The 101,486-nt window shown below is 49.5% G+C and overlaps 7 protein-coding genes across 16 annotated transcripts; 4 read left to right on the plus strand and 3 right to left on the minus strand.

The window, feature by feature from the left end:
• Nucleotides 1-17,029: 17,029 nt before the first annotated feature.
• Nucleotides 17,030-21,813, plus strand: LOC122375543 (ephexin-1-like). The gene is made up of 5 exons (XM_043355006.1): nt 17,030-17,150; nt 17,607-18,158; nt 18,230-18,485; nt 18,638-18,709; nt 21,806-21,813. The coding sequence occupies exons 1-5, from the start codon at nt 17,136-17,138 to the stop codon at nt 21,811-21,813; spliced, it is 903 nt and encodes a 300-aa protein (XP_043210941.1). The 5' UTR covers nt 17,030-17,135.
• A 3,903-nt stretch (nt 21,814-25,716) lies between these two features.
• Nucleotides 25,717-33,117, plus strand: LOC122375540. Of its 4 annotated transcripts, none has more exons than XM_043354999.1 (11): nt 25,717-25,909; nt 26,513-26,704; nt 26,932-27,034; nt 27,302-27,537; nt 27,700-27,808; nt 28,034-28,338; nt 28,567-28,793; nt 28,942-29,057; nt 29,459-29,602; nt 29,980-30,086; nt 30,411-33,117. In XM_043354999.1, the coding sequence occupies exons 2-11, from the start codon at nt 26,540-26,542 to the stop codon at nt 32,553-32,555; spliced, it is 3,657 nt and encodes a 1,218-aa protein (XP_043210934.1). In that variant the 5' UTR covers nt 25,717-25,909; nt 26,513-26,539; the 3' UTR covers nt 32,556-33,117. The 4 variants fall into 4 exon arrangements, with proteins under 4 accessions (XP_043210934.1, XP_043210933.1, XP_043210932.1 ...); XM_043354998.1 differs by lacking the exon at nt 25,717-25,909 and adding an exon at nt 25,942-26,018; XM_043354997.1 differs by lacking the exon at nt 25,717-25,909 and adding an exon at nt 26,157-26,295.
• Nucleotides 30,024-43,919, minus strand: LOC122375541 (nascent polypeptide-associated complex subunit alpha, muscle-specific form-like). 4 transcript variants are annotated; one of them, XR_006255419.1, is made up of 9 exons: nt 43,879-43,902; nt 40,126-40,187; nt 36,980-37,118; nt 36,480-36,720; nt 34,795-36,081; nt 34,385-34,505; nt 33,968-34,070; nt 33,358-33,530; nt 30,024-30,093 (listed from the first exon to the last, which is right to left on the minus strand). XR_006255419.1 is itself a non-coding variant. In XM_043355003.1 (9 exons), exons 3-8 carry the CDS (start codon nt 37,116-37,118, stop codon nt 33,442-33,444), a joined length of 1,980 nt encoding a protein of 659 aa, XP_043210938.1. In that variant the 5' UTR covers nt 40,126-40,187; nt 43,879-43,902; the 3' UTR covers nt 30,050-30,093; nt 33,410-33,441. The 4 variants fall into 4 exon arrangements, 3 of the variants coding, with proteins under 3 accessions (XP_043210938.1, XP_043210939.1, XP_043210937.1); XM_043355003.1 differs by having other exon boundaries at nt 30,050-30,093; nt 33,410-33,530; XM_043355004.1 differs by lacking the exon at nt 30,024-30,093 and having other exon boundaries at nt 33,184-33,530; nt 43,879-43,919.
• Nucleotides 37,475-39,600, minus strand: LOC122375542 (histone RNA hairpin-binding protein-like). Its single transcript, XM_043355005.1, has 2 exons — nt 39,552-39,600; nt 37,475-38,980 (listed from the first exon to the last, which is right to left on the minus strand). Exon 2 carries the CDS (start codon nt 38,936-38,938, stop codon nt 38,249-38,251), a length of 690 nt encoding a protein of 229 aa, XP_043210940.1. The 5' UTR covers nt 38,939-38,980; nt 39,552-39,600; the 3' UTR covers nt 37,475-38,248.
• A 1,011-nt stretch (nt 43,920-44,930) lies between the features above and the next one.
• On the plus strand, nt 44,931-79,787 carry LOC122375539 (sodium- and chloride-dependent neutral and basic amino acid transporter B(0+)-like). 4 transcript variants are annotated; one of them, XM_043354996.1, is made up of 13 exons: nt 44,931-45,113; nt 68,994-69,224; nt 73,793-73,970; nt 74,204-74,335; nt 74,825-74,959; nt 75,375-75,531; nt 75,889-76,030; nt 76,334-76,468; nt 76,764-77,105; nt 77,270-77,398; nt 77,783-77,980; nt 78,242-78,403; nt 78,648-79,787. In XM_043354996.1, the coding sequence occupies exons 2-13, from the start codon at nt 69,051-69,053 to the stop codon at nt 78,789-78,791; spliced, it is 2,028 nt and encodes a 675-aa protein (XP_043210931.1). In that variant the 5' UTR covers nt 44,931-45,113; nt 68,994-69,050; the 3' UTR covers nt 78,792-79,787. The 4 variants fall into 4 exon arrangements, with proteins under 4 accessions (XP_043210931.1, XP_043210928.1, XP_043210930.1 ...); XM_043354993.1 differs by lacking the exon at nt 44,931-45,113 and adding an exon at nt 64,736-64,882; XM_043354995.1 differs by lacking the exon at nt 44,931-45,113 and adding an exon at nt 64,995-65,112.
• Nucleotides 79,788-81,680: 1,893 nt separating this feature from the next.
• Nucleotides 81,681-89,868, minus strand: LOC122375537 (soluble guanylate cyclase gcy-35-like). Its single transcript, XM_043354990.1, has 15 exons — nt 89,757-89,868; nt 89,252-89,354; nt 88,809-88,882; nt 88,524-88,624; nt 88,053-88,191; nt 87,673-87,803; nt 86,339-86,453; nt 85,979-86,152; nt 85,505-85,707; nt 85,042-85,213; nt 84,546-84,709; nt 83,975-84,102; nt 83,047-83,193; nt 82,540-82,694; nt 81,681-82,132 (listed from the first exon to the last, which is right to left on the minus strand). The coding sequence occupies exons 2-15, from the start codon at nt 89,252-89,254 to the stop codon at nt 81,904-81,906; spliced, it is 1,935 nt and encodes a 644-aa protein (XP_043210925.1). The 5' UTR covers nt 89,255-89,354; nt 89,757-89,868; the 3' UTR covers nt 81,681-81,903.
• Nucleotides 89,869-91,622: 1,754 nt separating this feature from the next.
• Nucleotides 91,623-98,196, plus strand: LOC122375538 (WD repeat-containing protein tag-125-like). The gene is made up of 12 exons (XM_043354991.1): nt 91,623-91,711; nt 91,839-91,921; nt 92,191-92,263; nt 92,513-92,594; nt 92,854-92,967; nt 93,119-93,206; nt 93,708-93,814; nt 94,189-94,329; nt 94,890-94,970; nt 95,307-95,444; nt 96,905-96,994; nt 97,559-98,196. The coding sequence occupies exons 2-12, from the start codon at nt 91,843-91,845 to the stop codon at nt 97,679-97,681; spliced, it is 1,116 nt and encodes a 371-aa protein (XP_043210926.1). The 5' UTR covers nt 91,623-91,711; nt 91,839-91,842; the 3' UTR covers nt 97,682-98,196.
• The last annotated feature ends 3,290 nt before the right edge of the window (nt 98,197-101,486 follow it).

Here is a 101,486-nt window from a genome sequence, read left to right on the forward strand (position 1 = left end):
AATTGAATATTATGTACTTCTTCGTACCCACTGAACTGTAATTAAAACACACCTCCGTCTATACCATCGCACTAGCGCACTTTCATAGTGCCCAGCCTAGCAAATCTAGACGGAAAGTAGAAATGTTTTAGTGTGTATAATCCCCGGGCTGACATCACTGATGATATATTTTAAAATGAGCCAGCTCCAGTGGCCCACTCGGCTTTCTGTGAGACCGGGAAGTCGAACGAGAGCCGAGCGCTCTTCAGTTCTGATGCAGCCATTTTGCCTGTGACACAGGACAGTTTCACACGGTATTTTCCAGTGGACTGGACAGAGAATAAATCGCCCTCACTCGGTGCCACGGCCCAAATATGTCGCGCTGAACTTCTGAAATGCGCAGCCCAGAGAGGATTTTAAGTCTGCAGCTGTGCGACAGAGAAGAAATGTATGGCTATTCTCATTAGTATTGGTGCCCTATGTTTAGCATGGCATTAGCGCTAAGTGACACGGTATTTGCTTAATTCTTTTAATGTATCGCATACATTGAAGAAAATGGAGCATCTACTTCGTTGAGAAAATGTTGTAAATTATGTTCTCACTGATTCAGCCTAGTGTTCAGATCCGGGAAGCAGAATTTCATTATTGCTTGGCTAGATAAGCGGAGGGACTTTTTCAGCATTCCCTGGAGCGGGTTAGTGAGCATGTTTACCGTAGAGGCACACTCTACCGAGCACATAAAAAGGTACAGAGAATAAGTTGCACCTTTAATTGAGATGGAATGGAAGTAAATTCATTCAATAAGCTAGAAGCGCCTTTACGTGCATCCAATTTCAAAACATAAGGGCAACAATCATCGTTCCATCGGTTACACACCACGATGTGTTCTGATTGCCCGAACCATCGACTTTTTGCCAGCCACTCCAAGTATTACCTGTCGAGTGCCGTAAAATTTCGGTCGTAAAAGCCCCATCACCTCAATACGGCCTTTTACAGCCAACCTGCTGCTCGTGGGCACTGCACTCTGCCTCGATCACTCCGAGCTCTACCTATAGGGACACCTGGGCTCTACTCTGCGCTCTGCCTATACATCACTGCGAGCTCTACCTATAAGGACACTCGGAGCTCCACCTTTAGAGATACCTACTCCAAGCTCAGCCCATATAACTCAGAGACCCACATACGGCGACATTCAGGCTCTATCCCAGAGTTACTACGTTCCCGATAATTTGTTACATTATTATCATTAATGTTGGATATAGGCAAAATGTCTTACTGCACATGGGGGCTAAATCGTCGAATTTAACCCTCGCCGGCCGAGGGGAGGGGGCGGGTGCCGCCGCCCCCCCCCCCCTAGGGTTTTTTCGAGATAGCTCCGAACACGCTGGAGATAGAGAGCTGAAACTTGGCATACCTGACCTTTAATCCAAGCCGGATCTTTTGACACCAACCGCGTTTTTGGGTCAGTATGACGTCATAAGTGAACCTCTGCACGGTCTTCAGAGATGCGCAACTTCGCAACGCCCTCACTGCCAGAGGAGATGTCACAGGGAAATGAAACTTGCAGGATCTAGTATCCATTATGAGTCTCACAACTTGTATATCTCGGATTTTTTCCTAAAGGTCATATGAGGTCAGGTCATTTTCGTGACCTCACCTAAGTCAATGGGGAAAATGGAAACTGCTATTCTGGCGCCGGGAACGATCTCCAACTATCTCAAGCACACAGAATCGTGATTTGATGCACTCCTTGCAAGGTTAGATGCGTCACTTTTGTAATGTTGACCTTGCGTGACGTCATTTATGACGTCATCAAGGTCATATTAGTTTTTCGTCAATAACTCTTGATCAAATTGAGCTAGCGACTCGGGAAAGCCACCAATGGACTCAGGAAGACCTGCCGAATCGTATGATATGCGACATGACCTCTTTCGACCAACTTCGTGACCTGGGGGTGCTGACCTGACCTTGACCTGAGGTCAACACCCCAAGTTGAACTGACCCGGACAAAAAGTATATCATTCGACGCGCCTGAACGAGGCGAACACGATGCTGCCAAAATCGCGGCTCTGCGGCCGTTTTTTGCGAAGTTATTCACCAAAAACTGAACCGCCCCTTGGGGCACTTGACCTGACCTCAGAGGTCACCGGTTGACCTAGGACCTTAAAATCGGGTACCAATCTCTGCGTCTCGTAACGGCGCGCACGCTCGTTTTTTCCGCGACGCGCTAGCTCCACCAGGGGCGAAACGGCGAGGGGGGTCGTACCCGCCCCCCCCCCCCTCGGCCGGCGCGTATGTAGAAAACCAATAGGTCTGGCGAGGGTTAAACGGAAATGTATGTCAGCAAGATTGTTTCACTTTAACCCGACTTTCAGGTTTATTGTCACATCCAACGAATATAAGGAATATAAGGTAGGCAGATATTCGCATGTGTTTACATGTGCCCATTCAAGCTTGAAGTTCCGAGCCAGTTGCGCTTTGAGACCTTTCAACCAGTCAATAGATACAATTTCAGCAATTGCACACTAAGCAGACAAGGTTGAGTCGATTGAAAGCACAACAATTCAGCTTAATTAGTTGCCTACGGGAAATCTTTCCATTTAACTACATAAATCAATAAATCAGACCAAGACGAACTGCACCCAAACACTTTACACTCAGCCTCACTCGATACGGATCTAGCTTCTCAGCAATTCAACTTGCGCAGCACACTCAACCTCATTCACTCTACACTCAACCCCACTCACTACACACCCAGCCCTGCACTTACATCACACTTCACACCCAACCCAGTCTAATCCTCACGCACAATCCCGACCTCTGCGATAGCCTCCCCTCCCCTCCCTCCCTCATCCCCACCGCAAAGTTGGCAGTGTCGTTAGTTGTGCCTGTCCCAAGTTGGGCCATCCGTCGTCACCAGAGAGGTCTGATGTCGACGCGCCAGTCGGGCGAACCGACGCGTCGCCGCCGACGCTGTGAGGTGGGACGGACGTCGGTTGTGTGTTAGGTAGTCAGTGATCGTGGGTACTGCCGGGTGGCGACAGGGAGACAGGATTATCAGGAAGTAGCTGAGGCTGTTAAAGAGTTCTGGGGAAACTGCACCTTAAACCTCATTAACCCATATATGCATGAATTAATTTTTTGTCGAGTATTTGTATGAAACTTTCTAGCATTGTTAAACAACATGTTACTAAGCTGCTGACATCAACTGTTTTGTTTTTACATTTAGTGCTTGCCTGATATGCTCGTTCAAAGTGACGTACAAAAATGTACGTCTATGCCAGGTGTCAACAAGACAATTGTGACGTCTGCCGCCGCCGTCCTAAAATAATACATCCGATATCCCTAATACAATGCTAACGTCTTTCGTACTTCAGAAGCAATGTATGAGGGATGGGTTGGGGTGGGGATGGGGTTGTGGAGGGGGTAGGGTGACGTCATGTCATCGTTAACCTGGGCGAGGGGAATAACTTGTGTTGTATGGTCAAATATGATGTATGATATGTTGTGTTGCATTACAGACCCTTGGAAATGGTTGTTACAATTCATACGTTGAATTAGGAAATAGATGTAGATCATGTATGATGAAAATAAGGAAATTTGCAAAACACAACTCAATTATGTCAAGTTTTACCGTCTATCGAAAACTTGTCTTATGTACATAATAGTCAACATAGTAGACCTATAAAAAGAGCACGTTGTCAATGGCGATCAGGAGGCGTTCTGCTGCTGGCCACCGACGCGGTGACCCTGTGCTCCCCTGTGGCAGTCACAGTCCGGCGCACGGCGCGCTCCATGCTGACTACCTGACTGCAGAGCTTCTTGAGGAGACAGAAGATGTAGCTGTTCCGCTGGGGGCCTTCGCCCAGGACGTCTGCCTCGTCCACGCAGCTGACGCGTCGGTCGTCGTAATGGCACCACCTGTCCCGTCCCACACTGTACACGTCAGACACTGTCCCGAGCGCGTGGCCCCGCTGTAATGACTAAAGACGGCCATCAGCCGGACGTAAAGTCGCCGGCATGGTCAACGGAGCAGAGCGACTGGTCGCCATCGACTTGGAACTCGGAGAGGTGCGTCTGTCCAGGGGCGTCGGCCGGCTCTTCCTTCCCCAGTGACGGCATGATGGCCTCTTGGAACTCGTGATCCTCGACCACGTCCATCCAGCGGATAACAGTGTAGCGGGTTTTCGCGGCGTTGCGGGGCTAACCGGGCAGTGTCTTTCGGGAGTGAGATGAGAGCAAGCTAACCGGACAGTGTCTTTCGTTATTGAGAGCTCCGTCGGCGCGCTCCTAGAAGCCCTCCTCTGTGTCCAGCCCCTCGCGAACCCGTTCCGACTCAGACTCTACCTCGGGGCGATCAATCATCGGAAACACATAGGCCAGGGTTAGGGAATGGGAGATAATGATAAATGTTAATCAATTACCCTCGATCATATTGGTAGAGAAAATCAACTCTATTTAACAAAAAGTCCCACTCTCAAACAACAGCGCCCTTCCTAGCTTGAGGGTCATCTCCCACCAGATATATGTATCAATCATTCGTCCATTTATCCATCCCCTTACAACCATGTCATTCGTCCACTTATACCTCGTAATTTACCAGAGTTGACCATCTCCGGTCCCTCCCCTTTTTCCTAACTTCCCCCGGTGGTGCTAGGGCGCGCGCAAAGTCGTTATCGAGTCATTGGCCTTAAATGTCATTTAACCGTTATCCCTTCATAACCACAATGTTCCGTACATCAGACAAACGCTTCATAATGCTCACGCTACACAATTAGAGATACGACCCACCACATATTTCGGCACTCGACCTTCGCGTTACGTGACTTATTGCGGTCCGTCCCATCACCATGTCGAACTACCTACACAAAAAAAAAAAAATGTCTTCGGCCAGCGGTTCCGAGACTACGGCTCGCAGGGCACTGTGTAGTCCGGTTTCCGCGGGGGACTTATTTGAAATTTGAGACCGGGGCTGGGTAACTAAGGTCCGTCCGGGCTGCCTGCGTCGTCTCCGTATAGCCGCGGTTTTCGGGCCAGCCCCCGACCGAAAGGGGTTAGTCGTTCGTCGGCTTTACACGAATCCATGACTACCAGTTTATGCCAAATTGCCTATAATAAAACGAAAACTAAGCGTACCACGGCCCGCAATGGGCTTATCTAAAATTTGAAACCGGGCTGGGTAACTAGGTCCGTCCGGGCTGCCTGCATCGTCTCCGTATAGCCACGGCTTTTGGAACAGCACCGGCGACCGAACGGGTAAGCCTCCGTTGGCTTCACACAATCCACGACTACCAGCGTTATAGGTGCCCGAAGCCCTATCTATCCGTTGCTGGTAGTTAAGCTGTCGTCACAGACCTAACCGAAATGACCGCTGCACGGCCGGAGTAAATCGACTGACAGCGGGGTGGCCAGTACCGACTTACCGCGATCACCCGACTCGCATGCTTTGGTATTTAACCCTCGTCCTGCAGCATCACACGTTTCTTCGCGGGACATTACTTAACCGGCGGCATACGTCTCCTCGCTGGGACGCCTGGGGTCCTAACCATCTCCGAAACTACCTACGTCACTTATCGAATGTCATCCTGCGCTGATCACTCAATGGACCGATAGCGGACCTAACCTATCTTTTAAAACCGGGCGGGGTCACTAGGTCCCTCCGGGCTGCCTGCATCGTCTCCGTATAGCCACGGCTTTATGGGGCCCGCGCCGGCAACCGAACGGATTAGCCTTCGTCGGCTATGCACTCATCCTCAATAATCGATCCTCAACTCGCTCTCATCCTTTCTCTTCACTTCGCGACTTATTGCACGTATCCAGGGCTTACCCAAGCGAGGCCTACTATTTAAGTGGGGTCTATCCGAGCTGAGCTTCATTTAGGAATTCCGATTCCTCTCCGTGTACAGTCTTCTTCCATTTCACTCGCTTCTCATCTCCCTCCTAACCCATGGCCGCGTCGGTGGACTTTCCACGCACAGGGGCGTGACGTGCATCATCTATCTCCCCGGTTCCGTCCCTTGCAGTGTCCCCAGTGTCCATGTGGGGTAAAGTTACAAATATTTCGTGTGCGGCAAGGTCTATGTGTGCTCCTTATATTCGGACCGCTGGATAGGGTAGAGCGCCAGGAAATCCGCTGGCGAGGGCACTTGGGAGTCAACCGGAGAAGCTCCAGTATCGGTTGGGCTAGGGAGGTCCCGTATGTGTTGTGTATAATCGCTGTCATTTGGACCGTGGGATAATTTGGGGAGGATGGAGTGCCAGGAAATCCACTGGCAAGGGCACTTAGGAGTCAACCGGAGAAGCTCCAGTATCGGTTAGGCTAGGGAGGTCCTGTATGTGTTGTGTGTAATCGCTATTGTTTGGACCGTGGGATAATTTGGGGAGGATGGAGTGCCAGGAAATCCACTGGCAAGGGCACTTAGGAGTCAACCGGAGAAGCTCCAGTATCGGTTAGGCTAGGGAGGTCCTGTGTGTATTGTGTGTAATCGCTATTGTTTGGACCGTGGGATAATTTGGGGAGGATGGAGTGCCAGGAAATCCACTGGCAAGGGCACTTAGGAGTCAACCGGAGAAGCTCCAGTATCGGCTAGGCTAGGGAGGTCCTGTGTGTGTTGTGTATAATCGCTATTGTTGGACCGTGGGATAATTTGGGGAGGATGGAGTGCCAGGAAATCCACTGGCAAGGGCACTTAGGAGTCAACCGGAGAAGCTCCAGTATCGGCTAGGCTAGGGAGGTCCTGTGGGTGTTGTGTGTAATCGCTATTGTTTGGACCGTGGGATAATTTGGGGAGGATGGAGTGCCAGGAAATCCACTGGCAAGGGCACTTAGGAGTCAACCGGAGAAGCTCCAGTATCGGCTAGGCTAGGGAGGTCCTGTGTGTGTGTTGTGTATAATCGCTATTGTTGGACCGTGGGATAATTTGGGGAGGATGGAGTGCCAGGAAATCCACTGGCAAGGGCACTTAGGAGTCAACCGGAGAAGCTCCAGTATCGGTTAGGCTAGGGAGGCCCTGCATGTGTTGTGTATAATCGCTTTGTGCACTGTGTAAACTCAACAGATAAAGAGAACTGATCGTTGTAAATTACTCTGGCCGGACACCTTGGAAACGACCTCTTTCCTGACTGTGGGTTAGCATATGGCCTTTTATGCTCCATCCTCCGATCCCTGCCCCTTCAGCACTACTCACACTCGTATTTCAATATTTACAAGTCCCATTTATTTACATACTCCGACGCAACACCTTAAATTCCCTTACAAGTCAAATTTAAAGGAAACATTCTGGGCCCAGGCCGCCCATCAACTGAGCCCCACAAGCCGCGCGGTGCGGTACACAGTCGCCCGTCCCTTTCCCGACTCCCCACGGTGCATAATCCCCTCCGTCCGCCTTAATCACCACGGGGCGCCGGACGAGGGTCCACGTCGGCACGCGTCTCGCACCACGCGCACATTTACATAATTGACCGAAATCGAATTGTTAATTAAGCTACCTAGACTGAAATGTCCCCAAAAATAAATTGAACTACCTAAACTGAATGGCCTAAAATATTGCGGACGACACCTAAGAAGGGGAATATAATGTGGCTCACACAGCAGTAACGGGGGGGGGGGGTTACTTGAAGGATTTAGGGACTAGGTGCGCACCCGTGTTCACCGCGTGACCTTACTTGAGATGGAGTCGCTGACATGATGGTCGTGTCCGTCCAGCGCCCGGCCCGGCGGCCAGAGCCGCCGCCGGCGCCGTGATGCCAGCCGCTGGTGTCTCGTGGGCTGTCCGCGATGTCAGACGAGAGACGTGGGCCGAGAGTGCCACCGGCGCGGGATGCGTCGTCCGAGAGAGAGCCAGAGAGCGCGGAATGCGTCGTCCGAGAGAGCTTTTCAGTTCCGTTTCATCAACTTATACTTATGATGACGTCATACTTCAGAGGGCCGGGCAGCATCACCTTGTCCAATCTCCGTCCTCCATTCTCAGAAGCTGCACTCGGCTCCGCCCTCGAAAGTTCGTGATTTGCTGACAAAGTTCGGTTCCCCTCCGGCCATGGCAGTCGCACCCTTTCACGCAGCGACCGGGTGGAATTCGCCGCCGGCGCTCACGGCGCCTGAGGCGCCAGGTGGCGGGCCTGGCCCTCTGCTCCCCTTGTTTTGAAGTCAGGTCCGGCCAGATGTCCTATATTTTGTCGTTGGCGACCGAGTTCCATTTCATCCTGTTTTCGTACAACCCGGGTCGGTCTCCGCTCCCCTTTCTTGTTTTGGTTCAAATCAGGGCCGGTCTGCACTCCCCTCTCCTTGTTCTCTGGCGGGGTGCCGAGCGTGGGACAGAGTCTTGTTTTCCAAAGGCTAAACTGATTAATGGCTCGAGGCTGGCAGAATGACGCGTTTCGGTATGCTATTTGTTGGCTTCAGATCCGGGTTCTCATGAAGTGGGGTCAGGTGGTCATCTATAGAGGACTCCTGTTTGTCAGAGCCTACTGCGCCGTCTGTGTGGACGCCAGCTGGGATGGAGAGAGGGTATCACAGCCGATTTAGCCGGCTGACCGTGTCTGTGCGGCGCTCGCAGATGGCCGTGTTTCAGCTTGTGGCACAGCTTGCAGTTCAGCATGAAAGATGAAAAAAATGCAACGCATCTGCGTTACATTTTCAGACCTCTTTTTATAGTCGCGCCCCGCGACTAAACGTTTGAGAGCCCGCTTCTGCCGTGCTATTTGGTGCCGTTTCGTCGTTTTTCTTGGTGACTTCTGTGACGAGAGCGGGTGGCCGTCTTCTAAAGGATTGGTAGCTATTTCAACAGGAGTGTTATAGGTAACTCGAGAATCAATTTTAAGTGACGGGCGAGCGGGCTTAGTATATTTTTTTTTCGGCTACAGGTTTACTAACTAAATTTATGTGGCTCACATCTAGCGAACCCTAACCTTGAGTGCAATCCCGTGATCCAAAGTTAGAGTAATCACACCGAGGATGCCATTTTAACCCAATTTTTAAGAGATTGTACCCATCCTATACCAAAAAGGTGCAGTGACCTATGTGTGACCCGTTGGACTGACCCGCTCTGGAGAGAACTGACAGGAGACCGGCAACCGTCCACGAGCCGTTCTCCGCGACGGAAAACCCCGTTACAAAGCAGGCAGTCATGTGTGTTGCCGAATCCGATGTATATAATGAAGATACGACTGAGCGCCGAAAACCCGCTACAACAGCCGCACTGCAGCCGTTGTTGGCAGTCGTAAATGCTTCGATGGTCTGATTGGACTTCTTCTTGAAGGCGTTGATGTCGGTGAACTTGTTCGCCTTCAGAAGGCGATTCCCTCACATGGTACCCGTGCCATGGAACTGGCGCTTCTGGATCTCTGCTGCAAAACCGATCATCAGGGTCAAGCTTGGTGCTGCTTTGGAAGTGACATACATCCATAACCATCCCGAACCGGTTGAGCCGGTGGGTGCGACCAGTTACGGGCTCAGTTACGTCTTTACGGCTCAGTTACGTCAGTTACGGCTCAGACCAGTTACGTCAGGCGGGCTGGGTCAGCATTCTCTTCGTCGATAGAGTCTCCGTTTGTGTCGACGCGAACTTCCGGCGGCTCTAGGACGACGACCGTGACATCGGCGACTCGACTTCGCTCCTCGATGCCATCCAGACAGGGCTGCGGAGTCGGAGTCGGAGTCGAAGTCGGTCGGAGTCGACAATTCTGACCGGAGTCGGAGTCGGAGTCGATTTTGGAAACCGGAGCCGGAGTCGGAGTCAGAATCACCGACAAACCCATTGACTCCGCTGACCTGGCAGGGCTGCTGAGTCGGGAGTCGGAGTTGGAGTCGGTCGGAGTCGATAGTTCTACCCGGAGTCGGAGTCGGAGTCGGAGTCGGAGACACTGAAAATCCATCGACTCCCGCAGCCCTGATCCAGAACATCGTTGAGGCTCACATTTGCCATCAAACCAAAGCATAAACGTGTTTGATGTTTGGGAAACAAAATGTAACGGATATGCATAGACGTACATTATTGTACGTGCGTTTTTGTGAAACGTACTATTTTTGGATTTGCTTGGTAAGCAAAATTAGCATTATAATGACACCACTCATGAAGTTAGGGTCATGCTTGAGCAGATTGCTGGCAACGAAAGCTAATCCGGGAAAAGCACTTAACTATAATTAAGAACACTTGGCTCACCTTGGGTCGAGCGTCTGAACGGGTGAAAATCTTCCCGTTGCGGCATCAACAAACCGAATGCCTCAAACTCAACACTGAATGCATTGGAACCGTGTTTTTGGTATTCACCTGATGGCTAACAATGTAAATGATTTAGAACGACCGCGTTTGATGGCTCATTAGCTCTATTTCTATAAAGATGGCACACATTGGTCAACTCAAATTGACGTACATTTATGTACGTCTATGCATATGGGTTAAGGGTGGGCAGTATCAAATTCCATGTACTATATAGCTGAACTTAGAACCCGGTGGTAGGGTCACAATTGGGGGGATAGTCTGCTTGACCACGTAAGAATTGGTAACCATCTGTGGCTTACACCACCAAGCGGATTTGAATGAATTGAATGAATTGGTGTCCATTCATTCACGCACTGGTGGCGTAAAGGAACATCGTTAAATCGCTCTGACGACATCGGTCCCTCTGCGGCGCCCTGATCTCATATGTAACCCTTTGTAAGCACCGCCTTGACTTCATTTGTACTCCCTTTCTGCGGTTTACATCTCATCAGTACCCCTTCGCGCCTTCCGGAAGCAGTCTATCGCTATGCGCAGCACCGCAGCAGCATGCATCTTTTATCAAACCCCGCTGCGTCCATCCTCACCGCTTCTGGCGGCGCGACTCCCATCCTTCTGTAGGCAGGGTCGGTAATATACCAGGCGCCGTGCCGGCAGCGACGGTCATCGGGACCGTCCGGCCGCTCCGGCGCGTCAATTGGACCCTCTGAATAGTTCAAAGGCGCCGGGACGCGGCCCGATGACGGATGTCACCCGTAACGACCCGGGAGGCCGACGCGGTGCCGACTTATCGTCCCAGTTTGTTCGTGTACTTCTGGTCCGGGGGAGGTCACGACTCACGACCCACCGAGGTCACGACCTGACGTAGTCAGCTGACAGGTCACGACCCGACACTGCAGTCAGTTGACTAGTTGCAGTAACCGCGATTCATGAAATTACGATAGCGATTTAGTGCATGCTGATTGCTTATCACTGCCTTGAACTGGCGCTATCAAGTTCAGCTGCTCAGTGCTGTCTGATAGGTCAGAGAAGCGGGTACTTCATGTAGATTGCCGTGACCATTCAACAACCTGGCATTAAAAGATTTATTCTGCAGAGTTAGAACATTTCTAAAATGAAATAATACTAAATGATTCTAATTGATTTTCAGAAATTTGAAAAGTTAGATAATGATATCCTGGTCGTGAAACTTCTATCCATATTAGCTTCCTCACCGAACTCAAAGGGGCGCCAAAACAGTATCAGACAAGTGGAGTCCGACAGAATTGTTTCTCAAGTACGGGACAAAAGGAATGACAAACTTATTATTAGAGTGTTGCGCATGATGACAAAACAATTAGGGTATTCATTTTAGGTCATTCCACTGCACCAAATCAATATAACCCGTCCTACCTTTTCATTCAGGTTCTGTTGTCCATCAGAATACCTTGCAGTGGAGAGAAAGGTACCGAGATTGACTGAATGCGGCTTCCAAATAAGCCACAAACGACGAGAATCGTTTCTCTCGTGCGAGTTTAATTCCGTGGCGCTCCGCGAAAAGACTTTGGACACTTTTTCGCTGTCTCATCAACAATTTGGTAACTTCCTTGGACGCTGATACGAATGAGCGCAGCCACGCTTCGGCGAATACTAGCTGAGTTGCGAAAACCCAGATTTCTGAATGATGAAACCGGTCTTCAGTGGCTGCTCGCTTCCTTTTATAGAAAAACAGGCGAGCCTCGTGGCACTGGAAAAAGACGTTTGCTCTATTCGTGTTTGAGTCATTTGTGGACATGAGATAAGAGTATCTAATGGTCTTGCAGCAGTTGTATTGAAAATATATCGATGATCGAAGATACGGGCTTTCTGTGAATCGCAATATTTATAATGGCCTGTTCTTTAGAATTAGATCATGAGAAAGCTTTCGACTTCTAAACCAGGTTAGGTGATAGATCATGTATGTATGTACCTACGGGCGCAATTTATTGGTGTAGAGGACGTATGCATAAAGAAAGTACCTGTATAATGTAGCATTACTTACACATTCGTTATTTTCCGATAGGCTTAGTCTTTACTTTTCCTAGTGAATACCAAGTGAATACGACGTCTCTGCTCAATGTTATGACGCCTATGTGCATGCGCCTTCCCTCCTCTTACTTCTCAGTATCCATCTATAACTTAAACTCAAGTGTAAGGGCGGGGGCGAGGCATTAACTCTTCCATCGACCTGAGGCAGCGTCTGGTTTTAGGGTCAATTCAAGGGATTAGCCGGGCCTGCGGCGGCAGGAGAACATTGCTGTACGGCTGAAGGAGGTCGTACGGTGTCCTTAACTGCATCCCTTCGCTATCACATTTTCATACCGCAACAGATAAGTGCCTATTATGCTACCCTGAGGATAGTGCGTAGAAATATGTGTGTGTTAGACGAGCAACCGCGATTATCAAGAAGAGGATGCAAGTCAGAAATAACCTGAGTATGGCTTCAATGCTGATACACTAGCACACTGCACAAGTGCATACATTAATCAACATTATACATGGAATCATGTTTATATTACCCACGAATGAAGTTTTCCGTTTCTTTGTTAATTGTGAACATATTTGTAACATTTCAAAAATGACTTCATGCAAAACAAACTGACTGGAGCCCCTGTAGCATACAAACAATCAACACACAGGAAACGCCCAACGCGTGAGATTTACACAGTCACATAGACGTGATTGATTAGCTCGTAGCACCAAATACATGAGCTTCATGACATAACTTAATGACGTTACTCAATGTAGCTTCAGGACATAACTTGCAAATCAGCTCGAACCTAATGTGAACGAAGAACCGGCTTATGATCGTTTGTTTTGGGTCACCTAGAACACTATCGGATCTGCAACCGCTTATCTCCGGCCCCACACGTCAGTACGACCATGTCTGTGGTGGTGTGTTCCAGGAAATTGGTCCCTTGGCGGCGGGTCTGGCGACAACACCTGTGCCCGGCTGCCAGCCGCCCCTCGTGCTTTGCGCGATGCACAGGACTGAGCGACAACTTCCGCTGCGCTCAGCCAGCATTCGGCAATGAGCTATGTTTGTTAAATACGATATAGAAATGTGAAAAGAAAAAAGCTAAAAGCAAGCAAAATCCATTTCAGAACTCTAATTTTTGGTATTATTCACGATTGAAATAATAACGGATGCTGCCGAAGAAAATATATCTTGTAGGAGCGGCATTACCATGATCCTGGTTGAATGCTTTATATCAATCACCTTAGATAAATTTCAAGAATAAGAAAAATAATGAAACCAACAAGTCGCTTAACCATGATGCATCCCGCAGTCTAGACGTCTGGATCGAGGGATACATCGACCACCGTGTCTGCTTTGAGTGGTCAACAGTCAGGCATCAGACATGGCCTGATACATTGTCTGGGCTTACAACTACCCTCAGAAAGATAAATGTGGCAAATAGGGGTATGAAGAAAGGACCAGACGCCTTCCTCCGTCTACTTACCCATGCATTCTACAAGAAAGATAAAAAGAACGTGGTCCACACGGAGAAAAACGCTGTTTTTAGTGGCCTAGTGGGTAGAATGTTCGCCTATGTTATTGCAATCATGTTCACGTCTTACATGGCACATACATTGAAACATCAGCACGTTATCAACGCTAGGAAAGCAACTATGTTTTATGATGCCTTTATTCTCTAGAAAATTCACCACCATTGCATCGTTGAGCCTCAACCTTCCGGCAGCCAAGCCAAGCCACTTGAGCAAACTGCCCTCCCAGCAAAGTTAGCGCAATGCCGTTAGCTCGTGTCCGATATGGTATCAGCAGTGGAGTTTGCCTGACGAGTCTGTTGATATTGTCAGTCACTTTGTACCCAGCTGAGGCGGCGATAACTGCGGACCTTGCGACGGGGATGCAGTGTAGTGAGTAGTGACAGTCGTTCGACCACCGCGACGCGGACAAGGTGACCTGTCAGCGTGCAGTGCAGCCTGTCATACCTGTGAGCCGGGGTTGAGGTGACCGTGACTGCGTCGGGTGCTGACTGCCCCCTGTCTGTCAGGTGCCGACCTGCTAACTGACGTCAGACGGCTTCTGATATTTTGCGATGTGACACGTGTCTGTGCGATACTCGTCAGTGAGGGGATCACTCACGGCAGTGCCTCGTCAGGCGTGATAGTGAGCGTGATACGTGCTTTCAGTGAGGGGGTGATCCGTAAACGCATGTGACGAGTGACTCGGCAGATAAAATCCCTCGGGTATGGCGGAGGCCAATGTGAGCAAGAACAACCCACCTATGGAGGACATTTGGAGGGTAGAAATTGGCCAAATCATCATCCGGTTTCGTACCAACAAACCCAAAGGGGCGCTGTGCGTTTGGCAAAACCTAGTGTCTCAGCTATCAACTCTCCTGAACGGATGTTTCGAGACTGAGGCTCTAGTGCTATGGAAGATGCTCCTTAACGCGATCCCAGAGCTTCTAAGGACGAGCCATATCGCAGAAACCCAGACTTTGTGGAGGTCTCTCACAGAAACGGTACTGGAAATAAGAGCAGTGGGATATTCACAGACAGCGAGTGCGATGTGGAAGACGCTGTTAGCCATGGCACCAAAGCTGCTCGCAGAATTTCCAAACGGTGTCACAGAGCTGATGTGGACTGAAGTGTGTCAAACAGCAGCCGAAATGGAGTCTGGTGCTTCCGATCCGGAGAGAACGCCACTTCCTGCATCGCCGTCACCGTCACCGCTGCCTTTACCAACAGCGTCACCAGCGCTAACATCGTCACCAGTGCAACCACCGCCCCCGCTACCGTCACGGTCGCGGTCACCTTTACCGACCTTGTCAATACCAGAACCAGGGCCACCAGCAGGACTGTCACCAGGGTCTTCACCAAAGCGCCTGTCACCAATACCTTCACCAAAACGTCCGTCACCAGCACCTTCACCAACCCGATCTTCACCAGGTGATCCGAGGCAGAGTCGCTTTGATCCGAGGCGGACACCGTTACCGCCACCACCAGTACAGCAGCTACCATCAGCACAAGCACCAGTAACGTCGGCACCATCACCAGCACTGACACAATCAACGTCACCATCGCCGTCACCATCACCAACAACAGCTCAGTACCTTCCACCCAAACCACGTCCAATATCACAGTCTGGTTTGCAAGAAACTCAGCACTCAAAGCCGCCCAAACCGAAAGTGAAACCTAAACCTCTGCTCGCTAATCGAAAAACTTTTACAGCTCCATCACTTGCCCCATCAATACAACCAGCGCCAAGACCCGTTGTGAAGCAGCAACCTCTAGTGGTGACCCAGTCGGGTGACCAGGTGTCGACGACTGACTCCGAGTGGGATCAGGGGATGCAGCAGGTCCTCACGGAGCTCAGTCACAGGGGTATCGGAGATCTCCAGAGAGGACGGCGGACCGGCAGGATGGGGAACGTGCGCCCCAAGTCGTGCCAAAACCCCACAGGTAAGACGGGCGGGTGCGGCGACCAGCGAGTTACGCAGGTGTGGGTGCTCTAAGGCGTTCAGCGACTCGCTGAATGGGGAGCTAGCTGGGGTATCTAAAGAGGGGTTCAGTATCGGGCTTCATTGCCGATTAAGGTTCAAAGCTGATGAGAAGAGACTTTAAAAACTGCTCGGCGAAAAACGTAAGCCCATAACAAATGAAATGTCCAACTGGGCTTGGTTGGTTACTGTCACTCTTTTCTTTGAACCATTTTTCGCATATATGTACATTCAGCGCAGGATATTGTTTCTTACCAAATCAACCTGTCTATCTAAAATTCACAGATACCCGGAGGCTTTCGGCACCTTTCGAAAAGCTTTTCAGTGCGCTGACTCCATCGGGACTGCAAGATCTGCAAGGTCATGACCTCACCTGCCAGAGCTGCCCCGCTACGGCGACAGACAACATAGAGGACGAGCCCGGCTGGGTCATGGTGCCTCGCAGTCTCCCGCAGTCACAGGCGGTAGGTACTTGGGACTCGTCACAGAGGGGCCCTTTCCTGAGCGATACGATCTTTGTATGTATTGATCTCTGTATGATGATTTGTGAGGTGTACGATCTTATTATCAATCTGCGGCATACTGCAGTGATACTGAACTTTGAAAGTTATTCGGAGAACGGAAACTGACTAAGCCGTAAGCGTACGTATATTCATTGTTCCCCGTGTCTTAACTTTATTTTACAAAGGCACCCAGGTCCCTAGCCCCTGACGGAGTCTCCAAGCCTTGACATGCAGGTAATAAACTGACTTCTCTCTATCTTATCAGTCAGATTAATTGGGTCTCCGGGCACCTCAGGGCTAAGTGCAACACATCAAGTGTTACACCAGTATTGATATCATATATCATATATTTCGGACAACACCCATAAAATGAATGAAAAGATTTAAGAACCAAGGCCTAATGGGTTGATAAGGGAGTGTCTGATTACACAGAGGAGTTTGCCGGCTGTATGCAAGTGTATCTAGGGGTTAGAAACTTGCAGGCTAGGTGTTAGGTAGGTACCCTTATCATGTAGATTGGTGGTGGTGGAACGATTAGTCCGTGAGTTGCTTGCTTAAACCATGCTAAATTAAGATAGGTACCTAAGGCAAATGTAACCGCGCATGTATTTTGCTCGGACACCCTAACCCGATCGAAAATCCCAAAAACTTATACGCTGTCTAAATTTAGCTGAAGACGCAAGTAGGAGCCTCTGCGTTGTTTCGTGATACAGCAGGAAATTCGGTTACGGAACCCCTGCAGCGGGGAATTTGGCAGCGGAAATCCCGTGCGCTATCGGTAGTCAGCTGGCGGCTGCAGTGACCCTGAGGTCGGACCGGGGAGGGGGGAGGGGGAGGGTGGCAGGGGCAGAGGCCGGTCACAGTGCCACGCGCCGCGGACGGGTCAGCGTATGTGTGAGCGTGTCCTGAGGTAGTAGCTGTGCAGACTGAGAGGTTCCTGGAGAGAAATGTCGATACAGGTGGTGAGTAATATGTCTAGTATCCATAACATTGCGAATAATGTTGTGCATACAGTATGTCTAGTGCCTAGCCCCACAGTAGTGCGGCATGATAATGTGACAGACTAGGATCAGGATGAGCGTGCTAGACCAGATTCATACGCTGTTGCCTCAGATCTACCTCCATAATATTCACAGAAATGCACGGAAGTCACTCTTGGCTTCACCCCGAATGCCTTATTCCCATTTTTGCTAAGAACTTGAGACGAAAGAAAGCCATGGGATTGGGAGTAGTGCCTACCTAAGTTCATTTCAGTGTTTAAGATGAACGCTGTTTTTTTTTTTTTTGCATTTCTATCCTGCTCAAACTTATCGGTGAACGGTGGTCTATCAATGGCATACATCGCGCCAAAAGGACGATACGTATCGCGCCATTCTCAATATGATGTAGCTCGCTGAACACAGTCCTTTCTTTCCCAGGAGTTGGATGATGGCTCTGGAGCTGCCAGAGTTCGTTTCTCGGCTTCTGCTACGAACGGATCGCCGCCGGGTGCGGAGCCGGTGGGCACGTCTCCTGCTACCTCCGGAGGGCCACTGCTGCGTCCATCCTCCTCTTCAGCTTCCCTAACAGCACCCACGTCACCCTCTTCACCAGCCGAGCCGCCGCTCTGGTGCCGACTGCCCTCCGTTATCAACAGCGGCGTCCTCGACAGCCTCAGCAGCGACCAGAGGAAGCTGCGAGAGGCTCTGTTCGAGATCATCAGTAAAGAGGAGTCGTATCACAGCTCCCTTCAGCTATTAGAGCGTCATTTCCAGGAGCCACTTCGAGCGCTAAGCCAGAAGCCACCATCGCCGAAACAGAACGGTCAAAACGGGCAGAAAGCACGGCAGTGCACCTTCAGTGAGACCGAGTATCGCGAGCTGTTTCAAAACGTTGACGAAGTGCGCCGGTGTTCAGATGACTTTCTGACTGACCTGTACCAAATACCCATGGACGATCTCTCGGGCCTCTGTGACATTGTGCACGAACACGCAAGCACAACTTCTACCCGTACAAGGTCTACTGTGCGCACAAGTGGCACCAGGACCGTTGTCTTCAGCAGCTAACCGAGCGGAGCTCACCGCTCGCCGCGCTGCTCTCCCGCCTGGAGATGTCCCCAGAGGTGCGCGGCCTGGGTCTGGCGGCGCTCCTCCACCTGCCCGTGCAGCACGTGCAGAGGCTGCCCATGATGATGGAAGCTGTGCTGAAGAGGATGCCACCCGATCACCCGGAAAGACAGAGCTGTGAGGAGGCGCACCGGGCGCTCACTAAGCTCGTCAAGGATTGTGACGAGGACGCTGCCCGGGAAGAGGAGATTGGTGAGTAAAAATCGACTTTCTGCTAAGAATGACCGTGTTATGCATAAAGCATCTAGCTGATAGTGTGTGTGCTTCTTTATGTTTCTCACAAAGTTAGTATTACTCCTCAGACATCTCTGACCTCCGTCCCCCGTCCTCTCGCTGGGTTTCAGGAGGCGGAGGAGAGTGGCACGGTCGAGCCGGAAAGGGCCGCGAAGGGCCGCCTGTCGTGGCGGCGGAGGGGCGTGCGTCGCCACAGTGCAGATGTGGGGTCGCTGAAAAGGGCACCAAGCTCATGAGGGGGGCCCGTATCCGGTGGATAAGGTCCTACTCCGAGGAACTGATTGTCAGGTCAGATAGTCAGGCAGACTGTGATAGGAGTCATTTTGATAGAAGATAGAGCGACAGAACGGCTAGGGTATTCGAAGCGTAGGAAGATCCTCACCCCTGGCTACCAGATCGGTTACGCCCATGATAAGCATATTCATTAAATCAACTGACAGCTGCGTTGAGACAGCACTTAACGTCATTTAGTGTCGTTTTCGAGCACAATTCAGCCTATCCGTAACAGTGGTCAGTATGTAATTGTTCAGGTCTGAGTGTGGCGTCAAAACCGTGACGTAGTGCATAATTTACTGGGCGTTTTCACTGCCTCACTCGATCATAATTGTCATTGGAACTAGCTGGCTACATGATTAGAAAGGGTTTGGTGATTGTGATATGTCTCATGTTCATGTGCTTTCAACTGTGACTTAGTATGACAGTGTACGTACGTTGAAATGTGAATAAAAATCTAGCAAAGTCATTTTCAGTCAGCATTCAGTCGTTCATCATTTCCTCAGGGATAAACGGTAAACAGACAGTCAAGTAACTACTTCGTTAAACAAAGGTCACACGAAAAGATATTCGGCGTAAACCAGCAAACTCAGTTGTCAGCAAAGATGAAACGAAGCTAACGGAACTGTGACTTAGCCTAGCACCATGTTTCAACTGTGGATTGTGTAATGCGGGGGTAAGGGGTTGCAACTGCAGCGGAAGTGCAAGTCTCCGTCCGGTCTTGCACTTCGCGGCGGCATGCGACTCGACATCTGCGCAACTCAGGCGATCGTGGCAAGTGCTGGAGCAGACGGAGTCATTTCCTCTTCACAACTGCGACCTATCTTCGCATGGAATGAGAACGAGACGTTGCGAAAGCCCAGCAAAGCATGAAAACTGTAATCGAAGGCTTGTGAATGAACAAGTCTATCGCATCTTCATTCTTCAACACAAAAGCTTAACCCTCGCCCGGCGAGGGGGGGTTGATGCAGCCCCCCCCCCCTAAGGTTTTTCGCAAATAACGTTAAAACGGCGGCGCGTAGCGAATTTGGCATACCCTCTGGGTCAACCTTTTGGCACCTTCCCTGAAAATTTCAGGTCTCTGCCGTTTCAGGTCAGATCACCAGGTCAGAAAAACCGGTACAAGGTCATGGTCAAATTTCAATTTTCTTTATGCACCTGTTCAACTCACAGTTTTGAACTGATTTCCTTCAAACTTTCAGGATGTCCTAAGTTCACTGAGTTGTATAACATATAGTTCGTTTTTTCATGTCGCTGACCTGAGATCAGTTAGAGGTCATTACGTCGTAATGTTACGCCTATGGGAAAATATTCAATTCGGAAAATACTGGCGATATCCGCTTCTTTCTATCACTTTGGTGCTCTGAAACAACAGTACTCAAGATTATGTCACTTGGTGCTTCTTTGTTTGGTGTACTTGTCCATGGGTCAGGTCAAATGAGGTCAACTGAGGTCAAATGACATTTGTGCCAATAACTTGTCACACAATAAAGATAGAGCTTTCAAAATGGCATCATTCTGTTCCTCTTGAACAGCCGAGTCGAATGATATGCAACATTAAGCATTTCGACCATTCTTTAGACTTAAGATGTGCTTAACTTTCTTTTTAAGTACACTTAAGCAAGCAAACAAGTATATCATTTGACGCGCCTTGACGTGCTGAGTTCACTGGTGCTTTTTTTGTTCTATCTTAATTAGATCAAAAGTTATAAGCGAAAAACTTTTGGCCTGTTTTTAGCAAAAATTTTACACTTATACCCCTCCCCCCCAAAAAACCCTAAATATTGACCTAGAGCAACCAAAGTTACACAGGGGCGAGACCTCCTATAGACCCATCTACCCTGTAAATTTGGTGTTTCTAAGTGCCATAGGAGCCAATCGCCAGGGGGGGTCGTACCCCCCCCCCCCTCGCCGTCCGTGTAATGGAAAAGGCCCTCGCCTGGCGAGGGTTAAGATGACCAAGATATAGCCTGAAATATACTTAATTTCATTAGTACAAAACCTGCCGCTAAAACCCGCGAGACCTGTACATTAGAAATGTCTATGTGGAAGTTCTCCATAAGTCAATTGATGAATGGACACCGCAGCAATGCCTGTATTATCTCCGAGACCTAACTATAATGTAATTGGTGACACCGTCTGAGCACTGTGACGCTCCCGCGTCATTACTTACACGCTATTTGTCGCAAGTCATTTATCGCACGTCATTTGTTTGCGTCATTTGTTGTGCATGCCATCTGGCGGTGTCATTTATCGATTTATCGAGCGTCGCATGGGTCATTCATCTCGGCTCATTGGTATATGCGGCGTCATACGTGCATTTCTATTGTCGTCGTACCTTATTATCGGACCGATCTGTAACGAAATATAGACGATCTGTGACGCTTTGGATATCTCCCAGGTTAGCTATACCTATAGGTACTCCTAGTACCTACCTTGGCAGTCCATGTTAGCTGTTTCTATTGAAAGTTTGATGTCCATAACATCAATGATCAGACTTGTCTTGAATCAGAAAAAAGCCACGTAGATTTACTGAAAATGTGTCACCTGTCGGGTATGCTATATTTAAAAAGAGCAAATAATAGCTACCAGTATCTTTTAGTGTCAATAGTGGGTAAATGATAGCCACGATACCAGGATGCGAACACACCGCCAACAGATAGCAGAGAATCAGCGACTCTTCCCACGTGTAATATCGCTCCTCTCGTCCAGCTCTTTCCCTCTCTCTCTCCCTCTCTCTCTCTCTCTCTCTCTCAATCTCTCTCTCTCTCTCTCGCTCTCTCTCTCTTTCTCGCTCTCGTCTTTTTTCCTCTCTCTCTCTCTCTCTCGCTCCCTCTCTCCTCCTCCCTCTCTCTCCTCTCTCTCTCTCTCTCTCTCTCTCTCTCTCTCTCTCTCTCCTCTCTCTCTCTCTCTCTCTCTCTCTCTCTCTCTCTCTCACACACACTCTCTCTCTCTATCCATCTATATCCATCTATCTATCCCCCTCTCTCTCACTCTCCCTCCAGATCACTAGAACCATGAGACTCGGGAGGTGGCTGCGGCCGTCAGAACGACCCATTCTACTTTAATCGGGCGAGTGAATTTCCCACTTGCCGGGCTCGGTGAACTGTCGGAAACGGCTGAGGACCTCTGACTGAGACGCCGTGGCTGTACCCGTAGGTCCACAGGCTGCCGGTAGGTTTGTGTCAAATCCAAAGGTCCACAGGCTGGTGGATAGATTAAAATCTGAGCTAGAGGTGGCAAAAGATGAAAATTTTGGGAACCAGACTCGAACCAGACCCGGCTGGACATTTCTGGAACCAGTCAGACCCGGTCTTAGTTGGAATCGGAACCAGTTGGACCCATTCCCCAAAAGTCAATTAATACTAACTACTTGTAAGTATCATTAGCTGCATCATGTAAAACAGCTTATTGCCCACTGGGGATATTCATGAGCTACTGTTTGCAAAGAAACATTCACTTCATTCACTTCATATTTTGCAATAATGTGTAGTGTGCAAGATGTATAGTTTATGGTAGGACCCGGTTGGACCCGTCAGAAAATTTCCAGGAACCGGTCTGGACCCATATGGGTCCAGACTGGTTCTTTGGACCGGGTCCTCGGGTCCACATTTTGCCACCTCTAATCTGAGCCATGGAGACACAGATGCAAAGGCTGACCGGATTTGCTATATAAATTCATGGGGATGTGTTGTCGTAGATTCATTATATATTTGTTTTATTTTTAAATCATTCTGTCAACAGACAACAACACACCAGCCGTCGCAAATTGCGGTGCTTGATAAAACACTGTCACTGTGAAGGAAGGATTCAGAGGTGATAGATCACGCGCTGTGTATCAAGAGTCACATCTGAAGTCTGACTGAAACCCGCCTGAGCAACGCCAGATTGACTGATAAGACAGGTCGTCTACCGTGTCCCTGAATGGAGGTCGCCGCCCGTTAAGGGTACACTCTACTACACCCTGTCTGTCGTCACTCGTCACATCTCAGTCCTCAGTCTACACGGACAGCACGCCGACCTCTGAGGGTCACGCTGACCATAGCACACCTACCGAACCGTAAGGTGACGGTGGCAGTGCTCTCCTGGCCGTCCCCGCCATCAGCCAAACTGATGGCATCTGTCTGAGGAACCGATCTCAAGGCATTATATAATTTACTACCCATACCTAGTCAGTGGATTAGGTATACCCGGTAGTGGATGTCAATTTGTAATGAACAATAGGTATCAATACCTAAATAACCGCACATCTGTTTCTCAGAAAAATCATCATCACAATTTCCCTCGCTTCGTCCAAATAATTGTTTCATGTAAGCTATAGCGTCCCTTCGAGCAGCAGCTGAGTGGTGTATTACCCCTTCGCCGAGCGGTGACGCAGCAGAGGCAACTTCGGCGCAGCAGTCGGGGCAGGTGGCAAATGGCATCCGGAGCGCGGCAAACTTTGCCGCATGGTGCACCAGTTGGTGCCAGGACGTAATTGAGAAACACGTCCGTGGCGGTCGGCCTATCTTCAATACCTTCTCGGCTCAGTGCCGCAGGACTTCAGTTGAGTAGTCCGGCAAATAGTTAACCAACTTTCCCGTGAACATTGAACAGATCACCTGCGCAGCAGAGGGTTGGTCTGGAAATTTGATGTAACGAGCAGTTGCAGAGTGAAAACTTACATTCCTTTCCACCAACAGTTCCGGCACCTTGGTTCCGGTATGCTGTTTTGAGGTTAAACTGCCGAGCAATTAACCATTAACTTTAAAAGAGTAAGCGGCGGCCACTGCGGGCCAATGGGCTGAGACGGTTTGTAAAGACCCGTTGTCTTTACCCGTAATAAATAAAGGAAGTTTATCCACCTTATCCACATTGTAAGTACCAGCCACCAGGGGAGAGACGCTTTGACACACACAGGTTTGCAGAAGAAACCCAGATAGCGCCGAATTGCTTATAAGATCACATCAAGGCTCATCACAATACGCTCCACCGATCACAGAAGCATCCCAGCATTCCACTGATCCCCGGCTCGGCCACAGACACGAGTTATCATTACGAACTTTTCCCAAGCGTCAATAAAACATCTTCTAAATACTTTAACTACTGAACTTACAGATCCGAAATCACTCTGTAAGGCGCGCGTGCCATCTCCTCTGGGAAATGGAGCCGGTCCATTTGGGACCGTCCGGGTCCCCTCCCGGAGACCGGAGTGGGACCATCAGCTCCGGGTCCTCCCGGAGCGGCCCATCAGCTGCCGGTCCGGGAGGCGCGCCGCCGCCCGGACACGACCTGAGCCGAGCCGTAGCACGTCTAATTGTGCAGATGGACAGCGCACTCATGGTTCTATTTCTGAGCGGCTCCTCTCTGAGTTCTGCCGCTCCTGCAGTGGTGGAACTCTGCAAAAATGACACCGACGCCGCCTCCGAGCGCAGTGTCGGCGATACGGATCGGCCCACTGCGAGCCGCGCTTCGGCTAACTCCCGCCGCCACTGCGGGTCGACATTTGAGCAGATGTATATGGAACTGTAGGAAGGAGATGTGGTACAGAGACCGACACCAATTTGACATATCACTACTCACTGGACAAACGTCATGTAGCTACCGCACCCCCGAGAAGAAAACGTGAAGAATTGTTTAAAAGTGGCGAGCGTTTTAAACTAGGTATCGAAAAACGCTTTCGATGCAAATTCTAGCGGCTGTTGAGCAGTCCAGCTCAACTGTCCACCAGGGTCCAGGCAGTCACATTTAGCAGCTGATCGACTAACGTCTGCTGCATATAGCCCGTCCTGCGCCCCTGAATGGCCAATGACCAACGGCCGTTACCTACAGCTCAATTATCTCCGAACTGCCCCCAGTCACGTGCCCCAAGCTGGAGACCATGCCCCAGGTCACGTGCTGGGGGGTCACGTCGGTCACGTGCTGGGGGTCACGCGGGTCACGTACGGCCTAAACCAGTCCAATGTCGGTTGGTAATGGCAGCCGGTGCCGTTATCGTATAATTGGGCGGCCCCTGAGCGGCAGGCAGCAGCAGCGCCGCGGTGTGACGGTACCGGTCCGGATTTACTTTGGGTGATTGGAGTAGGATGTTGCTGCTGCTTGAACGGATGTCGCGGTTTGAGCTTGCGCCCCAGAAACAATCATAAGCCGCCCCCGTATCCTCTACCGATTTCAAGTCATTTGTAACAATAACTTCTTCGTATTTGTCATGACATTGCACTTGTTTTCACCTGGCTAGTCTGTATTCCGGTATGGCCAATCGGGACAACATCCATGAGAGCATGTTATGAGGATGACATGCTTCCTCAGTTCGTGCAAAGGATAAGCGCCTGTCCTCCACCACAGAAAAAGAGAGCAGCGAAGGTGCAGACTGCAGCGGCCAGTGCATATAGCTCAACCTATATGCAGTCTCGTTACACTTCATACTTTTCCAGCATAGCTGACGTTTTGGTGTTTCACACCTCTGCTCCATGTCTGCATGTGAATCTTCATATTCGGCTTTATATTCCGGGTACATAAGTCAAAGTCTAGAAATAAGTCCCCGATAGGTAGGTACGTGATCTCCTCCACGTTTCCTCGCCAATCGGGGAGATGATAAGAAGCAGCACCTGAGGAAATGTGGGTGCCCGGTGCGGAATACCGGATACGGATTATATGTACTCCTTCAGCAGCAGCGGTCATTACCATTTTTGTTTTGTATTGTAGGAGAGAGACACTTCAAAAAAGTGGCAGCTCTAGCAGTGAATAATTTAGAGGTGAGCCAGAATAACAAAAGAAGTGAAAACAGAAAACATTACGGGTCTAAAAACAGCTAAAAAAATAATCAGAATTAACAGGATTTGTAGCTTTGTCTTTTTCATTCACACAACAGCACAAAATAATAATAATAATCCATTTCCATCTCTACATGGCCATGAGCCAATCACAAGCGTTCTTTCAGTGACGTCACATGACCTTGATGAAAATTGACAGGATTTTACTGCAGCGATGGCGTCCGGACTCTGATAGATATTCGAAAGAACAAAGAGATTTTTATTAATATCAAGCTGACTGGTAAATGTGACATTATTTTATATTCCACTCTCCTATTCGCAGCATCAAGTGGAGGAAAGCACTGGTTCTTTGAAAAGGTAAGTCTATTTGTCGGGTTTTATTTTAGCCGCACAAATGTCGGGTAAAATATGTTGAACGTTTATTTGGCGATTCCCAAATTCAGCATTTTACGCAAAACACTGGAAAGTACGTGCGTCACTGTTGATCAGTATTGTACAGCAGATAGAAATATGTAAAGAAGCATGTCATGCAACCTTATCCCACTCTTAATAATGACCGTATCATTAAAATAAAGAATTTGCAGGCAATTAATTTTGCACTGTAGTTTGTAAACACAGCTGATCCTGCACCGGGCGCCACGTGATTGTGCACGATGAAATTTCTGGTGAAAGAATGGACCGGGGGTTGAATGAAGTGTCTACATCAGCTTAAAAGAATGGAATGTGTTCTATATAAATTGCATGTGAGTCTCTGCTTAAGCTTGAACTGAAACTAGGCTTATTTGCAGGCCTTGTCACAGAAAATCCCATCAAACACGAACAATTTTACACAAGTTTTGCCATTCCATTGTAAACCTGGTTATTTATTTTCAGTTGATTGCATTGTTTTTCAGTTTGACTTGTTTGTCATGTGTTTTTGTCCTGCACTTGCTAATAATACTCGTATGAATTTCCCTGCAGCCTGAACTGTCTCCATAGCACCCAGCCATGGACCTGGGTGGGAGCGGAATGGATCTGCAGGAGACGCAGTCGGTGGTCGGCCTGCACGTGGATGCAGATGACCTGACCATGGACGAGCAACAGGCCGGAGTGGAGCTTGTGGCGGGAGGCCAGCAGCAAGACTGGTGCCATGTCTCGCAGGCACCTGTGCAGGTATACTGGAATTGTACCTGATAGAGGTGAAATTGTCCTTTTGCACCCTATGCTCAAAATTGCATAAAATCCATACTGTTTTGTCACAAACCTTATACCAGCCTAGAATGGAATGGATGGATTCTGCTGTCATAGGATCATTTAGGCAACCTTGATGCCCCTAACGTCCACAGCTCAGGCTCAGTTTCAGCTTTCCCCTGACCACACCTTTGTTTCCCTCTCCACAGGTGGTGAGGATTCTGGGTGCCAATGGTGAAGAGCTGCAGATGCTCTCCACTGACTACCACAACATGGATGGCCACCCAGTCACCATTGTCCCTGATGACACAGGTAGGGATTGGCATAAATATTCACCTAACTGCAGATAATTTCTGTCTTCTTTGGCTACCTAGCTTTTGGTTTGGTGCTGATTATAGTCACATCAGCCTGTCATGATTGGTTTTCAGTTACATAGTGATTTGAATCAGAGACTTATCAGCTGGCATTATCTGCCAGTCTGCAAGCTCCAACTGTGCCAAACGATGCTGCTGGTTGTGTTTAGTACCTTGGCAGTCCGTGCTATCAAGTTTCCATTACCCATGCTCTGTTTGTTGGCAGGTCAGTACGGCTCCCTGGACGTCGAGCTGCAGGCGGCGCCGTCCGACGAGCACACGGACATGGTGGAGCCGTCGCTCACCATCCAGCTGGACATCCCGTTCGTGACGGCCGACAACCAGCACGATCCGGAGGTGCAGTTCTTCGCCGACATCTACCGCTTCCTGGTGGCCGGAGTGGCTGTGGACACCTCTGAGGCCAGCATGAAAAGCCTAAAGAAGAGGCTCAAAGAGTATTCAGTGAGTCTGTTATCATGGTTACTCGTTAACATGGTTTACTATACAGAGACATGCTCTATCCCAGTATTCGAAATTTTTAACTATGACGTGACGAATATATCACGGATGAGTGATGACATGCCGCGGACGCTGACGTTCACTCCCGGTCTCTCTTTTCCGCAGGTGATCGATGGGGAGCTGTACTACGGCAGCCGAAACCCGCGGCTGGTCGTGCTGGACAAACAGCGGCAGAACGAGATCATCGCCGCCACGCACATCGATCCCTCTACTGGTGAGGCTCGGCAGCTGCTCGACGGGGAGGCTACGTTACTGAATGCGCACCTTCACTCGACGTGCTCGTAGCTTCCAACGTTCCTGATTTTTAGCCGTGATAGTTGATGAGTCAGTCAGGCCGACAAATAGATTGAAAGAATATTTTCCTTGAGGAAAAAGAACTTGCCTGTATGTTCAATGTCATGCAACGGAAAATTCACGACGCTCATTTTCTCGCCTGCAGGTGTGCACCTGGGGGTGAAGCGCATGTACAGCGCCATTCGACACTACTGGCGCGGCGTGTACAACGACCTGACGCAGTACGTGCGCAAGTGCGCCGCCTGCTACGAGGGTGAGCGGCTGTCGCGGCCGCCGGGCCTCGACATCACCTCGCTGCCGGACCAGGCGGCCGCGGCCGAGCGGCTGCAGCGTACCGCCGCCGCCGCTGCCGCTGCGGCCCCCAAGGCGGAGCCGCCGACCCCCGCCGCGGCCCTGGAGCGGACCCGCGCGGAGGTCATGGCCGACAGGGCCACTCGCGTGTGGAAAAAGGTGAGAGGGCGCAGTTCGCATTGTCCAGCGACCGGTGTCGGCGGTTGTGCACTGATGAGATGCGTTGGTTCTTTTAGATGCAGTCTTCTTGTTTTTTTTTTTTGTCAATTCAAGTCTTCTCCAACTGCATTTTCGCAAACGCATTTCTGTTAATGTGCGCTGTGCAGTTAGTGCTGAGTGCTGTCTTGTGAAGAACTTGTTCAAGCATCACCGCTCCCCTTGTGACAGGTGGAGGCGCGTATCTACGGACCATACGTCCGCTCAGAGTCGGGCTGTGAGTACCTTCTCGGCCTGGTGGACCCCGTCTCGCGCTGGATCGAGGCGCTGCCCGTGCCGGCGGCCGACTGCTGCGCCCGGCTGGCCGACTTCATCTTCCGCACCTTCTGCACGCGCGGCTTCGCCCAGTGCGCGCTGGTCGGGGTGACGGAGCGACAGTTCGAGGAGTTGCACGACAGGTCAGTGCGGCAGAGCTCGCGGAGAGGTAGTGTGTTTTGGCTTGCTGGCTTAGTCGTGAAACTGGTGATCCATTTTCGATACCTATGCGACTTTTTTCCAGCGCTGTTGCGTGCCGCGATGTTGACTAAAATTTTCATATGCTTCCAGGTATAAGGGAAGGTTCGAACGGATGCAGGAGATCTTTCAGAAGCTGCAGCAGCCTGGCACGGAACAAAACTTTGTCTTCACGCTGCAGGAGGCATCGGCAGAGTGCTCGTGGGCCAGTAAGTACGAGGCCGAAATTTCCATGACTATGACCGGAATTCCATGGCCGGAATGTCTATGATTTCCATCAAATTCTAAGTTCAACGGCTATCATATTGCCTTTTAGCTGGCTAGTTTTTACTTGACAGCTGCCAGTTGCGTCGCTGTGGGCCGGACTACATAATACATTTAACATTTCACCACGCTAAAAGCCTTTTTTATAGTGCTTTCTATGAATACCATGAATGTGTCTCATGACTCTGTAAATCATCCCCCCCCCGTGGTCCACATTTCTCTGACGCATAACTGGTAACTTATTCAGAGCATTGTTGATCCCAATGCAACATTGAGCTGTACTGCCGATCGAGTTTAGAAGTTTACGAGTTTAGAATCTCTAACGTCTCCCCGTTGCGTTACGCAGCGGATATGATGGACAAGTTTGTGGACGAGCACGGCAGCCAGTGGGACGTGGAGCTGGACGCGTTCCTGTTCGGGTATCACGCCACGCCGCGCGCCGACTACGGCTTCTCGCCCTTCTACATCATGTACGCCCGACACTCCAACGGTATGTGGCTCGGCGTAGCTGGTGTAATACGACACTAAGCCGTACGGATACGTAGCTCGGTAAATGCTCGGCTCTTAGTTTTGAGATTTTGTCTACGGCGCCTGAACCGTAGAGTCGTTGAGCATTTCCATATAAAACGTATCGTTGTTATATCCGCGTTCGAGTGTAATCGCGGTTCTGCTCATATTTCGCGAATATCGCTAACGCCAGTCAGCTATCGTTTTACGTGTACGTCATTGCCGCCGCCCGAGTGTGCTGTTACGCCGTCCCCCTGTTACTCAATGGCGTAACCCCCCTGTAACGGTTACGCCGTTACTCAGTCCCGCCACACCCTCGCACACAAGTCCCCGGTGACTGACCTGTGGGTGTCCGTGCAGGCGCCATCTCTGAGGAGGACAAGGAGAACTGCACGATCCTGGAGGAGGAGAAGGCGCTGGAGGCTCCGGTGCGCGTTCGACGACGACTCCAGAGCAGCACACTGCAGGTAGGCGCTGCCGGAGGCAGGGGGATGGAGGGGTCGGTGGTTGCTGGGTAGGGGTTCACTAGAGGGAGGTTAGTTCGGTGTGGGGTACGGGATCAGTGACTCGACCTGGAAGGAGGGGGAGAGTCGTTCTTCTGCCAGGTTTGGGTTTCGCTGGAGGGTACAGGGTAGGTCTGGGACTACATAGTTGAATATGTTTTGATAGCAGTCGTTTCGCTTCGACCATTTTCCATTAAACTTTCCTTTTGTCAGACGAACATATAATCGCGCCATGAGGCCTGAACAGTCTAGTCTGACAGCTCTTCCGTTCTGTTCGTGTCGTTCCAGTGTCGCCACTGCAGCGAGATCTTCACGTCCAAGATCTCGTTCCGCATCCACCAGCGGAAACACACTGAGGAGGCCAAGAAACGCGGCGTGCTCGACGGCGAGCTGCCGCTGCGGCCCGTCGCCATCGAGAGAAAGCTCCTCAAGAGGGCCGTGAAGCGCAAACAGCGGCGCCCGATGCGGCCGGGCGGCACCAAGATCAGTCACCGGCAGCCGCGGCCCGGCTGGACGGCCGAGCCGCCGCCGGGGAACGAGGACGATCAGGAGCGACAGCAGCTGACCTCCAACACCGTGCATGCGGTCCGTGCGCTCATAGAGGCGACGAGAGAGGAGCGCTCGCGGAGAGGAAAGTATATCAAGTACAGCGAGGAGCTGCGGGATGAGATCGCCGAGTATGCGTTGAAGCACGGACAGCAGGAGGCGGCTCACTACTACTCACAGTGTCTTGGCGGACAGGTCAGCATTAGCTCCATCAGGAACTTCATCAAGGCGTACCGCGTGTTCACGCCTGAGGTGAAGGATGAAATCGGCAGGTTCGCCATAGAGTATGGTCCAGAGGAAGCGACGGCCTACTTCAGCAACAAGCTCGGCAAGGACCTGAAAGTGGGCGTTGTGAAGAAGTACATGAAGGCTAGTCGTGCTCGACTGCGGGACGGAGCGCCGTCTGCCGAGGAACCGGCGGAGAGCAAGCCGAAGCCGAAGCACACCTTCACCCCACAGCTGAAGGAGGAGATCGGACGGTACTCGCTACAGCACGGCATCGCCCAGGCGATCCAGGTGTACACCGGGAAACTGCAGTTTGCCATGAAGGAGAGCACGGTGCGCAAGTTCCGTAAGATGGTAATGGAGAGTGACGCCAAGCACGAAGAGGCTCTGAACGCGGCGGACGCGGAGACTGCCGGACAACAGCAGGCCGGGTACGCCGCCGCCGAGCCGGCCCCGCTCGAGATGCAGCTGCAACAGCAGGTGAACGTCATCAGCCAGCCGTGTAGCGTGGCCTCCGGCTACGTGTACAACACGTACACAATCCCGGTCAGTCAGGCGGCGGCCGCCGGGCAGACGTTCGCCTACCCGCCGGCCGGAGGCATCATCGTCAATCCGTACTCGCAGCCGCCGCCCAACTACCAGACCTTCTCGTGCGCGGGTCCTGCGCCGGCCGCCGCACCCTCCTACATCAGCAGTCCCATGCTGCCCGTCATCCAGCAGGCGCCTCCCGCATCCGTTCAGCAGCAGGCACTGCAGCAGCAGCCGCAGCAGGTGCAGGCGACCCCGTCACCGCAGCAGCAGCAGTACCTGCCGCAGATGATGGACCACTTGGAGATGCGGGCGGACGGCACGTACACGCGCCAGGACCCCCTGGAGATGGCCACCTCCGAGGCCAACATCCCAGGAGCGTACGGCGTGCCGGCCGCCCCCGGACAGCAGGTTCAGCTACAGCAGCAGGAGCAGGAGCATCACCAGCCGCAGGAGCAGCATCAGGAGCAGCAGCCGCCGCTGTCCAGGTCGTTACCGGACCCAGAGTTGGTGGCGCCGCATTCCGCTCTGCCGAGCCTGCCTCTGGTGCCCACCAAACTGGAGATGGAGGATGAGCTGTTCTCGGAGGATGACCAGGACGCAGAGCCGGAGCCCCGCAAAAAGCAGAGATCCCGGGCCGGACGCAAAAGCCGCAGTCCAGGCTCGACCAGCGGAGATCGCAAGCGAGGCAACTACACCTCGTACAGTCCCGAGATACGAGCGGAGGTGGGCAAGTACGCCTTCGAGCACGGCAATCACGCGGCCATGGTGCACTTCCGCGAGCGGCTCGGCTGCGACCTTCCCGAGAGCACGATCCGCGGCCTCAAGGAGAAGTACGTCGTGAAGCTGCGCCGCACTGGCGACACCCCGGAGCGCGTGACTGCTCTGGGGTTCGCGCAGCGCGGCCGGCCGATCCGGCTGGGACGATATGACCGCGTGGTGCAGGACTGCATCCGTGAGCTGGTTACCCAGGGTGAGAAGGTGTCTAGTTTCCTGTGCATCGCCACCGCCAAACAGGTGTTGATGCAGTACGAGCCCGACCTGCTCGAGGAGCACGGCGGACCCATCAAACTGAACGCCACGTGGGCAAAGTCATTTCTGAAGAGGCTAGGGCTCAACCAGCACAACTCGTGAGCCATGTTGGGTGGTTCCTTTTGTGTTGGAGCTTTGAAACATGCCAGGGAAGTATGTGCCCTCATTGCATGCATTGCTATGTTCGTTGCCCCCATATTGGTTTTACCGCATCATTTATTACGACTTACGAGGAGTTTCGATTCATTTTCGGTACGTTATTTTACTGTGCATGGTTGTGTGCAACTCGTTTTCTATGTTGTTTTGCTCGATGATATGCTGTGCTAGATTCGTTATTTTCAGTACAAATGTTTTTCAGCGCTTCGCCATGAACAGAACAGTGATGCCATGTTCAGCCGCCATTGTTAGGTCCTTCCCTAACGCCGCAGTGTCGCTCGGTATGACCTGACCTTTGTGCCGACCGAGGGCGATAAGGGCTAGCCCCCGCGGCCATACTCCCCACGTTTGTGATCCTCGCCGCTGCCTTCGAGTGGCGCGGCCCGAGCTTGTGCGCAGTATGGTTTTCCTGACCTGAGTGTGTATGCTTGTGTGTCCACTGTGCCAGATGACGTATTTTCGTATGAATAAACCCATGGTGTTCGCCACTGTGTGGCAACCCATTCAATGTCATGGTGTTGAAAACAACTATGATGGAATGCTGACACAATATCATTACAGAAACAGGGCACAGTAACGAATAACGAATATCTATTTGCAAACGAAAGCATCAGGGTTTCAATAGAGATCAAAACCCCTTGTACTGCACATTTACATATAATAAGGCACGGAATCAGGCACTGAGCTACAATCAACCGCGGTAGTGTTCGCCCTCGCCCTCACACTCTGAATGAAGGACTGGGAATACCTGGTCCCTCTCCTGGCCGAGGTCCTCCTTGGCCGTCTGTTGCCGTCTGTACCTGGCCGTCTGTTGGGCGGTCCATGACCCCGCTCACAGTCTCCTACGAGGCCTGGGGCGGGGGGTGACGGCGCCGTACTGGGTGATATCCGTGGCAGGGAAGGCGACCGGGTCCCAGAACTCTGAAACAGAGAAGGCGCAGTGTTGAACGAAACTGGGAACGAAGAAGAAGATCAAAGCCAGCTCCGGTAAACGGTTATATGCTCTGACAAAACGAAGAGGATTCGTAAAAAAACATGATTGCCAAGGCGCACCTGTCACCCTACTTTCCGGGACCGACGGCGGCAGCTCCCGCTGCCTTGCCGCTGCCAGTGTCGGTTGTACCCGGTACCAGTACCGTACTCCGGTCAGGGTAGCGTAAAGGTAACGTCTGGTTCTCACCCGGCGGGTGGCGAGCGGTAGCTGCTCCCTTGTATCTACCCTCGGGGCAGTGTGTGGGCAGGGAGGGGAGTTGACGTCGGGTCCTTACCCGGCGGCGTATCGGGAGGGGCCTGGCCCTTACCCGGCGGCGTATCGGGAGGGACCTGACCCTGAATGGGTGCAGTGGTCTGGTCCTTACCTGGCGGCGTATCGGGCGGCGGCGGCTCCTGCTGTCTATGTCGGCTGCACCGGTTCATATGAGCCCGCAGCTCCTCGTCGGTCATGTTCCGGTCGGAGTACCACTGCAACACACAGCCAAGACGGGGTTACGTGTGACCCAGGGAACCCGAGCAGCACGCGGGACAAGTGGAATATTAGAAAACGTTTAGTTCCCGATTAATTTACCTCGGTGATACGCAGACATGGCGCTTCCCTCCAACAAATGATGAATGCGGACACCACAGACTCGTTTCATAAGCATGTGTAATGATTGAGCGGTAAACGTTTCTTCACAATGAAGAACCATGCTCTGCGTTCATTAACTACATGTGCACAGTCTCGTCGGCCGCCTCCCCACATCCAGCCCTGTATTTCAGCAGCCGCCGCGGGCACCCACCTCCTTGCAGACGGCACACGACCAGCCGGGTAGTCTCTGGCGGTCGGCCCGCCGGCGGACCGGACTGGCTGCGTACCGGCGAGCTGGGCCCGCCACCAGCTGCTCGTCGCCCAATATCATACTGACGGTCAGAGATTGAGAGATACAGTCAGTGACGTACACAGGTGGACTATTCCTGTTACAAACAATATTAGTGAATTGAACCTGGATGCTATTCATGTAAATTTGATTACAAAATCGAATTTTAATCAACCAAATAGCTAAGTCCTCTTCCGCCCTATCGAGTGTCAATATACAAGCCCTATCGAGTGTCCATATCGAGTGTCCTGTGATATTTCACAGGACTGTAACACATGTCCATCTATGTGTTACGCATGCGTTTCAGCCTCATCTGTCGAGCTGCGTCTCACCTGTCCATCTGTGTCTCCTCCTGGGAGTCATGTTCCGGCGGCTCGGCCGGCGGCGCCATAACCTCGTCTCCATCAGATCTACCGTCCCTCCCGACGGCAGCTCCTTCTCTCTCCGTCCGAGACTGTTCAGCGCCGCCCTCTGTTATAGCCTGAGCCCTATCATTGCCGTGCTGCTGGGCATGCACATCTGCCCCGTTATTAGTTCCTTGTTTGTCGCGGTTTAGCTCCTCCATCAGCACGTCCAGTCCCAAAGGCGTCTCGTCAGTCTGGGCAGACTCTGGCGCAGCTCCCCCAGCCCGCCGCTCCTCATTCAGACTCGGCGGAGTCGCCTTTCGTCTGGGAGACGTTCGTTTAGTTTTGTTCGAGGTGGAGGTTTCACCTGTCTTATTCGAATCGATTTCCAATTCAAATATCGAGGGAGCGGCTCTTTTAGTCGATGTTACCGTAGTGTGCGCTCCAGCAGGGGCCTTCGTTGGAGTCCTGGAGGCTGGTTGCTCCGAAACTCCTGTGCGGAAGTTTGAGCCAGATGAGCATCCTGCAGCAGTGCGCTCTTGGGGTGCTTTCTTCTGTGGAGACACCGACTGCTTACGTTTTCGTGGTGGCACTGGTTCCCCCGGACCAATGATGAGACGTTTCCTCTTATTCGGAGATCGAGAATGGGTTTGGCACGCCCCTTGGGACTGTGTGCGTCCCGACGACGCTGCTGGCTGGTCTCCCTCGCCATGACCTTTTCCCGCAGTGGGACGCACAGATGTCGCTGGAACTGCGCTGCCAGCCGGTTTTCCACCGTTTCTTTTCGGCAGCTCGGCAGGGGTCGGCTCGGTCGTCGGTGGACGTCGGGCTCTTCCCGGTGGGTGCTGAGGCAGCAGCAGAGGCGAACTCAGACTCGGTGTAGGACTAGCAACCTCTGCGCGTCTCTCGTTCTGCGGTGTCGCCACGTGTGTGCCCCTCGCCACCGCCGGAGCCGCTCCCTGCGACTGCCGCGGACTGGCGGTAGCTCCGGCGCGGCGGCGGGCCCGTCGAGTCGCCGGCGTTCGGGCGGTCAGCACGGGGCTCACCGGGTCTGTAGGCCGCACTGGTCGTGGTGGAGTAGCCGGCAGCTGTACCGTCTCGGCCACCGGGCACGGACGGTGGCCGCGGCGAGCCGGTGAGCTCTCGAGAGTCTCGGGTACCCAGACCACTGGCGGCGGCGGCGGCGGAGCAGTCTCAGGCACCGGGCGAGTCGGAGGACCGCCGCGCGGGGCGCAGGGGACGTCAACAGTCTCTGGAGCGAGCACCACAGGGCGGCTGGAGGAGCGGAGAGAAGGCCGTCAGAGTGTGGATGTTGTTAGAGATTTTGGGTGGGCGCTAGAACACAGGTAGGCTATCAAGCGCCCTGAGAAGGCCGTCAGAGATTGACACACAGTAGACATTGAACGGAAACGGACCACATTCTTATTACGAAAAGCCGTCAGAAATTGACACACAATAGACATTGAACGGAAACAGACCACATTCATATTACAAAAAGACAAACAGCAAATAACTTCATACCAATATAAGCGAAATCCTCAAATGTTATAGCAAGCTGCATTGTTTGTTTCTTGGTAAACCGGAAAAGCGGTCGATGATTACGGTGAAGAAGTGCTCACGTTCTCACAATCATAACTTGGAAAAGAAAACATAGAAAGAAAACTAACACTCACCGTTTGGGCTGGTTGAAGTAGGTGACATCACCCGGACTGGGCGGAACCAGGTCATCGGGACTGGACGGCCCGAATTCCTCAGCACTGGCAGGCGGAGCGCTGGCAGCGCCGCCTGCCGGCCTGGCGGGGGTGGTGTGGTGTCTGCTGCCGACGGTAGGTGGTACGGAGCCATTGGCACGGCCAGATGGACAGTCGTTAGGCTGCTTTTCGCAGCGGAGTTGATGTCTGTCCTGCAGCACGCCTGGAATGAAGTCAAAGACTTTTTTAGTTTCAATGTGAAGAACTAACTTTCAGTTTATTTCCCTAATTTAAAATATTGAATGTCAAAATATTGAATGTGGTAGAAAGCAGCCTTAGAATGGATCGGCTCAGTGACTCCAATATAGAGGAAACACGCTCGGGAAGCAGATGGCCAATCTACACAATTCGTCCGGATTAAATCAATGGAGGCATCATGAACGAAGAATCACACTCGTTCCAGACCGACGGGCCGTGCCTACCTTGGAAGAGGACGTAGAGCGTCTTGATGAGCATGGTGGCGGCGCGGTCGTCAGGGTCGCTGATGTTCAGGAGTGCGGCAGGGTCGGGGAAAGACGGCATCAGGTCCGCCCAGACCTGCCGCAGCTGGAGCTCGGCCATCTGACACGCCGGTAGGGCGCTGACCGGTTAGAGGGGCAGACTCAACGGGTTTAGCGGTTAGACACGCTTGGTGTAAGTGACAGTCCTTGCCTCTAAAAAAAAAAGAATGTTGTCCTGAAGAAACATATATGTCGTTAAAGGTCAGTGGCGGTGTGTTTGTACATTAGCATAGACATTTTAAGAACAAGAGCACATCCAATTAAAGTTAGTTAAGTTAAAACGTCATTCAGTGACGTCAAAAACGTCATTTCTGGTTAACACGCATCTCAAATACTTTGCCTGTCACTATTGATAGGTAATGTTGAGGCAAAACTTGTTCATTGATTCCCAGAGTCTCTGCCTCAATAGATTTTGCATAGATGCGGTAGAGTTTATTTCCTTAGCACATAAAGGGCAAAGTTCACAAAGGTTCTACGAAATTCATCGACCAACGAACAAAATGGAGCAAACTGCGAACAAACCACTCAAACCAGAAATGCATCATACCAAAACACACGAAATAAAATCGGACACTAGTAAAACAGAAGGAGCACCTTTCACATGACACGACCAGGGGAGCCGGAAAAAGAACAAGCACAAAACACGAATGGTCATCAAAGCACAATTTCTTAAATCGCTTTCAAAATTACAAATAATAGGTAGCGCACACATTTGTACCATAACAGTCCGTATTTTCCGTCCTTGGGTTCGAAAATACACTCATTCTCCAGATGCGTGCCTCGCTTTATGAATGTTCGCCATGTGAAGCAGCGATAGATGATCATAGCTCAGCGATGCTGGATATTTTCACATTGGTCACCAATCACCATGCAACGTTGGCTATGTAAGAAGCAGTTGGTAGCAGTTGTTACACTGTAACACATCACCTAGGCTAGTTTCGTCCACGTGCGCCGGTTTTAACACTATGCCGTCGCTGGTGAGATCGCCACTCATCTCATGCTCGGTCTGTCAGTCCACAGTCGCTAAAAGGTATCTCACATGCCCAGCACGACGAATGTTCCCTGTGTCAGATGACTCTCTGAGGTGGGACATTTGTCTCGGCACGTGACTGCGAAATGGTCCGTCATTTGGCCACTACGGCTCCAGTGTCACTCCCTCATGCTCACACACCACCTTTGTCCGAAGCGCTTTCAGCCCGCGAGCTCCATCGCCACTTCCTCGACTTCTGCAGCCCAGTCGAAGGCCTCCTCGCCATCTTCCTTCTCTGCTGCTGCGGCGCCCGGGTCACCCTGTCCCATCTGCTCAGCCTCAGTGCCATCAGCCGCCGCCCCGGTCTCCGCGGCAGCCCCCGCTCCGTGCTCCCCTGCTGCCTCCGGCGCCGGCCCCGTCTCGGCCGGGTCGGACACCACAGAGGAGGTGTCCGACGCCGACTCCTGCCCACGCAGCTCGGCCAGCTTGGCCGGGTCGTTCCAGTAGTGCAGGTGGACGCGCCAGCACCGGACCGCGTTATCCCAGCGGCGGCGGCTCTGTACGCGGCGTTTGACCGGTGTGCGCGGATGGTAGCCCAGCCGCTGCGCGCGCGGTACGGCTGCGGTGTACTGCTGGTATGCCAGCGTGTTCTTTCCGTACTCGATCTGCTTCTGACGGCGGGCTAGAATCACGGGGTCGTCCTCGACGACAAACTGAGGGGTTCGCACCGGTCGAGAGCCCTTGCGCGGCGAGCGGCGGACTGCGCCGGCCGGAGACACACCCGGAGACACTAGAGGAGAAGCAGTTGAAGAGGGAGACGCACCCGGGGAGGGCATTGGGTGCTCCCTATTTGGCCAGGACGAGACTGACGAATCGCGATGGCGCCGCTCGGGGGTATGTGGGTGGACCATGGCAGAGCTGAATACTGGTAGAATGCTGAGATGTAACAAAGACTGTAACAGATTTCAGAATGTATTCAGAAAACTTTGCACAGTTAATACAGCTACAAAACAACAGATGGCATATAATTTAAAAAAAAATCATTATAGCAATCAACAAGGCCTTCAATAGCCACATCATGGTGCATGCATGGTATAATCATAATTAGTTTGTAAAATTGGTCTAATTGGTAACATGCTGCAGGCCAAAAACACACTAACATTTAAGTTTTGACTGTACTCTGTCATCATCACTTAAATCACACTAAACTCCCAGAATATGACATTTCCAGTTTCATTGTCAGAAAATGACACAGCTTTGAACAGAAGGTACCCACTTCCCATACAGTGTAATATAAACAGTATTTATTGACTTGGCATGAACTCTTTCATTCTGAGTAATTCTGATTTGGGTTTCAATTTCAGAAAGGATGGTAGATGGAGTAGAGAAATCAATCAAATTTACCAGCCAGCAACTTCCCCCCCCCCTCAACCCAAGAAAAAAGCTTGATGGAATAGAATAGGTAAAATTATGAAAGGGCTAGCACACCACTGCACAGCTATCAAGCAAGCAGAGCATTGTCACCTGCAATCATAGCTTTCCTCTGCATTGACACGGACAGATCATTGTCAATGTCAGCCTCAGGGGCATTACAATGCAATATGAAATGGTCTTCCTTCTCCAAAGTTCCTAGAATTGATGAAAATTGGTGCTTACAAACTAGTGATGTGAACATGTACTTATACTTGAAAATTTGTTTTAGGTTGTGCAGCAGCATGTAATGCAGACAAATCAAACTTTTTTGAAGCTGACAAGTGTCATCAGGCGTCAGCACGGACACTGGTGACTGGACACTGGACAGCAGCAATGGGTGGCATCTCTCAATTGATGCCTATCATCTCAACCACACAAATACAGCATCATCATTGCATCAAACTTAATTCAAATATGATGGCAAATGACACTCACTAACAAAAGTAGTGTAAAAAAAAATACCCAAATTGAAATTGAAATGAGGCACTACAGCACGATTGCACGATTCCGTATCGTTCCTGTCGCTCTCGCTTGTTCCGCCGTATCTCGCATGTTGGAAACAGACCGGCCAGCACTCTGATCAATTAAAATTCATAGTTTTATCTTAAACAATGTGTCAACTTACCTTTAATCGCCTAAAAATTGAAAAAATGATGCGGGAAACGCCAAGGGAGAGAGAGTTTTTGGCTCTCTCTATCGTCTGGAGGTTTCGAAAGATGCTCTCCAGAGATGGCGCTAGTAAATTTGGCTGACATGACGTCATGCTAAAAAGTGATGGGTTTTGTGAGAGCAAATGTAATAATAGTTGAAAATTTTGTACTTTTGCTTAATTAAGAAAAATAAATATACAATTGTTCAAAACAGTGTTTTCCTCATTCAACCTTCATTGTTTTAAGAGGAATATAGACAGTTTAAATATTTTTTCTTGACTGCAATTCGCACACGCACTAAATTAAAAGCTGGAGTTTTGTGCGTTCGTAAATCGTGATTTGAGAAAATAAGTTGACAATAATCTTTTGCACTTTTGCTTTACAATCATTTTTCAATGCAGATAAATGCATAAATTATTCGAAAAAGGCATATCTTTGAAATATTATGATTTTCCACAAGCAAATTTTCCCAAAAACTTGAACTACTTACAACTGACGAACGCATCCAATAATCTGGATGTCTTAGGATGAGTTCGTCATTTTTTTCCAAGGAAATACGATACAGTTCAAGCTACTTTACCGATTTATTAGGGTACTTTTGCCAATGAATTAATAAATAAATGACAACAATCAATCTCATTATCAACCATACTCGGAAGAATTTTCTTCGCATAAGCGCGAACACATCCGCGCTTTCATGAAAAGTCACGCCTGTAGATGTCAGGACTGCTGCTTTATGTTTCGCAAGGTGGCGCAGCGCGCAGGGTACCGACTACCGAGGCTGAGGTCTCCAGACTCTCCACCACGATTTAACTTGGAAATGGCCGATGGGGAAGGTCTCACCCAAAAACGGACGCCCTTTTACACAACTGCATAAAGAGAATGAATTATTGGCATAGCTGACCACACGTCCCCTCCCCCTCTCCGCCCCAGCTCAATAGGAAATATCGCCTATTTTCCTTAGTCAGTTATATTCTGACTAATTTCTCACTCTTCCCAGTACACCTTAACATGCATGATGCAGATGTCCACTGCGTAAGTCGTGTGCTTCCGTAAGTGTGCCAACTGTATAGTGTTGCCTACACTCTACAGTGCCTACTGCTTCCCCATTGTCGTTATAATTGGTGATTCTCAGGTCAAAAGTTACACAGTGGTCTCAGAGAACAATCGTTTCAACAAATTAACGATTCAAACCGTTGCATTCTACTGATATTCCGGTCAGTTCTGCTACTAAACGATTCCGGCAAAACACTCTTTAGGTTATGTATTAGCGAACCACCAAACAAAATTCGCCCAATCAATGGTCAGTTATTACTGCTGGGCTGAACCGTCATACGCTATATAGCCTATTGCAGTCAATATTTTCAGAACGATACTGACTGACGAAACACAACGTATTCGCGGATTCGCACATACGTTGGCACCCAGGTGGCCTGTCAGCAGCCGCACAAATCCGCACAGCGCAGCCGGGATTTGACATTGAGATGGTACACCGTAAAGCATGCCTTTCCACACAGGCACAAGCACAGGGACACAAATTCTCAAAATCCAAACTTATTCCAATACTGGTCAATTACGAATAGGCATAAAGTTTTGAGGTTTTCTCATGTTCATTCTTCTTTCAACACACGCGGCAGACTGCAGCAGCTGCAGAACATCTCACAGAGCTGCGCTGGATGCAGTCATGAGCTGGGACACGGTTTGTGACCACTGACCAATGACCGATCGGGGGTGCCAGCCTCCTCCCGGCACGCGATGCACTGGCCGCCGCGCAGTCGATGTCGGGGCACCGCCGGCATTCGCCGACAGGGTTCCATCCGATTCGGTGTATTGGTGGCAGCCCGAACAGTGACCCACGCGAAGCTGGCGGACGTCGATGGCCGATGAGCGATGCCCTTCCGCGACCGGCGGTGGCAGTCGGTCCCACATCAAGAACAGATACCAGTCATGCGGTCAGTCGGCGACGGCGCTGTCGCGAGCCGATCTGATGGTCGCGCGGTGGGCGTTGCCGACGTCCACCGGGACCGTCGACTGGGGGAGCGCGGCCGCCTCTTGGCCGCCGCCTCTGGTCGGCGAGCTCGTTGCGCTGTGGGACGGCATCCACTGCAAGTCGTTCACTGTGAAGCGGTCGTTTGACCGGACCTGGCAGGCGGGGAAAGGGGGCCTCAGATGAAGTAAAACCATCCCTCAGGCCAGCTTGAACTGGCTCTCCACCTCACCATGTTAGATAAGCGGACACCCTCGTGATCATTGCAGCGATGATTGCCAATTGGTGTGTCATTATGGGAGAGGATGCCAGCCTCCTTTGCAAGATAGTCTGCCTTTAATATAGTGCAGCCCGACCCATTGCCTGTGGCGCAGACTGGGCTTGATAATGCAGTGCAGGACACACCAAACGTAAGCGGCCATCTGTACCCCCTGTGCAGTAGGGCTGACTCAAGAGCCCAGAGTTGCCCTCCCCCCACCATTCTGTGCACGTGATAACTGGATGGGACATGCCATGGTCAGCATCTGTTCAAAAGCTGCCCTAAGCATGTAAAGCTCCACTGGCATGCTCAAGCATGGTCACAGTCAGTTCTCACTTCTCAGTTGAACCTCCAATGGAAACCCATCACAAAGTAGAGATCAGGGCACCTCTCACACTGCAGCACACTTAACAACTGAGGCACCATCTCATCACTTGCAGGTGGTTCTTGCCAGGAGCAATGCCAGCCACGCACATCAGGTGATAACAGCAGTGTACAACTGCAATCTACAAGCATCCATGTTCTTTCTGGTTTTCTCCTGTTGAGATCCACTGCCATGCATGAACTTGATGGGCTTTTGTTGCGCTCCTCCCATGTGCAGACAGGTTTCTGCTGAAACAAAGCAAAGCAAATGTGATTAATAATGGCCCTGTTTCACCATCCAGACACTGTGTGCACTGGTAGCTACGGCATACCATAGCATCACTCAAATGACGTTGCATGTGATCTCTTAGTTTATGATCAATCGCGTTTGGAACAGAGTGAGAGGTTCTGAAGAACCGTACCAAGAACAGAGGTTTGAGTTCAAATACTGCTAGCATGCTGCTGGTGCTGGTACCGCAGCGTGCAGCGTTCTGGGATGCTGTCATAGCTTAGCGTCACAGTGAAGTTTGTTGACACTGCCATGGAAACCCAATGCTCTGACACACGCAGCGCACTGCAGTGCTGAGCACTGCAGTGCGTGCTCTGCCGTGAAACTCCACCCATGAACGTTGGTTGCATGACCAGGATGGAGCAGTGTGGCAGACAGTGATTTTAATTTTAATTGCACTTCCTAGAGATTAAAATGTTGTTGGTGAAATTGCTATTCATTATTCCTATTACCATTGTCTAAATTTCACATTTCAAGACAGTATCAGCATTGACATGTTATATAAAATAAGGTTTAGACTTCAGGTGGTCCCGGGTTCAGCTATTAAGTAAAACAAGGGCAAAAAATTGTCAAAATTTAAAAAAAATACCTGCCTTCATCAACACCTCATCTAATCTAACCTCATCCTCATCTAACAAGGCCCTAAAAGCAAAAACCGTTTGAATAACAATGCAATATTTTGCAACCGCTGCACCATTACTGTCACGTACGCTATCCCTAGATTGGTTGCTGGTAAGTAGTGGTTGTCGTCATCAACTCGTCATGCAGCAGCTGATTGGGATGGGCGGGGCCTATTTTTATCCAGGCGATAGAGAGAGCCGAGTTTTTGCGCGATCAACAATACAAAACACGCGTCACATTTGCCTTCTCTCTGAAACAACAAATTTCCCGCGAATTTCAGCGTAATTTTGCTGCAGTTTTAGAATTTACGTCACTAAAACACTGCACTTCGTGTTACCGCTTCATTATCATTTCCGAGGGGCGAGGACAGAGTTCGAATTGCAGCAATAATTAATCACAACTCCATAAAATTTCGAAAAATTGTTCCAATCTGGTATTCTTATTCCTTGGACAAACGTTCGCTTTGCCATTTTTGTTATTCGGAAAAATGAATGGAGTGACCAGCAGAGGCGAAAGGAGCATTACCAACAGTCGCACACCCCGGTCAGGTTATACCTAAGAATCCAGTTTTCTTCCAATGTCGGACGCACCCATGCATGCATAAATTTCATATGCACAATACATACAAAGAGTGACGGGTTTTTGTTTCGAGGGACCTCGCTGCCCTCCGCTCCGCCGGGCGTCCGGCGCCGACGTTCAAGCGCCTCCGTCTGACAGCCGCTAAACTGGAGACCCCGTGGGCCACGGGATCTCCATTCGTGGCTGCGCTCTGTCTTACCGAGCCGCCCTGACGCACCATGTCCGACAGAAACCCTGTCTGACAGTCACCACTCACTGTGGCCACCATTTCCGACAGTCGCCCCGCCCTGGCCACCCGATCTGACAGCCAACAGCTTCCCTCGCCGCTCTGACCGTCAGCATGCCTGGCCGAAAGCCGTCTTGATCGACAGCCACATCGCCCTGGCCTACAGCAGTTCCGTCCAATAGTCGCCTTCCCCTCCCCGTTCTAACCAACAGCCGCCGGCCGCCATAGACGTCTCTGCAGCGACAGTTGTCCTGCCCGTCAGCTACTCTCAGCTCTGTTGAGTCTGTCCGACTGAGCTGTTCTGTCCGACAGCCACTCTGACCATCAGCCGCCCTGCCCGACAGTCGCCCTCCCCTCCCCGTTCTAACCGACAGCCGTCGGCCGCCATGGGCGTCTCTGTCAGCGACAGTCTCCATGGAGGCCGGTGGCGAGGCCGACCACCTGAGCCGGTAGAATGGACAGGTGAGTAGCGAATCGGCCGACCGGCCGGCCCCTCCCGCCTGCTCAGTCGGTCCAGCTGTCCGGCCGCGGGTGGTACCGGGACTCGGAGCCTATTCTGAAAACAGCGGACCTGTTTCTTCGATAGCAGAAGATTGGAGGATCGGGAAAGGACCGCGGCGAGGTGTCTAAAGGGACCAGGTGAGTAACCGGAGATGGGATGAGAAATGCATCTAGGTGAAAACGGTGATAGAATAGAAGAAATAGAACCGGGGATAGAAGGAACCGGGGCCGGTTGGTAGATGGGAATGTGAAGTCTAATTGTAAGCACCCATCTACCCGGGTCCACGTCTCAACAGCAGTGATAAAACAGCCGAGCCCGTGCGAGCGCTACCTTAGTCAAACCCATGGTGCAGTAGCACGAAATATGAACCCTGCATTACCTACACTTGTTACAACCCGCACATGCATGCGGGCTATAACAAGCATAAGTATAACACGAATAACAGCAATTATCCCGCACCGTGTTTACAATTGCTTCACGTGCAAAGAGAGAAAATCTTCAGATGTCTTTTAACTGATTTGTTTAACATCTAGACGATTAACAAACTGTTAAACGTCTAGTAGATATTTCGTCTAGTCTGAATTATGTCGTTATATATATATATATAGTAGGCATCGGGTGAAATCCGGCATGCCTAGGCATTACATGGAATGCCGGCAAAAACTGAAATCTTCGTAGAAATAGGCGCGTTAGGTACAGCGAATGCCTGAAAATTTTAGGCATTTCATGAAATGCCAGGCGGAGGCCAGGCACTCCCTGAAATATGGTCAAAATTAACTGAGTACACGCCTTGCCTAGGCATTACATGGATTGCCCAAAAGACGACCGGCACTCTCTGTAACAAAACTTTTCGTACGCGGACGGTTGTGTGCATATACACGCCGGCGATCGGGAGGGGGAGGGACGTTATCGCATTGGTATAAAATGGGCCAACACTACGAGATATTTCACGGATCGTGATACATAATCCACGGACACGAGACCAGCCAAACGCCCACCGATCGAAAATACCCCTTATTCGCGTTGCGGAGCAAGCGGGTCACCCTAGCGGGCCCCATTTAACCGGGGGCCCGGGCCCTATCCACACGGGGACCCGGGCCCCGTCCACTCGGGGCTCCGGGGCCCATCCACCAGGGGGCCCGGGCCTCATCCATCCGGGGGCCCGGGCCCCCTTCTCCCGGGGGCGCGGGCCCCATCCACCAGGGGGTCCGGGCCCCGTCCACCCGGGGCCCGGGGCCCGCTCTCCCGGGGGCCCGCACCCGTCTACGGGGGTCCCGGGCCCCATCCACCCAGGGGGCCCGGGCCAGTTCTCCCGGGGGCCTGGGCCCGTTCTCCGGGAGGCCCGGGCCCGTTCTTTCGGGGCCCGGACCCATCCACGTGGGCCTGGGCCAGTTCTACCGGGAGCCTGGGCCCGTTCTCCGGGAGGCCCGGTCCCGTTCTCCCGGAGGTCCGGGCCCCATCCAACCGGGAGTCCGGGGCCCGGGGTCCGTTCTCGCTGCGGTAATCGTTTCAGAAGGTGCCGGCCGTCAGTCGGGCATTTCATGTAATGCCTAGGCAACGAGTGAACTCAATTGGTTTTGACCATATTTCAGGGAGTGCCTGGCCTCCGCCTGGCACTTCATGAAAAGCCTAAAATTTTCAGACATTCGCTGTAACGCCCGTATTTCTACGAAGATTTCAGTTTTTGCCGGCATTCCATGTAATGCCTAGACATTTCATGAAATGCCGGATTTCACCCGATGCCTACGACATATATATATATATATATATATATATATATATATATATATATATATATATATATATATATATATATATATATATATATATATATATATATATATTTATATATATATATATATATATATATATATATATATATATATATATATATATATATATATATATATATATATATATATATATATATATATATATATATATATATATATATATATATTATATATATATATATATATATATATATATATATATATATATATATATATATATATATAAAATGCGCTTTTTACCTTTAAGCGCTCGAAACATATCGGCAGTACCTACGGGATAAAATCAACCGCTCGTAAATAGAAAAATATTTTAAACGTCTCGCCTGTCGGCTCGACGTTTAAAAGATTTGTTCTACCTACTCGCGGTTTAATATATTTCGTACCAAGCACATTATAATCGTACCACCACCGTCCACCACTATCTATCGAGACATGGACTTTATGCCCCCCCCCCCAGCCTCTCCCTTCATAATTTCTGGGCCACGTATCGACAAACGGTAGGTAAACGACGTTCGAAAGCTTTTCAAAACCAAGTTAAGTACTCGATTATTCACTGAAAACACTTAAGTTATTCTTTAGAGATCTGGCCGAAGGACTGCACTGCAAGTCACCTGGAGGCACCGTGAGGTCAAATTTAGGCTCTTTTTTGTACAAACTAGCTCTAAACTCGCTGTCGGCAGAGAAATGTTCGCTCTCTAAAAGCTCGTTCGCTAGCGAATGATATAGGTCCTTAGTCCTCAGATTTGGCCTGTGACCTGCATCGGGTGTTAAGTGTATTAGCTTTAGCTAAATGGTTCTCTATTTACAGCGCTTGTAATCGGAAATAGAATCATAAATAACTTATAGAAAGTAAATAAAAAGTTGGGCCGCGTCATTTACTCATACCCATATCCAACCTCTTTCAGCTCATGACCTATCCAGTGGCAGTAGTGTGTTGGGCACAAGTGGTGGCTTTGTTTTGGCAGTTGTTTGTTCCTCCTGTAGGTAATCGTGGCTCAGGTGCCACTCCTCACCACAAGTGTCAACCCCTGTTCCACCCTTGTCGGGTCACACATGCCGATATCTATTTGTGGCTTTTGGGCTGCTTGGAAGTTGGAACAGACTGAACACAAGAAGCGTGGGCGACCCAGTGCTAGCACATTCGTGTTTGATATGTTTGGATGTTGTTTCTTTTTACATGGTACCTACCTACCTACCTAATTATTGCAGACTATCTTAGCACATATTTTTAGTGACACTTATAATAAATATTCAAACGTAAACGTCAACAAAAATTTCGTGATAACACAAGTTTTATGAAAGGTTTATTTTACACTGATGTTTTCTTGCCGTGAGCAGCCACTGCTCCTTTTACGGCACTGAATACATTAAATAACTCAATAAATGCATACCTTATTGCGCATTGCGCAACCTATCGCAACCTATTGTAAAAATATGTCACAAGAAAACAAATATAGTTAAATCCATACCTATTGGTATTTTCACACGTTGCTTACCTCTTACACTGCACAATGTGCATGGAAAGGTGTCTCGTTTGGAGTGCTCACGATATGGGTGTTCTATGGGTGCGGCTGAGATGCACAGGGCCTACCTGACCCTGGTCGGGGACATATACACCTTTTTTCATTGCGAGTCGGCATCTGTGCAGGTCATATAGACTTCTTTCATTTAAGCCGACAACAGGCGTGGTCTTTCGACATTTGCGCGCCTCTCATCGACACAACGCGCCTTCACGATAAGGGGCATTGAAAATAGGCAGTGTGCACAACTTCGACACTGTTCAGTGGATTTAGACATAGCACACTGAATATGACAACGTCCATCTGATATAGACGGGCGTGAATTAATTTTGACAAAGGTCTTTTAATTTCGTTTACGATTATATCAAACTTCATCGTATACATATAATCAATATGTATGAGTTGAGCGTTCATAATCGACATACCCATAACTGAATTTGGTTTGATTGTCCTCGCGGCCTGTCTCTACGAATATACGCATATAATGAATTGTTATCACGTTCATAAAACACCATAGAATTTCTTTTTAGTCTCATTGCACGATAGAACACAATTTGGTTTCAATACAAGTAGAACTTTATTTATGTGTGTGTACTTCAACATTTTAAAACAAATAAATACAAGCAGTTAACGAATCAATTTAATCCACAGTAATGGCTCATCAGCTTGAAATGCCTCTGGTAACATGATAAACAAAATTTCATTTGTGTATGGCCAATGGCCATGCCACATCAAAAGAACACTACGTGACACTGCATTAACAATGCACACAAGCAGCACAATCAGTGCACATAACCGACCGCTCCGCCGCCGCCCGTTGTCGCCGCGCCGCGCCGGTGCGGTCACTCGGCCCCAGGTGTCCTCTCTGGCCAGGCAGGCGCCGATGAACGTGCTGGTGTGTTGATAAGCAGCTGCCACCTTCTCCTGGGTCATGGCAGCCATCGCTTGATCCGCCAGCTCCTCCAGGATGGCGCTCCTCCACGTTCCGATGCCACGGTGTCCTGCCGCCAGAGCCGTGCCGCGATCGTCCAGCGTATACCCTGCACCTGTCCAAGACGCTGCTTCAGGTCTGCTTTGTAGACAGAGAAACAGTTATCAATGGGGTTCAAGAACGGCGAATACGCATCCACTTTGCCACGATGTACCAGGCGGTGGTCCTCTTTACGCTCAACCGGCGGGCCACAGCGACGTAATCGTTGCCATCACGGTACGCTTGGATGATTCGCTCGCGGTCCGCGGCACAAACGGTATGGCGGAGTCTCGGCATCTTGATACAGAATGACGCAAGCACACTGACCTGGCTTGAGGTCACCTAGCCTACCGGGAACCAGTAGAGGTTCAAGTGTAAATGATATAGATGACGCCACGTGGTCAGTTTGCTACTTCAGCATAGTTTACATATCAACACAAAACAAAACATGTTTCATATTTTCATTGTCCTACAAAAAAAATCAAATGCAAATAAAAATCAAATTATCCATTAACGAAATCCATTTTGTATTGCCTAATTCAATCGAGAAGCGACTAAATTAAGTGAACTAAGACTAAATCTATTGTCAGTGTCGATATCAAATGCCCTTGTCGATATATACTGTGACACCGTTCGAAAATGAACAGCGGATAAACTAACGAAATGAAAACTGTCGTACAGTCCAAAGTAAGTCTAACACAATGCTCATTTACCGAACTGGGCCGCCTATGGTTACGGTCAATTGAATCTATGCCGACTCGCAATGAAAAAAGGTGTAGTCTGCAGTTCTGCAATGCTAATGCTGCTGGGCGTCAGAACAATGTGTTTGATGTGGATCCGGGTTACAGCCTCAGAGGCGCGAACTCTTCCACTCTGCTTAAGTTTCGACAAGCAGAGAACTGTACCGACTTTTCAGTTCTCCACACTATTTGCTTTAACAACAAACTTTTGCCTACTCTTCTTATGACGGTTTAGGAATAGTATTCTTAGCCACGTTTTTAAAGAGGTAATGCACGCATTTACACGCATTTATTCTGCTGTTTGCACGGTATCTGAACACAACACTCGGCACGGTCACCTAGTTTATCCCCCATGATACACCAATCTGTTACGGTTCCTCTACGTTCACTAATTGCTGTTAATTGACACCATAGGCGTCGCCAGAGATTTTCGGTTGGGGGGGCAAAATCGACTTTTGTGTTAAAACTTGCCTTTCCCCAGTCTTTACTCACTCGTTTTACATATCATTCGACGCGCAATGGTGCGAGGAATCCGATGGTGACAAAGGTTCCCTTCTAGCTATGACATGTAATTTTTTACAGAAAATTCTAAATTTTGAAATTTCATGATAAAAACGACTGGTAGAGTTCTAGTATATAGTGGCTGCAATTGCCGATGCACTGCAGAGGGCCCCTGTGCAGACGCTCGACGCTCATGATCATTACCCAGAAAAAGGTGAAAACGCTCCATTTAGTCGGATCACCCTGCTAAAACCTCCATCCATGCATGCATGGAGAGGTTTTACGTGAAATGCATAGGACTTATCCCAGCCGCCGATCGTAGCTAAGTTGGGTATTCGGCGGAGAGTGAATGTCGGAAGTGTGAATCGGAAGTAATTCATCTTTGTTCCCGTGAGAGGAAGTGTTTTGTTCACTCGAGTGTGAACAAAAGTTTCTCGTTTTTCGTGTGAAGGGAAGCGCTGCAAACGCGAACAAAAACTGTTAAACGGAACCAAAAGTTACGCACGGCATAGCGGCAAGGGATCCCTTAGAGATAGGTTTGGGACTTTCAGGCCATTTCAGGCCACTCAGGGTCAGTGCTGACTCAGAAGCATGCCTAGGATCCCGGAGATCGGCGTGGGTCACCTCAAATATTTACGTGTACTTGGTGCTTTAGGGCTTTCCGAGACCAAGGTGGGACCCTCAGAAGCCAGTGTGGGCGGCGGGCGCTAAGAGACTTGGCCCAGGGTGAGCCTGGAGCCCTTGAAAAGTTGAATAACAGTGTGAACCCTCGGGGTCTGTGTCGAATCCCTGAGGACCCTACGTAGGGACATAATAAACATGTGTTGCGGACCTCAGAGGGACACGTGAGCTGTGACCCGTCAGATGCCGGCTTGGGGTTAGCAAAGTCTGTCGCCTCAAAAGTTTGGCTGAACTATCAGAGGCCAGTTAAGTTTCTCAGAAATGCTCGAAGGCTCAAAGATCCCTGTATGGGCCCTCAGAGAACATGGACACCAGTGGGACTTTCAGAGGCCGGTTTGGGCCCTCTGAAAGCTTCTTTAGGGCTCAGTGGAGCTCCTTAGGAGTTAGGAGCCTTTGTTTAAAGCAAGCTCATGAGCCCTGCGACACTTGTACGGTACTTGAGCCTGTCGCAGACATTTGACGAGAGTTGAGAAAGGCTCCGAAGATTTCGTTTCACGCTTTGAACGAAAATTGTGTCAGGCTCAGCACTCCAAAACTTATGAAAATCAGCTGTAAAATATAATAAAGAACGAACTAGGAAAATGAAATGAACCACAGCATTGACATTTCCGAGTCTGGACTCGGAGTCTTGAAGATTTTGGCGACTGCGAGTCAGACTCTGGTTTGAACTGCACGCTCCAACCGAGTCTGACCTCACAGGCATTCTCAGAAAGGTACCCCCATTTTTTCCCGACTCCAAAATCTCATCGGATCTGTATCGATCTCAGGGGGTGCCCGGTCCGAGGTTGGGGGGGGGGCAAGCTGCCCCACTTGCCCCCCCCCCCGTGGCGACGCTAATGATTGACACACTTTATCTCACGGACGCGTGCTGTAATGGCCACATGGTTGCTCGACTTGAGCCGTATAATTCATTGTTCGTGCTCCTTCTCCGCTGCCCACTGATGAATGCATGCTAAGTTCGTGTTAAGCCCTATTTTAGGTGACGAAATCGATCTCATGACAACGTTAAACACGTGCTGTATATCGACTCACGGTATTCGATATCTATTATTGTATGAGAAGTAAAAAGATATACCGCCTACGTATCAATGCTTCGAAGGATGACTTTGATAAAAAAAACACACACACACAAATAACACCCATGGTTACCACCGAGGTGTAAATTTCACCTCTCATTTACTGCCTATATATATTCAGTCATCACAGCGCGCGGACACTTTGGGCTCAGGTGCTTGAAAATTTGTTCAGTCGTCTAGCAAACTAAGAGTTAACGCCAATCTTGCAGTACTGATCTGAGCATGGATCCCGTTTATCGCCAGCCATTCGGTCACTGTGTGCCCGTATACCGAGTGGCTTCTAGCCGGGCGGGAGCCGGGGGCGATATTTCGCCGCCGGAGACCAACCCCCGGTCAGTGCCACCGTCTCTTTGGCAGGTGTTGCGTCACACAGCAATGTCGACTGAACTGACGTTACATCACCCGAGAGTCTACCGTGACCTACTGTCATGCATTCGAGATTCGCATCTGACATGTGGTCACAAGTCTCATAAACCGAACTCCTCGCACTATATGACCAGCAACGTGAAAAAAAATGTTTAAAGATGTTGAGCCATGAGTTTCCTTCAAGCGATCATTGCTGCTGAAGGTAAACGGGGATTGAGGCTGATCAGATATAAGGCTTATTTCACTGCTCATAGGTGTATAGGTATACATAGTATAGGTACCTATGTGGTAGTGAACGAACACTAAGCACTTCTCTGCTGAGGCGGGCCTCTCGCGGTCTCGCGGTCCAGTTGTCTGCAAGTAAACAAGGACACAACATATTTAACTGCAGCACACGGAATCGATATGCTGCAGGTACTGGAGGGTCAAATGGTCTGGTCGGGTTCAATTTCCGATTCAAGCAGAGGGGACTGAATTTAGCAGCCCATCATCTTAGTTATGAATCAACGAATAAGACACCAAGGCTAAGTTTCATGCTTATGCATTCGCTCTCAAAGTCATTTTATGCAAAACTTATTTGATGCATGACATGCTTGCTACCCCTACAAAGGTTACAATGCCTACGCACTAAATTAGTTCGAGTAAGTATATGTTCGTAAGACGGTGTTTTCTCGCACAATCCGTAGAGGTAAACCATCTGAAACGTCTTAGTAAGCATAACAAACATAGCTAAATAAAAGTGAATTATGAAAGAGGGAAGAGGGAGCGGGGCGCATGAAGGAGAGAGAAACAGAAGTGGAAAGAGTGGCGAGTGAGAGGAAGATGGAGACAATACAATTCATATGAGGTGGCGAACTAGAAAGTTGAAAATCCTATCTTCTCACCAAAGCTCTTCAGCTCAAGGCCTGCCAACTCTCCAGCACTCCGAGACTAAACAAGCTCTTTTATCGCTTCATCTCACAAACAGAACACCCGAAAAACAGATCCTGCGCGTCCGCTGAAATCGGGCGTAAGTGCTGTCTGCCCCGGGGACATCACGAATTACTCGGTCGGAGATGACGGTCGGGTATTCTCCGGTGCGCAGTAGGGACTCGGGAACTGCCGTGTCAAGGTGACTGCGTGCGTGGCGGCCCCACTGGACGGTAAGTGCGACCATCACCGCCTGCAGGAAAACGGTGAACTAGAGAACAGCTCTGCACCGGTTGTAGCCGGTAACATTGGGACAGAATGACTGGCGCTGTGACTGTGCCACCTTTTTCAGTAGGCTGGAGTTGACCGAGGTACTGGTAACTATTTGCTGTTCATGAAGGAAACCCGAATGCGTAATAGTGTGGTAGGTTTCTGGGATATTGTATTTGCCTAATGGTTACATTTCACTTATGTAGATACTTTTATCATGTTCTACATCAAAAAATACATAACAATTGGTGATATATTGGGATATCATTTGTTGCCGTATTAGGATGCTATTTGTAATGTTGTAGGGCATAATACAGATATCACAGCGGCATTTTCACACTGCGTTGTGCCGGGGAATAAATATTTGATAGGCATTGATGCATTATGCACAATACATGTTAAAAGCCGTTCATTGTCACCCCGTTTCCGCCATTCCTCCCGTCAAACGCTCTGTCGTGCAGTGTGGCGTAATGTCTTCGACAGGCCACCTTGACACGGCCTTCCTCCGCCCATTCTGGACCAGATGGTCCGATCGGTCAGGGTCCGGTCAATTGGTCCGCCTTCTGTCGGGGTCCGGTCAGATGGTCCGACTTTGGTCGGTCAGGGTCGGGCCGCCAGGTGTCTTCAATGGCACCGGACAACACCTCTCTCGGTCGGTAAAAAAATTACAACATTGTACTGTCAGGCACACTCGATGCTCTCTCGAGTGCTCGTAGTTTCTCTTTTCCTCTACGACACTACACTGAAAACAATTCAACCCGCGTACAGCGAGTAAAACCCGCTGCTGGCGGGTACACCTACCCACCACCTAATTTGACACCCTACCAGCGGGTGCGTTTACCCGCATATCGCAGGCTGTCAACCCGAGTATATTGTGTATGTACCTAACCCGCATAGGATGGGGACTCAACCCACACACAGAAGGCAACCTACCCGTTCGCAGCGGGTACACAATCCGCACATGGCGTATTATACCTGCGCTGCGTGGGTTGGGAACTCGCTTTCTGCGAGTACAAATATCCGCTGGTAGGGTGTCCAAATCAGCTGGAGGGTAAAGTACCCTCCAGTGGCGGCGTTCAAGGAGGAAAACGCCGCCAACCCGCCGGGATTCGAACCCGATATCTTTGATATTGCAAACCGATGCGCTACCAACTGCGCCACAGGCGACCTGACGCAAAGCGACTGAAATGTCGGTGTATATCAGATTAAAATGAAGAACTGACGGCGGACTCAATACAGAAAGTAAAAAGGCTTATCTTAGACAATTGACATGAATCCGCCTATAGTGTTTTAAATATTAAGGAATAGTTTGGACAAATATTTCATTTGCATCGGGAAAGATTTATTTTTACCACATGCCGAGATATCCCTTTAACATTAGCACGTGCATTTGGGAAATGGCTTCGGCCCGCCTCGGCTAATGTTGAAGGCGAGTTCTATAGCCTTGGTTGAAGGTATTTGGGAAACGATTCGGCCCTAGGGCTTTTTGATTTTCCCAGACAAAGTTTTACTGAATATTCTGAGCGGAAGAACCAATTTCAAAGAAGATATTTACGGATAGTGTGTTCACTAACAGCAACAGCAAAAGTAAGTGACGGCGTGTTTACATACTTTTGCTGTCAACGTAATTCAACTAAACAAGGTTATCGTTCCAATGCCAATGTATTTATTGCTGCAGAACATGGTCGGAATAATCATTATTTCTACATAATGCACGCAAAAAACGAACAATTTAAATGCGTGAAGCATCTTAACGTGCCACAATGAAACATTTGATATTGTTCCAGCTGGGATCCAAGACACGTTTGATTCAGCGTTTCACCCAATTTTTAGTTTTCCTCACGGTTTCCTCACTCCTGCTGGACTCCATATCTTTATTCTAACTTCTGGCGTTTCACCATCTTCATCCTCAGCTTTTTCAAACCATAAATAAGGAGGAAGTAGGAATTTCATCTTTCATGCTCAACGCAGCCTAATAATGAAAAACACAAACAAAATAATCACGGTGACTATAAATATGAACATAGTATTAATATAATGTTAACACAATATTAAGATTAAAGTGTAAAATATCAAATGAATATGATATTAACTGTTGCGCCGGTACGGCATGTGGTAAATCTCTTCCCAACCTTGGGCTGTGAAAATGCAGTTTTATTCGACCCCCACCGGACACGATTTGGTAGCCGAGGTCTGTGACGTCAGCCGGGCGTGAAGTTTTCCCTTCACCATAGGCTTCACACACAAACCGGCCGAAGTTCATGCCAGGATAGCCCGGCTTGAAAGTGCAAAAATGATTAAATTTTGCCCTCAATAGATTCATTGCTTCATTTTATAACTAAAAACGTCCGTTATTAGGACTCAATGAAGGTAAAAAGTACTCAAAATCGAGGTTCAAGAAGATGCTGTCCGACAGGCGCGGATCCAGGGGGGGGCGACGGGGGCGGCCGCCCCCCCCCCCCCGACATCCGAAAAAGGCGCCCATAGCCCGCGGCAGAGAGGGCGCCCCGAGCAAAACAGAGGCGACACAGCAAAGGTTGAGCAGAAATAGGGCACCTCCTGCAGAAGTTGGGCTCACCAAGCAGGAGAGCGACGCCCAATTGCCCATTCCTAGCAGATCAGAGTCGCCCCAGAAGCAGATGGGCGCCCCCAGCAGAAGAGGGGCGTCTTATTACAAGAATAAAAACATGCCTTCTGTTCAAGAGGGGCACTCCTGGCAGGAGAGGTGTCCCCCTGAAGAGGAGCGACGCCCCAGCAAAAGCAGAGAGGCGCCCCCATTCCAAGAAGAATAGGGGCGCCCTAACAGCAGATAGGCGCCCCAACAAAAAAAGAGAAGCCTCATAATAAAAAAATGGGTGCCACTGGCAGGAAAAGGGGCGCCCCCGGCAGCGGAGGGGGCCCAGCAGGAGAAAAGAGCCTCCAGCGGGAGACGGGCGCCCCAGCGAAGGGGGCGCCCTAGCAGAAGAGAGGAGCCCCCTGCAGGAGAGGGGCGCCTCCAGCAGAAGAGGGGCGCCCTAGCAGAAGAGAGGCGCCACAGCAAAAGTTGATCAGAGATGGGGAGCCTTCAGCAGAGGTTGGGCTCGCCAAGCAGGATAGGGGCGCCCCATTGACAATATCCGGCAGACGAGAGACGCCCCAGCAGCAGATGGGCGCCCCAGCAGACAGCAGCTGTTGGGCGCCCCCGGTAGAAGAGGGGCGCCTCATTACAAGAAGAAAAGGAGTATATTCTGCACAAGAGGGGCGCCCCTGAGGCAGCGGAAGGGCAACCCCAGCAGAGGGGCTGTGCCCCAGTAAAAGGAGAGTGGTGTCCCGCTCCAAGCAGAAGAGGGGCGCCCAAGCAAAAAGAGGAGCCCCATAAGAAGAAAAGGGGTGCCTCTGGCAGGAGAGAGACGTCCCCCGCAGTGGAAGGGCGCCCCCAGAAGAGGCGTCTCTAGCAAAAGATAAGTGCTCCTGCAGGAGAGGGGCACCCCAGCAAAAGTTGGGCAGAAATGGGGCGCCCCCAGCAGAATTTGGGGTCGCCGAACAGGAAAGGGCCGCCCCATTCACAGTAGAAAAAGGGACTCCCCAGCAGCAAAGGCGTGCCCTAACAGAAAAGGTGCACTCCCAGTAGAAGCGGGACGCATCAAGAAGAAGAGGGGCACTTCTAGCAAAAAATGGGCGTCCCAGATAAGTGGGCCGCCTACAGCAAATTGGTCGTTCTTAAAAGAAATGAGGCGACTTCAGCAAAGTGAGCCTCCCCATGACGGATTGGGCGATCCAAGCAGAGGTTGGGCGCCCCCGGGAGAAGTGAGGCATACCAGCATAGGTGAGACGCTTCCAGAAAAGAGGGACATCACCGGGAGAAGAAGGACGCACCAGCAAATGGAGGCCACCTTTTTGCTTATCTCTTTTGCTAACGAAGCGGCGCCAATCTACGACATTTAACCCGCGCCGTGCTAGTGGTCTAAGCTTTCCGTGCCGTGCTGGGGGGGGGGGTCACGCCCCCTCGTCTAACTCGGCTCTTGGGCCGCGTAGCGACACGCGGTAAGCGGCATTCGAAAGATCGTCCAAAAACAGGACGAAAACAACTCTGTCATTTTTTAGGTCAGGTGAAAGGTCAGGTCACCATAGGTCATCAAAAGTAAAATGTTGCCTATTTCAACATTTTTTTCGAAACACCGGCACATACCTAACTCGGATACCAATACAGCTATAGTGCAGCGGAAAAGCGCGTTCGATAGCCCTTTCAAAGGTGTTTCCGTAACCTGTCCTCAGATATGTCGCAAGGTTAACGGTTTAGTCTTCGGAGGGCAAAAACTCTAAAAATAGCCGTTTTACGAATTAACAATGTCTTCCTGTAATAACTTTTGACTCAAGAGAGTCTCGACGTTACATTTGCCAGCATCACGTTTCTGTTCGAGACGCGTCGAATGAACAATATGATGACTTTTAAAGGCAATTTTGAGAATTTGACCTCATGTCAAAGTCATGACCTGACCGGGAAAGATCATATTGCATATCAGTCGATCCGTATCGTCGAGCTGAACACAACTGAGTTTTTATCGCTCTAGCATGTATCTATCAAAAGTTATTTACAAAAAAACAGCTGTGAACCTTTCATGACCTGGGATAACCTCTGGAACACAACTAATGAGTGGTCACAGGTGCAATGTTCTTATTAAGTGTGTTAATTTTATCTGTATCCCAATGCTTGAGATTGTCTAGAATGGCGCTCGTCCAAAAGAGATGCCTTTCAATTTTCTCCCATAGACTTACCTATACATAATAGAGGTCGCAAAGCTGACCTGACCTTAGGTCACATATCAAAATTCCGAGATATACATTTCATGAATATTGTTGCTTTCATCAACTGCTGAAAGTTTCAAAGCGATCGTTCAGTCGGTATAGCAATGGTGAGCATTTGAACTTTTTCTAAGGTTAGGTCACGTGGAATAACCTGGTGACCTGACCTTGCATCACCCGGGTCTCACATTTTACAACATGTGCAGAAAAGATATATGATAACTGATAATGTATACTGAAAACGGCGGCGCTGCGCGCAGCCGTTTTAAACATATTTACGAAAAACCTAGGGGGGACGTGACAACAAAACCCCCTCACGGCGTGGGTTTTAAACTCTCGATTTTGACGACGGTTTGGCGCCCCCGGATTGCCAGGTCGCCCCTATTTCAACTTGCCGCCCCCCCTCCCGAAAATTCCTGGATCCGCCACTGCTGTCCGAGCACAATCTGGTAACATCACGTGACCTCTTTTAAGCAGAATGTATATAATTCAAGGATGTTATTACACGATTGCTGCCTAAAACATCATAAATAATACGCTTGTAACATTTATTGCTTCTGTTTAAGTCATAACATTGCAAAACGCAAAGTTTATCATGGAAGTCACGTGACCAAAGGTATAGCAGGGGTTGGGACAAGCACTCAAAGGATTTCAAGTTTTTTAATTAAATTATATAAGTATCATGATGAAATTGAAAGAATGTATTTTTTCCTAATGAAATACAAATTTCCGTATGTAAAATATTTTCCTTATGGGCGAAATTCTCCATATAAGAAATGTCAGTGACGTCACCAGGGCTTTACTGGGCTTTACTCAAAACATCGGACCTACCTGTTTCTTATAGGTATCTTGGTTTTATTCACCTCGGTTTTTTGCTACGGACCTCGTGCCTACCGGCACTCGGTCCTCCGCACAAAAACCTCGGTGAATAAAACGCATTTTCCCAGCCCCGGTCGGGAATAGGGTAAGGTGCCTAATTAGCGACCCTTTCCGATTTGCGACCTACCTCCCTACAGAAAAACTGGCAGGAGAAAACGCGGTAAAAACATCGTCAAAAGGTCAGCCATACTTTGGTTATCAAATTAAATTATTTTCCGGTCGTCGATGTTTCTGGTGGGACGTTTCAGGTGAGTTTAAATAAAAATGACGAGTTTCTTATCCAAAAAGTGTGTGTTTGGGCCCTCTCTGATGAAAAGCGATGCACATTAGGATGATGCACCTTTTTTATTCTGAATCGACATTCCTTTTTCAATTGATTGCCGTTTTCCCATAGTGAATCGCTCAACTGTGCACAGCATGGCGGTTAAAAATGTGTCGCAACTCATATTTCCTATTTGCGCCTGACATGGTCGCAAATAGCTCAAGAAGGGAAAGAAAGGGGAAAAGGGAGAAATGAAAATGAGGTGTTGCTGAAGCTTGCAATGTGTGGCAGGGGATGCCAAATGTCGTCACCGACTGCAGGGGTGCCGAATTCAGCGCGGACCTCAAATATCATACGAGATAGCCCGCAAAATTTGGGTTTCCGCCTTCTTTTCACCTTCAGTGCATCACGTGATCAGTTTTTACTTACGTAAATGTGTTGGATAAACGTGCATGTTCGAGTGATTGAGTGCTATGCGTATAGGTTACCTTTTTGAGATCATATTTCATCTTTTCAGGCGTCGCATTTTTTGCCATTTTTAATATGGGGAAACCCATAGACTTATTAGCGACCCTCCCCGGTCGCTAACCGGGAAGAGTTCCCTATTAGCGTTTTTTGCAATGGTCTGCCAAAATGCTCACTACAAATAAGTTAGTGAATATTGGGGCAGAAAATGACTATATTTTAATAGAAAAATGAACGATCTCTCCGAAAATCAAGCCAGTAATACAGTGGCACCCACAGAGCGTGAGCAATGACGGTTCAAATTAAGGGGGTCGCTAATTAGGCACCTTACCCTATATAATCCAGGCTTATTTTTACCAATAAAATGTGCTAAGAACGGTCTGCAAACTTCACCACAATGCGCCAGATTCGCGGACTGCAGAATATTCTGCTGAGCGTTCCAGCGAAATATTATGTCGGCCAAGACGTGACGTCATCCAAACAATGATTCAAATGTCCCAAGCCCGTTAAGTACCCTCCTAACTCACAGAACGCAGCCCCACAGCTGTTACAGTTACGATTACAATTGCCTTGCACATCTCTACCCCTGCACAAGGCCTGCACAAGCACGCAGCCGAGCCGAAAAGCGACTATTGTGGCGCGTCTTATTTCAACACTCGTTTGAGCGTCGAAGTCAAAAGTATTAATTTCAAAACCAATGCCGTGCATCAGTGGGATATCTATTGGTAGGTATATCATAGGAACCTAGGTATAGCAGCCGACAAAGCCAGCTTCAGGAAACACCACCAACTTGTCACACAAGAGAAGGCGCCCACACAACGCGCCACAAATCATCAAAACATGGGTTGCGCGGGCTGAAGCAGGCCGGCGCATGCATGGCCTTGGACCGGCGTATGCAGGCTGCTGCAGGTTCCGCAGAAAAATCCAGAAAGTCCACGTGGTCATCAGCCATGACACATGCGTGATCAAGGCAACCTGCGTATAGCATGTCACCTACCTTGGCGCAGCGAGTTACACGATGCAAAACCTGCGTGATGCGCTTACTCCGTGGGCGCGAGTAACGCCTGCGGCCACAACCCGCTGCGGACGAGTGATTGACCCCGCCAGAGGAGGTTTCATGTATCCGCGCATGACGGGTTGCTGTTTTACCCGAGTATAGCGGGCGTTGACACCCGTGAAGCGGGTGAAAGCTACGATGATAACGGGATGCTCTGCGAAACGCGGGAAGCTAAACGGGTAGTCAGCCTACCCGGCAGCAAAAACTCGCGCAGAGCGGGTAATTTCTTCAAAATACCCGCGATACGCGGGCCAACTCGCAATCCGCGGGTTGAATTGTTTTCAGTGTAGCATCATGGGGCGGAAGCTCGTTTTTCCACCCCGTTTGATCCCTTTGCGCTCGGTGAACTGTATGCTGCGGCCTCCTTTTGTTTTCTGTTTGCGTATACCGTTCGACTGCTCCTGGAAACAGCGCTGGTAGGCCGCGGGCGGTCAAAACTTCAGATCTCACCAAAACTCATGGCCGACCACGCACACTACTCTGATGCGACGCGGCTACCGCGGCAAGTTTGTCTGATCCGCGCGCCAAACAATCGACGATTGTTACTTTTTCTTAGCTCTGTGACTTTTTAACGGATTTTTTATCGGAACTACTTATGATTCGACACGTTTGCTTCGTATAACATTTTAAAAATCGGCTGTAGGTATATGAGAGGCTGGATAAGTGGGTATTGTGGCGGGGCTCGGGTGAGTTTAAAGGGACTATTCCACCTTTAACCCTCGCCCTGGCAGGGCATTTTTCATAACACGACCTGGCAGGGGGGGGGGGGGGTCGATGCGACCCCCCCCCCCCTCGCGATTGGCTCCTATGGCACCTAGAAACACCAAATTTGGTAGGTAGGTGGGCCCCCTGGAGTTCTCGCCCCTGTGCAAATTTGGTTGCTCTAGGTCGATATTTAGGGGGGTTTTGGGGGGTATAAATGTAAAAATTTCGCTAAAAACAGGGCAAAAGTTTTTCGCTTATAACTTTTGATCTAATTGAGATAAAGCAAAAAGAGAAGCACAAGTGAACTCAGCACGTCAAGGCGCGTCGAATGACATACTTTTTAGCTGGCTTAAGTGTACTTAAAGTTTTTCTTAAATTTTAAGTAAACTTTAATTAATTGATTAAGTTTAAGTTAACCAAATTGCATCATATCGCATATCATTCGATTCGGCTGATCATCAGGAACACAATGGTACCATTTTTTAAGCTCTAGCGTCATTATGTGCCAAGTTATTAGCAAAAACGTCATTTGACCTCAGTTGACCTCATTTGACCTGACCCATGGATAAGTACACCAAACAAAGAAGCACCAAGTGACCTGCTGTTAAGTACTGTGGTTTGAAAGCACAAAAGTGATAAAACGAAGCGGATATCTCCAGTATTTTCCGAATTTAGTATTTTCCCATAGGCTTAACATTATGACATAATGACCTCTAACTGACCTCAGGTCAGTGACATCCAAAAAACCGGAATATATGTTATACAACTTGGTGAACTTAGCACATCCTGAAAGTTTGAAGGAAATCGGTCCAAAACTGTGAGTTGGACAGGTGCATAAAGAAAGTTGAAATTTGACCATGACCTTGTACCGGTTTTTCTGACCTGGTGACCTGACCCAAGGTCACCCGGACCTGAAATTTTCAGGTCATGTGTAAAAAGGTTGCCCCATAGGCTGTGCCAAATTTGGCGGCGCTGCGCGCCGCCGTTTTCACGCTATCTTAGAAAAACCTTAGGGGGGGGGGTCGCATCGACCCCCCCCCCTGCCAGGGCGAGGGTTAACATGGGATTTGAGTTGAGATAGCCAAGTTTGCGGCGAGGTTCAGAAACCACTATCTATCTAGGTTGCAACCCCCGCGGCCTCTTGGTGTTGAAGAAATTCGTTCCCTTCATTTGAAAATGGGCCTTGTACAAGGCCCTATCTTCAACATGGAGCGACCGTTAGTGTGACGTCACCTCGTTTAGTCATTCTGATTTAAATGGGTTTGTTCGTTGAAAAATCGCTTAAAACTTGGTCTGAACTTTGTTGTGGTGCCTACAGAGTAAAAAGAATCAGCTTTATGACAGTAATGTGGCCTGGGGAAGGAGGTAATTTTGGGCTGTGACGTCACATATTTGAAAGTTTGTGTTTGGAATATGGGAAGCCTAAGATGTTTAATGAAAAATAAATGCCAGAACCGTGTTCCTGGTCATCCAATCTATAAAGTCGGGCACAATTTAACTGGTTTTAACAACATTTTAGAAGGTGGGATAGTCCCTTTAAGAATATGAACAATAAAAGCCGACACTTGAGGACTGAGGTCTTTGATCGATTGTAGCGGGGCTCGAGTGAGTTTAAGAATATAAACAATAAAAGCTGACCATTGAGGTCTTAAATCGTCCTTTTGAATTATATAAGGTCGAAAGGATTAAATGTGTTATCGTTTTTTTTTTTCGCCAAAATGTGTGAGTTTGACCATATGGCGTTCCAAGCATGTGCATATTCACTGCACATCGGTGCCTCTTCAGTTAAACAAATTCCCCCACACCCGAGTGCCATTGAATGACGCACTGCACCTTCCTCGAAAGCGCGTCATCACCCTCAGCCTTGAACATACCCGAGGCCCCTCGGCGGCTCCCATTTCCGTTCTGCCCTCCGCGCCTCGGCTGACGGCTCTCCGTCGCGGTTGGTGAGCCCCGCTGGACCAGGTGCACTACGGAGGGGTCCCGACCCCCTCTGCCTCTCTGACTCACAGACATCCGGCAGAGGCGCGCGTTACGCTACTGGGTGTGACGTCACGTTACGCTCCGTGACGTTGGGAGGGGTGTAGCAGGCACGGGCACAGCTGGGGAGCCGCCAACTCGAGTCGGGCACACAGGTCATCGGCCCCCTGCGAAGTGCAGGTAGTTACAGAGCAGTGTGGCCCCTCCGCCGCCCGGCGTGGTCGCTTTGTGTTGGTGTCCTTGTTTTTCGTATGGACGGTCACTCACTGTTGCTGTAGCCACCTCCGGATGCCAAACAAAGATTGCAAGATTATTGTGGTAGTGAAGCCTGTGGGAACAACACAAAGATAAAAAACGGCATGCGCTTTATACTGAGGATGTCTTTTGTTGGGTGTAAGGGCACGGCATTTTATCCGTGGTTCCTCCGTGTAGTACTAGATCGCGTTAGGAGTCGTTTTAACAGCATACGCTGGAGATAAACGAAATGTTTCGGGCGATTTAATTTAGCTTGTGACTTTGTTTAGCCTGGTAGTCTCGGTCGTAACCGTACGAATCGCCATACAGGTGCCCATACCGTAACAAGAGACCCTTGAGAAAGCCACAAAAACCCACTCATATAGCCACCGCCTTCTCGCTCGGCCCAGTTGTTTTTCTGTGGTCAGTTTCCGGGTAGGGCCGCGCGGTGGCAGCACCGTCGGTTGACCGGTGCAGCTGATCTCCAGGCTACCTGGACGGGGGGAGGGAGGGGAGGGTGGGGAGGAGGGGGTGGATGACGCAGACGGCAGCGGCGTTAGCCTGGCCGGCGGGAGGTCGACCGCGGCGCCGCGCCGGGGTCAGTCGACGAGCCAGCGGCGGGGCAGAGCGGAGCTGCGTGTTGGTTGGAGGAGGGTGCGAGCAATCAGAGGACCGTACAGGAGATGCCCTCCCATTCTCACAGCTATAATGTCAGCGTGAGTACGAACTGGCTGAGGCAGGGGAGGGTGATCAGTGTCCTTGACACGATCAGAAGGTCAGAGAAGGGAGAGTTGGTGGGACCGATAGGCGTCAGGAGCTGTGGTGATCGGGAGAGAGGTGTTTGTTGCACGTCAGAGAGCCCTGCCAACCGACTGCTGACACAGGTTTACGGATCACAAAAACGGCGTACGATCTCGGACAGCAAATGACCTGATGGGATTTTCAGGTAAGGCTGTTCCATTCATTCTGTCTATCGTGGTTTCTTACATTGATGGAGGCATAGATGGAGGGTTTGATTTGCGTCTGCAAGAAACAGACGTGCATAATATAAGATTTATATATAAAACGTACTTTTACATTTTGTACAATATCAATTTTTCCCGTTCTGGCAAGCTTTCAGTTTGTGAATTTCACACGATCATGCTGCACCGATTTACCCGAGCACTGCAGCGCTATAGCCGTGGCGTCACGTCGGCTCCCATTTCCCAAGGCTCGCCAAAGCTCTGCCGTGTCCATCCGGTTCCCGAACTCGCGTGACATAGCACACACGCTCCACTGCTCTGAGTGCCCGAGGCGACATGTATCCAGGGCAGAGGAAAGCCGGTCTCTGTCCCTCGGGACTGCAATAGTTAGCCACGGCTAAAGGGAAGGAACCATGATAGTAGGTATGTAGTTTAGTTGTGGGAATGGCCTTCGTTTGGTGCGGTTCAACGCCCCACATCGCATTATTTATGTTCCTCATGCATGTTTGAAGCCAGGGGATGATACTAAATTGGGACGCTGCACTCGTATGAGTCGGGGCAATAAAATCGTGTTGAATTTATATTCCTAGTAGTGATCAATACTGGTTTGATCACCTAATCCCGGATGTTTGGATTATGTGGTCTGGCTCAGGGACTCAGGGCTCCCAATTAGTTTATTGAGTGGCATTACGGTATACTCGTAGAAGACCGGCACCACGGTGTCGCCCCTGCCATCTGTGGTAAACTTGACGCCGTGGAGGTCCTGGGACCCCTCCCTCTACCGTGGCTGTTTTGGGGCACTTACCTGGAATTTGGGATGCCCTCCGCAAACACGTAAACAGGGTGCTGAAAACACCTATTAAACTGCACTCACGCATCGGAAACTGATAAGCACCGCTATTTCAGGAGCACTCGACTTCTGCCTTATTGCTCTCTGAATGGTTTTGTGCGAGATAAAATTTGAGAGAAGGGCCGCTGAATGAGGACAGGTTACATAATCTTTCTTGAGACATGGGGGTATTATGGAGCATTAAAACGCTCCCCGTTACGCATTCATAAGCAGCATAATATCGCGCATATCAATCGCATTTCATCGATATGTCAAATCCCGAGCGCTTTTCCAGCAGCAGGCATTGTATCCCCTGGCCAACAAACCCATCACCCCATGCAATCACGTTAGCCTTGTCCCTCTCTGGCCGTGCAGACTCTAGCTCACCGCCGCGGTAATATATCCACCTGTTGAATCTTTAATGACCATGCAGCGGTGCTGTTCGGGGTACTACCATCCAGCGCGGCGCCCTGAGTTCGAGCCAGGTGACATGGTCACGCTGGCAGTGCGTGGTGGGTCGGAGGACGGGACTGGCCGTGCCGTTAAGTCCTGTCCGCTTCTGAGGGACGGCGCGGGGACGACAGCGCGCCCTTGACCTCCTAGTGGGGTAGATACGGAGAACGATAGGGGAGAGGGGCGGAGGAGATGAGTTGCTGATTCAGAGGACCTCGGTAGCCTCTGGAGTCAGCTGATGCTGAGATCGGAAATCATAGATTGACGGCGATAAGAGATTGGGTAATGGTTTTGCAAAGGAGTGATGTTTAGATGCTCTATAGGTAGCTGCCAGCTGTTTGATTCTTACTTATGTTCGGGAGCATGAATATCTGTCTAATCGTGAATTGTTGACTTATCAGCCACTTGGCCAATGAATCGTTGATAAAGGATCGTTACGGATAGTTAACGTCATCGGTCATGGTGCAAACATACCAGATTAGCTTTATACCAAGACACGTCCACAGTTGAAGCCAGTAGCCCATTACTATGTTTACGCCTCTCATTCCAAGCGCCGCGGGCCGTTAGGGAGTCGGAATCACAGCGATAGCCAACTCAGGTCGTGAACTCTGACGCCGCTCTGACCTGTAACGGAGAGGTCAGAACGAGTGAGAGCAAAACAGCAATAACAACAGAACTCCTGGGGACCGAGACTCACCACCCGGGTCAGCCCGCTAAAAACGACCTCTGAAACAGCTGTTCGGACAACTGGCAGCGTTGCCTATCGGTGTTGTTCTTGTCGCACCTGATTGAAATGCCACCGAAATGGGTCGTAGGTATTGCCTAATCATCTTCGAGGCGCCACAGCCTTTTTCTTCACAGCTACTATCTGACCAATGCTTCCAATCAGTCACTTTTCGCAGTGTCATGGTCCTCTCGTCATTACGTCTCCTCTCTCTTGACTAGTCTCTTACTCAATCTCTCCACCACCTTTGTCCTGTGCTGTGACCTCTAATAGCTCTCTCTCTCTCTCTCTCTCTCTCTCTCTCTCTCTCTCTCTCTCTCTCTCTCTCTCTCTCTCTCTCTCTCTCTCTCTCTCTCTCTCTCTCTCTCTCTCTCTCTCTCTCTCTCCCCTCTCTGTTTTCTCCATTGGTAATCCAACGTCTTCACCTGATGGCCTCTGCACGTCCAGCCACGCGACGCAAACTCCCGCACCAACAGTCACTGTTCGACCTTCTCTTCCCTTGCCGGTAACGACCGACTCAGTCAGCCCAATCACCTCTCGTGACGTCAGCCGGTAACTCTGTGTGAGAAGCAGCAACTGCGCCGGTGTGAGCACCAGCGCAGCTGCGGCGCGATGCTGGCATTTGCGGCTCGTTGGTTGCAGAGTGATTCACGCAGGCAAACTCTCAATGAAGCTACGGTTCGCTGAGCACGCAATACGCACCGTAAAAATACACGGGCATGCGCATTGAATATCCATTCTCTCACTCACTCTTGCAGAAGAGCCGCCACAGCTAACCAGTTTTGACACATCTAGAATTACGCCAGAGCAGTGTCAAGAATGTGGCATCTCTAATCGGCGATTGATTGTCATCCCTAAGAGCCAAACAATTAAGGCTTCATTCATTAGTTTCTTGGAATCCGCTGGGCGGCCGTTAGAACACCTCAAGTCACCTTCCATTAGAGATGGGACTATCGTTTCTAGCCGATCGCAGCCCATCTTATCGCGTTTGCGTCGCCCTGACATCCAAGGTCAACCAAGGTCGGCCGAGGGCTTCAGTAAGCCCGCGCGCCTCGCCCAGTCTCAAGGTTACAGGTGAAGCGTCAAAACAGCACACTGCCGCCGGCGGGACTGGGTGCGTCGTCGCCAGTTTCACGGTGGTTGGTGGGAGCGGAGGGACGTGTAGCTAGTAGGAGCGAGCAGACGAGTGTGTGACGTGTGGTGTTCAGCCTGTGTGCTGGGGAGAGGTGGGCTGAGGTGCGGTGGAAAACGCATTGTGGTGCGGTGGAGATCAGCTATAGGCGCAGCCGTAAATGAGGACCGGTAAACGAAGTTCAACTGAATTGACTTATCATCATTCCGGAAGGTAATGTAAATCGTTCCAGACTATCTTTCTCTCAACAATTAAAACACATCAAACATTGTTTTTCCATTTAAAAATAATCTAGCGATGCTGTTCCGGCCGGACCCACATGAGGATAGTGCCCTGTGCTGCGACGGAGTCTCTGGTGTTAGCCTTATCTCCGCGATGCAGTCTCCAGCGCCTTGTTGACCAGCCGTCTACGCGGCCGCGGCGCCTACATTCTGTGCAAGCTCATGCCACATGTATGACCTGCGCAGGCGATGTGCGCTCACGAAAATGAAAACATGACCATTGTTCTCTTTGCAGTATTGTTCTTGCTAAGCTCAGTCACACGACGCTTCTGTTGCTGCGAGGAGATGTGTCCTCCTTTTCAGAGTATCGCTCTGAGAGGTTTTTATGTTTTTGGAGACCGTCTCGACTTTACCTCGATTAAATATTAATAACCTTGTTTTGAAGGAACTCGCTACTTAGCGGCTTATTCAAACGTCGTATTCATTGCTACTTCCTTTCTTTTCAGGATCCAAGCCAGTTCGTGAGCTACCGTAAGCCAAACGAGCCTCCCCGCATTGGGGAGATGCCCAGAATTGGCGGCGAAATGACGGAAAAGAAGGCGCAAAACGGAGCGAGCGAGCAGAATGGGCAGACGAGTCAAAACGGCCAGGGGGTCCAGAACGGAGCCAAAGCTCCTGGCTCCAACTGGAGGAGCAACTACGTGCCGGCCATCCTGGAGAGCGACAAGGGGGCAAAGGTGAGTCCAAAACGGCGGGATGTGTTTTGGAATACACCAAAATCTTGTTTACATATATGGCCAATCACGTCTTATGCAGTAAAGGATACGCTGCATAATATGTGAATACGACAAACTCAGAGCATAACAAATAGTGCAATCAGGCATCAGCTTCTCTCTCCGTCTCAGCTATCCCATTTCGGTTGCTTCCTTTGTGTCGGAATTGTTATCCCTTGCTGCTTCAAAATGGATTAACCCTCGCATGTGTAGGGGGGGGGTCGGATGGACCCCCCCCCCATGGGTTTTCGCGAATAACTCGCGTAAAAAGCGGCCGATCGCGACGAAACTTTCAGTACCCTCGCATTGATCAATTTGACACCTACCCTGAAAATTTCATGACCCTGACCCAAATGACCTTTGACCTGTGACCTCTTTTCCGAGACCATGTTTGGCCGGAATCGCGATTTCGCGTATGTCGGCTCGCACTAGCCGCGTGTTTGCAAGCTTTTCGTGGTTTCAAACGTTCAAACATGTGATTTGATGTTACTCCCGTGTGTGTCAAGGTCACCTGAAGGTCAGGTCAGGTCATTGACCTTTGGTGACCTCGGGTGACCTCGGGTCACTTTTTCGAGTTTTACATGTTTCTAGACTAGTTTTTGGAGCTGAATTCGAATTTAGCAACCATTTGAACATTTACGAAGTAGTTTTGGTGACTTCGTAACATGTTACGAAGCTGTCAGAGGCGGTTGACACGTACTACGAATACCCGTCACGACGCCTACTGGTTGACCTGACCTGACCTGACCCGACCTGGTCTAAATGCTTCAAGACATCATCTGTGATCAAAACTAACACGATATTCGTGATCAGCACCCCGAAAAACCCCTTAGCAGCCACACTTTACGACTTTCTAACAGGTCCCGATTTTCCCGACTTTGGGTCATTGACCTGACCTGGAAGGTCAACCAATGACCTAGGACCTTAAAATTGGGTATCATCGGCTTCCTCTCGTCACGGGCAACACGCTCGTTTTTTCCGCGAAGCTCTAGCTCGATCAGGGGCCAAACGGCAAGGGGGGGGTCCAACCGACCCCCCCTACACATTAGAAGCTGGCAAACGCCGCACACATGCGAGGGTTAAGTTTCAGTAGCCTGCGCCACTCTGTGGTCACTTAAAATCCAGCCATTGCATTGTGACGACATAGTGAATCGCTGCATACGCTCAGGTGCTGATGAGCGTACATATTGCAGTTCTGCTAATATGCACACAGCTTGCAACGATTGCTTGTGCCATGCCTCCACGAATTATCACAACAATAACTCCAAACGAAGGGCTCAGCTGCACTCGGGGGCTCCAGCTTGGCCAGCAGGTGAAAGGGTTGTTTATGGTAGTCTCATTAGCGATCATTATGGTAATCGCATTGGTCCTCACTAGGACTGAGGGAGAGTTTCGTAACTAGTGCTGCCTAGTAACTATAAGTGTGGTGCTAACTGCTAGTCCACGCAGTATATTGTTACAGCATGGTGAATAGAAGAGATCTCCATCCGCACTTTTTCTTTCGAAGAAAATCCCTTTCGAGCGTTTGGTCATAAGCTCTACCCCATCATTGTTGTTAGCCATCGTTGCGAAATCGCAAATAAAAGCTCCCGGCCCGATTCTTCATGTCAGGATTATGTTCATCCAGTGAAACATCCTGATACGCGAGCGAAAGTGAAACCTTATCAGTGTTTAGGTGCTGCTCTTGAATGTGTGTACATTGAACGTAATAAGCATAACGGCATGCTTAAACTTATCATAAGACAGCAACGTCAAGCGTAAACGTTTTAAATATCTTTCAAAATATCCCTGGTATATATGTCGCTAGGATAACCCATGCAATCATTGATAATTTCTTAAAGTTGTGGCAGTGCTCCATGGTGCATTTGGTGGTCACCCACTATCGCCACTAGAAGAAAAAGTAAACTTTCCAGCGGTGACCCTGGCGGCTCTGCGTGCTCGTGCCGAGTCGGTGACCGGAATTCGGGGTATCGCAGCCGTGCGGCGTCAGCTGATTACTGCCCTCGGGCGGGCACGTGACCACACGCTCCGCGGCCGAGCTCTGCATTCTGTCATGTCACCGGGAGAAAACTCGAAGGGTTTTGATGTAGTGTGTTAGTGGGAATCTCAGACCGTATATTGTCGATTGGGGCAGCAATTGGCTCCACGCCAGAACCAGTCAGTAAGGACAGTCTCGTATTCAATTGCATGATGGAATAGGAAGCTATGCCCTTATTCTAACGTCCGAAGTGTAGGAACCAATGTTTCTCAGTATTCTACACATTGAATGGCCTTTAGAGCAGCCCTTTGCAGCAGCACAGGACGGTGCAGCGTCACGAGTGGGGGGCTGACAGGTGAAGGATCTCCTTTGTATGTCAAGGACGAGCCTAAAAGTCGCCAGCGAGGCTACGAGTCGCCTAAAAATCGTCACCGTTGGACCTCTGAACCAAGGAACACGGTCATTTGCATGTTTAAACAGCAGGAGTATGGATTTGACTGGGAGCGATCGAGCTAAATAGGGAATCAAAGGTCATTCTCTACATGTGGGAGGTCGTTTCACGGATCGGTACTTAGAAGCCATCCCTCATTCAACAGCTGCAGCGTTCAGTTTGAGTCAGCCCAGGTGCGACGGTTCTGCAGTGGACAGTCACCGAAACCTCGCACATTTGTCCCTCGAAGTCAGCTGCTGCGACAATGACCTCATGCATTAGACATGTGCACGGCGGCGTCTGTGCGATCTCTCCGGGCCCTGCCGGCTGGGATACATACGTAATGACTCGCGCTGCCTGGCACCGCGGCAGAGCCGCCGGCGACGGCCGGGCAGGGACGCTCACAGGGCGGCCTGGCATCCGGCCAACACCGGCCCGGCGCCGGCCGCGGGGCCGCTGCCTTTGGAGCCGGGGCCGCTCAGAACATGGCGCATATGTGTAGTTCGAGCAGAAGGGTCGGGAATATGGGTGGGGTGGGGGTTGGGGAGGGTAGAACTGCGTAGTGCGTATGCTGATGAGAAAGAGAAGTCAGCATGGAACTTTCCAGTAAGAATACTGAAATTTTTAACGGTAAATTTGCGAAATAGGTGTGTAGAAATGTTAATGAAGGGCATGCATCTCCTTTCACACCTTTTCTAGAGTTGTCGACTTATTATCGAGTTTTATCAATACGAATGCTTTGCTGGTCATAATTTTATATTCCATATGGAGACAATAACGATGTAGGGTGTTGCTGACGTCAGAGGTTACAGCGCTAGTATGAAACTCCACAAATAATCATGAAACTCGCGCTGTGCGTGACTCCTCCGCGTTTAACCCGCGCCCCACTGGGGGGGGGGGGCTATTTATAGCCCCCCCCCTCCCGTTTTTCTGGAAAAACTTCCAAACCGCTTGACGTATCAACGCCAAACTTTCAGTACCTTCGGCTGCATCAATTTGACACCTTGTGTCAAAATTTGAACTTCGTAGCTACCATAGGTCGGCCGGAAATGACGTCAGAGTGACGTCATGTTCGGCCGATTTCGACGCAAAACATCGAACCACGGCAATCGCTCCCAAGGGCTCAGTTTTTAAGCTAGATCCAATTTCTTTGCATGAGAGGACTCAAAATTGACTGCGCTATCAAACTGCTATCTCGGATTTTCGAAATTTTGAAAATTTCGAAAATTTTATGTAATAAAATTCAAAATTTACATTTTTACATTTTTTCCAAAAAGTTTTTGACTTTTCGAAAAAACCGGAATATATGTGATAGAACGCGTTATTATGACTAACTCTAGCAAGTTTCAGCTAAATATCTTCAAAAATGGCCAAGTTATACGCATTATTGCAAAAAAATTCACAATTATTAATTTTTCAAATCAATTTTTCACCACGTATTTGACATCGTACGCCAATATAAATAGCACCATCGTGTTCCTGAGCTCAAACTGCATCCAATAGACACCTTTTCTGTTGAAAAATTATAACTTCAAAATTTGACCTTTTTTGACCTGAAAGTGACCTGACCTAAGCTAAATTTGACTCAAAATGACCTCGAATGACACAGACGACATCAAATTCAAAATCTTTGGCCTAAATGGACCATAAAACATGTGTCTTGTGACCGACGCATGATATAATATTTTCGTGACCTGTGATGACCTGACCTTGACCTGAAAATCAAAGTACAAGTTTGGTACCCTCAGGGTATCTAGAGCATCTGTTCACGAGTGTGTGAACCAAAAATGAGCCTGATCTGACTTGTAGGACGGCGGCCAGAGCCCAAAACGTGAACAAACCAAAATGCTAATAATTTTTACTTTGACCTGACCTGTGACGTCATCGGTGACCTCGAGGTCAATGAAATTAGGTTTCGCTCGACAGTTTTTCCGGGGCTATCAGACGCCGTTTGAATTTTGACGATAGGCCCAGTAGTTTCGGAGTTAGGAGGGGGGCTATGAATAGCCCCCCCCCCCCCCAGTAGGGCGTGTTATACGCAGACCCCAGTGGGGCGCGGGTTAACTAACCCATCCCTCCGACCACTGCTTACCACTCTAACAGCTCCCATTCTCCATCCCCCAGAGCCCCGCAGATACGGAGAAGGCGCCGGGCGGTCCCGAGGACCCTGTCTCTGAGGACGAGCACCCGGACCGCGGGCAGTGGGGCTCCAAATGGGAGTTCATCTTCTCCTGCGTGGGCCTCTCGGTGGGCATTGGAAACGTGTGGCGGTTCCCGGCTCTGGCCTACGAGAACGGTGGAGGTGAGAACTCGGAACTCTGGCCGCTCCATGAGAGGGAAGCGGGCAAAGCATAACATGTTGCAGGTCCAACACTGTCACCTGTGTCAACCTCAAAGTTCAGAACAAGTCGAACTGTGTATGCCTTGTGCGTAAAATAATGTAATTTGTTCTTGATTCATATCACCACAGTAAAATTATTGCTGAAAATGTCGACCATTTGCCACCACTAACCGCCCGTGTGTTGTCGCTTCCAGGTGCCTTCCTGATTCCGTACATAATCATCCTGGTTCTGGTGGGGAAGCCGATGTACCTGATGGAAACTGCGCTGGGACAGTACAGCCAGCTCGGACCAATGTCCGTCTGGAGCATGGCGCCCATCATGAAAGGTAGGCGTCCATCACATGTGCAGCATGAGCCATGCAGACTTTTAATATGCTATACATCATGATTGTCTAGTAATTGATGCGAGGTGAAAGATCTTATGAACGAGCGGTTCGATGATTGACCATTTGCATCCAAACGACTAAAATTAGCCATGTGTATTTATTTCCTGCGTTTAGACGTTCAGAACGGAGGTCATGACTTCGTCAATCAATGGGCCATCTCGTCGGCGATTCTGTGAAATAAATAAATAGATAAAATTGTAAGCCGACCTGAACCGTATTCTTTTCTCCGTATTTACTCAGGCATCTTGCGGTCTACTTATTGTATAAAAGTGTTATTCACAACGAACATCAAATGCCACTCGTTTCATAGACTTGAACGTTGCCTCCCTCACAGTAAGAAGTTGTCCTCAAGGCACGCTCAGCTTCATTCCATTTCCAGCAGTCAGAGCCGGGCCGGACTCTGCCTAACTCGTCATATCCCTTTCGCAGGTGTTGGAGCGGCCATGGTGATCATCTCCCTCATCGTCTCCATCTACTACAACGTCATCATGTGCTACACGCTCTTCTTCACGTTCGCCTCCTTCCAGAGCGGCAGCATCGCGCCGTGGTCGTGGTGTAACACCGGTGAGTAGCGACGCCTCTGCTGAGTGGTGTCCCTTCTCCTGGCCTCGATATTTGTAGCACTAAAATTGTAGCGCTGAATGAATCTGTTACCACCAGTGAAACTATTCTCTAGTGGGATAACTTCCAACTTCTGCCATAAGGAGTGAATGAATCACAGAGACGGACTGCGAAAACCCAGAGGATCTGTCATGTCCGCATATGACATAACCGACAGAAGCAGAGACACGGACGAAGCTGTTCTATTATAGGCCCTACTCTGATACACAAACTTCCTAACTTGTGCCGTAGCGAAAAAGGAGGGATGTTGAGGAAAGAGGGGCTTGTCAGAGGATACAACAAGACGTAGCTGCGACTCTGGCTGCGACAAGGCTTAAAGGGACTGTCTTCTTCAATGAAAAAATGCGCTCCTTTCCAGAGTTGTTTGCCACGGATAATTGTTACGTCCGGAACGCCTCGTTCCCGACCTGCAAGGCCCTGCAGAAGCTGGTGGAGACCAACAAGACGGACATGCTGCCGGAGATGGGCGTCAACTGCCACAACCGCTCCGAGCTGGCGGCGCAACAGTACTTCGAGTGAGCTCAGGCGATAAACGACATTATTTCCTGTAATAGCAGCGCGAAAGTTCTACAGCTCTGTAAATAACGATTGTATAGTTAGCCCAATTAACTTCCCAACTCTCAAGGTTTAAACATACGGGCTTAAACATAAACATGAAACATCGTAGGTTGACCCGTTTAAAATTTGACATTTGTTGGTTTTACAAATGAGAGGAACTGTCTGTTTTTTGTTAGTTTGCCTTTCAGGCATGATATATATCGTCCCACAGCGCAAACTCTTCACAAATCAGTTACGGCTGGGCCCATGTGTTGCCTACAACACAAGCCCAAATGTTCCACCATATTACATCGCTGAGTGTTTTCCGTCGGCAGGAGGTACGTGCTGAAGCTGGGTCCGATGTTGGACGAGCCCGGAGACATTGGCAGCATGAACTGGCAGCTCGCCCTCTGTCTGCTCCTCTCTTGGATCATCGTCTTCTTCTGTCTGATGAAGGGCGTCAAGAGCTCCGGCAAGGTAAGAACAAGCTTCGAATGGTCCGTTCGCTGAGAAAATGCCGAAAGATAAGCGTGCTTTGATTGGCTTACCATGTAATTGCATAGAACACAAATCACAATCTAACTAACTTCTGTTCCTCTAAAAAGAGAAAATGGGAATAAGTGACAAACACCTTATGTTTCGTGGGTACCAGTGTAAATCCTGAAAATGAAGGACTACGAGCTTGCTCATTGAAATTCCCTTAGTGTCTGGCTGGAGGTATTGCGACCCGTGAAATACGTTGCGACGATCGTGACAACATTCTCGTCTATTTGTTTGCAGGTTGTGTACGTGACTGCCACCGTTCCGTATATGTTCCTAATTGCCATTCTGGCGTACGGATGCACCCTGGATGGCGCCATCGACGGCATCAAGTTCTTCTTCATTCCCAAGTGGGAGCGTCTCGCCGATGTCACTGTAAGTGAAAAATTATACTTTTACTACCAAATGCATGCAAAAATCACTTCACTCCCCATTGACCTCACATCGAATAAAATCGTTTTTAGAAATAGTCCTAGTTCTTGTCTACCGTTCGAAAATCGCTGTATTTGTGACTGACAACTTTTTGCATACACACAACAGCCTTGCATACTTTTTGGTTCTAGACAATGATTTAACTCTTCAACCAGTCATGAGTCAGGGATCGTTTCCACTTATGCATTATTCATCTTGTCGCTTGCGGCACCTGACTGACAACCGGATCTCCCTGCAGGTTTGGCAGAAGGCCGCCGAGCAGATGTTCTTCTCTCTCAGCGTCTCCTGGGGCGGCCTCATCATGTTCGGCTCCTACAACAAGTTCAACCACAAGGTCCACATCGACGCCATGGTCATCTCCTCCCTGGACTTCTTGACTTCCATCATTGCCTCTGTAGCTGTGTTCAGCATCCTCGGCTCGATGGCGAGATCGGGTGGAGTTGAAGTCGGTGATGTGGTGAAGTCGGGACAGAATCTGGCCTTCATCGCCTTCCCAGAAGCGATTGGAAACGTGCCCGGCTGGCAGCTCTGGTCGGTGCTGTTCTTCTTGATGCTCTACACACTCGGACTGGACTCGGAGGTGAGCTAGACGCATGGAGAAGGATATCTCTTGAGAGACAGTTTGTCGAAAAGAGCTAGTGAGATTAATAAGTTGTACGTGCCACCAATATCAACAGCTCCGATACGTAATTTGTTATCGATTTATTCTGCATCACTGACATACTGTCACCCTTTGTCCCACAGTTTGCGCTGCTGGAGACCTTCACGACAGCCATCTACGATACAATCCCGTCCAGCAGAAACTACAAGGTTCTGATCACATTCGCGGCCTCCAGCAGTTGCTTCCTGCTCGGACTGCCCTGCGTTTCACAGGTAAGGTCATGACGAGGTGCGTTCCTTTCAGAATGTTTTTTTTTTTAGTGTGGTGATGTGCTAGACTTCTTAGACCGAAACTAGCCGATCTCACGTATGTGGTATAAAAGGATTGTTTAGAGCTTTGAAGTCACTCAACAGATTATATGACTCATATAACCTTACAATTAGGAGACGTCGCTTAAAGTAGTCATCACTTCAAAATTCAAACCAGTGCTTGATCGCAGCTGAACGCTAAACCTGTTTGACTTCAGACGACAGGTGCCAGACCGGTCCATGCGTGCTGAAGCTGACCCTGACTGACCTCAGCTGACCCCTGCTGACCCTGGCTGACCTCAGCTGACCCCTACTGACCTCTGACTGACCTTTGACCCCTGTCCACAGGCCGGTCCGTACGTCCTGAAGCTGATGGACACATTCGGAGGACTGGGCGTCATGCTGATAGCCGTGTTCGAGCTAGTCGGTATCATGTGGGTGTACGGAGTGAACCGCTTCTGTGACAACATCCAGTTCATGAACGACTTCAAGCCGAGCATCGTCTTCAAAGTGTGCTGGGTGCTCATCGCGCCATTCATGCTCGGGGTATGTGCTCCGGAGGAAAACGTAACGATGCTTCATACGTTAGGAAGTCTCTCGGGCGTACTGCGCAAGTATCACCATACTAATTGGTATAGTTTGGTATGGAGCCGATGGTCAACACCAGTTGTGGCTCTGTCTTGCCTAACCACCAGGCACCAACCGTGGTTCAGTTTTACAGAACCACTTCCTCGTTCCTGATAGTTCTGCTGTGTTTCGAACTGACCGCTAAACCGCCATTCTCACCGCTCCACTACCTCTCCACAGATTATCTTCGTGTACTCGACGTACCAGTTTGAGCCGCCCACCTACGGTGACGAAGAGTACCCCACGTGGGCTGTCGGGGTTGGCTGGGCTTTGGCCGGAGTCTCCGTCCTACAGATTCCCATCTGGGGATTGTGCGTGCTGGTTTACTACACCTTTAAGGGGGTAAGTCACAGATCTCAGGAGTTCTAGACTCTATATTGGACGTCGGAAATAGTAAGTTTGTTGTTAACTTGATACACGTCATGCCTGTTTTCGAGATACGTGGTTGTAAACCACCACCACCACCAACAACAGAATAATGCCAGAGTCAGATCATGCGAATCACCATAGAGCCATACGTTGAAGGTTGAAGGAATGCTGAAAGAAATGAATGCTTTGCGGTAACGCTGGCACTGTGTGTTTGCAGAATTTCCTCCAGTCGTTCCGTCCCCTGCCCAGCTGGGGTCCCGGCGACAAGGAGGCCAGAAAACGTCTGCTCTCGGTGCGCGGTCAGCTGATGCGCCGCGATGAGCTGCATGGCGCCGACAATGCCGCGCTGGAGGTAGAATAGTGTTCAACCACCGATGGTGAGACAGTATCACGGAGAAGTGTTGGCTGTCAGCGCCTATGAACGGTTACCCTGCCCGAGGTCAAGGAATGTTCCGTCCACCTTTTAAACAAACATTCCAACGAGTGATTTAACTTTTCATGGATGTTTTATCCGTGCGGTTGTCATTTTGAGCCGTAGAAACATTCCGTCCTCCAGGAAAGACGTTACAGTCCGTCCCATACAAGTGTGGTGCTGTACAATCGGTGCGCGGAAACTGCACGGAAACTGTGCGTGATTTCCAGCATTTTTGAAATAGCCACACCAGCGTATGCTGTAGAAATGTGCGATGGTTTTACAGCTTCAACCCATACAAACTAGACAAGCATTATAAAATTGATCCTTCCAAATATAACCACGTTTTCTCGACTTTTCGTCCTGTTGCTTGTGCTCAAACTCTTCAGAACATTTGGTACTGGTTTCGGACGATGAATAGCGCGCAGCATGATGTATTTTGTTCGATCAGCATCGGATGAGGCTACGTGCGCTGTCTGTTTTAACTGTATTACAGTGGTGACAAGAGTGTCCTCGAGGTGCTGTTTTTATGTAGCATGGGGGGGGGGGGTAAAACATGTCATACTTTTACGGAACCTGCGTCAGTAACTATTTGAATGTAATGTCTAAACATCTGTAACATTATCAGTGTATCTTATGTTAACTCTTTTGGAAGCCAGTATGCCCGTTACCTTTGCTCTGATGTAGATTGTGAAGTTTTCTTTGACGATCATGCCTCACTTTTACCACCTGAGTGAGAGATCAGAGCAATACGATGTCATGTAATTGAGCGAGCTGTGTGATGTGCAACAATGAAATGTATAAAACTGTGGACAGAATGTCGCCATGGTGTTGTTTATTTAGTGAGCGTACCTTGTAAGGAGAGCTTTGTGACCAACGGTGTTTGTGCTTCCAACGAGGAATATGAGTGTCCGGGTATTTGATAAATATATGATTACCGGAAAACACAGTCTATCCAGTCGGGAAATATTTAGACCGTTTTCTGTTTATATGTATCTGTTTACAATTTCCATTTTGCAAATATTGTGTCAGTGAACGCCGATCAATCTTATGCTCTAGCATGAGTCTATAGTTACGAGCGAGCGAGCGCAGCGAGCGAAGTGAGTCTTTTCAATACCAGTATAGCGCCTTTTGGGGCGACTAACGGAGCGAGCGAGAGGGTGAGCCTTGCACGTGCGAAATTTCGAGGGGGTACCTCCAACTGACTTGTGCACGGCACCCTACTAACCGGTCTCTAGCGATGTGCCAAATTTGAGCACAATCGGCCCAGCCGTTCTCGAGATCTGGAAGCGGCACCCTGCACGTGCGCACGTGCAAAATGGGTCCCAACTGACTTGTGCACGGCACCCTACTAACTGGTCCCTAGCCATGTACCAAATTTGAGCGCTTTCGGTCCAGCCGTTCTCGAGATCTGGAAACGACCCCTGCACGTGCGCACGTGCAGCAACACCCCAACTCTGGCACATGGATATGCAGTGCCTAGTGGGTGCCTACCTACATGCCAACTTTCAGCGCAATCGGCCAAGTAGTTACCGAGATATTGCAACAATGACAAAAGTGACACCTCTTCATTTTGCGCGTGGCACGTGCATAAGGGGTCACCCACATGCATCGGGAATAGTCCAATACTTGGTAGAAGGAATGAAGCTACCCTACAAAAATTACCCCGTGTAAATCGGTCAAGTGGTTGCTGAGATATAAGCCTCGCAAAAGCGTCCGCACGGCCGGCCGGCCGGCCGGCCGGCCGGCCGCTCATACTCAGAAATTTCCGTTAATCTAAGGAAAGACTACGCTCGCTTCGCTCGCTCCGTAATAACGGAAAAATCTCAGTATGAGCGGCCCGGCCCGGCCCGGCCCGGCCCGGCCTGTAACGCTTTTGAGAGGCTTATATCTCAGCAACCGCTGGACCGATTGGCCTGCGGTCTTTTTTGTTGGGTAGCCCCATCCCTTCTACCCCGTAATTGACTACTTTTGATACATCTCAGTGACCGTCGTGGCACGTGCCACGTGAATAGTCAAGGGTGTTCAAGCTGTTTTGCAAAAGTAGTGATTTTGAGAGGCTCATATCTCAGCAGCCGCTTGGGCGATTGACTTGCGGTAATTTTTGTAGGGTAGCAGCATCCCTTCTACCCAATATAGGATACTCTCGATGTATGTGGGTCACCCCCAGTGCACGTGCAAAACACAACAATAAGAGGTGCCAAATTTGTTCCCATTTCAGTAACTCGGTAATTACTGGGGCGATTTCGCTGAAACTTGGCATACAGGTAGGCACCCACCAGGCAATGCATTCCCATGTGTTGCGGTTAGGGTGCTACTGCACGTGCGCACGTGCAGGGGGCGTTTCCAGATCTCGAGAACGGCTGGGCCGATTGCGCTCAAATTTGGTACATGGTTGGAGACCAGTTAGTAGGGTGCCGTGCAAAAGTCATTTTGGACCCCGTTTGCACGTGCGCACGTGCAGAATGCCGCTTCCAGATCTCAGGAACGGTTGGGCCGATTGCGTTCAAATTTGGCACACCGCTAGCGACCGGTTAGAAGGGTGCTTTGCACAAGCCGGTTGGAAGTACCATCTCGCCCTTCCGCACGTGCAGGGCTCACTATCTCGCTCGCTCGTTCTTCGCCCAAAAGGCGTTTTACTGGTTATACATTTACGTCTTTTTTCGTCACTACAACTACAAAGGTGGACATAAATGTTCTGATTTCCTGATGTCATGAGACGATGCCTGTAGAGGATGAGTACCTAATCCATATTCGGCAGGTTACTAACATGCCATGATGAGGCATTAAACACGTTCTAACTTCATGGTGCTGTGACTTGTCGCTAGATAAACAAAGCTGCGAGACAAAAAGCTACATTACTTATACAAGCAAAAGCAATGTAACCAAAGCTTAAAAAAAGTAGCTTACATCAAACACTCAATGTAGTCATGTTAACTTCTGTCGTATTTGTACTAAGGTGCGCTGCATCGTGCATACTGCATGGCCACAACTACGCATATGTAGCTTAGCTAAATACCGAACCCAGCCGTAGCTGAAGCGCGTATGTGCGAGCGTTTACCTACTGAAGTCCACAGACACTGCTGTGTTGTGCTGCACTACTATCGGCGCTCTGACCAGCCTCTGCGCCAGAATTGTCGCCGACGTCTGCCGCTGCGTCGTTTATGCCTCTGCCGACAGCTGGGTCGTACACCGACTCGACGAAAAATGTCTCCATCATGCCCTTGCCTTTGATCTCGGTGATGCCACGAGACTCTAGGGCATACGGCGAGCCCTCGGCCTCCAGCCTCCTGGGAAAAGAGCAGGCGTGTTAGCAACACCGATCCCACCGTTTGCGGATCTCACCATTTACAGTCGCTACTGTACACTATCCCACCGGTTGCAGTCTCCGCTGAACACTATCTCACAGTTTACAATCACCGCTATATTTACACTATCTCAGCGTTTCAGTCACCTGTGTTGTACCTCGCCATCTTCAGTGATCAGTCACTACCTTAACTCACCGTTTGCAGTCTTTCTTGTTTGCTATATCACCGTTAATAGTCGCCGCTGGTATCTCACCGTTTACAGTCGCCGCTGTACATGCTATATCTCACCGTTTACAGTCGCCGCAGTACTGTATCTCACCGTTTACAGTCGCCGTTGTATGTACTATATCTCACCGTTTACAATCGCCGCTGTATGTACTATATCTCACCTTTTACAGTCGCCGCTCAGGTGGATCCTGCCGGGCACTCCGTGCGACTCCATCCTGCTGGCCACGTTCACTGTGTCGCCGAACAGGCAGTAGCGGGGCATCTTCTGACCGACCACCCCCGCCACCGCGGGGCCCGTGTGCAGGCCCACGCGAATCTGACCGGGGAGTGACCAGCAGTTCATACAGAGAAGTTTCAAACAAAAGAGTCGATACCAACGGCTTTATACGGTACCAGAGCTACGGTACCACGGTTCGCATCATGTGTCTGAGCAAATACCCGTTCAACAATGAAACTGAACGTTTATCTGCCAAGATCCCACCCATTCGATGATTTCAACTATTTTAATCACCAGTGACCTGACCTGGTAGCGGCATCACCGTGTAGTGACATGGTAATATAATGCCGTACTAATCGACACTCGACAGTGACCAGTCACTCATGCTCTGCCTAACCACCAGTGGTCTGACTCATCTAACCAAAAGTGCGCTGACCGCCGGTGCGCTGACCTGGACGGGCGCTCCTGTGATGGGGTGCGCCACCTGCCTGGCCAGCCGGACCATGTCAATCGCCTGGCTAGTGACTCGGGTGGCGTGGTCCCGCACCCGGCCCGGGATCCCACCGACCACCATGTAGGCGTCGCCGATCGTCTCCACCTGAAACGGGCCGACGGGATATGTATGTGTCTGGAGGGTGGTAGCGAGAGGACGGCCGACCCGGGGCTCTAGGCTCCAATAGACCGACAGGGGACGTGACCGGAAAGAGGTAAAAAGAGAGTGACTTTCTGACCTTAGAATAGGCCCAAAAACAACGAAGACTTGGAAAGCACATCATTTTCCTGAGCCTGCGCTACAAAAAAAAAAAAACATTCACACGGCTGGGCATTGAACTGGTCTTGTGCAGATCACACTTCAAAAGTACTGTAATTACCATGCACATAAACCAGTGTTCGCCACGGGCCGCAAAATCTTAGTCTAGCCCAGCCCAGGCCCATGGGCTTACAGCCCGGCCCAGCCCGAGCCCATTCATGGTAAAAGCGTCAAAGCCCAGCCCGGCCCAGCCCGTCAAAAATGAATGGGTTAAAAATTATTGACACCGCACAGGTACCCAAAGGTAGCAAAGAAACAATATTTTGCGAGCCGCATGCACAATGCACATTGCATGCGTGCTTTATTGACTCGTTTTTTAGTCTTGCACAGTAATAAGCTATGTAGTTATAGTTTTTGTCTCAGTTGCGAGCCCCTGACTCCACTTAACGGTTCCTGGCCCAGCCCATCCACAGCCCATCGATCCTTCGTATTTGAGGGCCCAGCCCAGCCCGTAGCCCAGCCCAGCCCATGGCCCATTGGGCTGGCCCGGCCCATGGCGAACACTGACATAAACTACACAATTACACACTGTGTTGTAGCTTATAGATCCAAAGCACGCCGCACTGACCTTGTAGACGCCGTTACTCTCGGTCGCATCATCGAAGCGCGTATACATCTCGTTCAGCAGCTGAACAATCTGACGCGGTTCGCAATGGGAGGCGATCACGGTGAACGTCACGATATCGCTGAACAGAACTGGAAACACGTCAGTCAGTGACGTTAGCCAGTGACGTCAGAACTCGGCCGGTAATTGGTGTAGTGGTGTGGACACAGCGCTAAGCAATGACATGCTACTGACGTACCGTGGGTGTAACGCACGTGGGCCTACTAATGTATACTGTAAAGTACGTGGAGGTACGGAGTATGACGTCAAATCCATAACATAAAGGGATCTCCCCGTTTTCCAGATAGCTTATTGTAAAAAAGATAAAATAATGTTCACTGGGTCGATTGAAGACAAATCAACCCATAGTCGTATGTATGTATACGTACGATACACATGTTATAGCAATTAGCCAATTCAGGTATGCACCCATGGTAATGGGGATATAAGCGATGCTCTATGATACATCAACTCTAATTTCTTATTCCTCTTTCATATCCCGCGTTATCAACTACCCTCGTCCTCCATCACTCACTAGTGGCGCTATCGAAGTTCTCCTGAACTTTGTCTCCGCTCTTGAGCTTGTGCGCCACCTCCGGGGGTAGCATACTGTGCAGCAGCCGGTCTGTCTTCTCCTTCTCCTTCTCTAGGGCAGCGGCTGTGCGCTTCAGCTCCGCCGTGGTGGCCTCCAGACGCTGCCTGAGTGACGTCAGCAAATGACGTATGACGTAATGGCAAATAACGTCAATGTATACTATACATTGTATAGCCAACTATACATTGCACGGTATACACACTTATAAATGTAAGAGCAATGTACTCGTAACTCACTCGTTGCAATAATTAAGACGATGTTTGACGTTTTCGTTTGTGGTGAGTTATCAGCCGTCTTGCTTTTCTGACAAATGCGAGGGCAAACTCCGTGTTTCATCGCCTAACATGAGGTTAAACTCCATGCTTTGACATTGTCAATTCTGCTCTACACTGTATGAGATTTAATGCAGGAGATAAGTCCGAGTCAGCTGTCTTACATGAGATCAAACTCGGTGCTGCGCTGGTGTTTGAGGAGGATCAGCTCCCGTGTCGAGTCCGAACGGGGAATGTCGGATATCTTCAGCGATTTCTCGGCCAGCTCCTTCAAACTGGTCACCATCGGGTTTCCGAGGAACAGAACCCGGTTGTCACCGAGAAAAATCAGCTCGCCTGAAAACGTTAAATTCGTAAATTATTATTCAAGTGTATAAGTTTAGAACATTAAATGCAAACAGCCCATTCAACATTCAGTTGTGCTTATCAGTCATCACCTTCTTTCTGTCACATGGTAAAATAAACTCACCTTGGCACCTAAACGTTTAAATCATGTTATCTGTCATATATTCCTAACAACCTTTCCAAATTCCGAACTCTGCGAGCAATTCTAAATTTTCAATTATAGTAACGATCATCGATCACTTTTCCGACTTTTTGCTTCAAAACCATTGGTCTTATTCTTACCTCTGAGAACGGTGCCCACCGTCTTCTCTGTGCCTTTAGTGACGGCAAATTGGAACACCAGGTTCTTGAAGCGCTCCACGTTCTCAAAGTTAAAGGTGGTGTAGGGCCAAACGAGCTCCAGCAGCTCGTCCACGGCCGGAAATGACGTCACTTCCGGGCATAGCACGCCGATACCGAAACCGTACTGTTGCACTCTCAGCCCCCTGGGAATAGAATTGGCCGTATATGCTGACCTCGTAATAAAAATGGCACTTTAAATGTGAGATAATAGCATGTTTAATCCGTTTATATTTTGAAGCGTAGTCTGACTGTAAATCTTTTGAAAGATAAATTTAGGGCAATTTATTGACCACCTCAGTAGCGTTGCACTAGAGCAATAGCGGCATCGGCTATCCAGGTAATACTTCTGAGAAAGCAGGGATCACTTTATAGCGTTACATTTGACCAGTCACCATCAGCCGAGCCACTGCTCACTGGTTGAAGATGAAGTGGTAGGGGTGTATCGCCGAAAACTCAGCCGTGTTGACAAAGTTGACCTCAGCTGGAGCCAACGTATCTGCCGCGGGGGCCAGGGAGAGGGCAGAGCGAGGACGGTCCCCGGAGGGCACAGGTAGAGTCGGGGTGGTCAGCTGGCCTAGCTGGGTCACCCTGACGAGAGGAGGGCGGCTGTCAGACTGGGAATTCATTGTGTCAAAGGAATGGCATCGGATGTGGCGTTGTGTCGTAATTGACGATCTTGACACATGCTTCGTTAAAAGCTTGCAGTTCATTGGTTTATTTTACATATCTACAAGACCATACGATTTTCCTTCTTGCATTCCACTGTTGGTTTACCTCAGTCGCACGTGGTGGACCACCTCCTCCTCGTTGATCCTCTCCTCCCTGGTCCACATCACCTCGAACTGGACGGCTAGGTTGTAGAAGTTCTTGGCGCACCCCTTCAGGGCTCCTACGAAAGGGAAAAGGATACAAGCCTTCAGGGCATAGCTGGTGGCATCCGTCGTCTGCTGCTTTCGGGAGCTCCTCGCTAGCTTCCCAGTTCCCATGTATCATTTGCAAATTGAGTAATTATATCTAGTATATTGCGACTTACTGACATATACAGGGTGGACCAAAAAGGATGGAAACATTTTAAACTCGTATAAAACATGCAATATTGCATGCAGGTGACTGAAAATGATACCAAACGACAGTACATTTTGTGGAAATTCATAATGACGTCATGCTCAGCTGCTTTCTCTCGTTTTCAGTCTCTCACAGCAAATGTTCAAGGAGACCACCTTTGCGAGACAGGCACAGATCGGCCCGCCTCGCGGCTGACGCGATAGCCCGACGACACATGTCCTCTGGTATGACTCGCACAGCCTTGGTGATCGCTCTCTTCAGGTCAGTAAAGCTTACAGAACCTTCTTTAAGCTTTAGTGAATTTTCACGACCGGTGACCCTTGAGATGACCGTACAGGAAAAAATCCAGTAGGGTCAGGTCGGTTGAGCAGACAGGCCAGTTCCACTTCGGTTCCAGGGTGCGACGTGGCTGACCTACCAAGCGACGCTAAAGAAGTTCTTGAAGTGAGATCAAGCGACGTATGGCAGTATTTTGGACCTCATGTGGTTCCAGCAAGGCGATGCTTCTCCTCGCATAGCAAAACAATGCTTAAGTGGATCGAGAACCACTCTGGTGACCGGCTGATATCCCGCGGTGCCAGTCGGAACTGGCCCGTCTGCTCACTTGACTTGACCCCTATGGATTTTTTTTCCTGTGGCCTCATCTCAAGGGCCAGGTCTACAAAGAAGGTCCAGCAAGCTTCTGTGGCCTGAAGAGAGCGATCATCAAGGCTGTGCGAGTCATACCTGAGGACATGTGTCGTCGGGCTATCGCGTCAGCCGCGAGGCGGGCCGATCTGTGCCTGTCTCGCAAAGGTGGTCTCCTCGAACATCTACTATGAGAGACTGAAAACGAGAGAAAGCAGCTGAGCATGATGTCATTATGAATTTCCACAAAATATACTGTCGTTTGGTATCATTTTCAGTCACCTGCATGCAATATTGCATGTTTTATGAGAGTTTAAAATGTTTCCATCCTTTTTGGTCCACCCTGTATCATACGATGATATTCTCCCGACTTGCAAGCGAGCCTTTGAACTATATTATTGTGTATATTATCGCACCTATGGCCAGCGTCTGGAGCCCCTGTCGTCGCGAGTAGTAATCGACATACAGCACGTCCGGCCGCTCCGTGTCCTCGGTGCAGGCAAACGACGGCATCACGATCCCCGGGAAGGCCGTGGTCATCAGGTAGCTGAAACGGGTGGACGTGTTGAATGTGAGGAATGAGGCACGCCTCGACAAAACCGGGATCATTTCGCCCGATCGTTTTCTAAAGGCGTTCGGAATACTTTAATGGATATAGCATATCAAACATGTGTATGAAAAACGCATATGTAGTCTTGTGACAGGCGAGAAGAACGTGTTAATCCATCGTGTAAAACGAGCTTATATTGTGAGCGTGTCACCCCATATGTATTATGTAATTAGATGCGGGTCTCACCAGTGAAGATAGTCGAGGTTGTCCAGAAATGCGTGGAAGGTTCTTCCTAGAGTGTGCAGCATCTCGCCGTAGCCTTTCTCGATAGTGAAATCGACAAAATGCATACCGACCCCCTCCAGAAAGTATTCGAGGCTGATCTCTGTGGCAGTAGCAGCCGGAATGTTAAGAAGGAAATGAAACTCATTTTTGATCACTCAATTCATCACTGAAATTTTAGCAGGTAAAGCTCCGGCCTCCGATAGAATGGGCTAGATTAGGTCGCATGCATATGGACTTGGAGCATGTACTCGTCGTCCCCTTTCAAATCCCCGCCCTCATATCATCTGTGTGCGCTGGGATATCGGAGCAATAGAACTAAAATAATTATCGATAATATAAGCCAACTAAAAGTGGCTAAATATTTCATCACGGTCTAAAAAAAAGTAATTGAGAATCCTGTATTCCCAACAAGCCGTTGTCGGCTTCCCTTACCCAAATGTTTGACGACGATGCCTATGAAGTCCAGGGTGGCCTGGTCGGGGTAGCACTGGAAGTTGAGGAACGTCTGCTCGTCGTCCGCTCCCGATATTGCCCTGGCGATCAGACCGGATGATTCGAAAAATAAACATTTTTTTTTAAATAGAGATTCATGGGGAAGAATTGTAGCAATATAAACATGTCTATTCATTATCTGTGTTGCAACATAGACAACAGTCACATGTTTACCAAATAAATTGTACGCTCCTAAAAAAATTCATGTGCAAATATTATACTTACAATATTTCCATCCATTTGTCCTTCCCATAGTTGTTCATCACCCATTCTTTGACACAGCTATGGATGAGTCCGTACTGAAACGGCATAAGCAGGTTGTTTGATTCGCAATCCGGCGATTATCGCCGTTCATTAACCACGCAAAGATATGCATGTAGAGAACAAACACTAATATAACGAACTTCCATTTGACAAAGACTACAACAAACTGCCATTTGGAAACCGGTCCTGCTCCTAACAGCCGACATTTACTAAGACATATTATCAGTAACAGGGCTGACGCACGACATATCTGGAAATTATAAAGCGATTACTACATTTATTTCATTGTGCAATGAACAATTTTTCGAACGTTTTAAACCACCGTTTATTCTTAAATGCAGTTTCTTGAGCCAATAAAACTGTCAACGCACGGTTTATTTTCCGTTTTAAAGAACAATACTTACCATTTTGTTTGAATGCAGCGCTGTGCAGTTAGATGACTAAATCAGAGAACCAATTCTTTGTCATCCACTCAGTACAATGAGTGACGAAGCTCAACACCATGACCTATAAGAGGATAGACGAGTTAATAAAAAAACTGACGAAAAGTGGAAGAACATTTAAGAACGAACGGTCGTGGGTTCCTCTATCTCCGTCTTTCTCTCTCTCTCTCTCTCTCTCTCTCTCTCTCTCTCTCTCTCTCTCTCTCTCTCTCTCTCTCTCTCTCTCTCTCTCTCTCTCTCTCTCTCTCTCTCTCTCCCTCTCTCTCGCTCTTTCTTTCACTCTCTCTATCACTTCTGTCTCTTCCACTCATTCTCGTTGTTTTCCTTTCTGCCTCCCCCCGACGGCCCTTTGTCTATTTCGCTCTCTTAGTTTAACAAGCGCATACATTACCGCCTACACCCATACGCATAAACATAAATAAATTGTGGTCACGAACATATACGACATCACAAAACGCAAACTTACTTGTCATGCCAGCCTCATCTTCCGATGCTCTCGTTTGTCTATCAAATGTCGCCTTTCCCATGGACAGGGCAGAAGAGATCCACCTGTTTCCGCGGCCAGGAACACACTGATCCAAGATCCCGTGACCCTCACCGATCATGACTTCCTCTAATTGATCGGTTGTCTGAGAACGACCATAATTTCTCCATCAGACCGGGAGGGTAATATCACACGCGTCATCCTAGGGGCAGACGGCCTTGGGCAGACGCATGTCATCTGAGGGTGTCATCACCCACTGATGGTGACATGATCGACTTTGGGGGCCGGCGGTTACCGATTGGTCTTTGACAGCTGCAGACGTTTGTACCCGCCTTTGTCAATTCGGCGGTAGTCTTGCTGTGCATTTTATCGGTCCCAGAAAGTCCACTTTTTGTATGAATTATGTATGCCTTCATCGGTGCTGATACAGATGGTCTTTTTTCGTCCTCGTCAACTAAGCATGATGCATTTCATGTATCTAATTCTCGTCTCTTCGTTACGCTCTTCGTTATGTCCTTCGTTATGCTAGGCGAAGCTCCTCTTTCTTCTTTCATTCGTCAAACAACGATGTGTCAAATGTCGAAATGACCCATCAATCTGGAGATCTTCACCGTTTGTCTTTGTTTCTACGTGGATGATAATGAGGATTCAATTCAACCAAGAAGTGCCATTTCAAGAACGTCACGATGTGTCCGCAGCTCCGTTTGCCGGCCACGCTGGATATGCGCCGCAAATATCGTAAATATGACGCAGTTTTGGTCAAAGCTAGGGTAAAATGGAACACGTTTTATATTGTTTTGAGCGTTCACTGCAATTACTTTTGTAAATGGTGGTCGTCACATTATCGAGATCATCACTTGGTTAGCTATTCATGTGAAAGACATCAACGTGCGTGTATCAAAAGTGCTGCTTAAAAATTCACATCTTAACCCGCGAGTTGCTGGGGGGGGGCGTTAAACGCCCCCACTTTTTTCGCCGGGCCATAGCATAAAAACGGCGCGCCGCAGGCGCGCCAAATTTTGGGTACCTGTAGGAAATTGATTGAAGTTTATTGTGACAAAGTTTCAAAAAAATCAGTCGGAAAATTTTTGAGATATCGAGGTTTTAGTGACGTCATGATTTCTGAGTTTTCGACCAAAAACGGCATATGTTCAAAAATCATATAAAATCACAGAATAGACATATAGACATGCCGTAAATGCCATTAGACTGCCAATACCATGAAGAATCAAATGGCTATCTTCGATTATTGATTATCGTTCCGCATTTTCCAAAATCTTGAACTGAATCTTGGCAATTTCTCGTGACTACTTCACGACCATGATACATGAATATCTTAAATTGAACTTTTTTAGCCAAACACGTACACATATGATAAAATGAATGTCACCATCGTGTTCTACGCCCCAAATTACCCATAAAACATGTGTCACAGGCTGCGAATATCAGTTTTTATTTTCGGGGATATGCACCCGCCCGGTTGACCTGACCTTGACCCTGACCTATGCTTGACTGACCCCTGCATGGAGCTGACACTCTTGTAGGCCTTATATGATGGATTGTGCACCGTTTTGACAGAGTTTATGACGAGAGGCGCCCATTGCGAAGTCCTGAAGTCCATGCTACTGAAAGCCCGATTTCAGGTGTTTGACCTGACCTTGACCTGACCTGTGACCTCAAAATTCAACTTAAAAGTACTCATCTGAAGCGTCTCGTCGCGTTCTTTCGTTTGCCGCCTCGTGCGTTTCGCTGCGCCTATTGGTTCTCGAGTTATCGGCTGGGGGCGTTTAACGCCCCCCCCCAGCAAACGGTGGGTGGCGAAATACCCCAGCAACTGCCGGGTTAAGTACCTACATAGTGCTTCTCAAAGACGTTTGAAAGCTCCAAATGAATTGTTGAGAGGACAATAACTGTTCTGATCTACACCAACATACCGGGTGAGTGACAAATCAGATGTGCCCGTGTCATAAGGCCTAAATCTTGTCCGACAGCCCCGAGGCAGCCATGCCAAATGTGGTGATTAAGTAGACATGTTTGATATAGTTTTCCATTTCCTCATTTCAGGAACATGTCGAAGCACACCTACCTGTCGTCTAGATCCATTGGATTGATCAAACGTGGATCAGTCACCGCCAGAGAATCTGACAGTAAGCCATTGCTTGATACTGTCGAGAACTGGTGCACGTTTACGCGACTCGCTTCACTGTCAAGATGAGGAAAATTAACGTTTCAGAAATATGCACCACTCAAAGCATAAGTCATAACTTGTGTTGCTGCTTCTTTACTCCATCCCTTTCCTTACAGAGCATTGTCTATATTGTCCCTTTCCATAATTGCCCATATTATTAGTCCTCCCTATCACTGTAACTCCTCTTCTTCAGCCCCTCTCCCTTCTCTCCCTTTGTCTTTCCCTCAGCCTCTCAGCTGCAAGAACCAGAGCTAACGCTCACTGGATTCGAGATCTCGCAGAAGGCACTCATGCCGCCAAGGTTAGTAGCTTTCTTTTCTTCATACCGTTCAAACTATAAACACACGTATATGCCGTAAGAAAAAAAGCTAAAAGCCAGCCTATGCTTAGTAGATTGTGTCTAGTTCTATCGAAAGCTGGATCACATGTGATCGCACCGGCCTTTCTGAACGTCTGACTGTGCTGTTTGTGTCTTGAGCAGCGGCGCTACTCCAGTCCTCCAAGCTGTCGGTTGACGCTAACCAAATTGTCTGTGCGCCGACTGTTACAGATATGCCAGCGGATGTTATTCGATACGGTTTGCTCCCGGAGGTGGCGCACTAGTCGGGGGGTTCGGTAATGGAGCCGTTCTGGTAAGTCTGCAGCCACCTTGATCAGATCAGATGGAAGATAATCGAGCCGACCGTGGCTAGAGCCAGGCTCGAGCGCCTCGGCGCTAGCTGTTTGCTTCTGGCAGATATTTATTGTTATTAGTACCTAACAAGAGTCATGGCCATACGACTTTGCTATAAGCATAAAAGCTTGTAAATCGCTATTATTAGACATGCTGCCTGCCTTATGTTGTTTCTCTTTTTACTGATGAAGCGCGCTTTCCGTCATTTGTCATTTCAGATGTATGAAAAAGACGCTCAGGGCCTTTTCACACAGCAGAGCACGCTGCGTAAGGGCTCCCGCTATGCAGACGATACTATTATGGCCGTCCGCTTCCACCCAAAGCAAAGCAAGGTACGTACGTTGATAGTATTTATTTCATTTGAAACCAGTCGGGTCAATAGCAACGTGAATAACTGTCAGCTTTGACTTGAACCGTTCGGTTGCATCACAGAGTCGTGTGACTAGATCCCGGTACGTGACCTGTGATGCACGGTTGTTACAGATTCTCTACTCATGCGCAATATTTGGGACAATTTTCCGACACAACTTGGCGGGAAAGCCAGACGAGAAATGCGAGAAGTTTGCCGAAGGTAAGGCAAACACAGATTCCTCGATCACAATAATCGAATGCCAGAGGTACAGCCCACCGCTAAAGTAATGTAGGGTTTTACCAATCTCAATGGATGGCTTTGACTGGCGATTGTTTAATGCGGAGTGATCGAAAAGAAGACGTCAATAGATAAAGTTGCAGCTGCATTGAGTAACGATACAGGTTAGCTACATTCAAAGTTTCATTGTGGTCTGACTAATCAATCCTAAGCTTCAGAAGCAGAACATACCCAGGACTGAAACCGCACATTACTTATGCTGTGGACTGTACTTAGGTACATAAGTTAGTCGCTCCACAATGTTCAGTAGTCCACACTAACGGCTTTCCAATTCCTACTTCTTAGCTACATTGCATTTGTACGCATTCGTCGTTTGATATTGCGTTTAGTGCCAGTACTAGTTCTGCCGCCCTGATTACCTCATTTGTTACCGATCAATGTCATCACTGATTATCGTCACCGTGGCTGTAACTGTTGAAACAGAAAACAACAACCGCATCAACGCCATCGACCTGAACATGGCCGGCGAGCTGCTGGCGTCTGGTGGGAAGGACCTCAGTCTGCGCATCTACGACACTCAGACCAAGGAGGTCAGTGTGGTCTCAGGTCGGATGAAAGAACGATTTTGTCGCTTCAGGCTAATGGCACACACTGTCACACTCACAGTACTTACTGAAAGTTGAGACAGATGATTTAAGGAGGTAGTGACACTGGTGACACCATACCATTCGTATAATACGTATTGCGGCACAGCATCAATTCAGGCGTTTATATGTGCAGCCATCTATGGTCAGGAATGTAAAACACACTTTAACCCAGTATTGAGCGATCCGTGTTTTTGTGTGACATCTGACAGCTCTGAGCTACAAAACGAAATTAAAGTTAGTCAGTTGCGGTTGCACAAGACTTCACTCCCTCCATGAGACTGCAGAAAACTGACCGAACTCATTCTGTCCCCGTTCAGTTGATCCAGGAGTACAAAGGCTATCACCCAAGCACGCCGCAAAAGGACAGTGGCGGCCACGCGCTGAGCGTGTTCTGCATCAAGTTCCACCCGGACCAGCGAGATGTGCTGCTCACCGGCGGATGGGACGACACCATCAAAGCAAGTTCTTACCCTGCCACCATTATACTGTCCCACACGTCAATGTTTCATATTTGTCTATCCACTTGGCTCACATAGTGCGCAACTCATAAGCCAAGGCACACATTGTTCCACCATCAAAATGAGTTTTCTTCCCCAGCTGGTGTCTTATCAACCTCAATACTTCGCCCTGCCGGCAGTAAGACAGATGTTTATAGAGGCGGACGTCGAACGCTTGCGATACCGCCTGAATACGCATTGCGGCACAGCATAATTTCAGGCGTTTGTGCGTGCTGCCATCTATCGTAAGAGATGCGAAACACTTGCACTCACTCAAGTCTGGATACGGAAGGCTTGGCAAACGGCCAATCTTCTTCCGGCAGGAAATGTTTTAGGATTGACATTTGGAAACAAAACGTCAGCTTGTATTCAATCCCATTCCGTCATGAAATTCATTGCATTCAATCGACACTCGGCAGTCATCAAAACTTCATGATTTTCAATTTCTCAGACCTCACAGTTAAAACTTCGAGATAAGTGATGGCAGCCGATGGTCACGAGTCATGTTATTTTGCGCACAGATCTGGGACATGCGCACAGACGCCGGTATGATCGGATCTTTGGGAGGACCGCACATCTGTGGAGAGGCCATCGACATCAAGGTCAGTCCGTCAGACGGTAACCGAAATAGGTCTGAGGGGAAAACGACCGCATCAATGTACCTTTATGACAGGCTAAATGATATATTAAATGTAATGTTTTCAATATTATTATGTACGGATGCTAGGCTAGACGAGTCTAACCTTTCAGGATCATCATGATGAACAGGCAATGGACAAGAGGGATGACATATTTGACTTTTCCTGAAAACAAGTTAACATCCCTGATTGGAGGGGATTTGGGTCGAAATGCCATGCTTAGAGCTTGTTGTTCAATTCACCATGATACATAGTTCTGTTGTGCACGGTATAATTATCCTCCTTTCCCGGCCTTATTAGGGTGAGACGGTTGTGACGGGCTCGTGGAAAGCCGACCAGGCCATCCAGCTCTGGGACCTCAGACAGAGGCTGCCCATCAAGTCACTAACCACGTTCCGAAAAACGCACGTGGAGGGAGACAACATCTACGCTGTTCAGGTCAGCTAATCGTCCCATTATATTGCTCTTTTTGGAGAAGGAAATCATGTAAGAACTAAGAACCATTCCCATGTCTCTAGTGACATATTTCTAGCTAGATAAAGCCTTGTTTGTTTCTATAATGAATACGCATTAATGATGCATGCGCATGCAATACGCATAATGAAGCATTACTGAGCAGTCAACTACCACTAAGCAGGTTTTAACCCGCGAGTTGCTGGGGGGGGGCGTTAAACGCCCCCACTTTTTTCGCCGGGCCATAGTATAAAAACGGCGCGCCGCAGGCGCGCCAAATTTTTGGGTACCTGTAGGGAATTGATTGAAGTTTATCGTGACAAAGTTTCAAAAAAATCGGTCGGACAATTTTGAGATATCGAGGTATTAGTGACGTCATGATTTCTGAGTTTTCGACCAAAAACGGCATATGTTCAAAAAATCATATAAAATCACAGAATAAACATACAGACATGCCGTAAACGCCATTAGACTGCCAATACCATGGTCAATCAAATGGCTATCTTCGATTATTGATTATCGTTCCGCATTTTCCATAATCTTGAACTGAATCTTGGCAATTTTTCGTGACTACTTCACGACCATGATACATGAATTTATTAAATTGAGCTTTTTGAGCCAAACACGTACACATATAATAAAATGAATGTCACCATCGTGTTCTACGCCCCAAATTACCTATAAAACATGTGTCACAGGCTGCGAATATCAGTTTTGATTTTCGGGGATATGTGCCTACCCGGTTGACCTGACCTTGACCCTGACCTATGCTTGACTGACCCCTACATGGAGCTGACACTCTTGTAGGCCTTATAAGATGGATTGTGCACCGTATTGACAGAGTTTATGGCGAGAGGCGCCCATTGCGAAGTCCTGAAGTCCATGCTACTGAAAGCCCGATTTCAGGTGTTTGACTTGACCTTGACCCGACCTGTGACCTCAAAATTCAACTTTAAAGTACTCATCCGAAGCGTCTCGTCGCGCTCTTTCGTTTGCCGCCTCGTGCGTTTCGCTGCGCCTATTGGTTCTCGAGTTATCGGCTGGGGGCGTTTAACGCCCCCCCCCCCCAGCAAACGGTGGGTGGCGAAATACCCCAGCAACTGCCGGGTTAACGACAGGCGGAAGTATTGTTCCTAGCGGATCAATATTGAAGAGGAGAGCTCATGCGCACATCGGTTGTCTCATATCTAGTCAGTATTTGGTTGGGCGACTATTCAGACAGACCCCTGTTGTCTGATCAGTGTGGATGGCTCAGTGGTACCTCCGTTGATCAGTGGGATAGCTTAGACGATCAGTGGGAATATCTCAGGCAGACCTCTGATGTTTTCTGAGCTAAGACGGACATCTGTTGATTAGTGCGGACAGCTCAGACGGACCTCTGTTTGCTGATCAGTGGGGATATCTCTGATGTTTTCTGAGCTCACACTGACCTCTGTTTTCGGTAGTTTGCCCGCTCCGACCCGGACGGCCACCACCTACTGACGGCCGGGTCAGGAACCAACAGCTTCCAGTACATCAACCACATGACGGAAAAGGTGACAAACCAGCCGACCGGCGATAAATTATAATTGAATGGCACATTTGATTTCAGCATTGCACAAAAAAGTCACATTAATGAGTACCTAAACAAAGCATTCAATTATATCGGGCCCACAAAATGGGCTTTCGGACAACCCCAACCGACCTCTAAGCGGCTTGTGGCAAATCAAAACGTACCGTGGGGTCATTATCCCATGAGCGACAGAAAGACGCAACCATTTACCTATGGATTGGCCTGGGACATTCGGCGCCTATCAACACGCCTATCCCGTCGAATTCTTTTCCAGAAACCGCATCCGTACTAGAACTAATGCCTACATTAACGACATGTCCTGATCAGCTTTACGTTGGCGTACATTGCGTAGTTACGCTGATCTTTCTCAAACAAATGCATCGTAGTTTTACCGTGCTACGTCTCAGAATACACCCAGTAAGCCGATCGTGCCCAATAATCCCTCAAATTGGCGTCCGCCGTGAATTCCCCCGACCCCCGCTAACAAGGCGGTCGGCCGTTCTCGGAATTCCGTTCTGTGGATTACATTGATCGGTATCTGTGGCAGGTGATTGGTACGGGAGCGACTCAGAAGCCCTTCTCGACAGTGGACAGCACCGGCCAGGTGCTGGCGGCGGCCGGCGGGGACGGCTGGATCCGCCTCCTGCACGTGCCCGGCCGACGTCACTGATGGAGGCAGGCTGAGACTAAGGAGATGACAGACCCACGGGAGAGAGAAGAGGAGAGGGAGGACCTTTGGGAGGGAACGAGAGAGACGGTATAGTTAGACCCCGAGGGAGAGCGAAGCTACGGGAGATAATGCCGAGGACTGTCGAGAATGTAGGATGATGAGAGGAATGTGAGAGCCAATGTAAAGAATATTGAGAGCCAATATCGCATTCTACGACTGGTGTGCGAGTTGGAATTCGAATTTTTTTGTTATAATGATGTTCTTCGTTGCAGTGGCTGTACTGTTGTTGAGCTGGTTAGTGTAATTATGTGACATATTCTGTGTTCATCGCAATTTCAAACTATCCACCAAGTCCAACGAATGACGCAAGCTGGATACTGGATACTTTCTACATTCGTAGATATCAATATGACTGCACCACTAGTGACGTACGTGATTACTGAACTCTGTCTCTCTTATCGACCCACGTGTCGGTGGGAGGTCGGAAACTCTGTTATTACACGTGATGCCATCAATAGTTTGTGCTGCGTTTGGCAGGGAATATCCACGGACGGCAATTGCTGACACGTGACACATGTCCCACCGTCCGTCAACAGTTCACGCTGCGCCCGATAGGGACAGCTCACGGACGGTTAAGTGGCTGTCACGTGACACGCTACCGCTCGTCGGAGCCTGTGCTGCGTTTGGCAGAGGCTGTCTAGGGACGGTAATGGTAGCCTGTCCTCGGCTCCGTCCAACCACAGCCCGTCAGTAGGACGGGCTGTATGAGACAGACGTGAGCGGGCCACCAGCCACGCCCTGTAAGGGTCAGTAACAACTGGGGCAGGGCTGGGCCAAATGGGAGGAGAGGGGGGTATTGAATAGCAGTCGCGACATGATATTCAGTCAATGCCTAGGATAATTGGTCGGAAAACTATTTTGAAAGGCGTTGAACATCTATTCTCAAGAAAAGCACAACAGTTACAAACACGAATGAGATCACGAACTTATTATGACATATTGAGCAGACCGAACTACATACATGCTATACACCTGAGCTGCTAGAGATCCATCTGCTGAACCCAGATTGTGCAGTAATCCCGGGCAGAGAACAGGACAGGCCAACAGTAAACTTGGTGAGCGACAAAACAGTCCACACAAGACATCGCAGCGGTGGACGTTTGACCGAGCAGGCTCACGAGTAACGATCTAGTCATAAGACCAGTTTATATCTTGTACTCGCATCACAGAAGTGCCATATTTCCTACCTGCGCTGCAAATGACAAACGCTCAAGCATATGACACTACGAGAAATGATTTTATTATACATTTCATACAGCTTACGATGCATGTGCTTATGAAGCGCTGGGAATCCAACATGTGACACACGCACCGCCGTTAGCAAACAAAGCTCGATTGTCCCGAACATTTCCTCCCATGGCGGCGTTCAAGACAGCTCCGGCGCCGGGTGGGCCGCTCACTTTTGAGGTGGCTTTTCGTCATCCTGGGCGTGTCTCGACCAGTATTTAGCTGCTGAGGTTGCTGTAACAAAAAGGGACGAATCAATCGGAAAGAAGATCGAATTAATCTTTGATACAGGTCAAAAATGATCAAGCACGACAAAATAAAAATCCCAGTGCAAAAAAGGTACCGACCGAAAAATACCTGAAAAGAAAAAATACAAGTTTATGAAGCATGACGATCATAGTTTGAAATCGATTAATAGCAAGTGAGCTAACTAAGAAAGAAATCATAATGCGGACATAGCGCACACTGTCATGCCATGACGATCAACTGGGATGAGCCAGGGAGGGATTTCATCTCAAACTTTCATGAACCAGAGGCCATCATCGGACGGAAGCACTATGGAATCTTTGAAAGCACAGAGTGTGAGGCGACTCACGAGTCCGTGTCGGTCTCCTCGTCCGAGGACCCCTCCAGCTTGTCCCTGAACCAGTGCCAGAACTGGCCTGCAACAGACAGCAGCGAGTGGCGGGTCGCTTCAGGACATGCTCGATCGATTTAGGGACGATTTGGTCGGTTCATCGTTCAGACCGGTCGGTGTGAAAAAGAATGGCAAAGGTCTAAGCTAGGGGTGTTGTAGGGAGGTGAGTACAAGAGAACCAGATTTGGATGATGTGATTTTTGGAAAGGAAATGACTACGGGCATTTCCTAATAAATGGACGTTGAAACGTGAAATGTCACTGAAGCTTTAGTGCACTGAGACAGATTATAGGAGTACCCTCCGTGGCTCATCCCAGCTGATAAAGGCATCTAGCGCAATGTCCGAGAATAGATGCGTCTCCCGCACTTCACCAAAACAACCAACAGTCTTTATCTTAACTACCATACCTCGCTATAAAAAGAGACACTAATTCCCCTTCTGGCATCGGTTGGCACTCACCAGCCTGACGTTTCTCGTCCGCCTTTGTGACCTTGCTGGGTCGCCGTATCTGGCTGCTGGGGCCGCGTGCCGGCTGTACCCAGCGGGAACGGCGTGCGGCGCACCACGGAGAGGCGCGGCGGCGATTTTCCCGCCTGCTCCACCGCCAACCGCGCCTCGGCCAGCTCAGCGGCCGCTGCCGCGCGGCGGAGGTATCGGTTTATGCTAGCGCGCGCGCAGGCCGGACCGGCTCATCAATTGTGGGAGGTGGTGGTGGGAGGACGGAATTGATGTGAGGAGGCTTGATGGGGTGTGGGAGGAATAGGTTGACGAAAATTTCAGGGTTAGGGGGTGAGTGGGTGTGAGGGCGGAAGAGAAATGTCATAGGCTCGGGAAATGCGTGTGAGAAGAGCCGGGGCGTAGTCTTTGAAGTTGTAGGTATGAGATGTAGGAATTCTTGAGGAAAGACTGAGTTGCGAGGGTGGGTGGGGGGGGTGGGGGATATGACGTCCGGCTGTCAGTTATAGCCATTGTGTGAAGGGTGGTAGAGGACCGACATTAGTTATCGACATCGACGCGATAACAGCTGTACGTGTAACTCGATATCTCATCCCACGTCTGAAACACTATAACATTTTAAGAGTGCAAAGGCATTGAATAAGTGCTTCATGAAATATATACGTTTAAATGCTGCTGTTATATCTGACAACCGTTTCCTTCATAGCATCCACAACGTCCTAACTTATAATCAACCGCATAGGTACTGAAATCACCACACCACTCTGGTGCCCGTATACATTGACCTATCTACCGCTACTATTCCCTCCCCGCGTCTCTAACCCATACATCCCACGGGCCTGGCCATACCATACACCCATACAAGCCCACTCCTCGCGGTTTCCACCCTCCCATACCTGAGAGTGAGTGCGGGGATGGCGGGGGCGGCGGCGGCGGCGGCGGCTGGGCCTCCGGTTCCGGTTCATCATCTTTAGCCGGCTCGAAGAGCACCTTGATGATGGCGCGCGGGTCGTCCACGGGGTACTTGCTGGTCATCGTCCTCTTCCTCGACGTCTGGCAGGCCGGGACGGTTGATACGACGCATCCCCTGCAGTCCTGCAAGAGGAAGGGGGGCTCTGGGTTAGACCGACTAGAGTGGAGTGAGGAATTAGGGCAATATACGAGCCGCCGCGAATTGTTGATATTCAAGTAGAGGGCCTGACATCAGTAAGATATCCATCGATACCTAGATATCCGGTGGGTAGCTGATATTCTGCTTCAGGTTATATTCAGGATATATTCAGAACTCTGACTCACGCGTGGCGGCCTCGTCGATGAGCTGCAGCAGCATGACCTTATCCTGTCCCTCCAGCACTAGCTGTCCGTCGGCAGCAGGACAATCATCTCCTGACGGCCAGCGCCAGAGAGCGCAGTAGTAGCCACAA

Source organism: Amphibalanus amphitrite, unplaced genomic scaffold (genome assembly GCF_019059575.1).
Source record: "Amphibalanus amphitrite isolate SeventyFive unplaced genomic scaffold, NRLGWU_Aamphi_draft 001865F_arrow, whole genome shotgun sequence".
NCBI lineage: Eukaryota > Metazoa > Arthropoda > Thecostraca > Balanomorpha > Balanidae > Amphibalanus > Amphibalanus amphitrite.

Coding starts and splice junctions, on each gene's coding strand:
- LOC122375543 (XM_043355006.1), top strand. Junction 18,159..18,229: donor GTGACATTGTGCACGAACAC/GCAAGCACAACT, acceptor TGTCTTCAGCAG/CTAACCGAGCGGAGCTCACC. Junction 18,486..18,637: donor TGCCCGGGAAGAGGAGATTG/GTGAGTAAAAAT, acceptor GCTGGGTTTCAG/GAGGCGGAGGAGAGTGGCAC.
- LOC122375540 (XM_043354999.1), top strand. CDS start 26,540: ATGGACCTGGGTGGGAGCGGAATGGATCTGCAGGAGACGCAGTCGGTG. Junction 26,705..26,931: donor TCTCGCAGGCACCTGTGCAG/GTATACTGGAAT, acceptor CCCTCTCCACAG/GTGGTGAGGATTCTGGGTGC. Junction 27,035..27,301: donor CATTGTCCCTGATGACACAG/GTAGGGATTGGC, acceptor GTTTGTTGGCAG/GTCAGTACGGCTCCCTGGAC.
- LOC122375541 (XM_043355003.1), bottom strand. CDS start 37,118: ATGGCCGAGCTCCAGCTGCGGCAGGTCTGGGCGGACCTGATGCCGTCT. Junction 36,082..36,479: donor TACTTCAACCAGCCCAAACG/GTGAGTGTTAGT, acceptor CCGCTCCTCCAG/CCGCCCTGTGGTGCTCGCTC. Junction 34,071..34,384: donor CGTGTGCCGTCTGCAAGGAG/GTGGGTGCCCGC, acceptor TGTGTGTTGCAG/TGGTACTCCGACCGGAACAT.
- LOC122375542 (XM_043355005.1), bottom strand. CDS start 38,938: ATGGTCCACCCACATACCCCCGAGCGGCGCCATCGCGATTCGTCAGTC.
- LOC122375539 (XM_043354993.1), top strand. CDS start 64,850: ATGCCCTCCCATTCTCACAGCTATAATGTCAGC. Junction 74,960..75,374: donor GTGGTCGTGGTGTAACACCG/GTGAGTAGCGAC, acceptor GCTCCTTTCCAG/AGTTGTTTGCCACGGATAAT. Junction 75,532..75,888: donor GCGGCGCAACAGTACTTCGA/GTGAGCTCAGGC, acceptor TTCCGTCGGCAG/GAGGTACGTGCTGAAGCTGG.
- LOC122375537 (XM_043354990.1), bottom strand. Junction 88,625..88,808: donor GACAAATGGATGGAAATATT/GTAAGTATAATA, acceptor TCTGATCGCCAG/GGCAATATCGGGAGCGGACG. Junction 82,695..83,046: donor TCACAGGAGCGCCCGTCCAG/GTCAGCGCACCG, acceptor CTCCCCGGTCAG/ATTCGCGTGGGCCTGCACAC.
- LOC122375538 (XM_043354991.1), top strand. CDS start 91,843: ATGTCGAAGCACACCTACCTGTCGTCTAGATCCATTGGATTGATCAAA. Junction 92,595..92,853: donor TCGGTAATGGAGCCGTTCTG/GTAAGTCTGCAG, acceptor TTGTCATTTCAG/ATGTATGAAAAAGACGCTCA. Junction 95,445..96,904: donor ACAACATCTACGCTGTTCAG/GTCAGCTAATCG, acceptor TGTTTTCGGTAG/TTTGCCCGCTCCGACCCGGA.